General features: G+C 45.4%; 2 protein-coding genes across 8 annotated transcripts; one reads left to right on the top strand and one right to left on the bottom strand.

The window, feature by feature from the left end:
* The first annotated feature begins 30,053 nt into the window (after positions 1-30,053).
* Positions 30,054-112,046, top strand: ACAN (aggrecan). Of its 7 annotated transcripts, XM_033167358.1 has the most exons (20): positions 30,054-30,479; positions 59,427-59,505; positions 69,210-69,286; positions 69,996-70,382; positions 71,676-71,850; positions 73,275-73,402; positions 74,453-74,746; positions 75,624-76,106; positions 76,922-77,096; positions 80,427-80,554; positions 82,954-83,247; positions 84,490-84,669; positions 85,915-88,410; positions 89,010-89,123; positions 96,899-97,012; positions 103,241-103,399; positions 104,180-104,262; positions 105,456-105,600; positions 107,577-107,759; positions 110,612-112,046. In XM_033167358.1, exons 3-20 carry the CDS (start codon positions 69,217-69,219, stop codon positions 110,698-110,700), a joined length of 5,697 nt encoding a protein of 1,898 aa, XP_033023249.1. In that variant the 5' UTR covers positions 30,054-30,479; positions 59,427-59,505; positions 69,210-69,216; the 3' UTR covers positions 110,701-112,046. The 7 variants fall into 7 exon arrangements, with proteins under 7 accessions (XP_033023249.1, XP_033023250.1, XP_033023253.1 ...); XM_033167359.1 differs by lacking the exon at positions 59,427-59,505 and having other exon boundaries at positions 69,999-70,382; XM_033167362.1 differs by lacking the exon at positions 59,427-59,505 and having other exon boundaries at positions 85,915-88,386.
* Positions 112,047-118,495: 6,449 nt separating this feature from the next.
* HAPLN3 (hyaluronan and proteoglycan link protein 3) lies at positions 118,496-143,538 on the bottom strand. Its single transcript, XM_033167524.1, has 5 exons — positions 143,398-143,538; positions 130,499-130,647; positions 126,868-127,236; positions 122,684-122,986; positions 118,496-119,734 (listed from the first exon to the last, which is right to left on the bottom strand). Exons 2-5 carry the CDS (start codon positions 130,617-130,619, stop codon positions 119,454-119,456), a joined length of 1,074 nt encoding a protein of 357 aa, XP_033023415.1. The 5' UTR covers positions 130,620-130,647; positions 143,398-143,538; the 3' UTR covers positions 118,496-119,453.
* Positions 143,539-144,179: the final 641 nt, after the last annotated feature.

Here is a 144,179-nt window from a genome sequence, read left to right as displayed (position 1 = left end):
GTTTTTTATCTTGTTTTCTTTCATCAAATGTAAGTAATACGCGGCCACACCATTTTCCAAAACGCTGTTTCTTTCCCTGCTGCTGTTTGCTGGTTGCTCTGCTCCACCTTCTGGTGTCGCATTTTAATTCTTCCTCCCTCCCTCCGTGTCTTTTGTTATCTGTGCATGTCAGCCTTTCACATTTAATTGCAATTAAATTAAACACCATGGGAGGGGGCTGGAATTTGAATGCAGTAAAAAAAACACTATACAGGGGCGTGTGAGCAGAGTTTCACCGATATAGCATCATAAAATGGTCAAAAAACAAGGGATAAAAAGACAAGGTAAGAACACATTATGAACGTAAACAGTAGGATGTCACGTTATCAAAACCATTCGTTAGTGTTAAAAACCATCAGGCCCTGGATGGAGAAGAACTGGCCCCAGGCTCACTTGCTGACAAATATTTCACAACAGTGGGCGCAGCCTGCCTGAAGCATTCAACAGACATTTAAAGCATCCCCCAAAGAATTCTGGGAAGTGGAATTTTGCTAAGGATGCTGGGAATTGCAGGTCTGTGAGGGGAAACTACAATTCCCAGGATTCTTTGGGGGAAGTGACATGCTTTAAATGTTCACTGAATGTCCTTTAAAGGTATGGTACAGCTTTGCCCTACTTTGCCCAACAGTTAATGTAGACCTGCTCTCACATTTTCCCCCAACGGAGTTAGGAACAGTGAGCTTGATTCTAAAGCTCATTCACTCAGCTCTTCCTGTTACCATGATGATGCATCTGAGTCATTCCCTTGTAAGCCTCACAAGTCATAAAGCAGGACACCTGTATTTTCCACAGCCGTTTGGATGACACCTCAACCGTTCACTATTAAAAGCAACACAGCGTTCCCAAGGAGAGGACTGGTACTAATAGAAACAGGGGGGAGAGAGGGGGGAAGGGGGGGAAACGCCCAACAAGCAAAGCTGTGGTTGGGTAGGAAGAGTAACTGGACATTGTTTCTTCCCCCACTTTCTGTTAACCCATTTTTGGCCTTCACCAATGAAAGAGAAAATCAACCAAAGTTAACCGAAAGGCCAGTGTGCATCTGAAATATATCTTCATCTCTGGATGGAAGAGGAATGAGATCCAGGTTGCATTTAAAGGTGAATCTGTCTAATTCTGTCTTTCTAAAATAATATGAGAACTGAAACACAGCCACAGACCCTCCAAGTGTCCCTGTTTTCTTGGGACAATCCCAGATTTACAGAAGCTGTCCCGGTTTCTGATTTGATCCTGGAATGTCCCGCTTTTCCTTAGGATGCCCCTATTTTCATCAGAGAAATGTTGGAGGGTATGGAGTTATGTGACCTCCCCAAGCCAAGGAGATAAGTAACTATACAACCTTTAGAAAACATCTGAAGGCAGCCCTGTATAGGGAAGCTTTAAAAAAAAGTTTAATGTTTAATTATGTTTATATATATATATATATATATTGTAAGCCACCCAGAGTGACTGGGGCAACCCAGTCAGATGGGCAGGGTAATAATAATAATAATAATAATAATAATAATAATAATAATAATAATATCATTGAATAGGACATCCCTCTTTTCATCAGAGAAATGTTGGAGGGTATGCAGCCATCCTTCGAAATTCACACATTATCTTAAAAAATTCAATCTGATGTGGAAATGTGGAGAACTGAATTTAAGATGGGGAAAATGACAAATGTAGAGAAAGCAAATGGTACAGATTTGCCCATCCCTGTCTACGACCCAGTTGATACTACGGCACGACTCCCAAGAAGACCCTCGAAACATTCCAGCAGCTTTCACAGTCCCTCCAGAGTGCTGAATTTTACTCCCGCCCTGCTAAATTCCTCCACTTCTTTTAAGTCCTGTCAGCAGTTGACATCTTCATCTCCAGCGAGGAGAGCCACGCCTCGGCTGCATTCCAAACCCCTGCCCAGCTAGAAGATGGAAATACGTCCGAGGGCAGAGGAGTGATGTGTGGAGGACAAACCTGGCTGCTGGGGCCAGGCCAAGTTACAAGGCTCTGAGACGGTGTATGGCTGCTTTTTGACTGCACGCAGGCCCTTGCCTCGTGAGCTCCAGGGGGAATGGAAAAGTACTAGGGTTCGCTGCAACAAATGAGATGGAACTGGGTGAGGCGGAAAATCCCACAAGCAAGTTCCCTTCGTTCAAATGTGCTTGCGCAACCATGCTCCTTGTCACACAAACATGGGTTCAGTGAATACCTGAGCAGGGCGCAAAGCCACACCACCAAGGAGCCGTGCTCCTGAATTTCAGCACGTCCCTCTGGCCTTGTCCCATGATTAGGGTTGTTGAGCTGCCTTTTTTGTGTGGCAAAGTTGATCAGCTTTTTTGTGTGCAAAATCTCAAAAAAGGAGAAGATTTTACCTATTTTTAAGGAAAAGAACAACCTGGGCAACCAACTCTTCCGTACGCCATTAGCCCCCTTTTTAAAATTTCGCCCAGACGTCATTTTCGAAGGGCAAATCCTGGCTATGTCCAGCAGATTCCAGACATATGGCAACCCTGCCCATGATGCCTGGGCATTCAGTGGAACACATGAATGGGGCATGTACATGCGTAGAGAGCTGTATCTGCAGAGGAGATCCTTTCATATGCTCCTAATGTGAGTCCTAATGACTCATACATTGCCAAAAGAAAAAGGAATACCTCCTCCTCCTCCTTCATTGTCATCTTTTGATTAAAAAGGACCCTTGACCATTAGGTCCAGTCATGTCCGACTCTGGGGTTGCGGCGCTCATCTCGCTTTATTGGCTGAGGGAGCCAGTGTACAGCTTCCGGGTCATGTGGCCAGCATGACAAAGCCGCTTCTGGCGAACCAGAGCAGCGCACGGAAACACCGTTTACCTTCCCGCCAGAGTGGTACCTATTTATCTACTTGCACTTTGATGTGCTTTCGAACTGCTAGGTGGACAGGAGCTGGGACTGAACAACGGGAGCTCACCCCATCGTGGGGATTCAAACCGCCGACCTTTTGATCAGCAACCCCTAGACTCTGTGGTTTAACCCACAGTGCCACTCGCATCCCTTTTTCTTTTGATTACCCACTATTAACCAGTAGGTTTTAGGGTGTATTGCAACAATTTAAAATTTAGCTACTATGCAGCAATAGGCCCAGGCTATCTGAAGGATCATATTCTCCCATACAAGCCTGCCCAGGCTCTGAGATTGATTCTCAGTCCTGCCACCTTCACAGGCATGCTTGATGGGAACACAGGAGAGGGCCTTCTTGGTAGTTGCTCCCAGACTTTGGAAGACCTTGAGAAGTTAGGCTGGCTCCCCCCTTGTCCACCAGTGAGCAAGTGATGGCAGTTTTATTCTGACTGGCCTTTGGGAAGGAGAGGGCTTTTAATAGTGCTGTGCTGATGTTATTATCTGTATTTCCGTACATTTGTTTTTATATCGTTTTAATTCTATAAGAGTGCAATGCCTTTCGAACCATGATTTTTTATATGTTTATAGTGTTTTGTTTTATTTTATTTCATCTGTGTTGTTTTAAACTGTGTAAGCCCCCTTATGTCCTGGTCTGGGGAAAGGTGGGTTATTCCGTTGGTAGAGCATGAGACTCTTAATCTCGGGGTTGTGAGTTTGAGCCCCACCTTATGCAAAAGATTCCTGCATTGCAGGGGGTTGGACTACATGACCCTCATGGTCCCTTCCAACTGTACAATTCTAAGATTCTAAGATTCTAAGAATAATAGTTCAGAATTGAAAACAAACTATAGTCGAATAGGCATCTTCTTCTGTTCACATTAACCATTCTCTACCCAAAGGGTGCTCATTAACGGCTCCTCTTCATCCTGGAGAGAAGTGACTAGTAGGGTGCCACAGGGTTCTGTCTTGGGCCCAGTCTTATTCAAAATCTTTATCAATGACTTGGATGATGGGCTTGAGGGCATCCTGATCAAGTTTGCAGATGACACCAAATTGGGAGGGGTGGCTAATACCCCAGAGGACAGGATCACACTTCAAAATGACTTTAACAGATTAGAGAACTGGGCCAAAGCAAACAAGATGAATTTTAACAGGGAGAAATGTAAAGTACTACATTTGGGCAAAAAAAATGAAAGGCACAAATACAGGATGGGTGACACCTGGCTTGAGAGCAGTACACGTGAAAGGGATCTAGGAGTCTTGGTGGACCATAAACTTGACATGAGTCAACAATGTGATGCAGCAGCTAAAAAAGCCAATGCAATTCTGGGCTGCATCAATAGGAGTATAGCATCTAGATCAAGGGAAGTAATAGTACCACTGTATTCCGCTCTGGTCAGACCTCACCCGGAATACTGTGTCCAGTTCTGGGCACCACAGTTCAAGAAGGATACTGACAAGCTGGAACGTGTCCAGAGGAGGGCAAACAAAATGGTCAAAGGCCTGGAAACAATGCCTTATGAGGAACGGCTTAGGGAGCTGGGTATGTTTAGCCTGGAGAAGAGAAGGTTAAGGGGTTATATGATAGCCATGTTCAAATATATCAAAGGATGTCATAATGCCTAATAAAGGTTTGGCAAAGTGGAAGTAGAATTAGATTGTGCATTGGGAAGTGTTGGGTAGCAAACAGCCCTTGCAGTCATCAGAGTGCAGGGGGTATGTCCTAAAGCTGTACAACAAGAGTTCGCTGTTAAGCAAGCAGGCCAGGACTTCCCGTTCTTCTCTGAAATGGGTGTCCCAGGAATTGCTGTTTCCCTGCCAGGTTCTTGTGGACATCAGCTTCCTGGCTCAGGCACCTGAGACAAGACATCCAGAACTGCTACCCACCCCACTCTGAATGTGAAGAGCGGCTGAACCACTGAGATCAGCACATTTTGCACTTCCTTGAGAAATTGTTTCTATGTAAATACAAGCACACTCTTCATTAGGAGGATTGATGGCGAGAGTTTGAACCTTGACGTCTGATCACTGAGGCCCAGCTATCTCAAATGAAAACCCAGAGGCACACTCTTCACTATGAAACTAAAAAAACATAAATGTTGAATTTTCCTTCTGCCTGCTCAACATACAGGCAGAAGTGTCGCTGGCAGGTTCCCTAAGGCAGGGCTGGCCCGATGCATTTTGCTGCTTGAGGCAAATCAGAAAATGGTGTTCCCTGTGCTCTTTCCAGTGGCAGTGCTGCCTGAGGCAACTGGAGGTGGCCTGTGTGCTAAAGATGGCAAGGAAGAGATAAGGAGACCAGAGAGGAACAGAAAGCAGCAGAGTGACCTTCCTGCTCAGGGGGGTGACTGGGATGGCAGTGGCGGCGGCTCCTATCCTCAGCCAGAGGAGGAGTGGCAAAGGCATGTGAGCAGGGCCAGATTTAGATGAAGAGAGGCCCTAGGCTACTCCACTTGTGAGGCCCCTCCCCATCCCCCACCCTCACAACTCGAAGAAAATGGAAGAGTGTTATAAACAAAATTGAGCGAAGGCAAGGATGATGACGGGTATTTAAAATTCTGCAATTCACAATTTTGACATAAGATATTATTGTTAAATACCATGGTGATTTTAAAAAAATTCTGCAATTCATAATTTCTCCTCTAAAGGACATGAGATATTATTGTTAAATACCATGGTGATTTTAAAAAATGCATAAAATTAACACTGAAAAACTTTTACAGTAACTGAACTTTTTAAACCTTTCGTGGAATAAGCATTATTTTTTAGGGAAATGAAGTTGTAATATTATTCTTTAAAAAAACAGTGGAGCTACACTGCTCCGTGTAGCTCCTGCCCTGTCATTTGATAGTGTGCCCACTTGCCCTCCTTCTTGACATGGAATGCTCTGTTGGAGTCTCCAGGTCCAATATAAAGACCATAAGAAGGGAGAGCAGGGACCTTGAAGTTCCCAACAGCTGTTAATCAAGCAAGCAAGCAAGCAAGCACACAGGTCACCTTTGTCACAGTCAGGACACCTATGTCCTAGCCAAACCTGCGCCCAATCTTGTTTTTGTACAATCTTGTTTGTTCTCAGTAACCAAAATTATATTATCAACATATACAAGTAGAAAAGTTGTTTTCCTTCATTTGCAAGGAATGGTACAAAACAAAGTGGCACTAATAAAGAAAAGTTCCAGGGTGGCAACAGAAAGCAAACTAAAAATGTTTTTGCAGTTCATCAAAACTATCCAGCAATATCAAGTTATAGGAAAACTGGTGCTATTAACAGTAATCCTTCTAGTTGGTTAATTGGTTTGGCAACTTCCATGCTCATGACGTGTGATGCTAATTATTTCCCCAAAAAGTTAAATGATAACTAATCAGAGGCAGCTATCTGTGAAAGGAAGAGGAACAGGTTTGCTCAAGTGTGTTGCATGTAGAAATACTGTTTGTAATGAAGTGAGAGCAATAGTTTACTTGCTCAAATTAACAAATAAGAAAGTTTTGAGAATTTAAATTCTAGATTAAAACTGATTACTTAATTGGGAAGGGGATTGTAACAAAAACACTGGGGCCTAATTTGAATAGTAGAGTGCCTGGTATCTGGTGGGCAATCTCATTTATTTCCATACTGTAGCTGCAGACCAAATCACCTGTCAGGAGAGTTATAAGATTCAAGTGAAGGTCAGATGCCTTGTCAATCCCAGCAGGTATATAAAAGGATTACCGCCTTTGCACTGGCCAGACATTAGCACTGAATTTAGACATTAGCACCCCTAGATTTAGAGACCCGAGTTGCCCTGCCCTCATATGAAGTCTTGGGTTTGCAATTTTGGGAGAGGGGAGATTGCCCGCTGGGGAGTGGGTGGGCTGGCGAGGCCCCCTAGATTGAGAGGCCCTAGGCTTCAGCCTACTTAGCCTATACAGTGGTACCTCGACTTACGAACTATTCGACATATGAATTTTTCGACTTACGAATTAAAAAAGTGCCCACACGCCTACGAATTTTTCGACATCCGAAGGACATCCGTTGGTGGTTTTAGATGCGGTTTACTTGACTTACGAATTTTTCTGAATTTTTCGTTTCCAATGCATTCCTATGGAGAAATCGCTTTTTTCGACTTACGAATTTTTCAACCTACGAATGTGCATTCGGAACGGATTAAATTCGTAAGTCGAGATACCACTGTACATAAATCTGGCACTACACGTGAGGATGCTCCTCCCTTTCCAGATCTGTTGTGCCTTAAGGCTGTCCCCCAGCCTACCGTCTGAGGTAGGGCCTTCTCAGTAGTGGCACCCGCCCTGTGGAACACCCTCCCACCAGGGAAGGAAATAAACAACTATCTGACTTTTAGAAGACATCTGAAGGCAGCCCTGTTTAGGGAAGTTTTTAATGTTTGATGTTTCATTGTGTTTTTAATATTCTGTTGGGAGCCGTCCAGAGTGGCTGGGGAAACCCAGCCAGATGGGTGGGTATAAATAATAAAACCGTTGTTATTATTATTAAAGAGAGAGAAAGCTGACATCCAACTTACTGCGAAGCCAGAAGCAAGCACGTAAGAGAAATCCAACAAGTTGGCATCGCTCTTACATTTACAACACCACTTTTGCTCTTTGGGAATCTTTTCCTTGTTTCTGCCAAGACTCCTACCTCAAAACTCCAGACATGAAAGCAAACTATGTGGCTTGGAGGGAGAAGTGGGGATGCAGACACTACAGCGACCCATGTGTCTGATGTTCACGCACACAGTCTCACCCTAAAAAAATACCAGGAGACCAGAGATGGGCAAGAGAAGAACCTCTTTGTTAGCAGAGCAGAAGTATTAGCAACATCAAGACCAGTGATTCCCACAGGGTGTGCAAGTTTGCCATCATGTACTGCAGTGGGGGCTGGTCTATGGGGTGCAGACTAGAGGGTGACACTATCAGCTTCCTCCTTCGTAGTCTCAGCATTGCCCCTTGTAGAAATCAGCAGGGAGGAGAATGGGGTCAAAATGAGAAATAGTTGACTTCACCTGTCGTTGGCTGCAGCGCCCCCTACTGTCGGGCTCCCTGCCTTCCATCATATCAGTCCCAATGGACATCAGCCACCACTGCTGAAGCCCACAAGCAGAGAAGACTATATATGGTACCTTATTCATGCAAGGGACAATCCTCTGTTCTTTGCACACAATCATGATGATAGAAGCCTCTTGCAAAAAGCAACCCCCTAATACCAAGCAGATGTCTTGGGCCAATGCTGTGGTCCATTCTGGCTCAGTTCATCTCAGCACCTGGAAGACCTACCTCACTCCCTTGAAGGGTTCCTTTCTTGCAGCCTGAACACCGCGCATTGTCCTTCTCCTCCAACCACTTGCAGTCTGGAGTCTTTCTCCCAGTTGCTGACGCTAAAAAAAAAACACAGGCTTTTCCTTGTTCATTCTCTTGCAATTTCCAGTAAAGCGCTCTTCGCACAATCTCTCTGCGGCTGTTATAATTATGTGCGAAATCGTTCTCCCCCATAAGGAAAGGAAAACAAAATCAACATACTAGAAGCCTTTCTCTTGGCAGGGCTCGGGGGACTGAGCAAAGTGAAAGAAAGAATGAAAACCAAAGAAAGATGCATTGCAGCCTGAGCTGGATCTGGACTAGCTCAATAATGGCAGAGCTTTCTATGCCAAAGGTCCCAGGTTTAATCCCTGGCATTTGCAGATATGGCTGAGAAAGACCCCCCACCACCACCCCGGTGAAACCCTGGAGAGCCATTGCCAACCAATCAGCTAGATGGACCAATGGTGTGATTTAATACAGGACTGTGTTCCTCCTTACAATGAGAGAGCTACAATTATTATTGCCATATTGGCCTGAATATGTCACACTTTTTTCCCAAATTCCGACCGTGAAAAGTTAAAGTGTGTCTTAAATTTGCGACCTTACAAAAACTGGCTTTTACAATATCTGTAGGATTTTCTTCTACATTTGCCATTTATGGGTGTGAGTGCCTGCGGAATTTTAAGGGAGCGTCTTATATTCAAGTATTTTCTTTTTTTTCCTCCCCCCCCCCTTGAATTTTAAAGGTGCGGCTTATTTGCAGGTGTGGCTTATATTTGGGCCAACACAGTATCATCATCATCATCATCATCCAACTCTTCCTTCCCCAAAGAACCCAGGGCAGCAAATGGATTACAATTAAAAAAGAAACAATGCTAAAACAGATTAAAATATCCTAAGGACAATTGCAATTACAAACATCTAGAACAGGGGTCAGCAAGGTTTACCTTGCCTGGTCCGGTTCACTCCAGTGGAGATACCTCTGTGGGCCGGATCATGTGTGTGTGTGTGTGATCACGCCCGCCCGCGATTTCTGGCATCTGCGTCTTCCTTTTTTTTTTTTAACAGTTTCTTTATTGTTTTGCATCTTAAAAACAAATAAACAACAACAAAACTAGACACATAAATGAACAAAAAATAAATACACTTTTGTCATATTATATGGTTTGCTGACTAGCTTAAACTCTGCCGAGTTTTTTGACTTCCCTCCACCTCTACATTAGTTTTCCAAGATACCTCATTCATTCGCTTTTCTTAAATTTTATCTGATTAAATCCTTCAAAATATTTCTTCTAAATTTTCCTTTTTCCCTTCTGCTGTTTTGCAAGAGTTTTCGTCACACCTGTAAGTGAATTACACATTTCTATTGTCTTTTAAATATTCTAGGAATTTACACCAATCCACATCTATCTGCTGATCTCTCTGATTTCTTATTCTACTTGTTAATTTAGCCATTTCTAAATATTCCAATGGTTTCCTTCTCCACTCTTCTACCTTTGGTAAATTTGGTGTTTTCCAATTCTGGGCTAGCAGGATTCTTGCTGCGGTGGTTGCGTATAGGAAAAATCTTTGATCTCTCTTTTTGATTTCATTTCCCACCATCCCCAGCAAGAAAGCTTCCGGTTTTTTTGGAAATGTGTATTGGAATATTTTTTTTAGCTCATTATATATGATCTCCCAAAATGTTTTAACTTTTCCACATGCCCACCACATATGGTAGAATTCTCCATCTTTTTTATCACACTTCCAACACCTCTTATTATTTTTCCTGTACATTTTTGCTAATTTCACTGGAGTTAGATACCAGCGATACATCATTTTCATGATGTTTTCTTTTAATAACGTACAAGCAGTAAATTTTAAATGGTGGTTCCATAATTTCTCCCACATTTCCATCTGGATGTTATGTCCTACATCTATAGCCCATTTAATCATAACTTCTTTTATTTCCTCGTCTTTTGTGTACCACTCCACCAAATATTTATACATTTTGGATAACAGTTTCTTGCCTCCCTCCAGTATTTCCACCTGAAATTTAGATTTCTTTTTGTCGAAATTTCCCTTTCTTTTCTCTTCATTAAATAAATTATATACTTGAAAGTATTGAATCCAACCTGTAAATTTATCTGTCACTTGCTGAAAAGGTCTAATTTTCCATCCTTTCTCTGTATCTACTAGCAATTCTTCATATGTTATCCAGTTGTCTTCGGTGTTGATTTTTTTTAACGTCAAAATTTCCGTTGGGGATAACCATCTGGGAGTTTTCCTTTCTAATAAGCTTTTATACCTCTCCCACACCTCATATAGTGGCTTTCTAAACACATGAGTTAAAAATTCTTTATGAACTTTTACTTTATTTTGCCACAAATATGAGTGCCACCCGTATCTGTTGTTAAATCCCTCCAGATCCAAAATTTCTTTATTTTTTAGTAACATCCACTCCCTAATCCAAATCAAGCATGACGCCTCATAATATATTTTCAAGTCAGGCAGTCCAAAACCGCCTCTCTCCTTTTTGTCCACCAATAATTTATGTTTTATCCTGGGCGGTTTTCCCTGCCAGACAAATTTTGATAATGTTTTTTGCCATTCCCTGATTTGGCTTGTCCCTTTAACCACGGGTAGCATTTGGAAGAGAAATAATACTCTTGGTAGAATATTCATTTTTATACTTGCTATCCTTCCCCAAAAGGACAACTTTAATCTGTTCCATGTTTCTAAATCTTTTTTAATTTCTCTCCATATCGGGACATAATTGTCTCCAAACAGATTTATGTTTTTTGGAGTGAGCCAAATTCCCAAATACTTAATCTTCTTAGTTGCCATAATGCCATATACTTCTTGCAACTCTTCAATCTCCTCCTTACTCAAGTTCTTTGTTAGCATTTTGGTTTTCCCTTTATTTATCTTAAGACCAGCCAATCTCCCAAATTCTTCTATCACCTTCAACAATTTCTCCATACTCCTTTGTGGTTCCTCCAATGTAATCACAAGGTCGTCGGCAAACGCCTTTAGTTTAAATTCTCTCTTCCCGATTTTTATTCCTTTGATATCTTTTTCTCCTCTTATTTTATTTGCCAGGATCTCTAAAACCAAAATAAATATAAGTGGGGATATGGGGCAACCTTGTCTTGTCCCCTTTGTTATCTTGACATCCTCTGTTAATGCACTATTAATAGTTAATTTTGCTGATTGGTCCGAATAGATGGCTTTAATTCCATTTATGAACTTTTCCCCAAATTCCATCTTTCCTAATATCTTTAACATAAATTGCCAAGAGACGTTGTCGAACGCCTTTTCTGCATCAATAAAAATCAGGGTCGCCTTTTTATCTATTTTTAGGTCCAAATATTCAATCAAGTCCACTATTATTCTTATATTATTTTTCATTTGGCGGCCGGGTAAAAAGCCAGTTTGGTCGTTGTGTATCAGCTTATTTAATGTTTTCTTTAATCTTTGGGCTAAGATATCCGTAAATAATTTATAATCAAGATTTAACAACGAAATTGGCCGGTAGTTTTTAACATTTGTCAAATCGGTTTCTTGTTTTGGGATCACCGTAATAAATGCCTCCTTCCATGAATCTGGGATTTGTCCATTCATTAGAGTCTTATTCATTACTTCCAGCATAGCAGGTATCAAGTGTGGTGCTAGATCTTTATAATATTTTGCCGTTAGGCCATCGGGGCCCGGAGCTTTTCCAATTTTTAGTTTTTTAATTGCTTCCTTCAATTCTTCCTCCGTTATTTCTGCATCTAATTGCTCTTGGTCTTCTTTTGATATTTTCTTTGGTTTATTATCTTCTAAATATAAATCCATTTCCTCTTCTTCCTCGATTCCCCTTTTGTAAAGTTCACCGTAAAATTCTTGAAATGCTTGTTTGATTTCTTTTGGGTTTTCGGTCAATTTATCTTTCCATTTGATTTTATTTATAATATTCTGATTTAATCTCCTTTTTAACTGCCACGCTAATAATTTCCCAGTCTTATTAGCGTACTCAAAGTTCTTTTGTTTCAACCATTTTAATTTCCACTCTAATTCTTGATTTATTAACGCATCAAATTGAATTTGTAACATTTTTATATCTTGCTTTAATTCTTGATCTTTCGGTTTCTTTACCAGTTATTTTTCCTTGTCCTCCAGCTCTTTTATAATTTCCTTCTTTTTCTTTTCTCTCTCCTTCTTTCTAATGATATTTTGCGATGTCAAAAAGCCCCTCATTACCGCCTTACTGGCGTCCCACACCACATTTGAATCCGTTCCTTTATTAGCATTTAATTCAAAATATTCTGCTATTGCTCTTTTTGCTCTATCCACCACCTTTTGGTCATAAAACAGACTCTCATCCATTTTCCATCTTCTCCTGACACCTTCTCCTTTCATCTCCATATATATAGCATTATGGTCAGACATGGTTCTTGGTTGGATTTCAACCTTGTTTACTCTTAGCATTACAGCATTTGATACCCAGATGTAATCAATTCTACTTGAACTCTGGTTAGGCTCCGAATAGTATGTATATTGTTTTATATTTGGGTGTTTCTCCCTCCAGGCATCTCTTAAACTTAAGTTTTCTACTAATTTTCACATTGGCATCTGCGTCTTCCAGTGCCGCGGAAGTGAGTCGCTGCGCCGCGCTGCGCCGGTTTAGCACAGATCGCGGGGACTCACCAAGCGGGAGGCTCGGTTTGGGGGTGGCTCGTGGGCTGGTTAAACAACCCCCTTGGGCCACTTGGGCCTTAGGTTGCCGACCCCTGATCTAGAAGCAGCTACAAGTAAAAACATACTTCCATCCAGTGATCTCAAGATTGCCAAGAGCAACACTCCTCAGCCACGCAAGGCCTGAGCAAACAGGGATGTTTTCAAATTCCTTATAGACAGGAACACCTCGCTAGGAAGGGCATTCCACAACCAGGGAACCACCACTGAAAAGGCCCTGCCATGGTTTGGCACCAACCAAGCAGCGGCCAGCATATTTTACACAATATTTTTATTTCTATATTCTATGTTCCACATTCCACAGATGATGGATTTTTCCATTCCCAACAAATAGGTTCATTTTGGACATCAAGTCATAAAGAGTTAACTAGATATAAAGAGAATTGCCGAGTCATAAAGAGAAGGATCTCTTAGGTGTCTGGTTGGGTCATGTCAAGGACGCTTGTTAGAAGCTATGCTACCTTCACAATTTCAGGTTTCCCAGAAGCTTTTGTATGGCCATTGTGGGAAGCAGGAGGCAGGACATGATGGAATTTTGATCTGATCCTGCAGAGCACTTTTTGTGTTCTTACTTATTTTGCTTGGCTGCTGTGATTCAGTAATGGACTGTCCATTATCTAAGACCACAAGAAGATAAGAAGAGCCTGCTGGATCAGGCCAATGGCCCATCTAGTCCGGCATCCTATTCTCACTGTGGCCAACCAGATGCCTGTAGGAAGCACACAAGCAAAAACTGAGCACAGCTGCACTCTCTCCTCTTGCAGTTTTCATTAACTGGCATTCAAAAGCACATAGCCATCATGGCTAAGAGTCATTGACAGCCTTTTCCTCCGTGAATTTGTCCAATCCTCTTTTAAAGCCACCCAAGTGGGTGGCCATCACCAGATCTTGTAGCGATTTCATAGTCAATTCCATAATTTAACTATGGGCTGCCTGAGGAAGCACTTTCTCTTGAAAGTCCAATATTCTGCTCCCGATAGTCAACCTGCAGCAGTGCACCTGCTGTTGTGATAGCCCGTGGCCTGGAAGACATCACTTGACCCTGGAAGGGTCCACTTGATCAGTAGGGGAACTGATGGGTAGATCCTCCTGCTTTGGGGACAGGGAAGGTGAGACTAGATGATCTATTTCAGGTTTCTCCCAGCTCTCCGAGCCTATGAATCAGCATCCTCAGAATTCTTATGGCGTAGTTCATTTGGTGAAGAGCTGCAGTTTGCAGGACCTATCCCTGTTCACAAATATTGACATTGCAGTTGGTGAGTCCAGTGCTAGGAATAACATTTCTAGGGCTGGCTTTAATCTGACAAGCCTTTCAGTTAGTTGAGTAGCAAGAAGAAGAAGAAGAAAAATCAGTTCCGCTCTCTACTCAACTCATTACATCAGCCGTTCAGACACGAGGGTGTAGAACTTCTGGTACCAAAATTCTCCCTCAGGCAGCTCTTAAAAGGGCTTGGAAAAATCATGTTGAGTTTGAACTATGTGGCGTAGTGCAGACTTTCCCAAACTGGTCCCCTCGTAAGAAAAGCCCTGCTGTATTTGCCCAAAGATCCACCCAGTCCAGCACTCTGTTATCTCAGTGGCCATCCGGATGCCCATGGGAAGCCTACAAGCAGGACCTGAGTGCAATCACTCTCTTCCATTTGTGATTCTCTGCAGTTGTTATTCAGAGGCTATCCTAAAGTGAACTAAACTGCATGGGCTAGCTTCTTCCCTCCCTCAGTCCCCAGGCAGCCAGGCCAGGCTGGGCCACCACCACCGCCAGAATTATGGCAAGCGGCCTTTACAGAGCATCATTCCCACTTTGCTTGCACAAAGCTTCTACAGAGGTTAGACTCCAGTCTCTATTGAGTATGTGTTCTGATTTGATTGCAGGCTGGTTGTACAACTTTGCATTTCCTCATCACTTTCCTAACTGCAAGCAAGCAAGTAAGCAAACAAACAAATTCACACCATACATTTAAAGCACATTTAACACTTGTGGCTTCCCCCAAATAATCCTGAGAATAGTTTATGCCTTTCAGAGCTACAGTTCCCAAGACCCTTAAGAAACCACTGTTCCCATTATTCTTCAGGGGAACCCATGTGATTTAAATGTATGGTCTGGATGTGCCTTAGGGCAATTGATGACTTCAGTCCACTTTAACTGAGCAAACCTAAATCTCCTGTATTCCCTTTAATCCCCTCTGCAAAAGAATGACAGCCTGGAGTCACCCTCAGTGTGGTGTGCCTGTAGGCGACACCATATTAATGTGAATATGTGAAGCTTTGCAGTGTAGCAAGGAAAGAACAAGAGACACCTGGGGAGTAGAAGGCTTTATTATTAGGACATTATTCATCTGTTTTCTGACCATTTGTGTGTATGTCCCGATCTTATAGTCTTGGTGGAAAAGTAAATGTTCTATGTGCCAAGTGACACATTCTAAGCTTTGGTTGGAATTCCATTAAAAGATTCCACTAAAAATATTGGGAGGGGCAGATCCTGAAGCCAGTGGTCCCTCCTACAGTGAAATGAATAAGGCAAAAGATGAGTGGGGCAGGGGGAGAGGGAGGGAGGGAGGAAGAGAGGGAGAGAGATTGGCTAAGAATATACCCAACATGGGAGGGTAAGTGAGGCATCTGGCTTCTTCTCCCTTTAGCTGTGTCATGGTTTGGAAATGTGTTGGACCACTACACTTTCAGGGATCATTTCTTTAGTGTCAACTTGGAAAAGCGTGCTCAAAAACTGTACTCAAAATGGCCCACCTAGCCCAGCATCCTGTTCTCACAGTGACCAGCTGGATGTTTGCAGAAAACCTTCAAGCAGGACCTTCAAGCACACAAACCCTCTCACCTCCTGTGAGGGGACCAAACTGTGAGGGACCAATCCTCCTATGAAGAACCGCGAATAAAGCAGGGGTGTGATTTTGCATGGTTTTCCATTCCACCTTGTAGTCATCACATGCGGGACTGTTTCTGTTCTGCCACAGTTGTCTTCTGCCAAAAACGACATTATTTGTCTTACTGGCCTCTGTGGTGCAATTACATCAATTACACAATGACTTTCTCATTACAGTGGTACCTCTACTTATGGACGCGGTCCATTCCAGGGTGCCGTTCACACCCCGAAAAGTCTGTAAGTAGAGCGCCGCTTCTGTCTGTGCACATGACGCAATAGAGTGCTCCTGCACATACACTTCCGGGTTTGCCGCGTTTGCAACCTGAAAACATGAACCTAACGCAACTAGAAGTATAACTGTACATTATTCCACCTCACCCTCTGAGAATTTGTCATTTGGTCTGTCCCTGCTCTGCCCTCTTCATACCTCTTCTGGTTCTGGGAGACCAGCTGCTCCTCCTTTCCACTTCTGCCTCTGATTCTGGACTGCTCTCTGTCACAGATTTTTCCTGCTCACTTGAACCATGTTGCCGGTCCAGCTTCAAAACACCTCCTCTTCCCAGTCTTCTCTCTCTTCTCGTTGTCATCCCCCAGTCCCCTGGCTCTGAACCTTCTCCCCTTGTGGGTTCCCCAGCTGGTGCCTCTGCATCCAGCCAGTCCATGACAGCAATGCAGTTCTCCAGCCAAGAAATGTGTACAAAGAGGGACATTTGATCATGGGGGGTGGGGCAGGGGAGGCTGCCTAAATCCAGTTGCTGGTCATCTTCATTGTGGGCCCCTCCAGATCTGTGGACCTAAATGCCAATCACCCATGGCTGTTGGCCATGCTGGCTGGGGTTGATGGGAAATGTAGTCCACAACATCTGGAAGACACCATGTTGGGAGTGGCTGCCGAGACCACATAACACTGGTCCTGAAAGACCTACATTGGCTCCCAGTACGTTTCCAAGCACAATTCAAAGTGTTGGTGCTGCCCTTTAAAGCCCTAAACAGCCTCAGCCCAGTATACCTGAAGGAGCATCTCCGCCCCCATCATTCAGCCCAGACACTGAGGTCCAGCTCTGAGGGCCTTCTGGCGGTTCCCTCCCTGCGAGAAGTGAGGTTACAGGGAACCAGGCAGAGAGCCTTCTCGGTAGTGTCACCCGCCCTGTGGAACGCCCCCCCCATCAGATGTCAAGGAAATAAACAACTATCTGACTTTTAGAAGACATCTGAAGGCAGCCCTGTTTAGGGAAGTTTTTAATGTTTGATGTTGTTGCTTTTTTATTATTGTTATTGGTGTTCTGTTGGGAGCCACCCAGAGTGGCTGGGGAAACCCAGCCAGATGGGTGGGGTATAAATAAATTATTATTATTATTATTATTATTATTATTATTATTATTATTATTACTCCTACTCTGGCCCATAACTGATCATGTGCTGCCTCCAGCTTGGATTATGGGGAAAGGGAAATGAATTGCCACACTCATGGATGTTCCTGATCACCCAAACCTTTTCATCACAGCCAGGTTTAACATTGTATGTCTCATCCAAAAGTACTTGTCAGTTGACAAATTAGTCTACCCAAATCTGACCTCATATAGACCAGGAACTATGTGTACTGGAGAAGCAATTCAGAAGTCCACTCCCCTCTCCCTGCCAACCCCCCTGTAAATATCAGCTACCCACTCAGAGACCAATGAAGAAGAATTTCCTTTCCTTCCTTTCATTTTTCTGTTCTGTTGTGCTGAACTTGTTCCTCTCTATGTTTGGATACACTGGAGGGAACTTGTGGTTATATGGGGAGGTAGGAAAGGGAATGTCCCACTTCCTGTTTCATTCCTGTTTCCAAGTGTCACCATGTTGGAAAGGGACAAATAACAACATGAGGTATGCAGCCACTTTAAGCAACATTCTTTAGCTGAAAAATAAGTAAAAAAATGACTCCCACCACATGAGCCACTGATCTAACGATCTGCTGGCCTGCTATTCATTCTGTGTTCATCATACTGGTTTTGAATCCTTACCAAAAATGAAAAACTCTCCAGGTGGAATGTCTTCTCAGACATTGGGGTTCCAATCTTTCCCCCTGAAATGGTGGGATGGTTTTTTGGGGGTGTGGAGTGAGGAATGAGGGGGGCAATTGGGGGGCACACTGTATGCTTTGCATTTCCTTTTTAAAGGAGAAGGGCAGGAAAGTGAATTGAACTACTCTCCCTCCAGGCTATGTACACACTAGACGCGGCTTCCCTCAATGAATCCTGGGAACCGTAGTTTTCTAAGAGTGCTGGGGAACATAGTTCTTTGCGGAAAGTCATGTGCTTTAAATGTTCTTTACATGCAAGGTTAATACACAGTTAGAGACAGTGAGAGCTACCTGCTACTGTCTGGTTGGCCACTATGAGAACAGGATGAGGGACTATATTTGCCATTTGTCTGATATAATAGGGCTCTTTCTATGTTTTTTTTTAAATGTTGACTCCCAAGGGATGCACAGCTGGTCTCTTCAGTCATGTCATTTGAGGGGGGAAAACAAAAACTTTCAAAGTCTATTTGTTTCAGGTAGCAGTTCTTGGAAGAAGAAAAAGTTTTGTCCTGGCTGGATCTTCTTTCTTTTTTAAAAAAATTTTTATTGACTTTCTTTTCTCTTTAGACAAACATCTCATATCAATAACATACATATAACACATCTTTACCCCTTCCTTCCCAGGCTTCCCCCAACTTCCATTTCTGGTTTGTTTCCCTTTTATCAACAAACTGCTGTTTCATCCAATCTACCATATCATTTCTTCTTTGTTTTAAATGTTATATACCAGAAAAAGTGTGTATGTTTTAAGTCCTGCCATCAAGTCCATGTTCTTATTATAAAAGGTTCCCACTCTTTTTCAAAGTCTCTGTTGTCCTTTTCTCGTAGTCTGTCCGTCTATTTTGCCATTTCTGCATAGTTCATCAATTTCGCTTGCCACTGTATTTTTGTTGGAATTTCTTCAGTCTTCCAGCTTTGTGCTACCAAAATTCTCGCCGCCGTAGTAGCATACATAAATAATGTCCTCTTCTCTTTCGGCAGGCCTTGACCTAAAATACCTAACAGGAAGGCTTCTGGTTGTTTAACAAATGTTATTTTCAACATTTTTTTTCAATTCATTGTATATCATTTCCCAATATATTTTTACGTTCTTACAGTCCCACCATATGTGATAAAAGGTACCTTCAGCTTCACATCTCCAACACTTCTTCTGTTCATTTTTATACATTTTTGCTAGTTTGACCGGTGATATATACCATCTATACACCATCTTCATGTAATTCTCCCTCAGCAATATACAATCCATAAATTTCAAATTTATTTTCCATAATTTTATCCAATCTTCAAACTGTATATTATGTCCTATATCTTGTGCCCATTTTATCATCACTGACTTTACTGCTTCATCCTTAGTTTCCCACTCTAAAAGGATATTATATGTCTTTTTTAACAACTTAGAATTTCCTTCTATTACTTCCTTTTGGAATTTGGAAACCGAGTATGAAAAACCGTTTTTATTGTCTTCTTTAAAACACCCTTTAGCTGTCTATGGTGCAACCAGCTTTGAAGATGTTCTTTAATTTCTTCATATTCTTTCAATTTAAGTTTCCCTTCCTTGTCTGGCTGGATCTTCTTAGAATTGTAGCATTGGAAGGGACCCAGAGGATCATCTAGAGTCCAACCCCCTGCAATGCATTAACATGCAGCTGTCCCTTAAAGGGATCAAACCTTCAACCTCAGCGTTAATAGCACCATGCTCTAACTCATTATATTCATGGGTTCCTTCCAAGTCTGTAATCCTGCATCTGCGCTTAGAATATGTAAAAGGAAACCCATGAGAAAAGTTTCTTTGCAAGATAATGGCCTTGGCTGGGCAGATAAATACTTCCATTTACAAGTCTAAAGAAGTTGCTCTGTTGCCGTAGAGACAAATGGGTGGGTCTTTCCCCACCTCACCTGAATGGATTGTCATCCTAGAGAAGAGAATTACAGGTGGGGAAGGGGCTGTGTGTGTCAGTTTTAGCTGATGCTGGAAACTGGAGGCACCAAGGCATGTTTTGATGTGTGCTAAGGAACCTCTTGAGAGTCCCATGGACTGCAAGAAGATCAAACCTATCCATTCTTAAAGAAATCAGCCCTGAGTGCTCACTAGAAGGACAGATCCTGAAGTTGAGGCTCCAGTACTTTGGCCACCTCATGAGAAGGGAAGACTCCCTGGAAAAGACCCTGATGTTGGGAAAGATGGAGGGCACAAGGAGAAGGGGACGACAGAGGATGAGATGGTTGGACAGTGTTCTCGAAGCTACTAACATGAGTTTGGCCAAACTGCGGGAGGCAGTGAAGGATAGGCGTGCCTGGCGTGCTCTGGTCCATGGGGTCATGAAGAGTCGGACACGACTGAACGACTGAACAACAACAACAACAAGGAACCTAATGGAGAAGCAGTATCTGTTGTATATTAATGCTGTGAGCCCTTCCATCCTATGCTCGGGCTGTATATATGCTTAAATAAAACTATGTATCCCCAAAGACACAGCAGCCTCCATTGATCTTCATTCCAAGAAAACCAAACCCTGGGTAAGCACAGGTTTTCCTGGAGTCTGTTGCCATTTGGAGATTGTGGAATATACAGTTATTTATTTTTAAAAACATGATTGATTTATTTTTCAGATCCACTACAATGCTACATTACAAGTCATATGCAATGTTAGTAATACTTGGAGCAGACCTACTGAAATGAATCGATGCAACTCCCCTAGGTTGATTTATTTCAATGGGTTTACTATGAGTGTTAGAACTTAGTTGGAGACAACCCTATGAGATTTTATGCCGGCATTCTTGCTTGTCGCCTTGAGAGGGCTTCTCTCCTGCCTCATCCTGGGAAGGCGGTCTATAAATATTCAAATTAAATAAATATAATATATATATATAAGAACGGAGTAGACATGTGATGGAACAATGGCTCTGTTGAGCTATCTTCAGCCCTCACTTCTGTAGCTAAGGAGAGAAGCGTTTCATGGGCACAAATATCCAATACAGCAAACGCTCTTCACCTGAGGTAATCCTACCATTCATCTCCAAGGTCAACAGAGAGAGGTTTACACAGTGCTGAACTAGGAAGAAAATTCTGGCAGAAAAGTCAACAAGGGAGATGTCATGTGTCCGCCTGCACAAAAGACACCATTTTCTCCTACTTACCTGGTTCATCTAGTGACGGGGCAAACATAAAATTAGCCATTTTTTCATTTGTTCATTAGTGCCAGTCTTTGCTCCCCCCCTCTCTCTTTCTGAGTTTTCAGACTTGTGTGCAGCAGAGAAGCCAAAATAAAGACAAGGGAGTAGCTTGATGAAGAGGTGAACCACAGCGAATGGGCAAAGAAAGGGTGTGTGTTCCAGATTTGAAGAGGCCCCTCAGAAAACTGCTCTGATTAGCTGCTCTTACATTCAGGGAGCCTGGCTGTGGACTTACCTAGCAACAGCGGTGGACAGCGACAAACGGCTATTTTAAATTTCCCACAATTCCCCTAAAGGTAGCATGACTCTGAAGCATTGTGGGAAACAAGGGCTCACACAGGAGGTTCTAGGCAGATGTTGATGCTAGTAGGCACTTGCCAGGACCTTGGCATCTGCCCAAGGATTCCAGGTGCTCAAACCAGGCCTGTGTTCGGCCCAAGGGAGTGTCACATCCACAAAATAGTGGGATGTAGCATTGACAAGGTGGCTGTGAGATCTAGTAGGGCCTAGTGGTCAGTCTGTCTCTGGCCTTCAGATATAGGTAGCTGTGATGGAGCCTTCTATTTGAAGGGTTTTCTGACCCAAGTCCAGATTGAAGAACTATAAGAAGGGAAAGCTGGGAGGTGGATCTTGAAGTTGCCCATCAATTGTTAGCCATATCTGGACAGCAAACAGAGCAGATGTACAGCTCCCCTGGTCTTTCCTATTATGGTGGTATGAAAAAGTACTGAGAACCAGATTGATGTTGTGCTTAGAATGTACTTATTTATATCTCTCAACCACGGAAACCACCAAGAGCTCTTCTATAATGCCTTTTTTTAAAGGCTCTACGCCGGTGTCTGGCATATGCCTGTATGGAAAGGTGTGTCTTCAGCTGGTGCCTAAATTGTATAAGTATTGGCACCAGCAATTTTTCAGAAGCAATAAAAAGACACAGAAACATTTTTCCAAATAGAATAATGGGAATACCTAGAGAAGAAGCAAATGTTGGCCTGCAATTGTTCTGGGCTTGGAATTATAGTAAAGAATAATGTTTAACATTTGCATAGCACTTCAAAGAAATCAGCCCTGAGTGCTCACTAGAAGGACAGATCCTGAAGTTGAGGCTCCAGTACTTTGGCCACCTCATGAGAAGAGAAGACTCCCTGGAAAAGACCCTGATGTTGGGAAAGATGGAGGGCACAAGGAGAAGGGGACAACAGAGGATGAGATGGTTGGACAGTGTTCACGAAGCTACTAACATGAGTTTGGCCAAACTGCGGGAAGCAGTGAAGGATAGGCGTGCCTGGCGTGCTCTGGTCCATGGGGTCACGAAGAGTCGGACATGACTGAACGACTGAACAACAAAAGCATTTCTGAGCGTTTGATGCACGTCATGTGCATTTTCTAGTTGTAACCCTTTATGAAAGCCTTGCAAGATAAGTGGGATCACAGGAAACAGGGGAAGCTGTCTTATATCATTGATCCATCTAGCTCAGGACTGCCTGCCCTGACTGGCAGAGGCTCTCCAGGGTTTCAGATAGCAGTCTCTCTCCAAACCATACTTGGAGATTCCAGGGATTGAACCTGGGATCTTCTGCATGCCCTACCACTGAGCTGAGGCCTTTATTATTCCCTATATTGAAAATGGGAAGGACTGGGGCTGAAGCGAGCAGCATCATACCACTTGAAACAGTCATGGCTTCCCCTAAAGAATCCTGGGAGTTGTAGTTGGTTTAGGATGCAGAGAGTTGCTAGGAGACCTCTATTCCCCTCACAGAACTACAATTTCTAGAGCAGTTCAACAACCAATCCCTCTTCCCCTGGTATTCTGGGAACTGTGAGGGGCCCTCCTAACAACTCTTAGCACCCTTAATGGACTACAGTTCCCAGGATTCTTTGGAGGAAGCCATGACTGTTTCAAGTGATGGGTCATTGCATTAACTGGGACCTGAGAGAGTGTGTGGTTTGTCTCGGGCCACCTTGCGAGTTCACAACAGAGGCAATGCTTGAACCAGGGACCCGAACCAGAGCTCAGCTGCTATGCTGCAGCAGTCACCAAGCTGTGTCTTGCTTTTCCCCACCGGACAGAACCTGATGAGTAACTGGAAAGATACAGAGAGAATATGAGGGACAGGGGGCTGGGAACAGCGTCTAAATAAACCCCGCTCTGTGTAAGCAAGGCCCATCCTTCCTGGAAGCCTCCGCTTTTATTTTTGCCAGGTGATGAATAAGCCACAATATTGGGGCGGTGGTAGAGAGGGACGTAGGAGGTGGGGAGGGGAGAGGACTGCGGCTGTTTACAACTAACCTTGTAAGAGGTGCCCAGTCTATGCAAGGAGAAGGAGCCTCATTCAGAGCCAGCCGCTGCAGGTTAAATAGGTGCATTGTCCTGGGGGCAGCAGGCTTGGGCCAAAGCAAGGTTACCAACCTGAGTCTCCAAACTGCCAGGCAGCTAAAAGGGGAGGGATTCGGCCGCTCCCAAATATGTGCATGAAGCTATCGCTTGTGAAATGAAGAACAGGGAGAAATTTGGGTTTCGGGTTGGGCTCTTGCGATGCAAGGACCGATGAAGAGCTGTGCTGGATCAGGCCAACGGCCCATCGCAGGGGGAGACAATGTGTTGCCCTCTGGATGCTGCAGGACCCCAACTTCCATCGGCCCCAGTCAACACAGCCTATGCTCAGGGGTAGTGGAAGCTTCTAGAAGGAACCACATTGGCTACCTGTGGTCCATCTCAGCTCCCAGTGGAGAAGCAGAGGCCAGCCAGATGCCTTTATGCTGCCCATCAGTAAGCATGAAGGCAATGGTTCTCATTGCTACCCAGCACGGGCATTCTATAGTCATACTAGGAGGTTCCATTGCTAGCCATTTCTCCATGAATTTGTCTAACCATCCCCCTTTAAACCCATCTAAAATAGTGGTGGCCCAAACTATACCTGTTGTCAGTGAATTCCATACATTATGCTGTTACAAAAGTTTGCCGAGTGGTAACAAGATTTCAGGGGTTCCAGGCCCTCATCCAGGGTCTATGTTCCTTTGGACAATTGAGACACAGCAGACGCTGTTGTAGCTTTAAGAAATGTGGTTTATTTGCCTATTTACACCTTCATTCTGTATGGAGGGTGTCAGGGATTTACTCCTTCCCTTGGATGTTGCTCATGAGTAACGACAAGCCTTTAGGTAAGCTAAAACTATTTATTGTCCATAAATGAATTACAGAGTCTCTGCAGCCATGATTGCTCAGTCAGTTTCAGTTTCTCGGAGTGGCGGGCTTTCGCGCGCCCGCCAACACAACCAACGGCTCGGCACCCTAAAATGACGTCTGCGTCTCCTCCTACCCCCCCCCCGGCTCATCTTTCTGTCTGTGACTGACTGTGCTGGGTCTCTGCTCTGCCGTCCCCAAGCTTGGCATCTCCCTCTCTTCTGGAGACATTTCCTGACGGGGGCTGGAGGAGGAAGATGAATCTGTGGAGATTATGGGTGGCTGTTCTCTATAGCCCAGTGACCCCCCCTTCCTTGGAGGAATCGCTATCTTCCCTCCCAGCTCTAACTTGCTCCTCTCTCTCTCCCTGCTCCTCCAGAGTAGTCCCTCTTTCCCTGACAGAGGGAGTCCAGATCTTATAGCATAGTCATTTCAAGAGGGGCTTGTCCCCCACAGCAATGCAGCTAGCCTTCAGCCAGCCTGCCCAAGATAGATCCCAGTCATTCTCCTCCTCCTCCTCCTCCTATCCAAGGCAAAATATTCTTCTCAAATGGCCCATTAAACCCATTAATACATTTGCTGCTCTTCACAAGGCCGGCCAGGCTGGTTTGCATAAGCCAGCCCAGGGATTCCCTGTCTGGCACAACTCTGCAGCTTGTTGTTTCATCCATATCCCAATTAATCAAAATCCTACCATTTATTAATTTCTAGGGCTTAGCCTCCACAAGTTCTTTTCAATTCGTGGAACTGTTCAGATGGGCAAGGTCTGCAGAATACAGTGGTACCTCGGGTTAAGAACGTAATTCGTTCTGGAGGTCCGTTCTTAACCTGAAACTGAACCTGAAGCACCACTTTAGCTAATGGGGCCTCCTGCTGCCGCCGCGCTGCCACCGCGCTGCCGCCGCACGATTTCTATTCTCATCCTGAAGCAAAGTTCTTAACCCGAGGTACTATTTCTGGGTTAGCGGAGTCTGTTACCTGAAGCATCTGTAACCTGAAGCATCTGTAACCCGAGGTACCACTGTATTTGGAGGTCTGGGAATTGTGGCTCTGGGAGGGTTCTAACAATTCCCAGCATGCTTAAAAAACTACCGTTAGAGTGGTACAAAAGTGCTTTAAATGTGTGGTGTGGACATGAGCCAAGTCTCCGTCAGAATCCTGGCAGTTACAGTTCCCAGACTGTCTTCAAGGGCAGCCCTACACAAAGACCGTTTTAGTAATCTAAAGTAGCAGTAATCAGGGCGGGCATGAAGCTCGAACATGGCCAGGTGTGGTTTTTCTAGAAAGGGCAACAGCTGAAGCACCAGCTGGCACTGAATAAGACCCCTGCTGCTGCCACCTGGACATCTGGTACCAATGCTGATTTCAGGAGTAACTCCTTCCTTCCCCTCCCCATACTTGTGAATGTGATCTTTGAGGGGAATGCAATTCAACAGAGAACAGATTGTATATGGGCACTCAGATCAACAGAACCCCAGCCAACAGCATTTCACTATCTGGATAGGGGTGGGTGAATCTGTCAATTTCGGCTTCTGTCCATTTCTCATTCCTAAATTCCTCTCTCTCAATATCTGCATCAGTTTGGAGCAGCTGTTTTCTAAAGCCCTCGTGAAAATTTGTCAGCATTTTAGTGCAGATTTCTCCTAACATATCCATCTTTCTATGCAGTTGGACCCATGTTTGCAAGCAGTTTCTCCCAATACAATGTATTTTATACGTTGTTTTCATTAATATGTGCATTTTTATTTTTATTTTTTGCATTTAGTTGGCTGAAGAACCACATCACAACATTTACAGATGTGAGAATTTCAAAGGATGGCTTTCCTACAGTTCGCATATTGTTTCAGAAAGTGCAAATTAGATAGGTTTGCATTAAAATATGAACTGTACCAAATTTCTCCTCCATCATTTTGGCTGGATTAAGTTGCAGTTTGTTTGCCCGCATCCACTCCTCCAGCAATAATGCCAAACACTGACCCCATATCTTCTTCAGCACCTCCCTATGATGTACTCTATGTGGGGCTTCCCTTAATCCAGAAGCTGCAATTAGTGCAGAATGCTGCAGCACGATTGCTGGCCGGAGAGAGACCTGTCAACATATAACACCTCTGCTCAGAGACCTGCACTGGTTGCCATTTTGCTACTGGTGGAAATTAAAGGTGTTAGCATATAAAGTCTGTAGCAGCTTGGGACTAGTTTACTTGCAAGATCTCCTTACCTCATAATATGGCCACCCGGTAGAGAATGAGACTATTAATCTAAGGGCTGTGGCTTCAAACATCATGCTGGCATTGCAGGGGGTTGGACAAGATGACCCTCGTGGTCTTTTCCAACTTACGATTCTATGATCTGTGGAACTGCCACATAACACTTGGTGAGCGTTTGCGAGGAATCAATCTTTTAGTGTGGCCATAGGTAAAGGTAAAGGGACCCCTGACCATTAGGTCCAGTCGTGTCTGACTCTGGGGTTGCGACGCTCATCTCACGTTACTGGCCAAGGGAGCCGGCATACAGCTTCCGGGTCATGTGGCCAGCATGTCAAAGCCACTTCTGGCAAACCAGAGCAGTGCACAGAAAGGCTGTTTACCTTCCCGCCGGAGCGGTACCTATTTATCTACTTGCACTTTGACGTGTTTTTGAACTGCTAGGTGGGCAGGAGCTGGGACTGAGCAACGGGAGCTCACCCCATCGCGGGGATTCGAACCGCCAACCTTCTGATCAGCAAGCCCTAGGCCACCCGCGTTTTAGAGTGGCCATAGCCCCACTCTAAAACCCCCTGCCTCTTGACTTAAGGCAGGCTCCTTCACGGTACTGTTTTTAGCGGGTGCTTTTGTTTAGAAAAGCCTACCCAGACATGTAGAATATTGACGAGTTTTTATTTGGTTTCTTAGCTCACTGATGATTTTAAATATGTTTTGAATGTGTTTAATAGTTGCTTTTCACTGATCATTTTATTGTTTCCTTCTTTTGGTAAAGCACTTGGAGGTTTCATGACAATCAAGCGGTATATCAACCTTGCGAATTAAATAAACGGAATTCGAAAATCAAAGCAAGAGGGAAGAGCTGAGTGTCCACAAACTGCTAATGTCTCTTCAGAGCCAATTATACTTTGCATCCAGAAAGTTCAGCCCTTGACATCTTCAGTGAAAGGGGTCAGGTAGCATGTGAAAGACCCTCTGTCTGAGACCCATGAGAGCTGCTGTGAATCATTATACTGGTCTTGACAGAGAAATACTCTAACCTGCTTTTAGGTAGCTTTCCCCCATGTCCCTGTATTGAAACTCTGCAGTTTTTCGGTGGCTCTGTTTTACAATATTTTTATTTTCTGTGTTACAATTTAAAATACTCATTTTACATCCTTAATATATCAGTGACTTCCCTTCCTTTCCATGGTTCATTTTACATATCACAAATCCCTGCGTATTTAACAAAAACTATACTATTCAGTATTCCATTATTACACCCCTCAAAATTTGTTTACACTGTTGAATTTATCTTAATGCTGCCAGTGTTTTCAGCTGTACACAATTATTTCCCATATATTCAATCAACGTTTTCCAATCTTCTTTAAACATATGCTTTTCTTGTTCTCTTATTCTGTATGTTAAGTCTGCAAGCTGTGCATATTCTGTCAAATTAAGTCGCCACTCTTCTTTGGTTGGGACCTCACTCGTTTTCAATGTTTGGGCTACAAAACATGGGCCACAGTAGTAGCATACAAAAATAACCTTTTTTGACACCTGGGAATTTCAGTCTGAATTATCCCTAACAGAATGAACTCTGGTTGTTGTTTTTTTTGGGGGGGGAGTACTTTTAAACATTTTTTTCAATTCATTATGGATCATTTCCCAATACCCTTTTACCCATTTACAAGTCCACCACACATGAAAAAAAGGTTCCCTCCACCTCTAAGTGCACATTTAACTGCTTAAAACACACCAGCATATTTATTTCAACTGAAACAAACAGTGATCATTCCAGTTGCTTCTCACTGAAGCACTTGTTGCCAGTTTTCCGTCCATCACAAGTATGGCACTTCCAACCATATTCATTCATCTGATTCATTTGTTTTAGAAAATAGTAACTGCAAAGGTATAGAACAGGGATGGACACTATATCTGCCCCTCAGAACTCTCCCCAGGCCACAGCCCTCACTGGCCCTGATTCACACACACACACCAAATGTTTTTGCCTGGCTGGAATGTGTCCTTGAACTCTGATAAAGAACACTGATAGATAAATATATGGTTACAAAAGTCATGCGCCGCCCCCACCCTCTGCAAGATTCCTGGGGGTTCCAGGCACTCATCCAGGATCTGTGTTCCTTTGGAGAATTGAGACTGTTGTAGCTTTTAGAAATATGGTTTGTTCGCCTATTTACACCTTCAGTCTGCATGGAGGGGGTCCAGATCTTATGGCATGGTCATTTCAAGAGGGCTTTGTCCCACCCCACCGCAGTGCAGCCCTGGAGTCTAAGCAATTTCTCCCAGCCAGCCTTCAGCCAACCTGCCCAAGATGGACCCCAGTCTCTCTTCTTCTTTCTTCTTTCCAGAACACCCTGCTAAATAGCTCTCTTTTCCTGTCACCTCACACCCAGTTACCCTGGCACCCCACTCTCTGTTCACATCTCAGGGCAAAGTGGGGGGGGGGGAGAGAGAAGACAGTTCCCTTGCATTGCCAATTGTATTTCTCCCTCCCCACATCCCAAATAATCCTACCACTTATTAATTTCTAGGGTTTCAGGGGAAGTCCCCCCTCACAAATCTATCACACTATGCATGGCACCAATTGTCTTCTTCTTGTTCCTTTCTCACTGCATCTTCCTAGCAATGTACCATTTGCCACCAAGTTCTGTTCAGGACTGGCACAGGACAGGGCAAACTGAGTAGTAACATCAGCGGAAGTACGTATGGGCCGCTTGGCCAGTGCCTCCCCACTGGAGAGGCAGTGTGGTGTAGTGGTGAGAGTGTCAGACTAAGACCTGGGAGACCGGGGTTCGAATCCCCACTCTGCCATGAAGGTCACTGAATGACCTTGAACCAGGTGACAGCCTCTCAGCCTAATATACCTCACAGGTTGTTGTGGGGATTAAATGGGTGAGGGGAGAACCACTTAAGCCACCTTGAACTCCTTGCGGGGAGGGGGGGGGAGGTGAAGTATAAATGCAATAAACGAATACTAATTAATATTCTGTGTCTGTGCAGCCGGATGCCTCCCAACTGCACCCTAACTGGAATCCTCCAAACTTTCCTCCCTTTTGCCTGCCTTGCATGTTTTGGGTGACCCCCCTATAGAAGATGCTCCAAATATTTATCCTGACAGCTCCCTTAGCCAGCCTGCAGTATTATTGACTGCATTGCAGGCACCCTCTCCCTCTTTTTTCACCCGATCGTCTTGCTGAGAGATTTTAATTAGATATATCTTGATCCTCTCTCTCCCCCCCCATCCCCATTTTTGCACAAGTCCTGGATCTCTCTTCAACCTCATTCCTTATATTCTTCCTTACTTTCAACCACTTGTGGTACATAGTTTGGCTGCTCTCTCTCTCTCTCTCTCTCTCTCTCTCTCAACGGTTGTTTTGTTTTTAAAAAATAAAATAAAAACCCTAATTCCCTGTTCTCCCTATTCAGGACTGTTGGCCATCCTTTCTTTTTCTTCTGCCCCCCTCCTTCTCTCCCCCCCCCAAGAGGTTTGGCTTCTCTTTTCCCTCTTACAGCCCTCCATTTGCTGCTGCCTCCCACCACCCTCCTCTTCCCCACCCAAGCTCCTGTCTTATTTTTCCTGGATTCCTGCCTACCTTGACTCAAACTTTTCATAGGAGGATTCAGTGCCTTTAGCAATCTGCCAGCTATAGCAAGAGGTATCTAAGGAGGGACAGGAGGAGTCTGGAAGTCTCTTTTCACAGCCAGTAGCAGCTCAACGTGGGCTGTTGCTTAAAATCTCTCACCCCCCACCCCTTCTCTCTTTTGATTTTTTTTCCCCTTCCAAAAAACCAACCTTGCTGCTGCTGCTGCTGCTTTCGCTGCCACTGCATGAAAGGAACCTGACGTACCAATAATTTTGATTTCTTCTTGGGAGGTTAATAAACCAGGGGGAGGGAAAAAAGATCTATCCACAAAACAAAAGCAGGAAATCTCATCTGGAGGCTGTGAAGGGGATCTACAAGGGATCGCCGGACGTTGTAACCTCTTTCTTAACACACAAGAATCCTTATTGCTCTGTTAGGTGTATGGGACTTAACTTCTTGAAGCACTGAATTTGTTGAAGGTAAGCACGAGCAATTTATTTTCCCTTTTTTTGCTGTTAAGTATTTCATTTTTAACCAAAGTGGGATGGGTTGGATGCTTTCCCCTAGAATCCCGAGGCAGTGTAGCTTTGAATGGCATATATGCTTGGAGCATTGAACAGGCTTGTAGACTTCCTGGAGGGCTTTTGCTGACCGCTGTCTGAAACACAATACTTGGCCAGATGAGCTGTCAGTCTGATTCAATGGATTATGCATGTCCAGGACCGCAAGAATATGGGGGTGTTTCGACGCCCAACTTGTTGTAAAAAGTTGCACCCCAGAAAAGTTTGCTCATGTCAGAGAAGCGTGTGCATGTGCGATGCCCATTGTTGCCAAGCAACCAAGAAAAAGATCAGACTCTGCCAGCAACTCAGTCTGTTGAAATTTCAAGGAAATAGATCTGTAGTCTGAAGAAGGGCATTGCCTAGTTTGCTTGGTAAAACAGTAATAATAACAGACTCTGCTTATAATGAAAATATAGCTGGTGCACAAGATGTAGAGTAGGGTTAGGGGTCAACCGCCCACCCCTCTCCCCAATAAATTATGCCAGCTGAATACAGACGGCACTTTAGTGGAAAATTTATTCTGCAAGCCTCTTGTTTTCCATCAGAAAAAGTTGCTGTCATTGTCCCTCCCTACCCCACCCCAGACAAATATCATGTTATTCTTATTTATACCATGCCATGATTATACTTACAGCACCTTGTAGAGTTACATGGAATAGCAGCATAGATGGGTCCCTGTCTGCAAGGAGCTTACAATCCACATAAATCAGAATGAGGGGGAAATGAGGAGAGAATGAATGCTGACAAGTGTAACCAGTGCTTCTGAAATCCATTCATAAAGCAGGATTCAACAATTTGTTTTCGATTGTGAAACAACAGCATTTGTACATCTCCCCTCTTTTCACATCTTCAGCTTGCCTCAGGAAATCAGCCTCGCGAAATTTGCTTCCGTGGCTTTGGCTAAATTCAGTGAGAACAAATTGTATCCAGTCTATTTTTGCTCTGTGTTAGTTCATTCAGATGTGTTCATTCATTAATCTGTTCTCCCTTGTCTCATCATTCTGTAATTTTTATTTTTTTAAAAAAAACACAACAATACAGAAACAAATGTGCATTTTGTATATGTTTTATTTCCAAAAAGCACTTTATATACAGTTTGAATTTTTGGGATTTTTTTGAGCCGAGAATTGTATAACAAAATTCAGAGAAATGTGAAAAGCACATGACAACTATATTCTAATATGCCTATTAGTTTAGGAAGTCCACATCAGAACAGTTCGCTTAAAAATGTAGACCAAGTTAAAGCTTCAAGCATTTATATATGGAATAGCAGTACACAACGACTATGGGGTGAATTTACCATAGCCCGGCCTAAATTTAGAATTGGGCTGCAACCCTAACCATATCTACACAAGAGGAGTAAATCCTATTGAAATCAATGGGGTTTACTCCCCGTTTAAGTGGTTTTAGGACTACAGCCTCATTTTATCACATAGGCACTTCTCACTCTTTCTTCTTTGGAGTTGTGAGTGGCGCGCATGGACTCTTCCTAATTTTCCCTCACAACAACTCTGTGAGGTAGGCCAGCCTGAGAGATAGGGATTGGTCCATTGTCATCAAGTGAGTTTCGTGGCTCAGAGCCCATGTCCTCAGCCCACCTCCCAAGCCCACACTTGCTGCCTTGGTCAATCGTGACTCATAAAGCAAAGCACTGATACCAAACAGCAAAATTATAGATTCGCTAATAATGTATTTGCAAACCGTTCTGCAAAACTGGAAATTACAGAGCTCACTGCCGTTGAGCAAGATTCAAAAATCGCTGTGCTGCAAAACCAAGAATTATCGGATGTGTTTGTACTTTCATGTCACCTCCCGGTATAAGCTGTCTGTGACTTCCATTACATGTAAGGGTGATTGTGTAGTTAAAGAGGCTGTAATTACCATAGGACTGGGTGGCTGGTGAGCTGAGCACTAGTACAAATGATGGATGAATGGCTGCAGGAAAGGAGGGGGGGGAGTATGTTTGTCCTACATTCTAAAATAAAACTTTTTTAAAAAAATCAATAGGCTTGGGCAGCTAACAGGGATTTGTTGCTGTTGAAATATGGTTTGTTGCAAGGTCTACAGTGACTTGGCATTCTTCTAAAGTCCAGGGATCCTGCTTAGAATCTCTAAATACCCGCCTTCCTTTTGAATGAATGCACAGAAAGTGCAATTTTTCCAAGCTGCGGTTTCACGTTGAAAAGAAAGTGTCGTTTCTACATGGAGATTGCTTTTCTTCTTCTTCTTTCAACCCCTTCATTACTCATGGAAACTTGCATTTTCAACCTGATGCCAAAACCTCACATTCCCCCCCCCCGCCGCCCTATCCAGTTAGAAAGTTTCTTTTCTCTATGGCTCTATTAGTCTTATTTATTTTTGCGGGGGGGGGGGGACTTCTTAGACTTCTTCCAACAGCGGGTGGGTAAACACTCAGAAGGCACATAATCTGTTTTTTTTTTAATGGTTAAAGCAAATTGCTCCCTTCTACAAGTCAGTCCAAATTGACTGTGTAAATTGTAAAGACGAGCAGGAAAAGTTATGAGGTGCTTTTTAAAAAGCAATCGTTAAAACCACCAGCATTGTCCACTAGTGCTTTGGAACTATTATTGGGAGAGTAACAGTAGGGCCGTCTCATCCATAGGGGCTAGTGGCGCTGCGTGCCAGGGCGCCGGCCCCCCCAGGGGCGCCCCCGTGAGCCCGTCGGCATACTGGCCGCCCCCCTCCCCAACCCACCACTGCCCCCACGGGCGGGCTGGCGGCCAAGTGCTCACACGCTGCCAGCGCAGCCGCTACTGCCCATACCGCTCCCGGGCGGGCTGCGAGCTGGCCGCCCTCGCCTCCCGTCCTGGGAGCACTGGAAGGGCACGCAGAGCCCCGCGCCGCTCCAGCGCCACGCCCCTCATCCGCTGCTCGCCCACCCCCCCTCCCCACTGTCAGGGGCGGCAAGCATGGGAGGGAGGCGGCGGAGAGGCGGCACACCGGGGGCGCAGGAGGGATCGCCGCGCCACGGTGGCCGATCTCCCTAAGACGGCCCTGAGTAACAGCAATTTAGCCAAATGGTGTTACTTACTAGGAAAATGTATATCACTGAGATGGGGAGGGACCCTTATGTTATTTGGACCCCTGTGCACATAGATTGAATTCCCCCTCCCCACTGTCAGGTTTGTCTTAATAGATATGAGGCAACTCTGTGGCAGTAGAGGCAGGTCCCACCGCTATCGCGACGTTGTCCCGAAAAGCCTGGGAGAAAATGCAGTGAAGAACCTTGAGGAACCTGTTAAAATTAACCAACACAGTTACCTTTCTAGGAGTATACAATAGCCATTTGTATCTGTGGGAGAAAAGTCATAGTCTGTGCTAATAAATTTCACCGGGATGCATTTAAGAAGAGAGGCAGTGTGGAGCAGTGGTTAGAGTGCCAGACTAGACAGTGCCATGTCAGATCCCTTCTCAGACATGAAGCTCACTGGGTGACCTTGGGCCAGTCACTATCTCTCAGCCTAACTTACGTCACAGAATCGTTGTGAAGATAAAACAGGGGTGCGATGACAATATTTACCCTGCCTTGGGGTCCTTACAGGAAAGGCAGGGTATAAATAAAATGGGTTGAAGACTTAAAAGTTGATCCGCTACTTCAGTGACCATAAAGCCTTGGGGGGATAATGCACCTGCCTCAAAAGAGCAATGAAAAAGATATTCACCAGTGTCACTGAGGTAGGATATTGTTCCTTACTACAGAGGACCAGCATAAGTTGTGAGTCTTTTGACAGGCTCTTTTGAAATTGGTCAATACGACCAAAGAAGAAGAAGTCATGGGTCATGTACATGGGGCTAAACTTTATTTCACAAAGAGATTGGATGAGTACAAAATAAGGACCTAGTTTTTGGCCTTGTTGGGTCACACAACCCAGCCAATACGCAGCATCAGATTCTTAAAGAAAAATGAATTGTTTTTGTTACATACAAGAACATGTAGACACTGGGGGGGGGGGGATCACACAGGTTAGTAAAAGAAGGCTTAGTCACACCTCCATTTCCCCTGCCATTTCCCCCCCAGGAATACTCATGGTATAGCACTGAATCAGAACAAATGGCAATCAGTTTTTCGACGGATTGCTGTTAGTTCTGATTTAGCGCTAAGGAGTGCGTTTTCTGGGGGAAAGCAGCACAGCAAAGGCAAAACCACTCAGACCTTTGCTTAGAAAACATGGGAAAAGCAGAAAAGCACCCAGACCTGTGCTTTCTAGGCATGAGACAAGTGGAATCATGGGCAAGCCCAAAGAAATGGTAATACAGTCGTGGAATAAAATAGTAACAATAAACCAGTGTACCAAATTTCACTTTTGCTTCATTGAAGCATCATATTCTGGTGAAAACAGTACACTGCAGACTTTGCAATGGCCCTGCCAGATCTCTTCCTATGCCTTACCCTGGTTTTTCTCATTTTCCAAATTTCCAATCTCCTAATTTATATTGGCTCCTCCCACATTTTGCCCTCGCTCTGCCCCCTGATGCAACAATCCTTCAGGCTCTGAACCTAGACCTTTGGCTTGGCATTTCCCTTCCTGGATCCACCCACTAGATCCACCCCTTGGTCTCTCCTCAAGACCCCACCCCCTTCACTGCCCCTGCTTTGCACCCTCCTTGACTTGTGCCCTGGTGAAATGTATCCTTGAACTCTAATAATGCTTCTTGTCTAGGCAGAGGGTAGGGGCAGGGAGTGCTTTTTCTGGTGGTACAAACAATATGCAGTACAATCATCTGGGGGGGGTAGGGAAGGAGATGGGGGGCCCTCAGACCCCATCAGAGCATGACACCTCCTTCCCCAAGCCTGGGAAGTGTTTGCTCAGCTTAGAGGAGGAGGCACGATACTCTGACAGGATCCTGGAGCCCTGCTGCCTCCTTCCCAAGCCTGGCAGGGAAGGCCTCTTCACCTGGGCGGCAGGTTCCCGGCAGGTGGGCAGGCAGGCAGGGGAGTGTCAAGCAGCTAACCCGCCTTCACCATCCAGCCTTGGCATCAGGCCACGCCCCTCCCACATGCGCTGGCCTCTCCCCCTGCTTGCTGGTGAGCACTGGCCCATTTTTCTAGAAAAAGCCCCCACTGGGGACAGGTGTGTGTGTAGAAACTAAGTAAAGGTAAAGGGACCCCTGACCAATAGGTCCAGTCATGGACGACTGTGGGGTTGCGGCGCTCATCTCGCTTTATTGGCCGAGGGAGCTTTTGGGTCATTTGACCAGCATGACTAAGCCGCTTCCGGTGAACCAAAGCAGCGCATGGAAATGCCATTTACCTTCCCGCCAGAGCGGTACCTATTTATCTACTTGCACTTTGACGTGCTTTCGAACTGCTCGGTTGGCAGGAGCAGGGACTGAGCAATGGGAGCTCACTCCGTCGCGGGGATTCGAACCGCCAACCTTCTGATCGGCAAGCCCTAGGCTCTGTGGTTTAACCCACAGCGCCACCCACGTCCCTTCTAGACTACTGTATATACTAGAAACTAGACTACTGTATAAAGGTAAAAATTTGCTTTCATTGCTCTGCTCACTTTTGCCTCTGGCCCAGTGTCCACCTCTGGCATGTGGTCCCCAGAAGGTTGCGCAGATGGTAATGTGGCCCTCAGGCTGAAAAAGGATCTCTGTCCCTGTCTTACAGAGACTGCTGGGAGGTGTAGAAACGCAGGAGTATCTATAAAGAGAATACACTACATTAGATCAAAACAGCAGTAAACCTAAGCCCACTCTTACATTATTATCTTTCTAAAATGCATATTTATATAAATGAACTAGATCCTTCAAATCCTACTTAATCTGGACTTTAAATCTGGAAGGTCACCAAACAGCTCGTGCACTCAATAGCTGTCTTGCCTGGAGTAGGTTTGACAGAGAAGTGTTGCCTCTGCTTCCCCTATCTCCTTGCTCCTGTTGCCACGGGATGCTTCAGCAGTTGTAGTTCAATCAGAATCCTGATGAGGAACCTCTGCATCTCCATACTCAAGCTGCTACCCGAGGTGGGACCTTTCACAGATGTTCAACATTCCTAATTACAATGCTCCCATTTTCAGGGTTCATATGCTCAAAGGAAGCATGCTGTCTGCTCCTAAGAATCACACAGTGCTCATGTCTACAGGATGGCTGAAATTTATCACCTGCAATATTGCTAGCAATGTTGACCAGGTGTGGGGGACCTGAACTACATCTCCCATTGGCCCTAGCAAGCATGGTCAATGGCCAGTGGAGATAGGAGTTGTAGTTCACCAATGTCTGAAGTGCCAATGGTTCCCCAAAATGGAAGCAGGTCGACAACTCTGATGCTGTGTCCTTTAGCCCTATTTTGCATCACTGTATTATTTCACCTTGTTCTGGTTCTGCTGGTGAGCCCAGGAAGTTTGGTGTATGGATGGGCACATCTGTCAATTTGGCTAACCTCTCAGTTTTTCATTTTTCCAGTCTTCCATTCTCTGCATCAGTGTGTGATTGATTGATTGATTGATTGATTGATGAAAGGCCTCGTGAAATTGATTGGCATTTTGGTGCAAATTTCTCCTAATGCATACCTTTTTCCCCTTTGCAATTTTGCAAGGCAGTTTCCCTTGGTTGATATATTTTTGCACGGTTGTTGTTGTTGTTGTTGTTGTTGTTTTACTAATATATGCATTTACATGCATGCTTTACTTGGCTGGAGAACTGCACTGCAAAAATCTGGAGAAGTGCCAGCTTCACAGGATGTCTGTGCTTCGATTTGTGTGTTGTTTTAGAAAGTGCAGATTAGGTAGTTACAGGTAGGTAGCCGTGTTGGTCTGCCATAGTCAAAACAAAATAAAATAAAAAATTCCTTCCAGTAGCACCTTAGAGACCAACTAAGTTTGTTCTTGGTATGAGCTTTCGTGTGTATGCACCCTTCTTTAGATACACTGAAACGGAAGTCACCAGACCCTTAAATATAGTGAGGGAGTGGGGAGGGTGGTGGGAATTGGTGATCAGCTAATAGGTGTGGATCAGGTAGGTTTGCCTTCAAATGAAAACTTAATCAAATTTCACCCTGACCCTAGTTTGGTATGAATCTGACAAGAAAAAATGCAATCTAGGAAATGTCTCCTCTGAAACTCTGCATGAAGTAGGTCAATAGGCCATTAAGATCTTTAATACTGGTAATTCTATTTTCCAGTTCCGCCCTTCACAGTGAGCTGCTTGCAGGGTTTTCTTCAAATAGCGAAGGAACACCCAACCCAGATCCAGTCCCAAATCAATTGGGGGCATGGGGCAAATGTTCAATTGGGGTTTTGAGAAGGGGAAGGAGATGTTCTACCTCCTTCCTTGCAGGGAACGTGCTTGTGAATGAGCACCTGCATCCTGCAGGATTGAATTCTTTGCTCACCAGCTAGCGAATGGAGGATTCAGTCCTGCTGGGGTCTGCTTTTCCAGCCCGTTCCCTGTGGTGGAACATGCTGGGGCTGCCTGCCTCTCATTCCTGCTTGACATTCTGCCTCTTGACAGCCCCAAATCACTCTGGGCACTGGTGGAGGAACAGGGGTGCGGGGGGAGCGCACCACCCCCGGCGGCACGATCCTGATGGGGTGCCCCCAGGACACACAACAAACCCCTGCAGGCAGCATGCCACGCCCCGGGGACACTCGCCAGCCATGTCCCTGCCTGCTCTCCGCCCCCCACTAGAGCTTGAAGCTCCGCCACTGACTGGGTAGTCCAATGTGGGGTGATTTGAGGCTGTTTCCACCCAACTCGGGAAAAGCCCAGAGCCCCCTATTTGAGCCAGATTCAGTTCAAGATTCGGGATTTGGCCAAATCCGGTATACAGCCCTAATCATCAATGACTGTGCGCACAAAGGTTTGGAGTACATATCCCACAGCATCAATGCCTAGCTTGGTCCAAGGATGGTGACTGAAGAGGTCATTATGATTGATCATCATGTGAAGGTTGGGTCCATCCGTACGCAGCACGTTCCTGTTATAGCATTCCAAATCAGAACCCATATTTGGCCAATAAAACTTTGCACATAGGAGTTGTTTGGTCCACAGAACCCCTTGATGCATCTTATCATTAGCCACTTTTAATGAATTGCATATCTTAGATTCAAGTATAGCAACTGCAGCAGGCATAACAACCTGCTCGCCTCTTGACAGAACATCCTCATGGACAGAAATTTTGCCAGAGGCAAAATTGGTTATTTAAAAAGATATATGCACCAACAAAAATAATAATAATCCTCCAAGCAGTTTACATGCTTGGAACAGTGCAATTAGGTGGGCACTGTCTGTGTGATCAGTTGCCAGATTGAATAATATGCTTAAACACAGCAAGAAATACACCCTACTGATATCTTTTTTCCAAAAGATAGTGCCTTGAACCACAAAATACACATGTTGACAACCTTAACAAGGAGTTTCACCCCATTTCAGAGAGTTGTAAGACGTAATAATAAAAGCAGTTGTGTTGGGCTTCCTAAAACTGTGTTTGATAGTACAAGCATAGTGTTGTCATCTCCCAGTGAGATGCCGAACACAAGATAGTAAGACATTGTTTTTAGTTGGTTGAAGCAGGTGTATGAGTACTTTGTGATCAGTCAACAACACAAAATGGTGTCCCTCAGAAGCAAGTATGTTTTCTGAACCGTACATGCCACAGCGTATTATGTTCATTCTGTGAATACTGCTTCTCTGGAGTAGAGAAGGGAGCAGCTGGCATTTACCACAGGTTTCCAAGATTCAGCTGCTTAGGTCTGCAGCAAAATGACTCTTAGTCCAACAGCACTGTCCCTCAGTGTTTGGAACATGAAGGTTATAATAGACAAGACAATGGTCCTAGGTTAATGCAATTTTCAGGTGCTGAAAAGGTGGCACTGCCACTGTAGAACAGTTCAAGAAAAGCCCATTTTAGGACAGAAAGTGGTTCTGAGATACCTACTTAATTGGAGGGGGGGGAGGAGAGAGAGAGTCAGAAATTTCCAGGAAGGAACACAGAAATTTCAGATTCTTAGGTTTTTGAGTCTTTAAGGCAGCTTCCACTTTGTTGTGTCTGGCTTGATGCTATCTCCTGAAACAACATGTCCTGATATCACAACTTCTTCAAGACAAAAGTAACATTTGTTTTTGTTTAATTTTAGTCCTCTTTCCTGCAACTTCTCAAAAACTGCCTGGAATCTGTCAAAGAGTTTTTCAGTATTTGCTGCATACACAACGCTATCATCCATATGCCAGACTATACTGTCAAGACTGCCCAAAAGATAGAATCCACAGCCTTTTGATAAGCTTCTGAGGCACTGAAAAGTCCAAGGGAAGTTTACAAAATCTGTAACAACCTGAGTGCGTAACAAAAGTTGTCAAATGCTTGGACTCTGGTGCAAATTCCACTTGCCAGAATTCTTTGGTGGCATCCAGCTTGGCAAATTTTCTTGCACAGTGTACAAAATAGTGTTTCTTGCCAGTACAGGTTGGTGCTCCTACACTACTGCTCTTAAATCAGGCATAGGCAAACTCGGCCCTCCAAATGTTTTGGGACTACAACTCCCATCACCCCTAGCTAACAGGACCAGTGGTCAGGGATGATGGGAGTTGTAGTCCCAAAACATATGGAGGGCCGAGTTTGCCTATGCCTGTCTTAAATCAACACAAACTCTAATTTCACTGGTGCATTTTTTGACATGCTCAACATCAGATCACTACCTTCATGCGCTTCTATAACGTCTTTCTCCAACATCTTGTCCAATTCATCATTCACAATTTCTAGCAGGGGATATGAAATGGGTCTTAGATTCTCAGCAACAGACATAACAGTCTCATCTACTGTAATTTCATAAGAATACCCTCTGCTCTGCCCCATACCTTTAAACTAAGGGTGGGGGATCTCTGGTCCACAGGCCAAATTAGACCCAATCATATCTGTCAACTTTCCCTTTTTTTGCGGGAAATCCCCTTATTCCAGCGCTGTTTCCCATTGCATAAAAAGGAAAGTTGACAGCTATGGCCATTTCCCAATGCAAAAAAAGGAAGGTTGACAGCTCTGGACCCAATAAGGGCCTCAATTTGACATGTGAGGCCATTTCCCCCAAACCCTCTCCCACACCTGATGTCATATATGATGTCAGGTGTGAGGCAGGGAGAGGCTCAGCTGGATTGGCTGTTTGATTGAGTTATTTATGGGAATACTATACCTGAAGTCATAGCCTATCTAAGCGGGGACTTCAAGCTTCAGCTGACCAGCCTTTTGTGATGTTATGGAGTCCAAACAATCATCACCTAACATCGTTTTGCCACACCCACCTATCAACTTTGGCTCATGAAGGGTAAGGGAGATCAGAATCTGGCCCACTGGCTGAATCAGATCCCTCACCCCTGCTTTAAACAGACCTATAGATGTTCCAGCAGGTTATTAGACTGAGATCTACAGCATTCTCTTAATAAATACATTTTTGTATGCGGTTATGACTTTAAATGCAAACCACATTTAATTTCTCCCCCATCCTGAGTGGCAGCCAAGATTATCAGAGCTTGTCTGATTTGTATCCTGGGGTGCAGCATCCCTCGTGATTGCTACATTGCTGAGTGACACAATTAATGGACATATCTGCAGTCATCACACATAGCAGCCATTAAAGGGTAAAGGGACCCCTGATCATTAGGTCCAGTCGCGGACGACTGGGGTTGCGGCGCTCATCTCGCTTTACTGGCCGAGGGAGCCGGCGTACAGCTTCCAGGTCATGTGGCCAGCATGATTAAGCCACTTCTGGTGAACCGTTTATCTTCCCGCCGGAGCGGTACCTAGTTATCTACTTGCACTTTTTTTGGCGTGCTCTCGAACTGCTAGGTTGGCAGGAGCTGGGACTGAGCAACGGGAGCTGACCCTGTCGTGGGGATTCGAACTGCTAACCTTCTGATTGGCAAGCCCTAGGATCTGTGGTTTAGACCACAGTGCCATTAGGCAACTTTATTCTTGAACCCTTTCATACAACCTGGCCATAGTAATTGCCTTCTCTGGTGGCTGTTCATCCTGCTGTAGATATTTATAATGTAATGTTTTGTGGATGCATTTTCCCAGCACCTGATTCCTAAATCATATAAGCATCCAATTCTCTCTGCTACCATGATTTAGCTAGTTATCATAGGCATATATAGATTCACCCAGAGCTTTATTAGGTGTCCAAATTTAAATATTTCAACCACAACATTTGTCTAGTGAAATACTTACTGAGGCAGTAGATTGTGCAAATTGTAGGCGGGAGAAGTTTGGTGGTGCTTTTATAAAATGTCAAAGAGCCCATTGATAACTTATACTCACTATATAGTCATATAGGATATAGTCATTAGATTCTGGAGCAGTATGACCTCAGTGAGCCATGAGGACACAGTGTTCCTGAATTCCAGCTTTGTCACCAAGTTGTAGTGTCTCTTTGAGGTTTCTCTAACAATGACATGCATCCTAAGACCACATGCAGGGAACTTTTGGCCTTCCAGATGTTGCTGAACTACACCTCCCATCAGCCCCAACAAGCGTGGCCAATGGCCATGGATGATGGGATTTGTAGTTGAGCAACATCTGGAAGGCCAAAAGTCCCCCCTTGGCCATGCTTCTTGGTGCTGATGGGAGATGTAGTTCAACAACATCTGGAGGACTATAGGTTTCTCACTGCTTCCTTAGACAGTGCATTGTTTTGACATTTTTATTCCAGTAATGCTTCTTCTAATCTCTAGCCCTTTTGTAGCTGCTACCACCACCTGTTCCCTCCTTCCTTTTACTTCTTGTGTCCCTTATAGCATCAGTGGGGAACCTCCAACCCTTGGCCGTAGTTAGACCCACAAGGCCTTTGACTACAAGGCTATTTGGGGCAAACTACACCCTCCTGTCAGTCACCTGATCTCAGATGACATCAGCTGTGAAGAACCATTACCTCCAATTTAAGCACTAAGTGTTAACTTTGGAGATAAGGGGCGGTGCCCAATGTTCTCTGCTTGCTAGAGCAAAGGCTCTTGAGCTAGCAGATGAATGAGTTTTGATGCTGCACAACAGAGGAATCCAATGCAGCAGTTGTACTAGTAGACACTTGTGGTGTAACAGAATCTATTGCACAACAGAGCTACGAGCAAACTGCTTATGCGTTCTCTTGTGCAACTAATGTTCTGCTGGCACCAAAGCATTTTGCCAAAAGAACAAGTCAAAGTCACTTAGCACTACATTAGATACAACCCAGTGGGTCTTTGATCTTAGAACTTAGCACCAGAGTGCTAAGATCAATAACCTTCTGTTATTTGTGTCACTCACACCAAGATTGGCTTCCTCATTATACATTGCTGAAGGTTCTCCCCACCTGCTGTATGCTTTTTGGTTTACTCCTCAATAGCCTCTCCCATTTATTTCAAAGCCAATAGGGTGTTAAGGAAACATATATTTGAATAAGGTTGGCCATTCAGAACATACCTCACTAGCTTCAGTGTGTGAAATAACATGATGCCCATAACATGGTGCTCTAGTGTGCATGCACACACATTCACACATGCATGGATACTAGAGTCAACACACATACATTACCCAATCAAGCATTTAAACTCTAGAGCAGAGGTGCAGAACTGGGTCTGCCCAGCCAGTCAAAAACTTATCTTCCCCCACTCACTGTGGGCCAAGTTGAATAGGTTGCCATTTTCTGTCCATGTGGTTTGAAATCAAACCAGGTGGACAGAGGCACAACATTGCAATTCGCAAGTCCCACAGATCAGGTGATCATAGGTTATTAGGAAGCCCTGGGCACAGCACTTTAGAAGCCACAATGATCACCTGATTGGTGGGTAGGGATGGAGGAAAAGATTAGATTCAGTACACATTTAAAGCCAACTCTGTCAAATTCACACCATGCAAACCAAAACACAGTGATCCTTCAAAATTCGCACTGACCCGAATTTTGTAATGCAGTTCTTCACCCAACCAATGTTTACCAAAAAAAAATGCTTATATTAGGGGGAAGTGTGCATAAAAATGAAGATAAGTGTGGAAATGAAATACAAAAATGCATTAGGGGAAATTGTGTCGCAGAAAATGTGTGCGTTAGTCAAAACAGCATATAGGAATGTGGTTTTTTGGAGAAATTCACACTAAAATGCTGGTGAATCTTCATGAGGAATTATTATTTTTTAATTGCTAATTGATGTGAAAGTGTGGAAAACTGATTTTAACATCGGAAAAATTAGAAACTGACAGATCCTTCTAGCCTTATTGAAGGGGCTTGAAACACACTGTGTATGGGCCTTACATAGGTATTGGCAGGTGCTGTTCATCAGTGGTGTCTACAAACCCTCTTTCAGCCCTTTTCCTGTCCCACACCTGGCATCAGGTATAGGGCATGTGGGCCTGGCTTAGCCAATATGGTCTAAGTAGGCATGTGGATCAGAGGTTCCCCACAGCTGCTCTGAAGAAAAGTAACTTATAGGAAGCTGCCTCCTACTGAGTCAGGCCATTAGTCTACCTAGCTGAGTATTGTCTAGTGACGGACAGTGGCTCTCCAAGTTTCAGGGAGGGTTCTTTCCTAACCCTAACCAGAGATGCTAGGGATTGAACCTGGGACTGTTTGCATGCAAAGCAGATACTCTGCCGCTGAAATGCAAGAAACTCATATTCGCAAGGCTAACCAGTTTTGTGATAACAGCCAAAACAAGAGCAGTGATTTGATCAAAGTATGTTATATAAAGCAGTAGGTATAAGGTGGGAATAAAAACAGCATGGAAGTGAGGGTGGGAAGTCAACATTTCCCAGGAAAAAAACATATATTGAAATATAAGTAAAACCTGTGAATGAATATATATATATATATATATATATATATATATATATATATATATATCCAAAACAGGAACAATGGCTTACTAGAAAATTGACTGGAAAAAGAAGCATGTACAGTATAGCTCTAGTCAGGCATTCAGAGAATGCATGCAACAAAGTGTAAACAAGGTATTGTGAGAGTGTGTGCCAGCCCCACTCCAACATCCCTGTTCCCACTGATAAGGGGCCGCCCCAATACATTTTGGAACTTGAGGGGGAATCCTATAATGGTGCCCACTTCCCACCAGGAAAGAAGGGGTCAGGGAAGATCTCTACATCAGGAATTGGGTGTTGGGGGAGATCAACATTGGTATCTGCTGCCCCATAGACCCTGCTGTCTGAGGCAGTGATGTCACCTTGCCTCATGTGTGGGCCGGTCCTGCCACAACCTTCTTGCATTTAGTGGGGCAGTCTGAAAGCGAGGTTCTTCTTGGCACGTTCAGGTGGCCAAACGAAGAATACCCTGCTGCAATCAGGACCCAGATTGTGGAGAGAGTTCTAAGCTAGTTCACCCAAACACATGAAGAAAGTTCCTTCAGACCTAACACCTTGAGGTGCATAATTCAGAGGCAGAGCCATCAATGTACATGAGACTTTCCAGTGGTATAAACCAAAGCACCAGTCCCTGCCCCCATGCTCAATCTGACACTCTCCAGTTGTTTTGAATGGCTCAGCTACCCACCGCCCCTGACAATTGTCCATCCTGCTTTGGAGATGTAATCCAAAGCATTGAGAAGATACCAAGTTAGGGGGGAGGGCTGGTCAAAACAGTGGGAGAGGGGGAAAACCCCCCACAAAGTGATGTGGTTACTACCACTCTAGGTTTCTCTGCTTCTCAGTGGGGGCTGGGGCAGAAGGATGAGAGCCCCAGAGCCAAGAACAGGCAGAGCCAACTTACTCTAGAATCATAGAAGTGTAGCATTGGAAGGGACCACGGGGATCTCTGATAGTTCTACAAGGGGCAATGCTGAAACGAAGGAGGAGGACTGGTTGTAAGTAGGAAAGCAGGCATGTGCAGGCTGGCTGAGGAGGGGACAAGGCAGGTGAGCCAGTGCCCCCTTTGCTCTCATGCAACTGCCTCTACTGTCTGTTCCTATATCCCATTCCTCTCTTCCCCCATTTTTTTTCATGCCCCTGTGATCTCCCAGCCTCATATTATTTCAAATCCTGGGGAAACCCAAATGCCGCTGGGTAAACCCAAGCAAACCATTTGCATTTATCCCGGCCTCTATTATTTGCCTGTTTCATGGGAGCCATACAATGTAGGTTTCCTTGGTGCAATGGTGTGTGTGTGTGTGTGTGTGTGTGTGTGTGTGTGTGTGTGTTTTATTATTGGCACAGTCCTGCCTAGATTTCTTGAGAAGAGGCACATTTGTATGCAGCCACCGTCAGCTTCTCAAGTGCCTCCATACCATTTCCAAAATCAACAGGAGCTTTCATAGGCTATGAATGAGACATCTTTTCTGTCCTGGTGCTCTAACCTGCCCGTTCCCTTCCCCTTGTTGCATTGCAGAAAGGTGCCTGGCCACCGCAAGGTGCCACCGTCCCCAAAATCGGTCGCCTCCCTCTCCCCCCTCCTCCTCCCTCCAGTCCCTCCACCAATCAGCTCCCGTGCCCCAGACAAACCAGTCACTGTGTGTGTGTACCCTTCGCGGCCAGCTTCTCAGCAAGCAGCAACAAAAGCTGTGTTCATTGCAAGGCCTGGACCACATACAGTGCCAGCTTTCGGCCTCTGCAGAGCAGCTCTGAACATTCAAGGTCCTTTAAAAAGACCAAGAGTTGGGGCCGGAGCAGGGGGTGAGGGGAGAGGGGGGGAGGGAGAGAGAAGGTGGAATGAGAAAGAGAGTTGTTATATATTAAATTAACTTGAGCACCATGTAACAACGGAAACTGCACAGTTTGCTTTTTAAGAACTCACTGCCTCCTTGTGCGAGAGCAGAACAGATCGCCCTGTGTGTGTACCAGCCTGAAGTTCTTCGATCTTCCATCCATCTGTGTGTACAAGGGGGAGTGGGTGTGAGTGACCGCCTCTGCCTTCCCCTCTCAATGGGCTTACAGTGTAAGATGTATAGAAGCTTTTTTGTTGGGTTCAGGAATAGATGGGCCTTTTTATTTTATAATGGGAACTATCCACCTCTCTCTGAATATATATATATGTACACACACACACACATTGGTGCAATACATATGTTTGTGCGTGCAAAGTATTTTCTCAACATAAAACGATCACATCCCCTTCAGGTTCAAAGGGGGTACAGGGAATTCAGAGTAGGATTGAGATGGCTTCTAACACAATCCCCTCCAAACGTCTACTTTACTTTAGATCTCTGCGCAATGTAGGGTTGTTGTCAACAGACCAGAGATTGAAGGGCGGCGGGGCTCAACCCAGCCACTGTTTATTTAGCTTTGGACCGAAGCCAAAGGAACAATTTGTGTGGTGGGCTCCACCACCCCCCCAGGACCCAATTCAACCTGAACTCCACCCCTATCTCTACCCACATACTGGGACTTTTGATTTCAGGAATCAGCAACTCTGATTTGATCCACGCCAAGACTCAGCAAGGGATATATTCAAGCTTCAATCTTATTTTGCAATACCAAAATATGCCAGTAGCCCTCATGTCTGTCAGGAGAAGAAGGGAAATTGTGTTTTCCAGTGTTCCTGGCACCTTGCTTGCAGCTGTAGGTCCTGAGGAAGGAGGGGGTTCTTCCATCCGCAGGAGTCATCCCTGCTTGTTATTAGATGTCTTCTAAACACTGCATTAGTCAGACAAGCCTTTCAGACCTTTCAATCTTTATCCAATAGCTGTCTAAGCAGTCGGAGAAAGGAGAACCGAGTCCTGGACTTAAATTCCAGAATATTATATTTTTCGGTCCTGTGGCTGTGTTAGATGCTAACATGTTTGTAGCACAAAAACGTTAAGTTTTCTCTTAATCTGGAATTGTTCATGCTCATCCTCAACATGCTGTTTTCAGCCTAGATTGAGTCTAGGTGTGCATTCATACACCCCAATTGCCAGGTCAGCTTACACCTGTTTTCAAATGGACATACTTTGGCATAATGCAGAATCAATCTGCAGTGAGCTTTACTATTCACAAGAAGCACTTTTTAGGGGACAAAAAAATATGCAATAGATCTAGATTGTGCGAGGACAAGCACTCCATGGATTCTAGAAGAAAATGCTATGTGTACACAGCCTATGTATTCCTTCCCAGCTGTTTGGAACTCACTCTATAGAAAAATCCTTAAGAGGAGAGGGAATGTTACATGAGAATGGGAACCTGGCTGGATCCGTAGGAGAGGCCAATGATCAGGAAAGAGTTTGTCATATGCTTATACATCATAGATCTGCATTTCACGAACATGTTCTTCCATCCACAGGAGTCATCCCTGCTTGTTATTAGATGTCTTCTAAACACTGCATTAGTCAGACAAGCCTTTCAGACCTGAGATTCTTTGCCAACCAGCTTGTACTGAATTACTTGAGGTTTTTAGTGTTTTTGCTGTATACCTCCTTGTGATATTTTTATATGAAAGTATGGTTTATAAATGTTTAAATAACAAATCAATAAATGGAAAGGAATTCAAAGATATCCGCAAGGAGGCAGTGGCCTAGCGTGGGTTGCCACGCCTGAGGCTGTGGGGAGGGCAACAGATGGAGTATGTATTGCAGCCACAGAGGTAAAAAGAGTCATTTTGTTGTCTAGAGAGGTCACTTCCTGGTTCACAGGAAGCACAGTGGAAGTGCAGTACCAGGTATTGAGGCAGCACCAGGTGTTGAAATTTTGTGCCCCTAACAATGTTGCGCCAAGGGCAACCGCCCCTGTGCCCCCCACCCCATGCTATGCCACTGCAAGGAGGGGAATGAAGGATTGGAGTAACCCCTTGGAGAATTTTTATTAGCATTACTCAAATGTATTTGGCTTTCTTGCAAAAAAAATTAATGATGAAATAGTAAAGCTCTCACATAGCAAGCCTGGACCCCAAGTGCACAATACATGATCTGTGTCTCAGGGAGGTTGTGAGTTTGATAGGCCTGTCTTGTGAGACTTGACACATCTCAACATGCATGGCAGAACCAAAGTTGCCTGAAGGACTTTGGAGGGGGGAGCCTGGTAGATGAGCGATTTGAAGAGGTGTGGGATTTTGGTGACAAAGGGGGCATAGAGAGTGTCCAAGGGCAGGGCGTTTCTATCCACCCAAGCTGGTGCCAGTGCAAGGAAGGCAAACAGAGAACCATTTGTGAGTCAGAAAGGCCTGCCTGCCTGCCACAGACAAGATGTTTGTGCGGCAGGAAACTAATGAGAAACCGAACATTGGCTTTTAACTTGAGGTGTGGCCATTTAAACCTGTTCCGTTCATCCGGCGTGTGGTCTTGTTTAAAATGCAAATGTGACTCATTCTGCTCTTTACTCAGGAACATGCTGACTGGAAAATAACTATTTTTGAAAAAAACTGAAATAAGTGTTGCCAAGCTAATCAGCCTTTGTGCAAGGTGCTAGCATGTGATATGGTTCACACAGCCACCGCCATCTTGTTTTTCTGAAGTAGTGAAGCCTGTGAAGATTATTTCAGTCTGGTTTCATTCATATTGTCCTATAAAAATAGAAGGTTATCATCATGTGGACCCTAGGGAAGGATTTCTGGGGCCTCATCAGAATCCTGTTTGTTTGTTTGTTTTTTGTGAAGTTTTAAAACGGTGGATTTCAACAACAGCGGACGTTTGAGGAACATAGGGCTAGAGGGGCACAGAGGAGCTGCAAGGATATTGGGGGCTTGAAAGAGCTGTGAGGGGGTTGGTGAGCAATGTGGGCAGGGGTGGCAGCCTCTGGTGTGTGTGTTTGTGTGCACAAACCTTGAGACACATAGTGAAAAGTGGTGTGAGAATTCCTTAAATAAATGAATAATAAACATATCACTGAGTTATACTGTGGAGGATGCCAATGTGGCAGTAAGTTTCAGCCACCAGGCCACCTGGCTTCTGGACTGGTGAAGGTACCATCTTGTCCTTCCCCTCAGGCACCAAAATACATTGGAACAACACTGATGAGAAGCACTGGTCCCAAAGGTCCATGCTATGGCTTCTTCTCACACCAGCATCAGCTCTTGGGATGCTTTTGTTGAGAGGCCCCAGGCCAAATAGGATGAGTCTATGCTATGGCTTCCTCTCACACCAGCATCAGTCCTTGGGGCATCCCTGATGAGAAGCCCCAGGCCAAATGAGATGAGTCCATGATCTCCAGGGCTCTAGACAGAGGTCTCTACCAGCCCGGAGATGCCAGGGGTTGAACCTTGGACCTTCTGCCTGCAAAGCAGAAGCTCTACCACTGATTGTATGGTTGTTTGTTGTGACCCACCATAAGCTCATCTATGCTGAAGGTATGAATGAATCAATGAAATAAAAATACCACTCTGGAGGCCAGCCTTCACCAAACTGGTGCCCTCCAGATGTTATAGATTACAAATCCTTTCTGCCTTAGCCAGTACAGCCCATAGCCCCTCTTGCAGAACTACAGTTCCCAGAGTTCCATGGGGTGGGGAGAAAAGGGCTAGTTAACCAGTCCTCTTTAGAAGATTTCTATGGGCAGGAAGGATTGCATTTGAGATACATTTTAAGATAATCATCACAAAGGCCATACAGGATGATAGTGTTGCACCAGAAGCAAGTAAAGATTTATTAGCCCAGAGGTAGTGGGATAAGGTTTGTTAGCTCATCCTAAATTGTTACCTTGGGATGATTATACTGGCACAACTACTGATATGATACGGACGTGGGAAATTAACAGGACACTAAAAATGTCAAGATTATCTTTTGTTTTGGAAGGTTCTCTCCTTGTTTGCTTTTCTTTCACTTTTGCTAAAACTTGGGCACTTCAGCTACAGAAGCTGAGGGTTAGAGCCCTGTTCAGGAATGCTAAAAGTGAGGAGGAGGCTGGGGCACACTCCCAATGCCCCCACCTGTGCCATCTCCACGTCAAACAGTCCCACATTGAGAAGGAAGGTTTGAAGGGATTTTTTTTCCAAATAATTTTTATTATATTTTCCAATTAAACAAATCATAAACACACAAACACATAAAAATCCTCGCTCTGCCGAGCTTCAACTTCCCTCCCTCACGTCAGCAGGTTTTCTAGTCCAATGTAATCACGCAGTTTCTTGCTTTAATCCAGTTACAGGTGGGTAGCCGTGTTGGTCTGCCATAGTCAAAACAAAATCGAAAATTCTTTCTAGTAGCACCTTAGAGACCAACTGAGTTTGTTCCTGGTATGAGCTTTCGTGTGCTTCTTCAGAAGTGTGCATGCACACGAAAGCTCATACCAGGAACAAACTCAGTTGGTCTCTAAGGTGCTACTAGAAAGAATTTTCGATTTTGTTTTGCTTTAATCCTTCCACAATGTCATAGGGTCATTCCAATCCCGCTAGTGTCTTCAAACTTCCACAGTCAAATCTTATATAATCAATAAATTTACTCCATCCTTTTGGAATTTTGATTCGTCCTGGTTTCGGATCCTGCCAGGTACTGTAATAGGTACTGTATCTAAAGCCATTTGCACATACATAACAAACACAGTTGCTGTATGTAGGTTTTATTTTATTTGTTTTTTATCTTATATTTTGGAAATGTAAATCCAGGTGGGTTTTTTTCCCTTTAATTTTTTTTGGGGCCCCCAAGAGAGTGGAGCCCTAAGCTGTAGCTTGTTTAGCTTATACGTAAATCCGGCACTGTCTTCAGCCTTATTTCGAGCAGCCCTTGGCCTAAATATAAAAGCAGTTGAGAAACTTCTGAGGGAGGTCCAAAGGCTGGTGACCAAGGAAAGAACCTTTTCGCTTGTGGCTCTCTGACTGCAGAACGCTCTCCCCAGTGATGATTGCCTGGTGCCAACATTAACATCTCTCAAGGGGCAGGTTAAAACCTTTATTTTCTCCCACACACCTGAAGGATGATAACTAGTTGGCTGATGGACTATTTGATGCAATATCATTGCTGTTGAAGTTTTCTCCCGGGACTGTTTTGGAGTTATTGCTTAGAGACTTCTTGTAGTCAGTGACTAATATGTCAAATCATTAATTAATTATTATTATCAATATGTCATTAATTATTGTTAATAATAATGTAGAGTGAGTCACTCACCACAGGCAGTAGATGCTGGGGGCTGGGGGAGGCAGCAGTGGTAGACCCCCCTGGCTGTTCCTCATGAGCCGCAACACCAATAACCATTCCCCTGTTTTGGAGGACAAATCTGTGTGGAGGAGGTGGAGAAAACTGATTCATTTCACATTTGAAGGCAAACCTCCCTAATTCACAATCTCTGAAAGAATATGTGAACCAAAACACAGTGGGGTTGTTGTTTTTTTAAATTGCATTTCTGCAAATTTTGTAATTCCATTCTCCAGTGTACAGAAAAGCATATTCAAAAATGCAACACATTAGGGAAGATTGCTTTGTAGGAATGTGTAAATCAAGCAATATTGTTTATAAAACCGTATAGATGAGGAGATACTAACACTAAAATTCCATGAAGACTTCTTCTTCTTCTTCTTCTTCAAAACAATGCAAACTGAAGTGGAATTGCAGAGAACTGAGTTAATAGTTGAAAAATGAGAAACTGAGAGCCAATGTGGTATAGTGGTTAGAGTGTCAGATGAGGACCTGGGAGACCAGGGTTCAAATCCCCCATTTGAGAGATGGGGGTACTGATATTTTGTTCTATTGCCTCTTACAAACTTACAATTATATGTGGGTAGGCCCTGTATTTATTTATTTATTTATTTATTTATTTATTTATTTATTATTGAGCTTTTTTTCTTTTCTCACGGAAAAACTTCTAGGATGGCGTCAGTGAGGTTCAGCCACGTGTGCATGTGTTGTTTAAATTATATTTTAAAAAATGTTTTTCACCGTGTCCCATTTGTCTACAGCATCTAGTCCAGTTGGATTGCTTCAGCTGGATCACAATAAAACAAGATTCACTTTGTAATGTTTTGGAGTTTCCTGGGAAAGATTGATTGTTAAACCACGCTGTAAATGTTATTATTTGGCGGAAGCCATAATAACTATCGCAACACTATTAAATGTAGGGTGTGAATGTGGCTGTCAAAGATGGAGCCTTGAGTTTATGACTACAGGTATGTTACTTTAGTAGTCAGAAGCACGTGGCTGGGGAAATTTTGGCCCTCCAGATGTTGCTGAACTCCAAGTCCATCGGCTGCAGCCAGCATAACCAGCGATCATTGTTGATGGGAGTTATAGTCCATCAACATCTGGAGGCTACTTATAGCAGATGCATGGAAGAATGATATGGTAGTTTAAACCTCTTTCTGGGTAATCTGACGGCTAAATGTGTGAGAGGTCATTGAAATGCTTGCACTACTGGTTTTTTTATTATTATTCAGTTCTGCTTAAAAGTTGGCATTGAACTGAAATGTTATCAATAAGCTATTGCAGACTTTTTATTGTTCCTTTTTCACATTGTTTGGGTTGTCATTTTGCTATTATTAACTTCTTATTTGTTGTTGCTAGCCCTTCTGGGCTTCCTCTGGGAAGTAAAAACAGGACACGAAAGCTAAAATGAAATGAAATAAGATCAGGCTGTAAGTGAGTTTACTGAATGTACCAGCTACACTGAGGGAATCTTTAAAGCAGTTGCTCCTGATGTGCTTTCCCTTTAACTTTCTCCCTTCTCTTCTTTTGCAATTCAATCACTGTCAGGCCAGCAATGAAAGGCTTTCCCTAAAGTCTTTGTGGTACCTGATCGATGGGTCTCTTCATACCTGACCCAGAACAAGCACTTGTAAACTATCTCACTTCGGCCTTTTGTCTTCGCTGCGCTCGAGCAATTTGGCTCTGTTGAAATAAACCACTATAGATAATAGGGAGGGAAATTAGGGGAGATTTATTTTGCAGATTTGTTTTGCACTTGGAGTTCTGCCCCAAAAGAGAGAGAAACAGACTTAACCAAGGGTAGCTATTTATTGATGGGATCAGCTGACTGAAAAGGACACCATTTTGATTGAGCGCAGTTGCTTGAATGCATTACCGTATTTTTCGGTCCATAAGGCGCTCCGGACCACAAGACGCACCTGTTTTCTAAAGGGGAAAAACCAGGAAAAAATATTTTCCTGGCTTTCCTCCTCTAAAAGGCAGGGGGGCGCTGGAGGAGGAGCCCCTTCTCCCTTCACAGCGGCTCATCCCTGCTTGCTTTGAAGGGACATGGGGACAAGGGGAGAATGCTCCGTTTCTCCCCTCGTCCCCATGTCCCTTTAAAGCAAGAGGGGATGAGCCTGCTTTTGGCATCGGTGTGCGGGGTGGTGGAGAAAGCAGCAGCATCCCCGCTGTTTTTTCCACCACTCCGCACCTTGTGCCGATCCCAAAAGCCTGCTTTTGGGATCGGCGGGCAGCGCGTGGGGTGGTGGAGGAAATCCTCCACCAACCTCCCTGCCGCCCACCGATCCCAAAAGCAGGCATCGCAGCTGCCTCCTCCCGCCGAACGCGGTGGGGGATGGGGGGGAGGCAGCGGGAAGCGAAGGGGATGTTGCTGGATTGTGCCAGCACCTGGCACGACCCAGGAACATCCCCTTCGCTTCCCGCTGCCTCCCCCATCCCCTGCCGTGTTCGGCGGGAGGTGGGAGGAGGCAGCGGAGATGTTGCTGGATTGTGCCCAGCACCTCCGTTTGCCGAAAGAGGTACTGGCACGATCCAGCAACATCGCTGCTGCCTCCTCCTGCCGAACGCGGCGGGGGATGGGGGAGGCTGCGGGAGCGAAGCCTTCGCTCCATAAGGCGCACAGGGAGTTTCCCTTCCTTTTTAGGAGGGAAAAGGTGTGTCTTATGGAGCATAAAATACGGTAGTTAGAGCAGCCTTGCATGGTTTTTGACTTTTCAAGCTTTGAAACAAGTCTACCAGGTTTAGAGGCCTGATATACTGCAAAATGGGGTGGGGAAGGAGGACAGAAAGATTGTCACTTTACAGCCCACAATACATAAATGGAAGTTGCATTTAATACTCTCTGATGGAAATAGGGACGTCTCATTCCATAATGATAATTTTACTATTTATACCCCACATATCTTACTGGGTTGCCCCAGCCACTCTGGGTGGCTTCCAACATATGTGAAAACCTAATAAAACATTAAACATTAAAAATCTTTCCAATACAGGATTGCCTTCAGACAGCTCTGGGGTCGGATAACTCCATACCCTACAACAATTCTCCAGTGAAAATAGGGACATCCTAAGGAAAAGTGAGGCATTCCAGGATCAAATCAGAAACTGGGATGGCTTCTCTAAATCAGGGATGTCCCTGGAAAATAGGGACACTTGGAGGGTCTGGTATTTGGCTTGATGCTCCAAGAGCAGGACTGAATTAGAGGTAGGGATGTGTGAATCTGTCAGTTTTGGTTTCCCATGATTCCAGTCTTAAATTCAGTTCTCCACATTTCCATAACAGTCTGCAAATTCCCTTTCTCAAAAAAAAAAAATCCCTCATGAAACTTTAAAAGCGTTTTAGTGCAATTTTCTCCAGTATTTTTATATTGCAGTAAAGCACCAGGATATGTATTTTATGATGTAGCAGTATATACATATTTTTATAAATAAACAAAAATGTGTGCATCTTTGCAAGCAATTTTCCCTAATGTGGTGCATTTCTGTATGTTATTTTCAGTAACATTTCCATTTTTATGGACACTTAACCTCAGTATATGCACTCCTGTACACATTCCTTGGCTGGGAAATTGCATTGCAAAATTCAGGGAAGTGCAAATTTCAAAGTACGGTTGCGTTTTTGGTTCATGTATTATTTCAGGAAGTTTGATTTAGGTAGATTTGCTTTTAAATGTGAATGGAATGGAATTTCTCCTCATCCCCAATTAGAGGTATATATTAATGATCTCAGGGATTCCCAGAGTTGTACCTTGGAAAAGTCCAGTCCTAGATGTTTTCATCTCAAATGGGGTAATGAAGAAGAAGAAGAAGAAGAAGAAGAAGAAGAAGAAGAAGAAGAAGAAGAGTTTGGATTTGATATCCTGCTTTATCACTACCTGAAGGAGTCTCAAAGCAGCTAACATTCTCCTTTCCCTTCCTTCCCCACAACAAACACTCTGTGAGGTGAGTGGGGCTGAGAGACTTCAAAGAAGTGTGACTAGCTCAAGGTCACCCAGCAGCTGCATGCGGAGGAGCGGAGATACGAACCCGGTTCACCAAATTACGAGTCTACCACTCTTAACCACTACACCACACTGGCTACCCGAATGTCTGATGTGGCAACCTGGAAAAGTACCCTCTGGGCACCTTACTTCCAGGGAACGAAAGCTGGGGATTTAAAAAGGGAATTTTGAAGATGAAAAAGAGAGGAAACGTGTTGCGATGTAAGAATAAAAGTTCACCCTCCCTCTATAAGCTATGCTTTGTGAATGGTGGAGATGGGGGGGCACACACAGTCCAAAGCTATGAAGTGGGAAGAGCCATAGCTCAGTGGTGAGATTTATTATATTTAAATGATAGTAATTTGAATAAATTTGAATAAATTGTCAGGGTTGGAGTCAGGCATAGGACAGTGACAAGAACAATAAATCATCCGAGGCCAGTAAAGTTAGCTCTTTATTCAAGGAAACAAACCCCAGCTCAGTCCTAGTGGTCTCAGCAACTCTTTCTAGGAGGTCTTCCCCAAGGAAGCAGTTGTGAGGACTGAAAGTCCCCACTTTCCCAGTGCCCTAGGACTCCTCCTCTCCAGGGTCTTCCCCACAAAGTCTGAGGCTGTGTCTATGCACAACCCCTTTCTTCTCTGCTTGTTTCATTTCTCTGTGAGTTTTAGGGGACCGGGGGAGAGGAGCTGGTTGGGGCAGGAGGGGGAGACTCCCTGGATCCTTCAGCATCCCATCTCCCCTCCGCCTCTTGGCCACCCTCAACCTCCAGCCTCTGCTTCAGCCTTGGAGTCTGAACTGCTCTCTGCCACAGCCTCTTCCTGCTCACTAAACCCTGCCACCTCTCCTGCTGCTGACACCTCCTCCTCCTGAACCAGCCACTTACCAGGTCTCAATTTCAACTGCAGTGCTGTCCCAGCTCTCTGAGTGTTAAAACCTGCCATGATTAGAAAGCTCTTTAAAAACCCATTTGGCTCTCTGCCTGAACTGCAGCCTTTGCATTTGGCATCTGCAGAAGGGTTTGTTTTCTTAGCTGACTCTCTCTTGGCGCTATTTGGACGTCGCCCATGTATCTTGGGGTGATTGTGCTGCCGAGACTCAGAGGCAGGAGGACTTGGATACGGGCTCTCTTTGCCAGCGCTCAGCCCATCTCTGCAAGTTCTCCTTCCTTTCTCTCCCCCTGCTTTTTTTGTTTGCAGGATGGTTGCCAAGGATGGAACACTTCCCATTTAAACGGCGGCTTAGCTCAGGAGTCATCAAAGTGTGTCCGCCAGTATCTACTACAGCGTTCGCAAAAGGTCTCAGTAAATACCCCCTCCAAAATCGACAATGCTTGTGAGACTGCCTGTAGTTCTACCTCAGTTCCTGCACTGAGTTGGAACAAACTAGTTTCATAGGATCATCTATTTGTGAAGAGCTCTCAATACTTTGCCATGACAAAGGTTTCAGATTCAATCCCTGCTGTTGCCAGCAGTGGCACAGTGGCAAATTCGGAAGTGCAGGGTCCTTCATGATAGGCACAGCCACACCCTTGCTAAGATTATACAACCTTGTAAGATTTTACAATAAACTTACAATTATACAACAAAAATAATTAGGGATATTTAGCAACGGTCAATGCAGGTGTTGCCTTTCAGCTAGATCTAATATTTTCCGTGTCATACATGGTTTGGGAAATGATTTGGAGTGCTCTAATAACTTCTTTTGGAGTCAAAACAAAACAAAATAAAAAATTCCTTCCAGTAGCACCTTAGAGACCAACTAAGTCTGTTCTTGGTATGAGCTTTCGTGTGCATGCACACTTCTTCTTTTGGAGTGACTTTAGTTGTGTTCTCCATGAAGTCCCATTGCATACCATACTCTTGAAAGTGAAGCAGCTTATGTTTTCAGTGTCCCAGAGTGTTTGTTTTGGAGCATACAGTGGCTAAAAAGCTCCCAGTTCCTGCTGATTGGGTAACTCTAGGGTACTGGAGTATCCTAGGTACTTCAGTAGGGGCTCTGCTGCAGAAATAGTAAGGGGTGTTTGACACCACCACCACTGCACCAATGGACCTTAGTTATTTCAAAGCTCTTGGGTAGAAGAGCTGGAGAAATCTTTATACAGTGGTACCTCGGGTCACAGATGCTTCAGGTTACAGACTCCGCTAACCCAGAAATAGTACCTCGGGTTAAGAACTTTGCTTAAGGATGAGAACAGAAATCGCGCAGTGGCAGCAGGAGGTCCCATTAGCTAAAGTGGTACCTCAGGTTAAGAACAGTTTCAGGTTAAGAACGGAACTCCAGAACAAATTAAGTTCTTAACCCGAGGTACCACTGTACAATCTTGGACAAGTAGCATACCTATAACCTGGCTCATTCTAAGATAGCATTGTACACCGGCCTTATGCCAGAGTTTGGAGAGCTGATCTCCCCAGTACTGGATTAAAGTTCATGCATAGTGAGCTACAGAGTAGAGGCCCTGTGACATATTCAAGGTCCTCGTGGAGTATTTTTGTTTGAATGGCCTTCATCGTATCCCCAGTGGCAGAGAGCAGACAGGGGCGTGGCGCCCAGCGTGGGCAGGGGGGCAGTTGCGATGGCACCCCACCGGGATCACACTGCCGGGGCAGTGCGCTCCCCCCACATTCCTCTTCCTCTGCCAGAGCATATCCCTGGCCCTGTATTCTTTTAAACTTCTCCATATCCCAAAGAAGCTTTCAAAAAATGCTTCTTGAACTTCACGCTCAGGGCCAATCTGCTACATCAGATCAATAGAGGGATAGACTACTGAGGAAGCCTGGTGGCTCAGTTAACCAAATGGTCATCAATTGCAGCAGCAGCAACGGCATTTTGAGGGATGAAAATGCTCCGAATGCACACCCACCAATGATGGGATAGGGATACTTTGCCTTCTTGTTACTCCCCTGTTCTCATACCAAGGATGAGTGTGGAATACCCATCCCTTCCTGCTACAAATATGCAACCTGTGTCACGCATTGCTGAAAGCTGTTGCCTGCCTGCTAAGCAGTCTGTTCATTTACTCTGTGATAGTTTGTCCTGTGATGGAACTATGAGAGTGCTTGTTCTTTTAGCTACAGATATATTAGAGAAAACAATATTTGTTTCCCTCACCCCACCCCACCCGCCTGCAATATTGCTATCAGAAGCCTCAGCATCTGAAACTGCAAGCTGAGATGGATTATATTTCTGTGTAAATTACTGAAAATTATTTCTAAATTTGCACCTAGGCATACACATTAGCACCTGTAAATTTCATGCCACTCTGGGCCCTCTTAGGAGCCGACACACACAACTGAACACCCTGGTGGTACAATCCAAATAACAATCTTCCTCCGTTTTGGTGATGCTGCGTAAGCAATGATTTGTGAAAAGCCATGATCACATTTCGAGTATCTGGCTTTGTTTTTGTCTAGGTATTAAACAGCAGCTGCTTGGTAGAAGATGGGGAGGGAATAAAGATCAGGCCATAGGGGCTACTTTTCCAGAATCTACCCACCAAACCACCCCATCACAATGCTGCTCTTTACCACAGGAGGCAAAAATTACCTTCTTCCAGTGCCGTGATATTGTATCTTGGTGGGTGGGAGCGCATCATTATGAAATTCACACAGATGAAGCAGATGAAGCAAAATGCTTATTTCCTCCCCTGCGTCAAGCCTAGAGGGATCTGTTGGCTGCCAGCTATGTCACCCACAGCACCGGTTAACTCTGCTTGGTCTCGCGTCTTATCACCGAGCACCATAATGGCCTTCAATAACACAGAACGTTGTGTTTTGTCTTTCGGCATCTGCGTACATTCCTTTTCCCGGCATCCTAGGAAAGCTAAGGCAGATGCTTCCATAGAACCATGCATCCAGATTGCCCTGCTTGCTTGCTGCCTTGAAAGGACCCTACCTTCTCTCTCCCTCTTTTCTTGAAGGACCCTGCTAACCTCTAGTCTGAAGCAGCTAGCCCTGGGGACTTAATGGAGATTCAAACCTGCTGACTTCTAGTTCCAGGTAACCAACCAGCTGCCCTTTGATTTTGTAAGTTTCTGGGAATGGCATAATAAACCTGGAGTCAGAAGCGGGAGGAGGAAGGAAGCAAGCAAATAAGGAAGATAGGGTTAGGGTTAACCCTCACTGTGCTGATTCACCTTGCTGGGTCACCTTAGAAACCCACCAGTTAGGCAGTTTTAGACTCTGGGTTTATGGGTCTTATGGATGGTTCACCTCCAGAAATTTGTATTGGTTTGCTTACTTCAAAATGTGGTAAACCAGCCCTGCTGATCTCATTCTCCTGAGCAGGGCCTTGGACCTCTTGCCCCCAAATCCTACCTTAACAGCAAGCACCGCTGGTATTTACTTGATGGGGAGATAATTTCTTGAGCTGGTTTTAAGGCAACAGGCCATACAGTATTGCTTTCTTTCTTTTTTGTTTATTCAATTTTTTAACTGAATGGCACACTCATGAAAATGTTTAAAGGAGGGGAAAGATCCTTGAGTTTTTAGCAGCTGCACTCCAGCCTAATATTATATAAGGAAACGTGGTCTCTTGTGTGAGAGAACTTTTGATGGACACGGGGGTATTTAAAATTTGTGCGTGTGTGTGCTGTCGGGGATGGGGGGGGGAGAGAGAGATGTGTTGGCTGCCATGAATATTATAGTAGAAAGAGAAACCCCCCTGGGCTAAAAACCTGTCTCCTTGACATTGTTTATAGCAGAACAAGAGCTCCTCAGAGTACTAATTGCTTTAATAGTGTAAGCAAACTCCTTCAGTTACTTGAGGAAATCTTCCTGTTGAGATAAAGGTCTTGTTGAAGCTAGAATATCACAGTAACTGAGCCTGCAGTACTTTTACTCATTTACCTGGGAGCAACACTTTATTTTCTTCAAAAAAATGTTTAGGGGTACTCTCATTTTCCTACTCATATTGAAATATATTGCCCCTCAATGAGGCCAAACTTAGATTCACAAAATGTTTAGGGGTATGCGTACCCCTGCGTACCCCCAGAAAAAAAGCACTGCCTGGAAGCAAGTCCTATTGAACTCAGCAGGGCTTACTTCTGAGTAGGCAGGTGTCAGCTTGCATTGGAAGAGTCTTGCACTCTGACTTGGGAAGCCTCTCTTTTGAATCTTGGGTCTCTGCCGTGAACTTACTATGTAGCCTTAGGTAAGGCACAAATACAGTCAGCCTCCATTCCTCATTTGCACTATAATATAACCCATATCTGTACTCACTTCACAGGGTCATAGTGAGGACTGCAGCAATGTGTCTGAAGTGCTCTGATCCCTCTGAAGCAGGGGTGTAGGGGCCTGTCACCTTCCAGATGTTGTTGGACTCAACACCCAGCAGCCAGCAGAGCCACCAGTCAAGGCTGATGGGAGTTGTAGTCCATCCACATCTGGAGGGCAGCAGTTCCCCATCCCTGCTCTCAAGTAGTGTATAAAAGCTAAGCTATTAATGATGTTATTAAAAAGGTAAAGGGACCCCTGACCATTAGGTCCAGTCGTGCCCGACTCTGGGGTTGCGGTACTCATCTCGCATTACTGGCCGAGGGAGCCGGTGTACAGCTTCCGGGTCATGTGGCCAGCATGACAAAGCTGCTTCTGGCGAAGCAGCGCAGTGCACGGAAACGCCGTTTTCCTTCCCGCCAGAGCAGTCCCTATTTATATACTTGCACTTTGATGTGCTTTCGAACTGCTTGGTGGGCAGGAGCTGGGACCGAGCAACGGGAACTCACCCCGTTGCAGGGATTCAAACTGCCAACCTTCTGATCAGCACGTCCTAGGCACAGTGGTTTAAGCCACAGCGCCACCTGGCACAGTTATTACTGTTTTATTATTATTAGCGCCACAGTTATTACTGTATTCTCCTTGGAATAACTGAGCACAGGGAGCACTGAGGAGAAAGGAGGAACATACCAAAGCCAGGCTTCCCTTTCTAATCTCATTTTAATATCGGACAGCACTCAAGAATTTTCAACAGCTGCTCTGCAAGGATAAATTGAGCAGGTGGAAACTTTTCCTATCACTGCGTGTATGGTAGCGATAAAGCTTCACCTACTGAATTTCTGCCTGTTGTGTGTCTGTACCCATTAAAACAGGGATGGGGAACTTCCAGTGTTGTTGGACCACAACTCCCATCATTCTTTCCAGGCGTGGAGGAAGCCTCCTCACTACCCAGGGCGGTGAACGGAGGCACCCCCTGGGGGCAGGGCATCGTGACATTGTGTCGTGATGTCACAACGCAACCTCAGGATGGAGTACGCATGTGCGAAATCCAGTGCATGCTCACTCCGTCACCAGGCTGCCGCCGCTCCCGCATTGACCTTGTGAGCCACTGAGCGATCGGTGGCTTGTGGGGCTGCTGAGCGTGAGCGGCGGGCATAAGGTTGTGCTGCTCGCGCTCAGCAGCCCCACAAGCCGCCGATTGCTCAGCAGCTCGCAAGGTCGCCGCGGGAGTGGTGACGGCAGACCACGAATTGCTGATCGCGTGCAGCAGCCCCATAGCGGCGCTGGGGGGTGGGCCCTGGACAGGCCGTGGGGCGCGGGGCTTGCTCGCAGGCCGCCAAGCAGGTTTGCAAGCAAGCTGCAGGGTGAGGCTGCCTCACTCTGCGGCTTGCTCAGGGCCCACTGGCGGGGCGGGGCCGGCCCAGGTGTCACCCCTCCCTCCCCTGGAACACAGGGCACACCGCCCCCTATGCCCCGCCCTCGCTACGCCACTGATTCCCCCCATGCCAAGCAACAGCTGGAGGACCACAGTTTCCTCATCACTGTTAAAGGCACTGGAGCCATTCCTGGGTGTGAGTGTGTGAATTGTTGGCAACCCTAAGTGCAACCCAACACAAGCTTTCCTAATTGCTATCCTTGCCAGATGCAAAGAAGAAAAGAAGCTGTATAATTGGCATGAGGTGGACTTGTTTTGTTCTCTTTTTAAAAAACGCATTTGCAGGGACCCTGTTTTGAATGTTTGCCTTCTGTTAGGATCTAACTTTTTGCTTCCATGCCACAGGACCAATCATGGTCAAGGTTCTCCACATCTGCCTTTTAAGAAAACAAACAAACATGGGGCCTTCCAGTCACAAAACCCTGAGCTTACATTATGCCACATCTGCACTGTATATTTAAAGCAGTATCATACCACTTTAAACAGGTATGGCTTCCCCCAAAGAATCATGGGAAATATAGTTTGTTAAAGCTGCTGAGAGGACACCCCCTGCTACCCTCACAGAGCTATATTTATCAGAGTGGCTTAACAATTAATCCCTCTTCCCAGGCAGCTCTGAGAATTGGTAGGTCTCTGAAGGGGCCAGGAGATCTCCTAACAACTCTCAGCACTCATAAAATTGAATGAGTCATGCAGGGGAATTCTCTCCTTTATATGCTAGTTTTCTGAGGGCAAGGGTTTTTGCACAGAAATATGTGACCCACACACAGGGAAGCCCTGCACCAAACATTTAAAGCACACCCATCACACATTGGAAGCACACGGCTTTCAGTTCTCAGTTCCCAGGATTCATTGAGGGAAGTCACGTGCTTTAAACGTGTGGCGTGGGTCTGCCCACACACATACCTGCAACCTGAAATGGTACAGTCCAGGAAAAGCTTGACCACTGCGTCCTGCTGTATAAACATGGCTCTCAGCGAGAGAAAAAGCAGACCCTCTTGTATGGTGAGCGCCAAGAGGATATACTGTATTTTCTTTTTCCATGTGCCCAAAAGGGAAAGCTGTTCCAAGCAAAATGTCTGGGTCTGAGGAGTTTCCACCACAGCGGTTGATCAGGTTCTGGTGGAGACTAGCACTGTGTGCAAATGGCCTCTCGAAACTCTCTCCACTCCATTCGTAGTCTGAGAAATTAGAAAGAGTGAACCATTTCATTGAATCTCTCTAGAGCAGTGGTTCCCAACCTTTTTTGGCCATGCACCACCTGAGCGTCTCTAAAATCCTGATCCCCCCCCCCCGGTGACATATAATTCTTATTATTCAAAAAGTGAAGCCTAAAAGGCCATTAACAGTTGTTAATAACTCATTCTCGAATTGCCCCACTTAAAAATCAAGTTGTCCCCCTGTGGGGCGTGTGCCCAACGTTAGGAACCACGACTCAAGAGAGAGAGAGAGAGAGAGAGAGAGAGAGAGGAGAAATTCTCCACAGTTTCTCAAGTGTGAGGCTCACCATTAAAAGAACGCAAGAACGCAAAGGTGCTTTTCTTTTTTGCTGCCACTGCAAATGACGCCAGTAGCAAATGTATCTCCTTCCTGGCTGCGATTTGGTCTCTTCCAAAAGAGAAGTGTCTCACAAGGGAAGGTGGAGCCACTGGACCAATTTCCTGGCAGCTGGGTCACTGTTGCCTACCAAAGGGAGAGCAGGGGGTCGGCGTGGGGAGGTTAGTGTGGCCCAAACGCACTACCCTCTCTCATAACACTAGCACTCATGCACAGTGACACTGTGTTGCCCCTAAGATGGGGGGGGGCATCATGTGTATGTGACGCAGTGTCACACACGTCTCCGAACGCTCCCCAGGCCGGTGCAGCCTTCTGCGACATTGCGCTGGGGCCCCTCAATATTGGGAGGGCTGAGCCCCCTTCAAACAAATACTGAGAGTTCGGAAGACAACTCCACTCCCTAGAGTTGGCGCCCCTGCTCATTGACTATCAATGAAGCTGAATATTGGAAAATTCACAACCAATAAAAGAAAGCAGGGCATAGTTAAGCTATAGAACCTGCTGCCACAAGAGGCAGTGATAACCACCAAATCGGATGGGTTAAAAAGAAGTCATGGAGGATAAGACTATCAATGGCTACCAACTATAGTGGCTATGCTGTGCCTCAAGGGCTGGAAACTTTAATGCTTCCGTCCAGTGGGTTGCAAGCTGACCTTTGCTGAATCACACTATCATCTTTTCTTTCGTATGTATATATTTTATTAAATTTTCTGTTTTCCAATTTAAGATACTCATTTTTACATCCTTAAGATATCAATGACTTCCTTTCTTCTCTTTCCGTGGTTCATTTTGCGTATCATAAATCCCTGCATATTATACAGAAACTATACCATTCAGCATTCCATTATTGCATCCATCAAAGCTTATTTACACTGCTGAATTTATCTTAGTGCTGCCAGCGTCTTCAGCTATACACAGTTATTTCCCATATATTCAATAAACGTTTTCCAATCTTCTCTAAACGTAGCCTATGCTCTTCATGTTCTCTTATTCTATATGTTTTGTCCGCAAGCTGCACATATTCTGTCAATTTAAGCTGCCATTCTTCTTTAGTCGGGACCTCGCTTGTTTTCCATTTGGAGGCTAACAAAACATGGGCTGCAGTAGTAGCATACATAGATAACCATCATCTTCTTCCTACTGTGCTCTCTAGCTTTTAGGACCAGCTTCCAGCTTTTGGCCCCATTTGTATAGTTGCCTCAGAGGCACCCGCTTCCTTCACCCTCTGGCACACTTACCTAGTGGTGGTGGTGTTGCTAATCTGCTTGCAGTGGTGGCTGCTCCATTAAAGCAAATGGGGCACTGCCCCACAGACCCCCCAGCTACCCGCAGCCAGTCCTGACTTGCCTGCCTTCTTACTTACAAGTAGCCAGGGGAGAGCACAGCCTATCAGCTTCCTCCTCTTTGTTCTTAGTGCCGCCATTGGAGAACACAGGCAGAGGAGAATGGGTTGACTGTGCCTGTCATTGGCTCTCGCACCACCTGCTGTTGGTCTCCCTGCCTTCCACCCTACCGGGCCCAAAGGGAACCACCCACTGCTGATTGGCTCCAGGCAGCTGCCATTTAAGTTCCAGTACTGTCTCGAAGCAGCACTACATCACGGGTGCTAGAGGAATTAGCATGGTAGCCAAGGCCAGCCCAAGACATTTTGGCACCTGAGGCAAGACATGTCTCCAATGCTTCCCCACACAGATCTGGGCCCATGCCCCGGTGGAGAGGTAGGAGCATACCACCCAAGCTGGTTTGCCTCATGTCACCTCATTGGTCTGCCAGCTATGTCATGGCGAAACAAGAACTCAGGCCATAACGATGATTTAAATGATTCAAGAGTTCTAAGTAAACTTTAGGACTCTATTAGCTGAAGAAGAATCTCCAAAACAGGGCCTTGTCCTGGAGCATTAATTTCACCTGGCACATAAACTTTAAGAAATAAATCGATTCATAAGAGACTTGAAAAACTTGAATCATTTGAATCATCGTTGTGGCCTGAGTTCTTGTTTCTCTACAATTTTCTGCATCGCCTTTATCAAGAACTCCAACTTTTTTAGCTATGTTATGGCAGCAAGCTAGCTTAGGGGCTGCAGGGCAGACCACATGACACACCTTTCTAGCCACTTTCCACTCCTCAGAATATGCCGCCTGAAGCAGCTGCCTCACTCTGCCTTATGATAGGGCCGGCCCTGATGGAAGCTACCAGGCTTAGTGCCAGGAAAAATTAAAGGAGGTCCTGGAAATGTGCTTGGCTGCCCAAGAGCCCTTCTGGAGTGATGGGGTCCTGGTAGATGCCAAAGGGTGTCACATGGTGATGCCAGGACTGTTGTGTTTAAGAAAGAAAGGGGGGGACAGAAGGAGAGAAGGCAAATGACTGGGTGGAAATGAGGACAAGGGATCCTTTGCGTCTAAACAGCTGGGTAATAGGCCTAAACAGCTTGTTAACATTAATTGCAGCTTACTGAAAGCAATCGCAGTTTACTGCACCTTTGGGGGCAAACAGTAGCTCTGGTGGGAGTGATTTTTCTAGCAGGAAACCAGCACAAGGAACAATATGGATCAGACGTGTTGGCGCTGTATTAAGGCACTGCTGGCTGCTTTTGGTTCAAAACAAAAGTGAATTTTGTTAGACACACACACACACACACACACACACAATGTACTTTGGCTCACAAAGTCCTCCTGTCCTGTCCTCTTTTGGCAATTGATGATCCAGAGAGAAATGGAGAAAGATAGGCCTATTCATAAAATCGATTTATATGCTGGCTCCTGGGTGCTTGAAGATGACAGCTCTAAGTTACGTTTTCTTTCATGAGTGAAACACTAGCTCCCATTACAGCAGGCGCGAGGTGCAGCCAGTGAAGACCTGTTCTCTTTGTGAGGCTTTCAGATTTTCCAAAATCTGGCTGTTCTTTCGAATGTAAGGTGCACATTTACTTGGACGGAAATCCCTTTGCATTCGTTTGTATAAAACTCTGACACCTTCAATGCATCTGTGCGTTCAGCTAATTCCCTGGTTTTGCCCTTCAGTGCACACATACCTCTGCCTACAGGTAATGGGTATGACATTAATAATTCTGCCAGCTACTCCTTAGAATATAACTTGAGAAACAGGCTGGTCCAAACATATCCTCATTTCAGACCCTCCAAGTGTCCCTATTTTCCAGGGACGTCCCTGGTTTAGAGAAGCTGTCCCAGTTTCGGATTTGATCACGGGGTGTCCCACTTTTCCTTAGGATGTCCCTATTTCATTGGAGGGTATGGAGTTATCTGACCCCCGAGCTGCCTGAAGGCAATCCTGTATAGGGAGGTTTTTTAAATGTTTAACGTTTTATAATGTTTTTATATATGTTGGAAGCTGCCTAGAGTGGCTGGGGCAACCCAGTAAGATGAATAGTAAAATTATCATTATGGAATGGGATGTCCCTATTTTCAGTGGAGAAATGTTGAAGAGCATGTTATTTTGTTTCAGTTAATTTGATGACCAATGAACTGTGGCAATTAAAACAAAAAATAATAAGGACGGTAGAGGAGAAGAGCACCATCCCAAGTAGCTAAATGTATAAAGGAGTTTCAGTCTTGGGATGGTTTGGAAGCCGGTCAGAATGGAATAAATTTCTTATTTTTGCTACAGCTGAGAAAACACACACACAAAAAGTAACAGAAGTATATTTATTTCTGTATTTGGGTTCCAGCATTTGCCTTATTTAAGAAGGGGGGGAGATGTAAAATGAGTTCCTCCCCCTGCCTAAAAACTCTCCCCTCCCATTTCCTGAAGCAAGCTGGATTTTGAACAGAAAAACTCTCAGTTCTAGGAAGGCATCTTGTGAAAACAATCAGGGATTTGTTCACAGAAGTGTGCACCAAATCACGGAACCCAAATGAACCAGAGCTCCTCCACGTTTCCTCCGTTATGTTAGAGCCCTGTTTGGGCAGGACTCCCCAAGCATCAGATCTCTGTCCTGGCCCATGGTGTGGTTGAGGGGTCACAAAACAAAGCTGATTGGCGGTTGGTTCAACATTGATAAACGAATGCCCATTTTTATGCCATGTGTATTTACTTACAGTAAGAGGCGGGGCACCTCAGACTCAGGAGCCAAATGTGGCCCTCCACACCTTTCAGTGTGGCCCTTGCGACTATTTCCAGGACACCCTCTTCCCCAGCCACACCCCCTCTTATCAGACCACACCCTTCTCCAGCCCTGCTTTCCACACTCCTTAAGTGGTTTTCCCATCTAGAATATGTTTTTGAACTCTGATAATGCATCTTGCCTACCTGAATGGAGGAAAGAGAGAGGGCGGTGTGTCATTTTGTGTAGAAAATGGTCTGTATTCCTGACTACCAGCACCCAATGTTGCAAGGGGTAATGATGGCTGCTTGCTTAGAAGGCTTCCAGAAAGAAGGATAATATGAATGCCAGTTGCTTGGGAATAGAAGAGGGGGAAGTCTATTGCACTTACAGTCTGCTTGCAGTCTTCCTAGAGGCACTGCACAAAACACAATGCAGGAATTGATGGGCTTTTGGACTGATCCTGCAGGATTTTTCTTATATCCTTATGGTGCTCAGATGCAGAAAAATAGATGACTAAGAGGTCACAATAGAGGGGTGTTTTGGTTTGTTTTTTGATTAGTATAGAGAGAATGGACTCACAATTTTTCTCCTTGTCTCATAATACTAGGCGCATCACCCAATGAAAGTGATAGGCACTAAGAGCATAGGAACAGAATAAGAGCCTGCTGGATCAGGCCCAAGGCCAATCCTGTTTCCGCAGTAGCCAACCAGGTGCCTAGAAAAAGAAGGCCACTGTGCTGAATCTTCTCTGAATATCATTCACCATTTTCATGTGTCGGCCACCACTTTCTCTCCAGTTTGTTGTGTCTTTCTGTATGCTGCACCTTCACCAGAATTGGTTCCAGAATGGGTTTTGTGTGTGTGTGTGTGTGTGTGTGTGTTTTACATCATCATGATAGATTGTATCCAGCTAAGTTCTAGTTGGAGTACAGCCACTGAAATTAATGGACCTTAGTTATTCACATGCATTCATTTCAATGGAATTACTCTGAGTAGGCCAGCATGGAATAGCAGTTAGAGTATCGGTGTAGGACCTTGCAGATCAGGGTTCATCCTCACTCAGCCATAAAGTACAATGGGTGGCCTTGGACCAGCCACTGTCCCTCAACCTAACTTACTACACAGGGATATGTAGGAATAAAAAGGAGAGGGGGTGAACCAAGTCTGCCACCTTGAGCTCCTTGGGGGAAAGGTAGAAACAACAACAACACTGGATGCAACCTAATTAACATTATTAATTAATAATATATCACTCAATGAAGGTTCTTCTCCCCCATTGTCGTTTCCAGAACATCGCCCCTAGTTGAACTGACGCTTGCCCCACACCTCTCGCAAACACAGGAGCCACTCTCACTTCTTGTCACCTTCGTTCTACAAAAGTTGGTGCTGTCCATTTCTCTAACACAGCTCCTTTGTCTTTGTGCTTCTTTCAGGAAAACAATGACCACTTTTCTACTAGCCTTTGTGTGTTTGCGAATCATCACTGCAGCTGTCGCTGTGGAAGTCTTAGGTATGTGAGACCTCGGGAGCCATCCTTAAAATATATGAAGTTTTGTGTGTGGAGAGTGCTAGGCCTCGAGCCCCTTCCTGTGAACAGCATCCTGTCCTCACAGCGGCCAGCCAGTTGCATGTGGCAAACCCACAAGCAGGACCCAAGCACAAGGGCACTCACCCTTCCCCTGGTATTCAGAAGCATTACTGCTTCCAAACATACAGGCAGAACCTAGCCACCAGTGGTGTGTGGTCTGTGGACATGGGGCACTAGGCTAGTCCCTTACATGTTCCCAGTAAATTAGAGTATTAAAGCCTGGCACCTCATTCCCAAAGCCTGAGAAGCTTCTACCTGGCTTAGGGAGGGAGGCACAATGCTCCGACTGAGTCCAGGCCCTCTCACCATCTTCCCAATGCCTCCCCAGATTTGGGAAGGCGGCAGCAGGACTCTAGTATCCTGTCCGAGGCCTGGCACCCCCTTCCCAAAGCCCAGAAGTTTCTGCCCAGCTTTGGGAGGGAGGTGCGATATTCATGCGTGCGACATCAGGACACTGTGATGTCACACGCATGATGTCGGGGGGGGGCATCGCATTTGTAAGCTGGTGCCTCTAGCCCTAACTATCCTCCTATTAAGATTTCACTGCATGCCACCGATAGCCACCATGACTAGCAATGGATGAATGCTGCTGATTTCTCCCTCCCTCACCTCCTTGTCTTCTTGGAACCAGCAGATCATGGTGCCACACTGAGTGTGAGCATACCTTTACGCTCCCCCCTGCGCGTTCCCCTGGGAAACACCCTGACCATCCCCTGTTACTACATTGACACATTGGAACACGTCACCACATCTCCGTTCACCCCGCCTCTGACTCCGCGGATCAAATGGAGCAAGCTGTCGGGCGGCAAAGAAGTTGTCTTGCTGGTGGCCATGGATGGACACGTGAGAATCAACACTGCATACCAGGAGGTGGTCTCTTTGCCCAATTACCCTGCCATACCCACTGATGCCACGCTGGAAATCAAGACACTTCGCTCCAACGATACCGGGATCTATCGCTGCGAGGTGATACATGGCATTGAGGATAGCCAGGACACAGTAGAGGTGAAGGTAAAAGGTAAGGCTGCATCTTTTCCTGTTGCTGCTGCTACAGCTGACCTTTTTGAGTTGGGTTCTCCAGATGGCCATGCACTTCACACAAGGAGTGGTTGGCAGGGCAAGCTAGCAGGGCTTACCAGACCTTCCACCACTGGCATCGCTGCAGCTTACCAGGAGGTGAGTTTGGTGCAGCCCACTGCCACCGACTGCTGTTAGATGCAGGACAAGTTGGCAACAATGGAAGTTTGCTTCACTGGGTCTAATTGCAGGAGTGGGGGGATTTTGACAGGCCCATGACATTGTTGGGGACTGGGCAGAAGAGGAAAGGTGGAGACCGCCCCTCCATCCTGACCCTTCCAGGTAGGAGGAGGAGGAAGACAGTCTAGATTTACAATAGGGGGTTGAGGGAGGTCGCAACTCAGAGGCTGATGAAGGGGAAAGTTGGGAAATCACGGGAAAGCCAGAGCAAAACCTGACTGAAAGCTTGTCATTAGAAAAGATTCCAGGCCCTCCATATCCCAGAACCCGGAGAGCCTTAAAAGTAGGAGAGCAAAGAGCTCAAAGACAGGGGGCACTTCTCAGCACCTGTAGAGGAGATGATGAGAAGGATGAATGAGGAAGTGGGAGAGACGACTGGTGGGGATTCACTTGGGACAATGCCATTATCCAAGAGGCTGGGTTCTAGAGACTCTCTCTGTAAAGATTGAAATAAAAAAGGGCTGTAAGAAACTTTTCCTTGTCTCTGTAATTCCTGGGCAACCAGCCAGGAGCCGCTGACAGCATCCTGACAGACAGGGGGCAAAATGTTTAACTGCATTCTGTGTTTGCCATGGTAGCAATCCTGCTCACCCATCAATTGGTGTTAAATGGGGGCGGGGGTCAGACTGATCAAATGGACTTACACATTTAATGTCATGTCAGTTTTGTCCTTTAGGGTTAGACTACAGGTCACCACCATGGTGCCTTTCCCCTGCCCATCCTGAAATTTGACTTGAAAGAAACATTGTGTTGTAGCCATTGAGAATAGGTTGCAGTGTGTGCTTGGTTGCAGCATGTCTGTTTGTGTGCTGTGCCCAAAACATTTTCTCCAGTTTAAAGGAGGGCCCGTGGGCCCCAAAAGGTTGCCAGTTTATGTGTTTCAGAACTTCAGGGACCCAGAAGCAAGCACTCAGGCAACGCTAGATTCTCTGCAGTATCGCTCCAGTTCCTGAAAATCCCTAAGTCGCTGCCCTCTGCCTCGCTTTTATTTAAACTCAACTGGTTTGGGTTATTTACTGATGTGTGTGTGTATGTTGGTGAATGTGTTTTCCAGGCATCGTGTTCCATTACAGAGCCATCTCCACCCGGTACACTTTGGACTTTGAGAAGGCCAAGCAGGCCTGCATCCAGAACAGTGCTGTCATTGCAACTCCAGAACAGCTCCAGGCTGCCTACGACGATGGGTTTGACCAGTGTGATGCTGGATGGTTGGCTGATCAGACAGTCAGGTAAGTGCTGGCAGGGAGTTATATGAACAAACCACAGGGGCGAAATTGGCCATTGGGGAAAACCCAGGTTGTCATGAACAAGGAATCAGAAAAGGGTCAGAGGTCAATGTGACTAGGGGCTGTTCCACACCGATTTTTGCTTCTCGCAGCTGTATTCTGCAACATGGCATTGGGTATATTGTTGATTTTCCTGCTTTTTTTGTTCTGCAGTACCTGTTGTGTTATGGAGCTGTAGCTTTTTGACCCATATACCCTGTTATATCAGATTTCGTTCACACCAGCAGACATCACAACGAACGTCACTGAACGTCACTTTTCTTCCATCTTTTCTGCACATGCGTGCTTCTTTTCCCTCATGATTCCCACCCCCCTGAAAATAGCAGGGAAGAACTGCATGTGGGAATGCCACCCCAATTTTCATCACTTTGCTCCTGCAATTTTCCAGGTTAATGGAACCTATTTTTTCCCCCTCGATCAAATCAAGGGATACACATTGGCCTTCCCCCTCAAATTTCATATAGATGCTAAAGAGGCTGGGAGTGGTGGTGACTGACCAGGCACAAGACTTTGGGGTTGTAGTGGATAACTCAATGAAGATATTGACCAAGTGTGTGGCAGCTGTGAAGATCGAGAAGTCCATGTTAGGGACTGAAAATTAAACAGCCAATATCACAATGCCGCTAAGTGTAACCACACTTGGAACACCGTGTACATTTCTGGCCATCTCACCTCCACAAGGAAGTTGTAGAGCTGTAGAAGGTTCAGAAAAGAGTAATCAAAATGATCGAGAGGCTGGAGCAACTCCCCTATGCGAAACGGTTGCAACATTTGGGGGGGGGGTGTTGTTTAGAGAAAAGCCAATTGAGTGGGTACGCGATGGAGGTGTCTAAGATCATGCATGGCATAGGGAAAGTGAATAGAGAGGTGTTTTTCTCCCCCTCTCTCATACTTTTAGATCCTGGGGATTCAGCATAGATAATATAATTTGCTTCTTCATGCAGTGCAGTCAAACTATGGAAACTGCTCCCACAGGGTGCAATGGTGGCTACCAACTCAGATAGCTTTAGAGGAGGATTAGACAAATCTTTGAAATCAACACTATGTATGGCTTGGCTACTAACCCTGATGTCTATGTTCTACCTCCACTGCTGGAGGTAGTATATCAAGTGGGGACAGCTGCTGTTGCATTCAGGTTCTGCTTCCAGGCTTCCCATGAACATCTGGTTGACTACTGTGAGGATGCTGGACTAGATGGGCTTTTGATCCAGCTGCCAGGCCCTTCATACCTGCATAGGTGGATATCATAATTCTGCTTAGGTCCCCTTTGTTCTTCAAGATACTACCTCCATCCCAACACCATACAGTAAACAGTATTTCTCCACCCCACCCCCAGGCAACACAGTCTCTTCTTTTCACTGAATCAGGTACCCAATGCACCATCCCCGGGAAGGTTGTTATGGTGACAAGGATGAGTTTCCTGGAGTGAGAACATACGGTGTTCGTGAGACGGATGAGACATACGATGTCTATTGTTATGCAGAAGAAATGGAAGGTAATTGTTTCTTATTTATTTAACACATATACACTCCATTTGCCACCTCAAGGTACTCATGACAGTTGGTGGTCTGCGTCCCTCTTGTGATGCAGCAGAGCCCTGGGTGACTTTACATTCATGAGTTAGCTTCTCCAAGTGCTCAACATTATCATTTTGAATAAAATATACATGCAATCCTATCTGCCCCAGTGGTGGTGGTAAACCTCCGGCCCTTGGAACAAACTTCACCTGTCATGTCTCCCCATTTAGACCACAAAGCCATTTTCTCCAAGCCATGACTACCTGCCCGATATCTGATGTGTGATATGTGATGCCCGGTGTCAGGCAGGTAAATGTGGTTGCAGGGGGGGGGATTAAACTCCCCAGGGGAACTGGCTGACTTTGCAGATTGTAGGATTGAACCCCGCTCCTCTGGCATCAGCTGAGTTGAGTCACACTTGGTTCAGTCACATCAGCCAGTTCAAATGACATTTTAGTGGCAACTCTAACTATATGAATCTCCTTGGCTTTCATCCAGTATCTGCAGACTGTATCTTTCCTACTCATGACATGCCTGCCATTTTGAATCTCCTCACCTCTGTTCTCTTTGACCCCTTGACCCTGTGAACTATCTAAGAAAAGGCCAAGATCACTGTGTAAAAAGGAAAAGATGCGAGCCTTCGGTTAATCCTTGGTTTAAATACTTTAGATTACTGCAGTTTGTGGGAGAGCTTCTCCTGCAAATTCCAAAGATTTCAGAAGCCACAGTAACTCAGATCAGGGCCTTTAGGGTGGCTGTCCCTTTTTGCGGAATAGCAATCCTGTCGAGACACGACAGGTGCCCACTATCTCCACTTTCCAGAAACAGTTGAAGACATTTTTGTCCCAACAGGCTTTCCCAGCTAGATAAATGGGTCTTGACCATGAGTGTCCAACTGTTAGGGTTTTGGGGTCTTGTTGTTTTTTGTGCTTTTAACTATCTTGTGTGTAAATTGCCTTGAGACAGTGGTTCAGAGGGCAATTAATAAATCAATTGTAATAAATAATAATGGTTGTGTGTGGTTGCAGGTAAAGTCTTCTACGCCACCTCCCCGGAGAAGTTCAGCTTCCCAGAAGCTGCAGAGAAATGCCACCGCCTCGGCGCTCGTTTGGCAACCACGGGAGAACTGTACTTGGCCTGGAAGGATGGGATGGATGTCTGCAGCGCTGGCTGGCTGGCGGACCGCAGCGTCCGGTACCCCATCAACAAGGCGCGCCCCACCTGTGGTGGCGGCCTGGTCGGGGTGCGCACCGTGTACCTCCACGTCAACCAGACAGGGTATCCTCACCCCCATTCCCGCTATGATGCCATCTGCTACGCTGGTAAGTGCTGGGTCCAAGTTATTTCTTTGTACTTTCCTAGATGCAAGAGAACAGAAGAATGAGAGCCATGGGCCAGTCTCCAGTAGCAGCCAGTGGGTTATCTAACTTCCTGTCACCATCAGCACTGCACCTTTACTGGGTGGAAGAGGTGATAGGGCTGGGAGAGACATCCATTGTCAGGGACTGGGCTGAGGGGAATGGAACTGAGGAGGAATAGTGGAGGCCGCCCACCCTCACCTTGAACCTTTTAGAGAAAAGGAAGGCAGTATTGATTTGCAGCAGTGGTTTGAGGAAGGTCACAGCTCAGAGACAGGTGAACAGAAGAGTTGGGAGGTGTTGGGGGAACAGAAGGGGGAGACATAGACAGAGCAGCCAGCTGACACATTATCACTGGAAAGCATTCCCGACCCCCCTTCTCCCAAAACCCAGCATGCCTTGAAAGTGGAAGAGCACAGAACTCAAAGACAATTAGCCCCTGGCGGCCACCATAAGGGGAAGTGCTGTTGCTAGGAAGGAAGAGGGGAGGAGCTCAGCTGGAGCAGCACCATTAATTTAAGAGGCAGCATACATGAGCCTCTCACTGTGAATACTGAATAAAGACTCGGTAAGAGCTTCCTTGTCTACTTCCTTGGCTGTCTGCTGTGAGCAGGGGAGGATCAGAATTCACTGAAGCCAGACACCCGTGGAGAGCCACTGCTAGTCAGTGTGGACAATACTGAGCTAGATCTGTCCACTGTGTAAATTTCCTATAACACCGCCCCCCCCCCCCGGTGTAGAATTGTTTCAGGACTTTGGGGGACCTAAGGTTGTAGCCTGGCAATGCTTTGTATTCATCCATTGCATTCATACCCCATGAATCCTCACTCTTTCACCCTAGGTCGCAACTTGGACACGATCATCCATGAGAACTTCACCGACGAGATAATTGATGAACTGGGCAGTGGCTTCACCATCCAGACAGTCACTGAGACAGATGTTGAACTGGAATTCACACGCAATGCCACTGAGGAGGAGGCCCGAGGCAGCATTGCAACCTTGGAGCCGATAGACTTTACCGCCTCGGAGGTAGACGAAGGTTTCACAGCAACACCAGATCTCTTTGTTACTAGCTTCGTTGAAGAGGCAGAGAACAGGACAGATGTGGGGATCTGGGAGGATCTAGAAAATGCCACCTTCTCGCTCCTAGATGCTCTTCCCACCACCGATACCCTGGAGGTGAGCTCGGTGGAAGACAGCTTGTGGACTACCTTCACGCCAGGACTAGAATCCACCTTGCCGTTTACCGGGGAAGATCAAATTGTGCCGGGAACAGCTGCTCCTGATATTGGCCTCATTCCTGGGCAACCCATTTCTCCCGCAGGTATGTGGCAATGCCTAGTGCTATATGCAAATGCAGAGTAACAAAATCCACCTGATTCAGTAGCCCAGTGCGGTCCACATCGAATCACAAAAGAATGTAAGAAGAGCCTGCTGGATCAGGCAATGTCTCATCTAGTCCAGCATCCTGTTCTCACTGTGGCCAACCTGAAACCTGCAAGAGGGACCCGATCACACCTAGAAATGGACACATCTGGCAATTCCAGTTTCCCATTTTTCCAATCTGGTGTTCACTTCTCCAGATTTCTCCATCAGCTAGGAAACCTTCAAAAAAAATGACCTCATGAAAAATTGTCAGCATTTTAGTTGCATTTTTCTGAATATTCATGTTTTTGCATGCAATTGCCCCCAATCTAAAGCAAATTTTGTATATTGATTTCACCGAGACACACATTATTATGCATACTTTCCCCTAATGTATGAATTTGGGACACATTATTGGGCTGGAGAGCTTCATCGCAAAATTCAGAGATGTGAATTTCAAAGAATAGGTGCATTCTTGTTTCCATATTGTTTTAAGAAGTGCAGATTGGGTCAGTTTGCATCAAAATGAAAAACCTAACTGAATTTCTCCTACATCCCTAATCACAAATATTTCAAGGAAAACAGGACTGAGCCAAAACCAGTGACATACACTCATCCTCCAGAGGGAACTGCTTTTAGAATCAGTTTCAGTTCTCTGGAAACACATATTGAAATTGCAGAAATATTAGCACATCCCTAGGGGAACTGCAATGCAAGTGTTGATGGGTTCATACCCAGTTGCCCTTTCAGTTGTTTTTTCTTTTCCTTCAACAGGTGTCATCTTCCATTACCGGCCATCCACCAACAGGTATTCCCTGACTTTCGTCAAAGCTCAGCAAGCTTGCCTGGATAATAATGCTGTGATTGCCACTCCCGAACAACTGCAGGCAGCCTATGAGAATGGTTATGATCAGTGTGATGCTGGCTGGCTGAGGGACCAGACGGTCAGGTAAGGACAGATGATGACTCAGCAAGTCCAGTGGGAAGGTTAATGAGCAGGGTATTTTTAGCCTGCAGGGTACATGCTGAAGTGGTGGGATGGATGCCATCTTCAAGCATTTGAAGAGCTGTTCCGTTGATGAGGAAGCCAATTTGTTTTCTATTGCTGCAGAGAATAAGGATCTGAATTAGTGAGTTCAAATTACAAGAAAGAGGGTTTCAGCTAAAGCAGAGGTAGGGAACCTTGGGTCTTCCAGATGCTGCTAAACTATAACTCTTGCCTTCCCTGACCTCTGGCCATATTAGCTGGACTTGATGAGAGCTGGAGTTCAACAACATCTGGAGATGAACAAGGTCTATGTCTCTGACTTGATGGGAATGGAGTCCAATAGCATCTGGAAGGCAATGGGGTCCCTATCCCTGACTTAAAAGCATCATGCAGTACACGTCTTGTTGTTTAACTCACTACAGCTGCTGCAGGATACATCAAACTCTTGATAATATATTACAGGATACAGTTTCTCTCTCCCCCCCCCCAGTATGTGGAACCAATTACCTAGAGGGATGGTAGGCTCTCCCACACCTGAGGTCTTTTACCAGAAGCTAAACAGCTATCTGCTGAGGATGCCCTATCTCTGAACACACCTTGCCCAATGGTGCCCCAAAACTGGAGCCAGCACAGGGAGCTGCCATGTTTGTTTGTTTTAAAAAAATATTTTTATTCATTTTTTGACAACAGAAAAGAAAAAAAACCAGACAAAAGAAAAAAGAGATGGAAAGAAAAAAAGACATTAAAATTATTTACATCATTCATATACATTTTAACAAATATGCTTAAGTTCTATTACTTAACAATAAAAAAGAAAAAATATAAAAATAACACAAATATCCAATTCATTTTAACAATTCATCACAGAAAAAAGAACTTAATTATATATAAGCATTTGAAGGGAGCTGTCGTGTTTTAATGCTCCTCCATACAGAAACTTCCATCCACATGGAAAATTAGATGTCAGGGGGCATGACATGCCAGGCTGACATGCTAATTTTCTCGGTAGAGGGATTTATTTTAAGGGGGTATTCCAGTCTTGTGAGTCCTCATCTGATGGCTGAAGTTTTGCAACCAATGTATAGGTTTACTGCCTCCCTGAGAACTCGGTGCAATCATACTAGGGAATGATTCCTGAATGATGGATTCACTAGACTCCTAGGGAGAGACTTTTTAGAGAAATGTCCCGTGGAGCTTTGGAAGCAATTATGCAATTCTGTGTCTGTCTCAGAGAACTAGTGGCATGTGCTGAACTCCACCACCACCACCCTCCGCCAACAAGATGTCTTTGCTGCATTTGTCAGCTCACAGGGGTGTTCAAAATTCTTTGAATTGCAACAAGAGAAGCTGCCCACAGTGTGACAGAGCAGACCAGAAAGAGGAAGTGCTGTGTAGTCTGAAAATGTTCCTCATTGCCATGTTTCCCCCAGCATTGAAGACACATTTCCAACATTTTCAAATCATGCAAAAGTGAGGCTTGCTGTAAGTGCTGATCAGTTGACTGACACCTAGAGCAAGCCCATCAGCATTGAAGTTGGGTCCCCTGCCATCATGATGACAACAGGTGATGGACTGTGTGGTGGCTCCGCCCACCTGTCAACATGGCACAAGGCAGGGGGCAGCTCAGAATCCCGCCTGATAGCAAGCTCCTTTGCTCTGCCCTAAGTACTATAACTGCTGCTTATAGAGAGCCGGTGTGAAATAAGTGGCTAAGATTTTGCAAATCCCAGGGCAAATTGCATGCAGCTGCCAGTCCCAGTGTCAGTATTTGACCAGATGATTCTTCTAAGACTGGAATGGATCTTGTAAGATGATGTTTGCTGTGCCACAGGCATGCATCTCCTAAAAAATAATAATTCTATTTTCCTTAGAACTATCGTTTCTTCTCATATGTAATAATAATAATAATAATAATAATAATAATAATAATAATAATAATAATAATAATAATAATTTATTACTTATACCCCATCCATCTCCCCAGCCACTTTGGGCGGCTCCCAACAGAATATTTAAAACAAGGTAAAACATCAAACATTAAAAACTTCCCTAAACAGGGCTGCCTTCAGGTGTTTTCTAAAAGTCAGGTAGTTGTTTATTTCCTTCACATTTGATGGGAGGGCGTTCCACAGGGCGGACGCAGATTTAAGCATTTAATGCAACTAAAATACATACAATTAATAAATGAATGTTCATTTAACTGAGTGGCATTGCTGGTGATCTCATTTCTGCTATTGCTACTACCTCTGCCATCAACGTATTGATCTACATTGGGGAAAGGCTGTGGTTCAGTGGGAGAGCATCTGCTTTGCGTGGAGAAGGGCCCAGGTTCAATCCCCGGCATCTCCAGGTTGGGCAAGGAATATCTCCTGCCTGAAACCCTGGAGAGCCACTGCCAGGCACTATGGAAAACAATGAGCAACATGGTCTGCCTTGTTATGAATCAACTTCCTATGGCCACTACTGAGAAGGTGATGTTTCTCATGTGGCCAAGCTAATTGATCTTACAGTCATGCCTGTGCAATTGCCGCATCCATTCTGCATTGTGAGGAGACATTTCTTTAGCGTGGCGGCACCTGTACTTCGGAGCTCCTTGCCTATTGACAACTAAGCAGATGCCTTTGGTGAAAGTTTTTAGGCACGTCCAGCCCTCAAGGCCTTTTTTTGCAGCCCTCAGCAACATTTGACACCCTCCAGCCCTTGCACTGCCTTCCCAAAGTTGGGTAATCAAGGAGTTGGTTTTTGGGAAGGAGGTGTGAGGGCGCTGGCAGAGTCCAAAGTCCTCCTATCTCCTTCCCAAAGTCTGATTTGCACTTTCCCAGCCCTGGGAAGGAGGAAGGAGGGCTCTAGGACCCTGCCAGAGCCTCAGGCCACACTTTGGGAAGGCAGTGTGGAGGCTGGGGGGATGCCAAATTTTTGGCTCGGTCTGCCCCACACATGCCAAGGCTGTCTCCAAAGTATTCTTGCACCCCGCTTTGTATGAAAAGTTGGGCTGCCCTGTTTTAGACACCTGCTGAAAACTTTTTTGTTTTGTTTTGCCAAGCATAGCTAGAAATATAATTAGTTACCCTATATTTGTTTCAAAAGTTTTATTGCGTTTATATTTGCCTTTAGCGGTGGAGGTTTCATGCACATTTGTTTTTAATTGGTTTGTGGATCTTAGCTGTGTTTTATTTACAGCTTTATTTTGCACACCATGCAGAGAGCTCTTTGATCAAGGGGTTCCTACTTCTTCTAAATAGATAGGTGAGATCTTGGGTAAAAAAATTAACAAATGTCCTTAATGGCCAGGTACCCTATTGTGGTTCCACGGAGCAAATGTGAAGGAGACAAAGATGACATCCCAGGGGTACGTACATATGGCATGCGCCCAGCATCTGAGATGTTTGATGTCTACTGCTATATTGAGAGACTGAATGGTAAGTTTTCTTCCATAATTCCTGCGTTGGAGGTAAGGGAGTAAAGTGCATTTGAATGTATTCATGCGCCAGACGCAGTGCCAGATTTACATATAAGCTAAACAAGCTATAATTTAGGGCCCCACTCTCTTGGGGGGGCCCCAAAAAAAATTAAAGGAAAAAAACCTCTGTGTGTATATTTCCAAAATATAAGATAAAAAACAAATAAAATTAAACCTACATACAGCAACAGTGTTTTGTGTTGTGTAGGCTCCTACGATGTAAGTCATGGGCCCTGCCTGCTAGCCTGCTCCTTAAAATATCACTGCTTTGCTCATTTCTATATATAGGGTGCCTGCATTCTGCATGTACTGGTTACATGGCAACATGTAGCATGCAGCTGCAGACTGCAGTGCTGCACAGTTGAATGTAGGTCAAGCTGTTGTACCTGTTATCTAATATTAAAGAGTGCTTGTAGACTGGTGATCAGGCAGCATAGACTAAGGGTATGAGTCTTATGCCTACTGATTGATTTCATGTAATACTTAATTTATTTATTTTGATCCCATTATAAAACTACTGTAGAAAAATATTCGTCTTTATTATTTAGTACGCCTATGTTATTATTTACTAGTACGTACAGTTCCCTATTACCCCCACTTGCTACTACAATACTATATATAAATATTATAATTATTCAACACAAAAAAGTGACAATTTGTTGTTGACAAAGGACAGCTGGACATATAAAGGGCCCCATTACCTTCAGTAGCTTAGGGCCTCATCAAACCTAAATCCGGCCTTGCCAGACATGTTAATATTCTGGTCGCCTCACCTCAAGAAAGGATATTGTAGAGTTGGAAAAGGTTTAGAAACGGGCAACCAAACTGATCAAGGAGACGACGCGCCCACTATGAAGAAAGGCTACAGCGCCTGGGACTTTTTAGTTTAGCGAAAAGGCAAGTAAGAGGTGGCACTGTAGAAGTTCATAAAATCACACCTGGCATGGAGAAAGTGGTTAGAGAGAAACGTTTTCATCCCTCTCCCATGGCACTCATAAACATCCAATGAAAATGAATGCTGAAAGATTCGGGGCAAGCAAAAGAAAGCATCTTTTTCATGCAGCATGACTATGGAACTCACTGCTACAGGAGGCCACCAACCTAGATGGCTTTGGAAGGAATTAGACCAATTCATGGAGGAGGGGACTATTGATGGCTGCTAGCCATGATGGCTATTTCTGCTTCTATAGTAAAGGGCTGAATACAAGTTTCCAGAAACTGCAGGAGAGGAGAGTGGTCTTGTGCTCGTGTCCTGCTTCTGGGTTTTCCACAGGCATCTGGATGGCTGCTGTGAGAACAGGCGGCTGGCCCATTGGCCTGATCCAGCAGGGCTCTTATTTTTTTCTTATATTCATGGGAAACAAATCTGAGTCAAAACGAGGGGCGTTGTTTCTGTCTGCCCTGTATAAGTCACATGCCATGGCAGTCCATCTTCCATCAAGTGGTTTAACCATTTTTAATGATCAGCTTGGTTTGCCAAGCTGTTAGACTATGCCGAAATGGCAAAACTGACCGGAAAGCTCGGGGATCAAGAAGACAAAAACTTCAAGAAAGAATGAGAAAAAAATTATAATTTACTTAGGAGACCACTGTAAGCAGATGAAAACATTAGCAGGATTTGAATCTAACTTGCAGTGTAACAAATACTATGGGCAATATGGATAGATACAAAATATAGTCTATGAAATGATATGCAGTTGAAAATGTTGACAATAGGACCCATGGAGGGGATGGGGGAAGTCTTGAGATTCAGAGAAATCTCCCTATATGGATATGTATTTGGTTTTGTTATAAATTTATATTTGTAAGGTCAAATAAAAACGATTAAAAAAAACAGCAATTTTTAACAATCAAACTCTCTTCCTGGGGAACCTTTCTGAGGGGAATAGGGGTCTCCTAAGAATTCTCAGTACCTTTGCCTATATTTCCCATTTTTGGATTTTTGGAGGAAGCCATGACTGTTTAAATTGGGGTGACGATGCTTTAAATGTGTAGTGCAGGTGGGACCCGCATTAGTAATCTCACTGTCCCCCATGGTGAAATTTCATCACTTACGTAATTTGCATATTTAATTACATAAATTATGTTCTCATTACATTAATCCACCCCACGTATTTCAGTGCAGAGGAAACGCAATGCAAATATAGAAGAATGTAATCAATCCAGTACCATTTGCGGACTGAAAGCAAAGGTGAACAGCAATCATATTTGCTGGATTAATTTATGTTCCACACATGGCACAAATAAGGGAATGTCAGCCTTTCCACCCACCCACCCACCCACCCACCACCATTTCCATTTCCATAGGACCTCTCCAATATATCTAGCCAAAACTCACACTTACTATTTTATCCCTAGGTGAGGTCTTCTTCGCAACACAACCAGACCAGTTCACCTTACAGGAAGCTCAAGAATACTGTCAGAGCCAGAATGCCACACTGGCTTCAACTGGTCAACTCTATGCAGCCTGGAAGCTGGGTCTGGATAACTGCCGGGCTGGCTGGCTGGCTGATGGCAGCCTTCGATATCCCATTGTTCACCCACGTCCTGCGTGTGGTGGGGAGAAGCCTGGTGTGAGGACCACCTACCTGTACCCCAATCAGACGGGATTCCCTGATCCTCAGTCAAAGCACCATGCTTTTTGTTTCAGAGGTACTGTCTGGGAGAGTGCTGTTGCGATCAGGTCATGCTCACAGGCTTCCCACGGGCATCTGGCTGGGCTCTGTGAAATCAGGATACTCGGCCAGATGGGCTTTGAGCTAGCAGGCTCTTCTTATGATGTCCTCGTGTCTCTGTGACTCATCACAGAAAGTTTTTCAAGCACTACAGGGCCAGAATAATACCACATAATGTATTCCACTGGGAAGGGACGCAAGTGGCGCTGTGGGTTAAACCACAGAGCCTAGGGCTTGCCAATCAGAAGGTCAGTGGTTCGAATCCCCGCAACAGGATGAGCTCCCGCTAGAGAGCCAGTGTGGTGTAGTGCTTAAGAGTGGTAGACTCGTAATCTGGGGAACCGGGTTCGTGTCTCCGCTCCTCCACATGCAGCTGCTGGGTGACCTTGGGCTAGTCACACTTCTTTGAAGTCTCTCAGCCCCACTCACCTCACAGAGTGTTTGTTGTGGGGGAGGAAGGGAAAGGAGAAGGTTAGCCGCTTTGAGACTCCTTCGGGTAGTGAAAAGCGGGATATCAAATCCAAACTCTTCTTCCATAAGAGAAGAATGATGTGAATTGTTTTAAAATGGTGAGACTGTAAGCCACTTTGAGTCCAAGCCTGGGGAAAAGGCAGGATATTAATATTGATAGTGATATTGGTATTGGTATTGATCTTGTTAATAGTTTTATTATTTGTACCCTGCCCATATGACTGGGTCGCTCCAGCCACTCTGGGTGGCTTCCAGCATATCCAGAAGCATAATAAAACACCAGACATTAAGAACTTCCCTATACAGGGTTGCCTTCAGATGTCTTCTAAAGGTTGTATAGTTACATATCTCCTTGACATCTGATGGGAAGGCGTTCCACAGGGAGGGTGCCACTGCCAAGAAGACCCTCTGTCGGGTTCCCTGTAACCTCGCTTCTTGCAGTGAGGGAACCGCCAGAAGGCCCTCAGAGCTGGACCTCAGTGTCTGGGCTAAGGATGGAATAAAAATAATAAAAATAAATAACAACATCAAGAACAACAACAAACAATGTAAGACTTTTAGCTGAGGAAATGAAATATGGGGGTCATGATAGACTAATGAGAATTACCGGTACATTGAGTAGAGAATTATTCATTCAGAATTGAGGGTATTCCAAAAATTCTCCCCACACTAAACAGGGAGGACATAAGACACCTGAGACAGACAGTACACTCTTGGATTATTCACTGTGATGTTTTTTGTCTTTCAGCTCAACCATCTCAGTATGAGGGCATAGAGGAAGAGCTCATTGCAGCCCAACTAGTTCCTGGGGTCGAGGAAGTCCCTTCTGGGGAGGAAACAACTGTGGAAATGGAGTTTGCCACTGATTCTGAAAATCAGACCGAGTGGGGAACAGAAGTATTTCCAACAAACATATCATTGTTGTCTGGTATGTTGGGCTCCATGGTTATAACTTTGCAGCCCTATTCAGAGGTGGCTCCAACCGTGTGCTTCCTATGTGTGATGGGCATAATGATGCATGTAGACCAAGGGTGGGGAATTTATGGTCTCCACTCCAGATGTTGTTGGCCTATTAGCCATACTGACTCAGACTGGCAGGGGTTGGAGTCAACAACATCTGGAAAACAAGTCCTATGAAGAATGGTTGAAGGAAGCAGGGGAGAAGACAAAATTGAGGAGACATGATAGGGCTGTTCAAATACCCAGAGGAACGTGACACAGAACAGGGCAAAGATTTCTTCCCTGATGCCCCAGAGAACAAGACTAGATCCAAAGAACTTAATTCACGGGATGGCAGATTTAGAGAAGGTGCCTGCCTGACATATAATAGGGGGGGATCTCCAAAGCGTAGCCACACTTAAAGGCCCAATTCTGACATCGTACAGAACAGACCTGCTGACAGGATGCCTTTTCCTGCAGAATACAGCAATAGGTGTGGCATGTAGGGGATGAGACGGTCTTTTAGGTATTCTGGGTATCCTGATCGCAGGCTGCATGAGGCTTTGTACGGCAGTACCAGCACCTAGAAGTTTGCCCAGTGGCTAAATGGCAGCTAATGCAGTTCTTTCCACAGCAATATGGTGATATTCTGCCCTAATGAACAGCCGAGTCTCTCCCTTTTGCACTAGCTGCAGCTTCCAGGTCAGTCTCAAGGGCAACCCCATATAGAGTACAGCCAACTCCCCCATTTACACATGTTCAATATGTGCATGACCATGCATACATGAATTGCTCCGAACCCATAAGTGAGCTGAAAATGTCACAAAAATGTTACAAAAAGGGATGGAATGGGGCAGTTGCAGGCTTTTTCCAGTGGTGTTTCAAATACATGTGATTTCACAGATGCGTGCAGTGCCTCGGAACATGACCCCCACATAAATGGGGGGGGGGCTGCCTGTAATCTAATCTGCCGATGGCCAGCCCATAGTCAACAGTGGAAAAGGAGGTATCTGCAGTGAAAAGGATCCAGTAGCAGGCAGTCGGTGAGACCTTCTGCTTGAGTTCCTGGGCTGCCATAGCTTGTTAGAGATGATAATGGACAATTGATATTGAACAGAGTTCAAGCTGATGTTTCTCTTTATATCATGTGAGAAAATGTCATAGTGTCCTTGAAGAAGATTTGTTTAATGTTCACTCTCTCTCTCTCTCTCTCCCACACACTTCTTTTTTTAAGTGATTCCATCAGCCGTTGCTCCTATTGATGCCATACCTGGTGAAACAAGTGCAGAAGCTCCAATCACACAAACATCTGCTTCTGGGTGGACATCTGGAGCTCCAGATACAAGTGGAATGTATGAACCTAGTGGAGAACCCTCTGGATTTGGAGAAAGCGGGTTTCCTTCCGGAGCCACAGATTTCAGCGGACTCCCTTCTGGTGAGAGTGGCCTACCATCAGGAGACATAAGTGGCCTGTCTTCCGGTGTTATTGAAGTCAGCATTTTACCTTCTGGAGATGAAGAACTGACATCAGGGATTGGCTCAGGAATCCAAGAGCAAGTACCTGGACTTCAAGAAGGCAAGGGGGTTCCAGAAATCAGTGGGTTGCCTTCTGGATTCAGTGGAGATGGTTCTGGTGTGGACCTTTTCAGTGGCTTACCATCTGGAGAGTATGATTACAGTGGTCTCCCATCTGGATTTCCTACCGTGTCCCTTGTCAATGCCACATTGGTGGAAGTTGTCACCACAGCAACGGACAAGGAAGTTGAAGGGAAAGGAACAATTGGGGTCAGTGGAGATGGAGACTTGTCAGGGTTGCCCTCTCCTGGATGGGACATGAGTGGCATAACCAGTGGGTTACCCTCAGGATTTGATGTCAGTGGAATACCTGACATCAGTGGGTTTTCCTCAGGACTTGATATCAGTGGGGAGCTGCCTAGGATACCTGATTTCAGTGGATTACCATCCGGACTTGACGCTAGCGGACAACCATCTGGCCTACCAGATATTAGTGGGTTGTCCTCAGGAATTGACTTCAGTGGGGAACATTTTGGGATACCTGATATAAGTGGCTTTGTGGACTTAAGTGGTCAAGCTTCTGGTACTGATGGAAGTGGCGAGCCTTCAGGGGTTACCTTCATAGATGCCAATTTGTTTGAAGTGACAACTCCTTCAGCTAAAGAAGAAGAAGGCAAAGGATTTATAGAAATGAGTGGGTTGTCTTCAGGAGATGAAGGTCTATCAGGCACAGTGTCTGGAATGTTAGATGTGAGTGGTCAGCCTTCTGGCCAAATAGACTTCAGTGGGTGGACTTCAGGATCTCATGAAATTAGTGGACTTCCAAGTGGACTAACAGACATTAGTGGGGAAAGTTCTGGTGTTGGTCTCACCAGTGGCTTGTCATCTGGAATTTACGATTACAGTGGGCTCACGTCTGGGTTTCCCACGGTCTCCCTTGTGGATACAACTTTGGTGGAAGTTGTAACACAGCCATCAGTTGCCCAGGAATTTGGAGAAGGGACATCTGGGGTATTAGAAATCAGTGGGTTTCCTTCAGGAGATAGGGAGGCATCTGGAGAACCATACGATGTCACAACTGTTAGCGGTTATCCATCAGGAACAACTGACATCAGTGGAACATCATCGGGTGTTTCTTATTTTAGTGGAGAAATTGCTGGTGTCACTGACCTAAGTGGAGAGTCTTCAACTGTAGCTGGTACTAGTGGTGATGCCTCTGGAATCCCAGAAATCACCTTAGTAACTTCTGATCTTATAGAAGCTGTGACAAGCCCTGCAGTTTCACAGGAAATGGCTGGTGGAACAGAGGCCACGCATCCCCATTTTTCTGAATCAAGTGGGGAAACCTCCACGACTGGTGAAGAGACTTCTGCATATCATGAAAGTACCATAAGCCCACCTGAATATCATGATATTAGTGGTGAAACATCCACATTTCATGAAGCCGGTGTAGAAACATCTACTTTTCATGAAACCAGTGGTGAGATATCCACATTTCATGAAGCTGGTGTAGAATCCTCAACTGTTCATGAAACCAGTGGTGAGATATCCACGTTTCATGAATCTGGTGTAGAATCCTCAACTGCTCATGAAACCAGTGGTGAGATATCCACATTTCATGAAGCTGGTGTAGAATCCTCAACTGTTCATGAAATCAGTGGTGAGATATCCACGTTTCATGAAGCTGGTGTAGAATCCTCAACTGTTCATGAAACCAGTGGTGAGATATCCAATTTTCATGAAGCTGGTGTAGAAACTTCCACCATTCATGAAACAAGTGGTGAAGCATCAGCATTACCAGACAGCCACCCTGAAATGCCAACTCTTTATGAAACATCAGCATTGCCTGAAAGCCATACAGAAACATCTGGAGTACCTTATTTCAGCGGATTGCCCTCTGAGGCACATGAAGAAAGAAGCCAGATTCATGGGGATAGTTCTGGGCCACCCCCTGACCCTGCCTCTGACATTCCAGAGAAAGCTCTGCTGCCAGATAGTCTACCAGGAACCAGTGAACCAGATGCTGAATTAACTGCATACTCCAAACATCTAGAAGAAGGCCAGGTTGAAACAGAGGCCTATACACACAAAATACCAGGTTCAGAAACAGAAGATATAGCTTTTCCAGAGATTCCACCAACACCTCTGACTACCACTGATGTCCTGCCTGAAGTTTCACCAGAGGTTACAGGTGAGACAGAATCTACTACACAAGGTACAGTTAAAAATATACAGTGGAACCCCCAATAGCCAGCCTTGGTTTCTGAATCTCCAGAATGCTCACACTCCCTGAGGTGGAATCTACACACATATTTTTAAAAAATTATGAAAATGCTTTTTTTAAGTGTTTTTTAAAATACATTGATTTTCCATAAGGCTCACCATCGCCATCTAGTGGCACATTGTATATTGCACTTAAAACACACTTCAAATGTTTTATTTGCAGCTGTATAGCTGAGTCCTGAGTCTCTCCTAGACCATCCTTTATCATACTGCCTTTCATCAATAGAACCTCATTCCTGTTCATCTAAACCAGTGTTCAGGAACCCATTTCAAACTGAGGACCACATAGTCTTTCTGGGAATTTTTTGGGGGGGAGGTGAGAGTATGACTGAAGGCAAATGTAAAGAAATCAATGTTACTTTTGTCAACAGGAAAGAGGATGTAGACAAAACTAGAACTAGTTGGCTTCGCCTGTCATTGGTTCTACTGCCACCTACTGTTGGCCTCCCTGTCTTCCACCCTACCAGTTCCAAAGGGCACCAGCCACCACAGGAAGGGATCATTAATGCTTATCTCCTTTCATGGTTGCAGTTATGCCCAAGACATGTGAAGAGAAACCATGTGGTGCTGGAACCTGCCAAGAACAAGATGGGAGCATCACTTGTGTGTGCCCACCTGGGTATATGGGTGATCGCTGTGACATAGGTAAGTCCTAGCTTCTTCTTAATATGGAGGTTGAGGTGGAAATATGCACCCCACCATGAAAATGTTATTGCAAAACTGTGTTGCTTGTTGGGCACGTTGAGCAAATAGCCCAGGTTCTGAGCACGGAGGCAGAACCAAGAAACAGAAGAACAGATAGGCTACCCACAATGCACTATTGTTACATTTCTTTGTTCAAGCACACATGGAACTACAGATCTGCTCTACTGATCCGCAATTCAATAAACAACGAATGCAGCTCAATGCAAACGGATAATAATCCAAGATTAATGTATCGGAAATGGCTGTCAAGCATCAGCCCCGCAACAACTGATATACATAACCGCACTGGGAAGAGAGTTTCTCACCCAGTGAAGCATTACAACCCCAGGAAGGAGGCTTCATTCATAGTTCTAGCTGCAGGGCAAGTGGGGCTGGTCTCACTCAGCCCAAGATGGAACACACACGCCTTTGCGAACAGCACCACTGCTTAAAGTGGTGTCACTGTGTTTTAAATGTATGGTCTGAATGTGGTCTCTGGCTCTGGCTCTTGTCCTGCATACTAACAGTAGTAGGGTTACCATATTTCAAAAAGTGAGAATCCAGGCAAAAAAAGTTGCTGAGCTTTTTTGAGCAAAGTGGTTGAGCTTTTTTGGGGGGGGGGGGTTGTCATACGTCCGGATTTTCCCAAACATGTCAGCGGTTTCTGCCCGGACACTGTTTCTGACTGCCATGTTCCTGCTATTTTCAGGAAATTCCAGACATATGGTAACCCTAAACAGTAGTAGCCCTTTACACCCAATACACGAGGGGTTGAAAAAGAAAGAAAGAAGAATATTTCCTTCTGAGGAAGGAAGGTCTTATTCTGAAATGTTTCCCAGCAGTCCAGGGCTATTCACTGAAAACCATGTCCTTCTGGAATGTAACTCACAAGGGAGTGTCCATCAGACCAGTCATCCTCACCCACTGTCTCTAAATCCAAACCATTGGTAGTCTTGAACATTGTCTACAAAGGAGAGAGGAAGAGGGAGGGGGTATATTTCTATCTATCTATCATCTATCTATCTATCATCTACCTGCCTACCTACCTACCTATATCTATCTATCATCTCCATCCATCTTGGGTCTCCAGCTGTTTTTGGACTACAACTCCCATCACCCCTAGCTAGCAGGATCAGTGGTCAAGGATGATGAAATTGTACTCCAAAAACAGTTGGAGACCCAAGTTTGGGAAACCCTGCCATAGAAGAACCCATGGCTGCTTAAAGTGGCATCATAGTCAGTGATGGACCTACAATTTTGGGGCCCTGAAGCTTGAACTGTTATGGGGGGGGGGCTTCACAACCAGCAACAAGGTCTGAATAACCACTTCTATCTTTTTCAATGGGGCTGTTCCACAACAGATCACCACTTTAAAAAACAACAACTACTACATCTCAGATTTTGATTAAAATCGCTGTACATGTCAAAATTATCTCACATGTCAAAGTCACTGGTGTGAATAAAAAAAATTCCTATTCCTTTAGTTTTCGAATTCCTGCAACACACCACCTGTAGAACATCTGTGCTACTGACGCTCAAACTTTGGGATTGTTCAAATATATACAGCAAAAAATTAATCAATTTGAATTGCGTGACTCAAATTGGATGCACTAGCCCCTCCCCCCCCAAAAAATTTAAGCAGCATGGACTAAAGTCGTTTCTGGGGCCCCTCTGGGTTTAGGGGCCCTGAAGCTTAATCTTCTTTTGTTTTATAGTAGATCCACCCTGATCATAGTGCTTTGAATGTATGGTCTGCATGTGGTCTCCTAAGGAGGTACTTCTTCACACAGTGAATATTTAAACTATGCAATTTGCTACCATGAGATGGATCAATGGCCTCAACTTAGCTGGCTTTGAAAGGGGATGAGATAAATTCATGGAGGATAAGGCCATCAATGCTTACCACCAAGATGCAATACCTCTCTCCATGTGGAACAACCCAGATGCTGCAGTCATCATCTGAGGCCCTTCTTCATCTGCCCCCGCCACAGGAGATCCAAAGTGTGGCAACACAAAAACAGGCCTTTTCAGCGGTGGCTTCCCGCTTGTAGAAACACTGTCCTCAGGGAGGCTCTCCTGGCATCTTTTATATATTTCTAAACACCTGGCAAAATTTTGCCTTTTTACAGAGGCTTTTGGCCTTTAATCTGAAGGGTTTTCAAGTATTTGCAGCCTCTTTCAGTGCGGCAGGATCTGTAAGATCTTTGTATAGCTGCAGGGTTCTTTTGTTTCTTTTATTGATTGTGTTTGTTGGAATTGGTTTCAGTATTTCTGTTGTGTCTGTAAGTTGCTTTGAGTCGTTTCCATTATCATGGCTATTTGCTACATAGGGACGTGGGTGGCCCTGTAGTCTAAACCACTGAGTCTCTTGGGCTTGCCGATCAGAAGGTTGGCGGTTTGAATCCCCGTGACGGAGTGAGCTCCCGTTGTTCGGTCCCACCTTCTGCCAACCTAGCAGTTCAAAAGCACACCAGTGCAAGTAGATAAATAGGTGCCGCTGTGGTGAGAAGGTAAAAACTGTTTCCTTTTTTTTTTATGAAGAATTTATTAACATTTTCCTAATACAACACATACCCAGACCCACACCTACAAATACAAAACAAATACAAATACACATAATGCCAGGATTCTTCTTCTTGTTTGTATACCTTACAAAAAAAATTTCTATTTCTGAATCTTGACGTTTGACTTCCCCCGCCTTTTCACCTTCGGTTTTAAATCCATATTTTACTTTCTTAACAACTTTTCTCTATAAAAATTTTTTAACTTCAATTAAAGATAGCACAATTCTCTTGATCGTCCTATTATAACATAAATCTTAACAGAATATTCTTATAAAAACTAAACTTAATTCTTCTGTCCTTTATCATGCTGCTTTTAACTTAAAATCCAATATCTCCTTGCTTATTCAAAATAAACTTATAATCAACAAACTTCACTCTCCGATTTCAGATACCATAACAGACCATTTGGGTTTTACATTTAATAGTTCATCCCACCCCCCCTCTGTCCATTGTCTTTCTCTGTCTTTCGCCAGAACCAATCCTCCAGTTGTCTTCTTGTCCCAAATGTCCACAGATCCAGGCAGCATTCACAACAGACCTTGCATCGAGCTTCAGGGTACACATCACATCCTTCCTGGGCTCCTCCGCTTCTCCGTACCATACTTCTGCTTCTTGTAGATATCTTAATTCCATGTCCCTTGCCCCCAAGCTCCCACTGTTTCCATGCACTCTGGCTTCCATCACGGTGTCCCGTTGAGCCAGAAGCGGTTTAGTCATATTGGCCACATGATCCGGCTCCCTCAGCCTGAAAGCGAGGTGAGCACCAGAACCCCATAGTCGCCTTTGACTGGACTTAACTGTCCAGGGGTCCTTTACCTTTACCTTTTACCTTTTGCTACACCTCCAAGGTCTGGGGTGATATGCCTCTGAACACTAGTTGCTGAGAATCACAAGTGAGGAAGAGTATTATTGTACTTAGGTCCTGCTTGTGGGCTCCCTGTAGGCACCCATTTGGCCGCCGTGAGAAGAGGATGTCCAACTAGATGGGCCTTTGGTCTTATCCAGGAAAACCTCTTCTTATGTTCTTACAGCGCCATCTACTGTTGCTCCTCCTTTCCTTTGCCATCACCTGCTCTCTTGCCAGGTAAAAAGCCAGGAAGCAGGTAGGCCGAGACAGCAGCAGCAGCTGCTGCTGCTCCTTCATCTCACCACTGTTGCCATCCCCTTGCTTACATCTTCTGGGCCAGAGGAAGAGATAAAGCAAGCATGAGACAGTGGTGAAGAGGAGAAGAAGCAGGTTCAGGGAATTCGCAGCAGTCACACCCTTCTGGGGTGTGGAGCACAGCAAATACTAAACCGTGCTGACTCCCAGTGCTAACCTGTTCTCTGCTGGTAAGCACTGTACATCACTATACCTTGATGAGTTTTTCTGTGTAAGAGAAGAAGTGGCAAAATAACATTTCTCAGGAAAGTGCTATAGAGCCTCATTCTCTGACAGTTACATATTCTCTCGGTATCTTCATTTTTTCCAATCTTAAGTTCTCCACATTTCCAAATCAGTTTGCAATTTTAAGGGGTGGGAGGTTCTCATGAAAATTCATCACCACTTTGCCGCAAATTTACCCTAATATACAAATTTTTGTATGCAAATTTTGTCTGATGTACACATTTCCTAATATTTATATTCCCCCTAATGCTGTACATTTTTAATGTTACTTTTCACTCATATGCGGATTTTTGTGCACGCTTTACGTGACCACATGCATTTTTGTACACATTACTTGGCTGGAGAACTGCATGGCAAAATTCGGAGAAGTGCAATCTTCAAAGATCACTGTGTCTCAATTCTCATATTGTTTTGGACAGTACGAGTTAGGTAGATTTGCCTTTAAATGTGAACTGAATCATTCCTCCCCCCCCCAATTCCTATGTTTTTCTAAGATCACAGAAACTTCCTGCTAACAAACCAAACTAAATGAAGACTGGGTATAATCTCACCTCTGTGTAACCTTTGCACAAGCAAATCAATAAATAGTTCATCAGATGGAGCCCTAATTCTCTGACAGCCAGTCTATGCATACTTCAGAATCCCATGGGGAAGTTTTCTTCAGATGGGAGGAGAAATGGGATGACTGCCTGTTCACTGTCAAAGAAAGGGGGAGAAAACCTCCATAAGTTACTTGTGCAAAAGCCTTTTTTTTTTTTTTTTTGGTTAGCAGATACAAGTGAGAAAGGAGATGTGGATGTGGGGTGCAGAGAAATTTTTGATTCAAGTTTAGATGGGTTTTCTATAATGTACAGGCCTTTTTAATGCTGTTAATTTCCTGTGCTGTTTCTTTAGTTCTGTGTCAAATGACTCATCCACGCTTCCTTTCGTGCCGCGATTTCCAGGAAGAGATCTGTGCTTTACACCTTTCATGTCTGAGCATTTGTTTGTTTGCTTTGGTCTCAGAGCTTTCCCCAGGAAAACCTGCGTTTCACCACTGAATCGGAGAAAGCGACAATCTGCAGAAAACCTGATTGCCGTTTCCTCTGATTCAGCAGTAGACGCGGGGAAAGCACTGAAACAAAAAAAACAAAAAACAAAGCATGGATACGGATCTTTAAAGCCCCAACCTGTGCCTAGAAATTCGGCACAAAAGGAAGTCTGGATGAGGCCAGAGTTGGAAATAAGGATGTGGCTGGTTATCTTCTCTTATCGCTTGGCTTGTGAAACGACTGTGTGGTGATTACCAGTGTCTAAGACTCTGGATAAAGATGAAACAACTTGAAGCAGACAAAGGCACCCTCTAGGAGGCAGTGAGAGATTTCACTTTTTTGGGTTCCACGATCACTGCAGATGGTGACAGCAGTCACGAAATTAGAAGACGCCTGCTTCTTGGGAGAAAAGCAATGACAAACCTAGACAGCATCTTAAAAAGCAAAGACATCACCTTGCCGACAAAGGTCCGTATACTTAAAGCTATGGTTTTCTCAGTAGTAATGTACGGAAGTGAGAGCTGGACCATAAAGAAGGCTGATCGCCGAAGAATTGATGCTTTTGAATTATGGTGCTGGAGGAGACTCTTGAGAGTCCCATGGACTGCAAGAAGATCAAACCTATCCATTCTCAAAGAAATCAGCCCTGAGTGCTCACTAGAAGGACAGATCCTGAAGTTGAGGCTCCAGTACTTTGGCCACCTCATGAGAAGAGAAGACTCCCTGGAAAAGACCCTGATGTTGGGAAAGATGGAGGGCACAAGGAGAAGGGGACGACAGAGGATGAGATGGTTGGACAGTGTTCTCGAAGCTACTAACATGAGTTTGGCCAAACTGCGAGAGGCAGTGAAGGATAGGCGTGCCTGGCGTGCTGTGGTCCATGGGGTCACGAAGAGTCGGACACGACTGAACGACTGAACAACAACAACAACAAGGCTGTCAGTATTTTGTGGGAGAAACTCAAGAGCATACTGGGAAATTTAGGCTTGCGTATTAAAGTGAAGCATACTGCTGACCTGAGGCAACAGATCCACGTTAAAAAAGAAAAAAGAAACAAACTTTTTGCAGTTGTGGGATGAATGGCTGACTAGTGGGAAGACGTATAAACACACCACGAGCAAATCAGGATGAATGGCCAGTACAGAAAAGTGGCTCAGGAACAAGGTGCTGCTGAGAACATGCTCAGAGACTAAGAACTTGCTTTCAGTACCAGAACTGGAGTTGTTGCATGGATCCATTCACACATACGTCTACTTCTGTTTGCTCCAAAACTTTCTCGATTTCAGCAGCCAAATTTTGGAGAGGAGGGAAAGGCCTTTTTTGTCACTCTTATTAAACCACTGGAAGTTGCCAACCCTTGCTGAGCTACTGCAACTTACCCAGTAGATCCTGATTTGCCTCCCGCCCTCACCTGGTTTAGACATGCTTCCTTTCTGCTGGAGAACTCTTTCATCTGCTCATAGAATCATAAAACTGTAGAGCTGGAAGAGACTATGAGGGTCACCTAAGTCTAACCCCCTGCAAAGCAAGAATCTTTTGCCCAATGCTGGGCTCAAACCCATGACCTGGAGATTGTCTCAGGCTCTACCGAATGATAGCTAGGTGACCAGAGGGGTGAGAAAGCCACAAGCAGAGATGTCCAAATGAAGCAGACAACAAAAAGTCATGGCAATAATTGATTTTGCAGGGTGTGCTAAAAAGACTTGGAAAAACTGGGGTTTCTTTTCATTGATAAATAACCTGAAAAACCCATAGAGTTCACCAGCTTGGGGGGGGGGGCAAAGCTAAGATTGTGGGGTTTTTCTGCTCTAGGTGAATTAAGATCTTGCCTCATGCCATTGCACGTTGAGGAACATAACAATATCATCATCATCATCATCATCATTTACCTGTCCTTCACCTTAAGGTCCCCAGGGTTACAACAATTAAAACAACATATTAAAAACAGTTTAAAACAACTTGCAAACACGGAAACATGGTGGGTCCTAACAAAACAAATCTTAAGTGTCAACAGGCAGGGTAAAGAGGGACACTTTCAACATTTGCTGTACAATGAAGGTGCCAGAGAAACCTCTCTTCTTGTCCTTTAGGACCGTTACATAACCACATCGTCCTCCTCTGAATTTCCAGCATTTGTTATATAAAATAAAAAGTCTCTGGAATTATAGGGTTGCTGTTTTTTACTTGTGGGTCTAAAGGAGAAAAACACCAGTGGCTCACTAATACAATTAAATAACTTTGCAAACATATGAAGCTCTGTTTCCTGACTTCTGTCCAAGGGTTCGCTTTCCCATTTAGGTCCTCTCATCACAAAAATGCCTGGTTCATGACATGCAACTTTCTTTTATCTTCTCCCCTTTTACGAGCATGTCTATGTCCTGGGTAGCCCATCACAATCTTATGCATCTTGAGTGCCTCCCCATCAAAGTACTAAGCTGCCTTTCTTTCTCCCAAATGCAAGAAGTCGTTTGCCTCTATGGTTGATTTGTTGTCCCTGCTGGTAAGCAAAGGAGAAGCCCTCCTATCACATCCTAGCCTGCCCTTCCCGTTCCCCGTTCATCTTCTGCTTCTTTGGCGGTGACAGTTCTAAGGCGAAAGCTGGCGCCCGCTTCCGAGTTTCCCCCACTGCCTCTCCAAAACCATTCGTTCATTCTTCCTGCCCTGCCCTGCAAGACAAGCAAGGAAAGCCTTTCTCCTGCTGATGGACCTCCTTTCAGAGCCTGAGTCCTAATGGCAGCCCTTGATTTCTTGCAGACCTTGATGAGTGCCACTCCAGCCCCTGTCTGAATGGAGCTACCTGCATCGATGGCATCCACACTTTCAAATGCTTATGCCTTCCCAGCTACGGAGGGGACCTCTGTGACGTTGGTACGCCCTGCCTACCTGGCTTCAGCTGATCGTACTAACAGCATCCCTTCTCTCTCTCCTGGGTTGGGAGGTGTGGGAAGACATTCTCTCTATCTCATACACACACCCCCACACCCCCCCATCCCATCCTCATCTAACTCTTTAATAACTGTAATAAATAAATAAATAACCCCAGTAGAAACTGCAACAGAGCATTGCAGTATGGAGTGCTGCTGATGTTCAGGACTCTAGCCTCTCCACCTCCACTCAGTGTTTTCTCGTTGCCCTGCCAAATATCTAATCTGCATGCCATGACCACTAAGGATGCTCAGACCTCTCTGAGCTAGCCTGGGATTCCCTCCCACTAGAGTTTTTTCACCGGTTTTTGTTTGCTCATATGTCTGCAAACTTTGGCGTCTCCCCTAAGCCTGCTGATAGATCTCTCTTGGGAGCTCATGCTGGTGTCATTTTTTCGCTACGTACATAATCAACAGCACCTGAAGCTTGCATGTTAGTAACAGAAGGAATAGTGCATTTTTGCCACAAGGAAAGCTGGTTTCTTTGCTTACCAGCCTATATTTATCTTGTGTATGGCAAGGAATTTCCATAGGTAGTTTCTGTCTTTCTCTTTTTATAACTCTTAAGACTCCTGTGTATTCTCTTGGTCACACTTAGAAACCAAAGGAAGCCTTCGTTGGGCTGTTCCCAACATTCTTTCTCTTGGTCACATTCTTAAATGTCCAAGCTTACGTCACACTTCCAGCATCATTCCAAAAACACAGGGTGGGATTATGGAGGTCTGACTCAAACCTACTGGACCCTACTGAAATGTGTAGAAGAAAGAAAAGGAGGCTGAAATTTGAGGTGCAATTGGGGAAAAGGTGAAATCTGTTGCCTTACCTCTGCAATTTTAACGCCCTTAGTTGTGTGGCTGAATGTATCCCTTCACTTTCTTCCTATGAATGAGTGGATTCACTTCTGGTGGGCGGAAGTGAGGGGGGGGAGTGCCCTTCTGTTGGTTGACAAAACTGTATGTGGCACAATGGCCCGCTGTGTATCCCCCTAACTAGCCTTCAGCATTACTTTTTTTTTGGGGGGGGCACTTCCAGACCATCACTTTTGAGATGGAATTCAATCACATACCAGCAAATTCTGGTTGCACAATTCTGGCTGGGTGGGTGGTCTTGTGCAACAAACTCACTTCCCAAAATGACTGGATTCTTTGGGATGGGGAAATGCCCTGGGATGATATTTGCTTTGACGCAGCCACATCCAACCTCCCTACAAACAAATCAGAATGAATGTTCATTAAACAGGCAACCCCGTCTAGCCTCCTTGCAAACAAGACAGGATGAATGCCCAGTAAATGGGTCACCTGGAAGCTCCCTCAAACACAGCCAACCAGTTCTCTCTACTCTTTTCATAATGGTATAAATTCTGGTTATTCCTACCATCACCACCCCCCCAGTTTGTTTATAAGTTCCAAACTTCATATTTTCCTCATTAGGAATACTCCAGCAGCAAGCAAAACATGATACACCCAGCGCGTTTGAGGGGGGGGTTCATTGTGCATGTCCAGGGGGCAGCCACAATGATACCCCCTCCCCGATGGTGCCGGGGGCGGTACGCTCCCCCGCCTCCCCCTTCTTCCACCAGTGCCTGGAAGCTGCTTTAAACAAAACTAACAAGTTTTCTCTACTCTTTTCATAATGGTATAAATTCTGATCATTCCTTACCCCCTCCTAGTTTATTTATAAGTTCCATACTTTAGCTTTTCCTCATAGGGAATACTCCAGCAGCAAGCAAAACATGATACCACTCCATGTGCCAACACGGATGAGTTCCTTGGTGGGGACAAAAAAGAATATTTATTTTCGAGCTGGGCTACGGAACGTCCCTTAGGAGCCTCAAGTAAAAACATCCATCCATCCACCCCATCTTCTTACTAATAGGCAGGCAGGATGAATTCACATCTGATTCTCCCTACATCTTTCTCCCCCCCCCCCCCACGTTACTTGCAGAACAAGCTGAGAACAACCAGGCAGAGGTTTTGCCTGTTTACCTGGGCAAACAGGACCAGAAAAGAAATGGACTGTGTATAACAAGGAGGGAGATGCTTTCTTAACCCAAGGGCCAAATTTCCTTCTGGGAAATCTTGGGGGGGGGGCGTGTGGAAGTTGTGGGTGGAACCAGGGACAAAAGTTACCTTTGTACATTCAGGTTACCTTTGTACATTCAGGTTAGCACATTCAGTATCTTCCTTCCAGGCAAACAAGAAATATTAGGAGAGTTCGAGAACATGCCAGGCAAAAGTCCTGTTAATGAAAGTTCCTTTGCATGGGAATAAACATGAATTGGGGGGGGCAGCCTTTCACCTGCTCAGCTGAAGACACGGATGTTGGAGACACAGCCAGAGGGGGCCATGCCAAGACAAGGGCATGGCTAGCTGGCACAGTCTTTCTTCCCTTGCTGAATATCCATGATAAATTAAAACAATTCTTTAAAAGATAGTTAAAAAGACTCTCCTTATAAACCTCAAAACTCCCTTAAAAGAATCAAGTCTTCAAAAAAGATATATGATCGAAGAAAGTTCTTAAAAGAATCCTTCCAGAAGAATTTAAAAATTAAAAAGTAGCACCTTAGAGACCAACTGAGTAGTTTTAGGTATGAGCTTTCGTGTGCATGCACACTTCTTCAGATACACTGAAACAGAAGTCATCAAACCCTTATATATAATGAGAAGGAGGGGAGAGGGAATGGGTGATTGGCTAATGGGTATGGTAAGTCTGACTAACAGACTTAACATACCTTTTTAAAGAATTACGTTAAACTATCTTTTTAAAGAATCGTTTTAATTTATTTTGATTACGGCAAACCAACACAGCTTGTTGTTGTTGTTTAGTCGTTTGGTCGTGTCTGACTCTTCGTGACCCCATGGACCAGAGCATGCCAGGCACTCCTGTCTTCCACTACCTCCCACAGTTTGGTCAGACTCATGTTGGTAGCTTCCAGAACACTGTCCAACCATCTTGTCCTCTGTCGTTCTGCATATAATTCATAATTTTGTAATTCCCCCCTTTCTTAATCATCATTTTTCTAATCTACAAAAAAAAAGCCCCTAACACTTTTGCTTTCCTCATAGTGAACATTCTCCAACTTTTGATCATTGGAGGGATCCAACGCAACACAAAATATAACTGGAACACAAAATATAGTTACTGGGACACAAAATATAGTTACGTTTATAACAAAGCTAGATATGTATTATCTGTTTAAAGTGGAACTCAGTGCTTTAAACGTATGGTGTGAATCTGGCCCCAATTATTATTATTTTAGGGCCTAACACAGTCTTGCAGCGATTTCTTTACCTGCTCACAATTTACCTCAGAAAACTTCCCTGCTCCCTCAAGCTCAGCTTCTTGGAATACAAGCGACTGACCATGTTGCCCTGTTTCCATTTTGGCAGCCTTAAAAGGCTCTTCCATTCTCTCCTTGTCTCTTTGGCACACTGTGGTGTCCTTTAATGGGCTTTTGAAATTTTGCTCAGCACTGTAGGAAGCCTCCTCGACAGGGAAGTCAATAACTCTTCTTGTCTGAGAGCACAACTGTGCATCACAGCAAAGTGCGACATAGGCGTCTACACGGCGGGCAGAAGACATTTTCTTCTCTGAGGTGGAGCAGCGAATGGGCTCCCCTTCCAAGTCAAGATACATAATACCCAAAGCTGGTCAAGTTATTTTGGCACCTAAGCAGAAGTGGGAGGTGGAATCCCACAAGGGCCTCTCTTCTCTGCCTGGCAGTGAAAATGCAACAATAATAAATTAAATAGCTAACCTTTTGCTGTCCTTCCACGACGCCCAAAATCAGCTGCCTGAGGGTAACTGGCTCGTTCTGCCTATGCAGCCAGAAATGGCAGTAGCTTGCAGGAGTGAAACCCTGCTCAGAGATTTGCGTGGGGCTGCCATTTTGTCACTAAGCAAAGTTCAAGGTTTTGGCTATTTGCATATAAAGCACTTAACAGTTTGGGACTTAGTTTGTTTGTTTATTTTATTATTTATTGGATTTATTGGATTTATATACCGCCCTGTAGTCGGGGGTCTCACAGAATAAAATCAAGGGGATTACCGGTACCTTATTCATGTGTTTTTCAACCTTTTTTGGGCAAAGGCACACTTGTTTCATGAAAAAAATCACGAGGCACACCACCATTAGAAAATGTTAAAAAATTTAACTCTGTGCCTATATTGACTATATATAAAGTAATTTTCCCACGGCACACCAGGCAACATCTCGCGGCACACTAGTGTGCCACGGAACAGTGGTTGAAAAACACTGCCTTATTCCATATATACCCACTTGGCTCCTTTGATCTGCTGAACTGGCACTATTAGAGGTGCCACGTGCTACTTGTTCCACACTTGTGAAGTCTTTTAGTATAGCAGCACCTAAACTCCGGAACTTCCTGCATGTTGACATCAGGCATGCACATTTGCCGTAACCTTTTCATAACTTGTTCAAAACTGAACATACTTCAGGCAAGCCTACCTAGAAACATAGAAGCTGCTATGTGTGGTAATCATCTTCTATTTTAATTATATTTTTAGCTTAGTTTAACTGTTTAATTATATTTTGATTTATTATTATTATTATTATTATTATTATTATTATTATTTGAATGCCTGATTTTTAACATTGTCGCTCTTTGGCCATTTTGGCTTTGTTCTGTTTCTGCAAACCACTTAGAGGTTCCATTTACAATGAAGTGACACATACATTTTGTTAAATAAATAAATATGTGTGCACATATTTTTAAAGCATATGTAGCTATTTTATATACGCATGTACGCATTTAAAAGCATTTCTAAGCCACTTAATATCTGAAAATCCCTAAGTGGTACACAAAAATAACATAAAAACTATAAATTAGCATTGAAGAAAAAAAACAGGTAAAAGCAGGTACAGGTAAAAGCAGAAATCTAGTAAAAGCAGGTTCCAATCTTATGAGTCAAAAAGATGCATCTTTTCAAGATACCTGAAGCAACTGATGGATGATACTTCATGTATGGCAGAGAAAAGAGCATTCCACAGTGGCAAAAAATGTTTGCTTTCAGGTCACTGCCCTGCGATATTCTGTAGGGTTTGATGCCATGAGTAATATTATACATCTCTACAAGGGCAGGCAGTATTTCATTATTATTATTATTATTATTATTATTATTATTATTATTATTATTATAGCTTTTATTTATACATTTCATTAGTTTTACAATCTATTTAACATTTGAAAGTTTGACTTCCTTCCGCCTCTTTCTGCGATTCCTTAAATTCATTTTTAATATCTTCTACATATCCAAATTCATTTAATTATCTACTTTAAATATATATACTCTTATGAAACTGCAGGTTATTACAATAACCCTGCTAATGTTTTTATCTGTTTGCAATTTATCTGTAAATATTCAATAAACCGTTTCCATTCTTTTATTAAAAAAAAAAGTTTGTTATCATGATTTCTTCTTCTTCTTCTGGTAAGTTCTGCTTTTTTCCACTTTGGGGCGAGTAACATTCTTGCCGCTGTGGTAGCATACATAAATAAATTTCTCTACAATTTAGGTAGTTCTGTCTCTATAATTCCCGAAAGAAAAGCTTCTGGTTTTTTTTTACAAAAGTTATTTTTAACATCCTTTTCAAATCATTGTATATCATTTCCCAGTAAGCTGTAACCTTACTACAAGACCACCAAATACAATAAAAAGAACCGTCTTTCTCTTTACATTTCCAACACTTGTTTGATTTAGATGTATACATTTTTGCCACTTTACTCGGTGTTAGAGTAAAGGTGAAGGACAATATATCGTTTTCATATAATTTTCTCTTAAACTATAATATGCTGTAAATTTTATATCCATATAGGGCAGGCATTGCAGTGGTACCTCTGGTTACGAACGGGATCCGTTCCGGAGCCCCGTTCGTAACCTGAGACGTACGTATCATGAAGTGCCGCATCTGTGCATGTGCGCAACGCGATCCGGCGCTTCTGCGCATGCACGTGACATTACCGCGCGCGACACAGCGAACCTGGACGTAACCCGTTCCGTTATTTCCGGGTCACCGCGGTGCGTATCCCGAACTTACACATCCCGCAGCGTACATAACATGAGGTATGACTGTATTTCAGGTAACCTGGTCCTGAGTTGTTTAAGAACCTTTGCTTCTAGTTCACATGCATTCCCTCTTATTTATCTCCAGATCTGGCAGAATGTGAAGCAGGCTGGACCAAATTCCAAGGCAACTGTTACAAGCACTTTGAAGAAAAGCACACGTGGGTGGATGCTGAGAACCTCTGCCGAGAGCATCAGTCTCACCTGAGCAGTATCATCACTCCTGAAGAGCAGGAGTTTGTGAACAGTAAGTGTGGTGGTTTGAGGAGTATGCAGGGCCAGAGATCCAGGTTGCACTTTCCAAACAGGTGGCATTGGCTGATCAAGGAATTTCAAATTCCTACAGAGTTTAGAAGTAGAATCAAAATGTTGCAAATTGCAGTCATTCCAGATTGGTTGTGGAGGAGTTGGGGGGGGTGTAGTCAATTAATGCATTAGTGGTGAAATTATACTGGGCCACCCGTCCATCATTCCGTTTTATTTGTCGTTTTATGTTGCTTCCCCAGTGTTGTTATATTATTGCGGGTGGCACTGTGGTATAAACCACTGAGCCTCTTGGGCCTGCCAATCAGAAGGTCAGCAATTCAAATCTGTGTGATGAGGTGAGCTCCCGTTGCTCTGTCCCAGCTCCTGCCAACCTAGCAGTTCAAAAGCATTCCAATGCAGGTAGATAAATAGGTACCACTACGGCAGGAAGATAAATGGTGCTTCCGTGAGCTCTGGTTTCCGTCACGGTGTGCCGTTGTGCCAGAAGCGGTTTAGTCCTGCTGGCCATGTGACCTGGAAAGCTGTCTGTGGACAAACGCCGGCTCCCTCGGCCTGAAAGCGAGATGAGCGCCAGAACCCCATAGTCACCTTTGACTTGGACATAAGCGTCCAGCGGTCCTTTACCTGTCTGGAAGAGCACACGGGCACAACAAAAGCAGGGCAAAAGGAAAGGGTGGAACATTTGTGGTGTAAAAACTTGCAGGATTTCAGCAGGAAGTTACAGGCTAATTTTCTAATCTTTATGCTCTCTCCTTTCTAGACAACGCTCAAGACTACCAATGGATTGGCCTTAGTGACAGAGCGGTTGAGGATGACTTCCGCTGGTCTGATGGGCACTCCCTTGTGAGTTACATTCCAGAAGGACATGGTTTTCAGTGAATGATCCTGGACTGCTAGGAAACATTTCAGAATAAGAGCTTCCTTCCTCACAAGGAAATATAATTCCGGGCTTTATTTATTTATGCCCCTCGTGCCCAAGAGTGAAAGGGGCTTCTGTGTTTAGTGGGAAAGGACAAGAGACAGAGGCAACATTATCACAACACATTTAAAGCACTGTGATACCACTTTAAACAGTCATGGCTTCCACAACTGGGAACTGTAGTTTAAGGGATGCTGAGAGTTGTTAGGAGACCCCTATTCTCCTCGCCAAGCTCCAGTTCCCAGAGTTCTCTGTGAAGGACTGATGGTTAAGCCACTCTGGGAATTGGAACTCTGTGAGGGGAATAGGGGGTCTCCTAACTACTCTCAGTACCCTTAACAAACTACAGCTCCCAGAATTCTTTGGGGGAAGTCCTGACTGTTTGAAGTGGTATCATAGTGCTTTAGATACATGGTGTGCTTGTGACCAGAGTTAGGGCTGGCTGCAGGTTTGATTGGCTGCCAAGTGTCCCATAAGGAGTTGGGCATATACAGGTACCTGCATGGCATTTGAATATTTTCTCTGGCAATAAGTGGTGGCGGCTGGTGCTCATTGTGACTGGTAGGGTGGAAGACAGGGAGGCCACCAGTAGGTGGAGCTAGAGCCAACAAGAGGCAGCGCTAGAGACAACAGAAGGTGGAGCAACTAATCCTCATTTTGTCCTCTTCCCTTCTATAAGGAGCAACATCAAAACTAAGGGTAAGGAACCTGGCAGGCAGTGCCACTCCCTAGACTGCTAGGAAACTGACAGGCAGTGCCACCCTCTGGAATGGTAATAAGAAGGCAGGCAAATGGGGCTGGCTAAAGCCAGACAGAGGTTGATGTAACAATGCCCCATTTGCCTGGCTGGGCCAGATTCCACTGCCTGCAGAGCAAATAACAACTTTGCAGGAGTGGGTGTGGTTTTAGAGCAGAAAAGTCTGGGGACAATAAGCCCCTCACTTTTCAGGATTATGGTCCCACCCTCACTTGGGGGACCCTGCAAAAACAAAAAAAACACGGGTGATCTGATGGCCATTTTCTCCACCATTGGGTCTAATTAGACCCTAAGGAAAAGCCTCCCCGACTGTCTTCTCTCTCTAAGTTCTAATACCAGCTTCATTCTCATCTCTCGCAGCAATACGAGAACTGGCGGCCCAACCAACCCGATAATTTCTTTGCCAAAGGAGAAGATTGCGTTGTAATGATCTGGCATGAGAAGGGAGAGTGGAACGACGTCCCTTGCAACTACCACCTCCCATTCACGTGCAAGAAAGGAACAGGTAAGGCTGGATTCCTGGCAGTGAGGGCCCTACGGGGCAAGGAAGGACAAGATAGTAGCCCTTCCCAAGGGCACTTGTGCAGGTGTGGGGAAACCTTTGGCCATCCAGATGTTGCTGAACTACAATTTCCAACAGTTCCCTGGCAAACATGGCCAATGACCAAGGGTGACGGGAGTTGTAATTCCACAACATCTAGGGAGCCAAAGGTTCACTGCACCTGCAGTCATGTGTGTGACTTGGGAAATCCACAAGTCTGCTGTGTGAAATAAATTCAGTAATTAAGTCGGGTACAGGAAACATGTGTTTCCAACCCCAGATGTAATTAATTTCAGCTTTCATCAGCCTCTTTGAAGCAATTTGAAGGGTACTGTCCAAGGGGGGGTGGGGCCTCAGTCTAGCAACATCAGCCACATGTTCCCCTTTCCTGAATTAAATTTTCCTCATAGGGTCAGTGACTCACACAGAGATGCAACAGGAGAAGTCAGAGGGCAGGAAACGTGCGATTGGATCATTCAGCCCCTCAAATAGCAGAGATCTGCCAGGGCTTTCTTTTCTCAGATAAAGCTGCTCTAGGTGGAAGTGACCTACTCAAGAGTTAAAAGTGTGTTTTGTGTTGGAGAGCTGCGTTGCAAAATTCATAGGAGTGTGAATTTCAAAGGTCAGCTGAGTTCCACTTTGCACGTTGTTTCAGGAAGTAAAAATTAAGTAGTTCACCTTTAAATGTGGCCTGAATCAGACCCCCCCCTGGTTAACCAGTTGTTTATAGCTCTAATCCTGGCTGCCACATTTAACAAAAAAGATGACCCTCTGCAGCCACTGAGCCTGGCTCATGGACCAGGCAACAGAAGGCTCTTAGCAACCTTGGCGTCTGAAGGTCTCATAGACCAAACAGCAGACAAAGGCTTTAGTATGGAATCCCTCTTCCTTCATGGAACCAAAAGTCAGAGCAAGGATAAATTTTCAGAGAATCCCCTCCTGAGCCCAATAAGTGCAGAGAACACCAATGGCATTTTAAGGACGGGACCAGCATCTCATACTTGCAAATCCCCAAAGATCTCTGTTTCTAACCTAGTTCCCCAACTCCATTTTTTTTAAAAAAAATTGAAGCACATTTTTTTCTGAACCAAACTTTGTTTGCTTCACTCTTAACCCTCAAAAAGATTTGCTTTCAGATTGTGTAAGTGGAAGAACTCTCTGCATTCAGAGCATCCTCCTGTGCTGCTAAGTGAGCAGGGATGGTGGAGGAGCGCAATTCCATGTGCCTCTGAAGGAGAATTTACCAAATTTGCAGTTTTCAAAAGAACATGTGAGCCAAAGTGCAGCAATCCTTTGAAATTTGCACTTACCTGAATTTTGCAATTTACTCCTCCAGCCAAGTAATGTGCATACACCAAAATGCACACGTATATTTGTGAAAAGGACATACGAAAATGTGTTATATTATGGGGAAATTGTTTTGCAGAAATGTGTAAGCAATATATATATATATATATATATATATATATATATATATATATGAATGAAGAAAATTGCATAAAATTACATTAGGGCTGTGAAAAACGCACAAAATTAAATGTGGAGAAACTGAAGTTAAAATTGGAAAAATGAGAAAAATGAGTGACTGTTCTGTGTATAACTGCTGACCGTAAGGAGACAGATACTTCTCTGAGCTCAGGTGACTGATTCTGCTGCATATCTGTATCAAGAGTGACTGAATGTTACACTCACACCAATGAAGAGGCAGAGCAGAATTAGACAGTCAAATTGGATGCTGATGGTGTAAAGTGAAAACCAGAGCAGTAAATCATACAGAGACACAGCAGGCATCCTATCAACCGGTTAGCAATGTGGTATCACACATTTTTTAATATTAAAAGTTCTTGTGATGATAAGAGAAGAAGGTTAGGAGGATCATACCAGCCACTGAGCTGTTTTGTGCTGAAAGCAACTTTGAAGGCTTTCCTTTCCTCCACCAGTTTCCTGTGGAGACCCACCCGTGGTTGAGAACGCCAGGCACTTCGGAAAGAAGAAAGACCGCTATGAGATCAACTCCATGGTGCGGTACCAGTGCAATCAGGGCTACATTCAGCGCCATCTGCCCACCATCCGGTGTCAACCCAACGGGCACTGGGAAGACCCATGGATAGCCTGTATTGATCGTATGTAGTGGTCTATCTTATTTGTATTGCGGACCAATATCCTGATTCAGTATAAGACAGCTTCCTATGTTTCTGTGTAACCTCCATGCAAGTTTTGTGCGAATGTATCACCACGAATGCTCAATAAATAGCCAGTCTAGAAACTCCCAGGGACAGGGAGTGCGGAAGAGTTTATCCAACTCCCATTTGAGTTAGACAGATGGCGCGTGTATGCAGTCCATCGACCTTTGCCAGCCAGTAGTTGACCCACACTTTTCAGGAGAAATTTCCCATCGCTTTTCTTATTGGACTTTTTGTGGTTAGAAAAGCGATGAGATAATTGCACTAGAAAGATGTGGGGTGGTGACCCAATTTTGTGCAAATGCACAGCTATACTGGAAAGGCCTTCATGAATGTAGTGCCTACACTGGACCAGAATGCTCTCTGGTACACCAAAGTATTATTCTCTACTAGCTTCTTCTTCCTCATTAGGAATAATCAGACAGTTCACACCCACAGCAAGGGAGAGGCTGGCTGAAGCTTCCTCATGTGTGACAATGATGCTCTTAGTTAAAGCTCAGTCTGACAAGGACTCCAGGTCTATCCCTCTCCCAGGCAGAGCTGGCTCACAAGGGCCAGCTGGATATTCAGCTTGGGGGACGTTCCATTCCATAGCGATGCCAACAGCTGGCAAGTCCTTCTTGGCCAACATGCTGTGCTCAGCAGACTCTGTAAGTCTTTGAGTTCTCTGGCTTGTGAACGGACAGAGGACAGGATAAGATTTGCAGGGGTAGAGAAGAGGCTGCTAGATGGCAGCTCCCATGCCACCCTCTCAATTGGCTAATAAAAGGTTTGGGAATCAACTTAACTATGGGTTTTCCTTTAAGGATCCTGACTAGGGATGGGGGAGAAGTTCGGCTCCGTTTGCATTTTAATGGGGACCTCCCTAATTCACACTTCCTGACACGATACACAAATCAAAACCATGCTATCCTTTGAAGTCCACACCTCTCCTAACGTTACGATGCTGTTCGCCAACCAAATAATGAGTAGGAAAAAGTGCACGTTAGGCAAAAGTGTGCATAAAAATGTGTCTTTTCGTGAAGATATGCAAAATTGCATTATATTGCAAGAAAATGGTTGCAGAAAAATGTGTGTATTAAGACAGAATTGCATGAAAAATATTAGGAGAAATGTGCGCTAAATGCTGGCCATTTTCATGATGACTTTTTATTTATTTATTTTTAAAAAACCCACAAACTGTTGGGGAAATCTGGAAACCAAACTTCAGATGGGGGAGATGAAAGAAACTGAAATTGACAGATTCACCCATCCCTATTCCTAAATGTAAAGTATTTGGGGAAAAGAAATACTAAATAGATCCAGGGTTGGGGGCATGTTTGGAAAATATAGGCTTGTAGCCAATTAAGTCTTACTCCAAGTAGACCCATTGAAATGAATGTGCCTAAGTTAGTTATGTTGATTAACTTTAATGGGTCTGCTCTGAGTTGGACTGGCATTGAATACAACCAATAACCTCCCCTTCTCCAGATTTAACCTACGCACCTCCTCTGACCCTTGGGCTATCTGGGGGCACTCTTGCATTGGTTGAAGATACCCGCATCCCACCATCAGAGGTAGCCAGATGTTGTTGACTACAATGCCCACCATCCCTGACCATTGGCCATGCTGACTTGGACTGATGGGAGTTGGAGTTCACCAACATCTGGAGGGTATCACATTGGCTACCCATGATGCGGGTGGCACTGCGGTCTAAACCGCTGAGCCTCTTAGGCTTGCTGGTCAGAAGGTCAGCAGTTCAAATCCCCATGACAGAGTGAGCTCCCGTTGCTCTCTCCCAGCTCCTGCCAACCTAGCAGTTTGAAAGCACACCAGTGCAAGTAGATAAATAGGTACCGCTGTGGCAGGAAGGTAAACGCCGTTTCCATGCGCTCTGGCCATCACGGTGTTCCATTGTGCCAGAAATGGTTTAGTCCTGCTGGCCACATGACCCGAAAAGCTGTCTGTGGACAAACACCGGCTCCTTTGGGCTGAAAGCGAGATGAGCGCCGCAACCCCATAGTCAACTTTGACTAGACTTAACCGTCCAGGGGTCATTTACCTTTACCTTTTACAGAAGTGGGTCAGCTGGCTCTTAGCTCTGTGTACACTTTGTGCCAGCAAATCAGAAGGCTTAAAAAAAAAACAGGCCATCTGGAGGAACCCCTTGTCAATGATGTAGCTTCCTTTAAAAAAAAATGCCACTCAGGCACCAACGTGTCTTGGGCTCTTTTTTTCTGGATTCCTCCTCTGCAAAGAAAAAGCGCTCTTCTCTTCTCCAGCTATGGCTCCTTGAACAGGGAGCAATGTAAAAGAGTCTGCCTCATGGGCTGGTGACGACTCGGCCTATCAACCGTTATTGGAAAGGGAAGAGTTTATTCCCTCACCCCACCCCACGCCACAACAGACAGTAGCACAGTTGTCTGTGGCACCCCCCAAATCTCTTTCCCCTTGGTGTTAGGTGGAAGAGAACAGAGCCTGCTACAAAGTACCATAGAGGGGGGGGGGCGAACCCACCCAGCTGGTTCATTGGGTCCCAGAGCACCGGAGGTGAGAGAAGGCCTGATTGTGCAACGGTGAGAATGCTGGCGCTGTGGCACGTTCGGCACGGCCAGCCGGAGAAACAACATGCTACAGCCTCAGCAGTGTTTTTCCAGAGAGCAAGAGGGAGAGAGGTGTTTGGTCAAGCCAGCTGAGGACAAGCAGGGCCTCTGTATCCTCCATCCCTAGGTAACAAGGTGCCTTTTCTTCTTCTTCTTCTTCTTCTTCTTCTTCTTCTTCTTCTTCTTCTTCTTCTTCTTCTTCTCCCACAGCCTCCACCTACAAGCACAGACTACATAAGAGGAGCGCAAGGACTCGATCAAGGACCAATGGAGGAATGGCACAGAGACCCACCCATTAAAGAGGAGCCGGAGAGAGGAGATAAGAGAAAGAGAGAGATTTTATGGAACAGTTATATTAACAGATTCGATTTCTTCTTGTTGCTTTTTTGTTGTTGTTATATAAGGGGAAAAATATATTAAAGAAAAATCCACCTTGTGCATATGTAAAAAGAGAGAGAGAGAGAAAAAACTTTTGCAAAACAGCAAAGCAAAAGCTTTTTTTTTTTTTTTTTACTAACCGTCTAGATCCAATTATCTTTGTGCCTTTTCGGGGAAGGGGGATGGAGAGGGTCGCAAGAGGGTGAGGGTTAAGTTAAATAATAAAGAAGATTTGCTATTTTTTGTGGGGGAGGTCCTGGTTTTATTCACAGGCCATGTAATTATTTAATCTGCAGGGTGGACAAGACTCTCTCTTTTTCTTTTGTAAGCCGTTGTGTTTCTCCTTCCCTGTCACACTCAGCTTCTTCCCACTGTTGCAGCTTACCTTGTAGGGTTCAGAGGGAGCCATGGGAATGTGTAAATCGAGAGAGAGAGAGAGAGAGAGAGAGAGAGAGAGATGAAATGGGCTGAATCTTTTCAATGAGAAAGGAATGGAAAAGAGGATTTCCGCCTCTCCCAGGGAGGTGGGGGAAACAGCCATTGCTCGTTTGGATATGTCAATTCTTTTAAATAAATGCAAGATGTAAAATAACGTGTGGAGGCTGAAATTAACCAGAACATCAGACTAGCCAGAGTGGCATTCATATAAAGAATGAAGGGCAGAGTTAAAAGCTGGACCTCTGAGGCTGCTTTGGTTCTTGTCAGTTTCTAGCTACTCTTGGTCAATTTCTCCCCCCCCCCATTTTTATTTTTATTTTTAAACTTTAAAGTTGCGTGAAGGAAATGAGAGAGCAAATGACTGGAGCAACAAGATTCAAGCCTTGATACTGACAATTGGCAAGCCAGCTTCATATATATACACCTATGAATATGAATCAACCTTAGTGGGTCATTCCAGAGATGCCCCCTCAAGTCCCAACATGCTGAATGAACAGAGGCAACGTCTGTTTTCCATCCGCTGTGTGAATGAATGTAACCACTTTGTAAGCTGTTCGTCTGTATCATCCTGTCAAGGTGTTGATCATTGGGCCACACTCTTGGATCCCCAGAATTTTGTTGAAACAAAAGTGTAGTTGAAACAATACTTGACAAGAAGTTACAGAGGTGCAACTTGTGGTCAGTTACCATGTTGGTCAGTGGTCATCTGTATGAACTTCCTAGCTGTTGCGAAGTTCTTAAGCAGGGCATAGGAAGCTGTCGTACCCAGTTGGGCCATAGGTCCATCAAGCACAGCATCAGGGTTTCCCAAACTTGGGTTGCTAGCTGTTTTGGGTACTACGATTCCCATCATCCCTGACCACTGGTCCTGCTAACTAGGGATGATGGGAGTTGTAGTTCAACAGCAGCTGGAGACCCAGGTTTGGGAAACTCTGGTACAAGCATAGAATCACAGAGTTGAAAGGGACCCTGAGGATCATCTTGATCCAACCCCCTGCAATGCAGGAATATGCAGCTGTCCCATAAAGGGATTGAACTTGCAACCTTGACATTATCAGCACATTGCTCTAACCAACTGAGCTATCCAGGCTGGTCTACACTGACTGGCAGGAACAGCTTTCAAAGATTTCAGCCCAGGGCTTTCCCCAGCCCTACATGGAGATGCGGGGGATTGAAACTGGGGCCTTCTGCACTCAAAGCAGATGTTCTCCCACTGAGCTAAAGATAGACTTCCTCTGCCTATTGAGGCTCCCCCTCTTTTTTAGCTATTATGATTGTCATCTGCCCAATAAAACTGTCTAATCTAATAAAAAAAATGTGGGGGAAATAACACCTAAAGCTTTTAGTTAAATATATTCAGGATGATGAGCAGGTGCATGAATTAGATGCATTTCTTCATGTAAATGTGTGGGGCAGGATCCAATGTAGAGTTAAATTAAAGCCACTTAGTGGCCAACTTGTTCCTCTGGAGAATTGTTTTGTCCCAGCAGGATGTTGTGTTATGCAGGAGAACGCATAAGCAAGTGGCTGGTAGCTTTGCTGCACAATAGATTGTGCAATCTGTTGCACGATTGAGTTTCTGCTAGTCCATCTGTTTCCTGTAGTGGAAGCGTAGAACCATAGACTTGTCGAGTTGGAAGGGACCACGGGGGCCATCTAGTCCAACCCCCTGCAGCACAAGAATCTTTTGCCCAATGTGGGACTCGAACCCACAACCCTGAGAATAAGAGTCTTATGCTCTGCTATCTTAGTTAACCCGGTTGTGTTGAATTAAAAGTCACCCTTGTACTGGGACAGGGAACATGGGATACAGACCACGGCTACTTCATATTTAACCCCTGTCTCTAAGGAGCTCAGGATAGCGGACAAGGGTCCATGCCATTTTATCCTCACAACAGCCTTGTTCCAAACCTGCCGCCAGTCATTTCATTGGCTTATTTTCCCTGTCAGAGTAATGCTTGAATTATGCAGGGGGGGGGCAGGAAGGTTGTGGCGTCCTTCATGAAGCCTACAAAGTCCATCCTTGAATTTCTCTACTTTTAGCCAAATTGTGATACAAACAACCCACCCCGCTTGCCATAGCTTTCTAAAAAGAAAAAAAAACAGGAGCTGGCACAAAACGGTAAGGGGGCTGAGCCCCCTCTGGCCTGCGTATAATTTGAGCCACAGGATCACTCAGCTGACAACATCATGGGTTTGTTTCTTCAGCCATCTTCTCCCTGCTTTCCTGAGTGCATCTTAAAGATGCAAGTAGAGGACATAGAAATATATCTATAACGCAACTTCATAAGCCTGTGTGTCCCCCCACCATGGCTGTTTCCTACCCACCCACTCACCCCCCAGGACATATGGAAAAGCAGCTCCCATCCTGAGATGGTGCTCTCTCAAGGGGGAACCGTGCCGGGCACCTGAGTTCCCTGCACCTATTTATATATATATATTTTTTAAAAACATAATGGTAATAATTATTGAAAACAAAGAGAAAACCGGTCATTTTTACAATAATTTAATGGACTCGCCAATGTCTCAAGGATGCTGGTAGGAGCCTGGCTTTTGATGTGTGTTCTGTTTTCAAAGTGGGGGTGTGGGAATGGCCTGGGGGTGGGGGGGTGGGGTGGAATGAAGCAAAGAAGAGCTTGCCTGATCTTTTTTCTTCCTGTAAAAAGCAAAAAAGAAAAAGAAAAAAAAGAGGTAGGAAGAAACCCAACCCAGAATGCAGTGGTACCTCGGGTTACAGACGCTTCAGGTTACAGACTCCGCTAATACAGAAATAGTACCTCGGGTTAAGAAATTTACCTCAGGATGAGAACAGAAATCGCGTGGTGGAGGCGTGGCAGCAGAGGGAGGCCCCATTAGCTAAAGTGGTACCTCAGGTTAAGAACAGTTTCAGGTTAAGAACGGACCTCCAGAACGAATTAAGTACTTAACCCAAGGTACCACTGTGTTTTCTTCTTCCTTCTTCCCTCCTTTTTTTGGGGGGTGGGGCGTGGTGGGGGGGTGGGGGTGTTTAACTCTTATGCATAAAATGCAAGACTCAAAATTAAAACAGCTGCCGGCGCTGTTGTGAACCTTGTAAAATAAAAGTTTGTTGTATTTTATCCTTGCGGAGGTGCTGGTTGCATGCTGTGTGTTTGTGTGTGTGTGTTCTGTGTGTGTGTGCATTTGGGAACACTTGTGCACACATCGCCGCAGATAAGAAGCCAAGAACAAAGGGGTTATGTCAAAAACACAGTGGTGGAGTATAGGGACTGTAAAGAAACTTATGTATTGATCAGGGCATGGCAAAGGCATCCACTATAGACTGCAATCACTCCCAGCCTCAAGCAATGCAGGGCTGCTCTGCAGGAAAACAGGAAGCTGCCATTTTGTCAGGTCAGAATATTTCTCCATCCAGCTTAGTACTGCCTACTCTGACTGGCAGCAGCTCTCCAGGATCCCAGGAGGATGTGCTTCATGTGGCTTCCTTCCAGCCCCTTACATAAGGAATCAGGCACATGTAGCTAGACTAAAGCTCACACCATTCCAGACCACTGGGCATGCTGGCTAGGAGTCTGATAGCAGTTGTGTTTATTTGTATTGTTTTTTTCAACCTATTTCGGTTGTTTTATTGCATATCACCTCAAAATTTATGTGAAAGGTGATTCATAAATGCATAAGCAAATAAATGTGAAATGAATAAATGACTGGAGGTGCCAGGGATTAATCTTAGATCTTCCTTCAAGCAAAATAAGTGATCTGCTGCTAAGATATGACCCTGTACTGAGTTGGGCAAACATACAGGCATATTGTCTGTTCAAGCACCGCAGTTGTCATAGGTGTTGTCACAAGCAGTTCAGTTGGGCCTTTGCTGTTTGCCCAACTTTTGTAATGGCTCAAAGCAGTCTCCTGCTATCTTTTTGGGGGACAAATTTGATTCAGTGTACATTTAATGCCAATCCTACCAAATTTGCAGCTTCCAAATCAGTGCAGAAAGCCATCCCTCAAAATCTGCATGAATTTTGCAATGCAGGTCTCCGGTCAAGCAATGTGTACAAAAATGTCTACGCTAGCCAGGGGCGTCGCTAGGGGGGTGCGGTGGGGGCGGTACGCCCCCGGGCGACAGGGGCCACAAGCGGCGGGTGGGGGCGACAAGCGGCGGGTGGGGGCGACAAGCGGCGCCCCTCCCGCCACTCCCCAGGCAACGCCGGTCACCCCGGGAGCAGCAGCGCTGCACGGACGGGGTGCTCCCTCGGCCGTGCACTGTTGCTCCCGGGGCGACCGGAGCGAGCGGCGGCGCATGGGGGTGACAAGCGGCAGCCCCTCCCGCCATTCCCAAGCGCTGCCGCTCCCTCCGTCACCCCAGGAGCAACAGCGCATGGCCGAGGGAGCACCCCGTCCGTGCAGCGCTGCTGCTCCCGGGGTGACCGGCAGCGTGGGGAGTGGCAGGAGGGGCCGGCGCTTGTCAGCCCCACGCGCTGCTGCTCGCTCCGTCCCCCCGGGAGCAGCAGCGCACGGTGTGTGCGGTGCTGCTGCTCCTGGGGCAACGGAGCGAACGGCGGCACGTGGGGGGGACAAGAGGCAGCCCCTCCCACCATTCCCACGCGCTGCCGCTCCCTCCGTCACCCTGGGAGCGGCAGCGCACGGCCCGACGACGGAGTGCGCCTGCACGCGCAAGCGCACTCTGTCATCGGATCGCCGCTTCCACAGCCTCCTTTTGAGCCGGAGAGCTTAAAAGCGAGCTCTTCGGCTTAAAAGAGGGCTGCAGAAGCGGCGCCGGCACCCCCGGAAACGCCCTGGGGGCGGAGCGTCATGACGTCACAATGTGATGTCACGACGCCCCGCCCCCGGGGCGTTTCCTTGCCGCCCCGGGTACCGCGGAGCCTTACTCCGCCACTGACGCTAGCTAGGGTAATACACACTTAAAAAAGCATATATTAGTGACAGTAACATGCATTGTATTGTGGGAAATTGACAGTAACATGCATTGTATTGTGGGAAATTGCTTTGCAAAAATATGTATATCAAAGCAAAATTACATAGAAAAATGTGGGTATTAGGACAAATTCACAGTAAAATGCTGGTGAATTTTCATGAGGACTTTTTTTCTTTTTAATTCAAACTAATGTGAGAATTGAAAACGGAGAAACAGAGAGAAACCAAAATCGACAGATTCCTGCATTCCTAGCTCTGTCATAAAGAAAAACTGCTAGGTTGGCAGAAGCTGGGACAGAGTAACGGGGGTTCACCCTGACGCACGGATTCAAACCATCAACCTTCTGATCAGCAAGCCCAAGAGGTTCAGTGGTTTAGACCACAGCGCCACCTGCGCCCCCAGCACAAGTAAATAAATAGGTACTACTGCAGCGGGAAGGTAAATGGCATTTCCGTGAGCTCTGGTTTCCACCACGTTGTCCCATTGCGCCAGAAGCAGTTTAGTCATGCTGGCCACATGACCCGGAAAGCTGTCTGTGGACAGCGGCAGAGGAAGCCTCCTCGCTGCCCAGGGTGGCAGCGTGGAGGCACCCCCCTGGGGGACGGGGTCACGACGCACGTCAGATGCACTGCGCATGCCCGGAATTTCCAGGCATGCGTAGTACATCCGGACCCAAAAAAGCCGCTGAAGGGGGGGAAGGAGAGCGAAGCAGGCTCTTTCAAGCCCCTGCTTCGCTCTCCTTCCCCCCCCCTCAGCTTTCTCCGTCGCTCAGCTGGCCTTCAGAAGGTCAGCTGTGCGGCGGGGAAAGCGGCTGAAGGGGGGAAGGAGAGTGAAGCAGGCGAAGCGCCTGCTTTCCTTTCCTTTCCCCACCCCCTTTCAGCGGCTTTTTTCGCCGCTGGGCACCCTGGGCGGAGCCCCGACATGGAGGTGAGGGGTGGGGCAGCTGGCCCTGGGGAGTGACACTTGCTGGCCCGCCCCTTGCCTCCATGCTGCATCTTCAAAGGCCAGCTGAGCGGCGGAAAAAGCCGCTGAAAGTTTTTTTCCGCCGCTCGGCTCCCTGGGCGGAGCCGGCGTGGCATGGAGGCAAGTGGCGGGCCAGCAAGTGTCACCCCCCAGGGCGGTACCCGGGGAGGCCCACCCCCCGCCCCCTTGCTCCGCCCCTGTCTGTGGACAAACGCCAGCTCCCTTGGCCTGAAAGCAAAATGAGTGCCACAACCCCATAGTCACCTTTGACTGGACTTAACCGTCCAGGGGTCCTTCACCTTTTTTTACCTTACCATAAAGGAAACATGCATCTCAGCTATCTCAACTGCCTCTTTCGGGGCTCCATCAGAGTCTAATGGCCCATGTGCGCCACATGAATGAACAAAAAGAGCAGTGCGCCCTTTGGGTTGTCTGCCTTAAGCATTGTTGTGTCTTTGCACAGCACATTGCTTACATGTCCCCGTCAGACTTGCTTCATTATTACCGGAGAAGAAGGAGGCAAACAAACCACGGCAAACTTTTAAGAATTCATTACATGACTTGGGAGCTGGATTTTAATTAAATATTTAAGCGGGGAGTTCTTTGATATGTTGTGCAAAGGTAAGCATGGGCTTTTGATTAAATTGTTGGCACCTACATGAATGCAATTCATTCAGGGCGCCTTCCAACAGGCTTGTAGCCTCTCTCGCATGCATGTGCATCCACACCACCACACCGCTATTTCCTTCCCGTTCTTCCTCCCCCCGCCCCATTCCCTGATACATTTCACTTTTCAAAAACCCCTTTCTATCCCAGATGTTCGTTCTCTCCCTCTCGCCCTCTCCCTTTCACACACAGATGCATACATTCACCGGCATGTGTTATTTCTGCTCCGAAAGCTTTCCCTAACAGTAGAAATAGGACTTCCAGATCTGGCAGCTTCCACTCACCCCCTGGAAAAATTGTTTAGTGTTTGTTGAACAGATCCTCCAAATCAGGGAGCCCCCCCCCCTACACACACACACACAAAGTGCAACAAATTCCTTGGGTGGTTTTCTTAAGGGTTTTATTCGCAAACGTCCGAGAAACCCCCAAGTTTGAACAGCAAAACCAAAAGGTGAGGTACACACGAGAATAGAGCACGCAGGTGCCAGAGTATGGTAACTTAGAGAGCTTCCCATAATAGTGGCAAGGTAGTTTCATGTAAGGGTATAAAGGCAGTTTCCTATGTGCCTGTGACCTGGGAGGAGGGCATGGCTAGCCAACAAGAACTTGGAACATTCCTACAAATATATGCTGCAACATTTTGCTGCAGATCCGACTTGTATACTCTACAGCCCCCCCCCCCAAAAAAAAGGGACATTAAATGAAAGACTATATTCATGTGTCCTGCTTTTTTTTTGTTTGAACAAAAGTAGGCACCAGCATGACCAGCAGGATCAGGACCTTGCTACAGGGGGAAGAACCCCTTGCCAGAGGTCCTACTTGCTCTGTGTGTGTGTGTGTTTATCTCCAACCTGCAGAGATAGGCTCCTGTGACCCTCCTGATGGTGATCTGATTCCAGGCATGCTTACTCAGAAGTCAGTCCCTTTAATGGCCACACCCCCTCTCTCTAAGCCACACCCCTTCCCAGCCTTGTTTCACGCCCTCGAGTGTTTTTGCCTTGCTGGAATGTGTCACTGAACTCTGATGACGTCTCTTACTTCTCTGGAACGAAGACAGAGAGGGGCATATGTAGAAACAGGTGTACTGTACAAAGCTATATTTTCCTTCTGGCCCTTCACGGCACTGACAAGAGGTTGCCCAGGAGTGAACATAGCCCTCAGGCTGGAGAGTTTCCCCACCCCATCCTAATCTGTAAACACTGGATTTACTAGGAGGCAAACCCATCGTGGGGTGATAAGACCTTATAACTACTGGGAATCTCCCATCGGGACTGGGAATCCTTTGGCAAGATGCGGTAACCACTGTACAGACCCAGCTGAGCACGAAACAGCTTTGCAATATCATCCATAGATCTCAGCCTGAGTCCATTCCAGAAATCAGATGACCAGACAGAAAAAACAACACTAAATCTCAGGAGGGGTTTCTCTACCACTGGATTAGACGGGCGATGGAAGTGGAAGAATCTTAGGATCAGCACCAAGTCTACTCCAAGGCTATTCTGTGGGGGTGTGCAGCATTCTTACCCTTTTGTTACAAAAATGTAAAAGAAAACAAAGCCCAAGGGGGACACACAAAATAAAACATACAATTAAAACTGCCCCCCCCCCGAGACTGGCCCTTTAAATAATAAACTCTAGGTGGGCAACGGAAGGATATTGTCCATTGGTGCACAGCGTCCATACATTGGCCTTCCTTCAGCTCATCTTGTAACAGTAGACTCCAAACTTGCCAATTTTGGGGAAGCCAAAGCTTCTGATCCCGGGTTCCGGGGGACCACAGTTGGGCCGGGGCGAAGTGATGGGGTAGCGCACACTACCGTCAGCCAACCAGCCAGCGTCGCAACGGTCCAAATTAGAGAGCTTCCATGCTGAATACAGTTGGCCCACCTTGGCAATCTCAGCCCCATCATCCTGGCATGCTTGCTTGGCTTCCTCCAAGGTGAGCTTCTCGCGGCCGGACAGATAGTAAACAGTTCCTGTTGGGAGGGGGCAGAGAAAGAGTTACGGAGCAATGAGGGGAAATCCCCAAAAGGGACCCACTTAAAGATACATGTCCTGCTTTTTTTTCTTCCTGTTTAGTTTATTTGGGGTTATACGGAATGCTAAGTCCTGCTCAGAGATGACACATTGAAGTTAATGAGGATGACCAGCCTGGATTCGTTCATTCCAGTGGGTCTAATCTGACTATGTAAGAAGGCTGTTGGATCAGGCCAATGGTCCATCTAGTCCAGCATCCTGTGGCCAAGCAGATGGTCCATCTAGTCCAGCATCCTGTGGCCAAGCAGATGCCACAAGCATGACCCGAGCACAAAGCCCTCTCCCTGTGGGTTCCAGCAGCTGGCATTCAGAAGCATTGCTGCTTCCGACTGTGGAGGCAGAGCATATCCAACATGGCTAGTCGCCATCGATAGCCCTCTCCTCCATGAATTTATTTGGTCCTCTCTTAAAGTCATCAAGGACTAGCATTGGCTATCACCTTGGGTTTGCAGACCCTAAACAATGGTCATATGCTGAAGCAGGTGTCACCAGTCCTTTGCAAACCAGAGAAAATGTTGTGGTCGCTAGACATGTGTTACAACCATGTGTGCACCACACTACACAAAGCGTCTCCCATGCACCACAAGGACATACGCCAGCGTGGCTTAATGGTTAGCATGTTGGACTAGGACCTAGGAGAGCAGGGTTCGAACCTCTGCTCACTGGGTGACCTTGGGCCGGCCACCGTCTTTCAGCCTAACCTACCTCACAGGGCTGTTGTGAGGATGAAATGGGGAGGAGGGGAACCATGCACACCACCTTGAGATCCTTGGAAGAGAAAAGTGGTATATAAATGTAATAAAGTAAAACAAACAAATAAAAATACACTCCTACTCCTCCTCTTCTTCCCTTCCCTACTCCCTAGTTACCCTTTAGGCTTTAGCTTTTTGCTAGCCTAATTGGGGAGTTTAGGAGGATGTTGTTCTTTCCTGGAGATTGTATTTGTGGAGAGAAGATTCATTCCTGCTTCTTCCAAGCCTAATTATAGCTTCGGAGAATCTGATCCGCCCCGCGGTAGCAGCCAAGAAGCAGAGAAACAATTAAAAGTTCTTACCACGTAATTTATTAATATTCACAGGAAGAGGTGAAGGAATGCAGTCTTCCCTAATAATGGCGTTGCTCCGAGTAAAGTCCCACCCCTTCTATCTCTCATATTATACGTCACCCCTGCGTCGGCTAATCTGAGATTTCTGCCTCTGAGCTCTCTGTTCTACTACTCTCAATGCCCGCCTGGTCCTGGGAGGGGGGGGATCAGGAATGCTTTCCAAAGACATTGTCAGATGTCTCTCCCCTGGTGCTTCTTCTTCTTGCTGTTCCTTTTCCAAAAATTCCCAGTTTCCCCCCTCTGCAGCCTCTGAACTACGTCCTTCTGCAAACCACTATTCTAAATCTATACTGTCCTCCTGTTCTCAGGAAGGTTCAGGAGAAGGGGGGGGGGACGGTACCCACCGTTCCTTCTCAGTCCAGTCCCTGAAACAAGGGGGGGGGAGAGACCCTAAAGGTGCCAGGTAAGCCTCTTTGAGCACATGTCTGCCTGTGAGAGCCATGCTGGTAACCCATGCAGGACAGAGTTATCAAGACAAACACAGCACATGAGAAAACACAAATTGTGCTTTTCAGTACCAGAGTCCATGAACAGTTACAGGGAGTTAAATGGAGAATTTAGACTCCAGAACTCATCTTTCCTTTAATGATTGCTCTTTGTAGTACTAATAAAAAGCATACTCAAAGCAGCATACAGCATTTAGAGCATTTCCTTAAAACCCATCAAATGCAAAAGCGAATGGTAAACTACCCAGATCCATTAACTACCGTAAAATGAAGCTCAGGGTGAAACAATCAACAGGAGTGAGATGAATTCCAAGCCCAGCTGAAAGCCAGATGACTTTTTAAAAGCTCAGATGAGAGGGAGCCAACCAAGACTTATCTTGGATAGCGATTCTGCAGGCTGGGCGCCTCTAAGAGTAGCAGGATGCATAACAAGGTTTCTGGTGTTGAGCTGAATGAGAGGTTAGCTGTATCTAAAAGGTCCCGTTCCACACCAAGGACATCTCCAACTTGGCCGGAAAGGTCTGTTGCCTGTAACTCAGGAGAGCGGCTGCAGGTCAGAATAAGCTGAACCAAGCTAGATGGATCAAGTCCCAATCAGCAGCCTAGAGCAGGCATAGGCAAACTCATCCCTCCAGATGTTTTGGGAATACAACTCCCATGATCCCTAGCTAACAGGACCAGTGGTCAGGGATGATGGGAATTGTAGTCCCAAAACATCTGGAGGGCCGAGTTTTCCTATGCCTGGCCTAGAGGCTGTAGTTTGAACTAACGGCAGTCCTCAAAGGCTGTCCCGTGCCCGGTGCATTGCAGTAATTATTATTATTATTATTATTATTATTATTATTATTATTATTATTATTATTAATTGAATTTATATTTATTGAATTTATATACCGCCCTATACCCAGGTGTCTCAGAGCAGTTCACAGAATAAATTCAACATATAAAGCCACAAAATACTTAATAAAAATAAAAACAACAACCCAATAATGCCCCCCAAAAAAAACAACAACAACAACAACACATTTTAAAAGGGCATAGGAACGTTTTTGCCTGGCGGCTAAAGGTGTCAAGGGGCCAGGCGCACTTCCCTGGGGAGAGCATTCCACAGATGGAGAGCCACTGCAGAGAAGGCCCGTTTTCATGCTGCCACCCTCCGGACCTCTTGAGGAGGGGGCACACGAAGGAGGGCCTCAGAAGATGATCTCAAGGTCATAAGGAAAGAGGCAGTAGTCGATCTGAAATCGCCAGAGTGGGAACCTACGGCCAGGCCCATCATCTCCCCATCCCTCCTTTAAAGTAGCCTGCCTGGTGAACTATGGCAGAGAACAACTCACCTTTCAGAGCAGAAGAGAAACAGAAGACGTCAAAATGATGGAGGTTCTTGTGGCGCTCTCCGTAGTTCCGGAGGCCAGGGGCCATGTGCTTCCCTCCACAGGGCTCCCGTGGCACAGTGATGGGGTACTGGGCTGTGCCGTCCGTCAGCCAGCCTGCATTGCACCAGTCAAGGCCCTCCATCCAGGACTTAAAGAGCTGTTCAAAGGAGGCCATCATGGCATCCTGGTCCTCGCAGGTCTTCTTGGCCTCGTGGAAGTTGAGCTTGTAACGCCCACGTTGAGGCTGGTAAGGGAACACCACTCCTGGGGGAAAGAAAGTTGCTGAGTGAGTAGAGGAGGAAGGATCATTTACTGAGGTGTGAGCAACCTATGGCCCTCAGAAGTTGCTGGACTCCGGCTCCCATCAGCCCCAGCCAGCTGGGCCAACGGTCAGGGGTTGTCAGGGACAGGGCAGAGGAGGAATGGTGGAGACTGCCTCCCCATCCTCCCCATAGCTGTCAACTTTTCCATTTTCTTGCGAGGAATCCTATTCAGAATAAGGGAATTTCCCTTTAAAAGGGGGGAAAGTTCACAGCTATGATCCTGACCCTTCCAGGGAGGAGGAAGAGGAAGACAGCCTAGATTTACAACAGCTGACTGACATGTCATCAGAAAGCATTCCAGACCCTTCATATCCCAGAAGCCGGCGAGCCTTAAAAGTAGGAGAGCAAAGAGCTCAAAGAGCATGTTGCAGAACCCATAGAAGTGACGAATGAGGGAGAGGCGAGGGGTGGAGATTCACTTGGGACAACGCCATTATCCAAGAGGCTGGGTTCTAGAGCCTCTCTCTGTAAAGTTTGAAAGGACTGTAAGAAACTTTCCCTTGTCTTTATACTTCCCTGGACAACCAGCCGGCAGCTGCTGGCAGCATCCTGACAGGGATGTTGGGAGCTGCAGGCCTGCAGCATCTGAACTACACATTAATAGCAGTCATGGATTCCCTGGGAAGTGTTGTTTGTTAAGGGTGCTGAGAGTTGTTAGGAGGCCCCTATTGCCCTTCAAGAGCTCTGATCCCCAGAGCAGTTTTAACAACCAATCCCTCTTGCCAGGAAACTCTGAGAATTGTAGCTCTGGGTTTCTGTCCCCAAGAGAGGTGCGCACAAAGCCTTTGGCTTCTTGTGAATTGCTGCTCACTTTCTTCCAGTGACATAAGAACATTTAGACGAGTCCAAATAAAAACCAGGACACAAATTTTCATGGCCCTCTATGGTGGTTCATTTACCAGAAGTCATGTATTTAGGGTTAACTCTGGTAGTATGGTGCTGGAGGAGACTCTTGAGAGTCCCATGGACTGCAGGAAGATCAAACCTATCCATTCATAAGGAAATCGGCCCTGAGTGCTCACTGGAAGGACAGAGTCTGAAGCTGAGGCTCCAGTACTTTGGCCACCTCGTGAGAAGAGAAGACTCCCTAGAAAAGACCCTGATGTTGGGAAAGATGGAGGGCACAAGGAGAAGGGGACGACAGAGGATGAGATGGTTGGACAGTGTTCTCGAAGCGACTAGCATGAGTTTGGCCAAACTGCGAGAGGCAGTGGAAGACAGGAGTGCCTGGCGTGCTCTGGTCCATGGGGTCACGAAGAGTCAGACATGACTAAATGACTAAACAACAACAACTGGAAGTGCATGCTCAATTCTGACCAAACTAAACTTACTAGAGCAAAATATAGACCAGGAGGCGGTCTCGATGTGAAATATATTGGCGTTATTTTCAACTCTCCTACCCCACTAGTGAGCTTTATGGATAAAGAGGGATTTGCCCTCATGTAGGGTTGCCATATTTCAAAAAATGAAAAACCAGACACCAGGTTTTTTGGGTTTTTTTCTCGGGGGTGGGGCAGAGTGATGTTCTGGGGGTCTTTTTTGTTTGTTATTTTCGACAGATGAATCCTGGATATGTCCAGGAGTTCCCCTATAGCTTCTTGTTTGCCACAATGGGGTCTGGGATGCTAAACTAGGTAGGTCTTTGTTCTAATTTTTTGGTTAATTAATCATTATAATAACAAAGCTAAAGTAGGCTTCGTTGTGAACCCACACAGTACAATGGTTTTAAAAAGAGAAAACGCTCGTCTTTCAGTCCATTTAGTCAAACAACATACTGCCCGGCATTGCAGCAATATATAATCACAGGATTGGCTCCTCACACGGGGAGGGGGGATGCTTAATGTATTCCCACAGAGCCTTTCATCTTGGATGAAAGAAGATAGAGAGAATTTAAAAAAAAAAAAAACTGAGAAAAATCACAGGCTACTGGTGACCTCTGGTGGCCAGAAATACGTATATACTCGGCAGTTCTGGTAACCGCCTCCAGACTTCTTAGAAAATCCCAAGGATTCTACCTGCACAAAGGTGTTTATTAGGAAGCGGGAAAAGGACAGTTTCATGGGTGTCACCGGGGGGCACAAATACTATTGAAAATCATTGAAAGTACTCAACTATCTGAGGTTCCCCCCCCCCAACAGCAGAAGCCAGGCCCCCACAATGTCCTATTTACAGGGTATTTTTACCCGTTATTTCCCTAGAAAAGCCCGCTGTGACGACAAACAGAGGAGCAAATAGAATATATTAGATCTTTCCCAGCCCCTTAAGAAAAACTACAATAGAAAAGTACATGCAAGATAGATGCCCCTTCAGCATTGTTGCAGGGGCAGCACCTGTTGTTCCTTGGGGTTTTATTATATCTGCCATCGAATAGATTAGAGGGGAGAACATTAAGCCTTACCAGAGAGGAAGCTTCCCTGTGTTTATGGAAGATTAACCATCCCAAGCATGGCATTCTGTCTTTACAGCAGGGGTGTGATTTCCCAGTGACTGAGGGGTGGGAGGGACAAGTCCTCATGCAAGACCCTAAAGTTCCAGGAGATCAGAGACTTAACCATTAGTTTGGCTACCAAAGGGATGTGGGTGGTGCTGTGGTCTAAACGACGGGGCCTAGGGCTTGCCAATCGGAAGGTCGGCGGTTCGAATCCCCGCGACGGGGTGAGCTCCTGTTGTTTGGTCCCAGCTTCTGCCCACCTAGCAGTTCGAAAACACCTCAAAGTGCAAGTAGATAAATAGGTTACCGCTCCGGCAGGAAGGTAAACGGCGTTTCTGTGCACTGCTCTGGTTCGCCAGAAGCGGCTTAGTCATGCTGGCCACATGACCCGGATGCTGTCTGTGGACAAACGCCATCTCCCTTGGCCTATAGAGCGAGATGAGCACTGCAACCCCAGAGTCATCCGTGAGTGGACCTAACGGTCAGGGGTACCTTTACCTTTAACCTTGGCTCCCTTTAATTCCATGGTTAGCAGGTATGAGGGTGAAAGAGCAATTGAGCTAACTTTATGCACCACAGCCTTCAACCAAGGTGATTCGAAAGAATCAAACACTGTCTTGGAGACGAAAGAACTGGGAGTGAGCACAAAGCAACAACAGAGCCACAAATGCACGGAATATATCCACAATAAGCACCCCCAATGAATTCAAGACAACTTCCAGTTTCAGAGTAGCTCCAGAAACCCACCTGGGAACCCAAAATATTAGCCTAAGGAAAAAGTTTGAGTTCCTTCAAACTTACGGTTAGGAAACCAAATTGGTGCCCCAGAAAGAATCTGGGGAACAATTTTGGCTTTATAAAGCCAAGATAGCTACTGGAAGGGGGGGGCGGGAATCCACCCTCTGCGGCAGAGGGGATGCGAATTTTCGCTCCCACATTTTCTTATGCTTTGATCCGAGTGGATTTTTCCTGCATCCTCCTGACTATAGCTTCGTAAAACCATACGCCCAGATACTGATACAAACCATTTTGAGCCTGAGGGCCACATCCCCTGGTGGGCAACCTTACCAGGGGCCACATGCCATTGGTGGGTGGAGCCAGAGGCAAGTGTGGGTGAAGCAACGCATATACATTTTAGCTTTGTAGAGCAGCCTAGTTCCTACACAGGCACACACTACCTTTCTATCTTCCATACAGGCAAGCAAAAGGCAGGATTCAGCAAAAGGCTAGGGAGAGTACCGAGGGCTAAATAGAGAGACTTGGAGGGCTGGATTTGGCCCCAGCCCTCAGCTTCCTCCCCACCGCGATCCAGAATATTTCAGAATTTCGTTTGAAGCTGGATTATGATTTTTAAAACAGGCACTAGATCCTGAATGCACCATCCCACTCACCTTGGAGCGCTAGCTCCACAATCCCGCTCTCATCTTCCAGGCCATCGATGACCTCACAGCGGTATTTGCCAGCGTCGTGCAGGCGCAAGTCATTGATCACCAGGGACGCTTCCTGATCAGGCGCCTGCTGCAGGCTCGTGCGGCCCCGGAACCCCCCAAAGCTCCGCTGCTTCGACCCAGACGCCACCAGCACATCCTGATCTTTGGTGTTGTCCTCCCGCAGCTTGGACCACTTGACGCGGATCTTCCGCGGGACGTCCAGCTTGGGCACATAATGATAGCGGCAGGGCAGCACGGCGTTGGCACCACGGTAGGCATAGACGGCATCCGGGGAAGTCTCGACCATCAGCCTTACAGCACGGAACTGAACTGCAGGGGTTGGGGTTGAAAAACAGGGTATGAAATACAGTTGTACCTTGGTTCTCAAACGCCTTGGTACTCAAACGTCTTGGTTCTCAAACGCCGAAAACCCAGAAGTAAGTGTTCCGGTTTTCAAACATTTTTTGGAAACCAAACGTCAGATGTGGCTGTCGGCTATTGTCTCCAGGGCACCTGCACCGATCAGAAGCTGCACCTTGGTTTTCGAACATTTTGGAAGTCAAACGTACTTCCGGAATGGATTAAATTTGGCACTTTTGTTCTGGCTATTTATTTTGTGTTTTTGTTTTTGAGGTGTTTTTGATTAATTTGTTTTTGTGACTTTGTGGAGCCCAGTTCAGCTACCGATTGACTGATTGTGTGACTGCGGAAATGGATATAAGCCCCCCATCCAAACAATGACTATCAATAACAATGAGAGCCAGTGTGGTGTAGTGGTTAAGAGCGGTAGACTCGTAATCTGGTGAACCGGGTTCGCGTCTCCACTCCTCCACATGCAGCTGCTGGGTGACCTTGGGCTAGTCACACTTCTCTGAAGTCTCTCAGCCCCACTCACCTCACAGAGTGTTTGTTGTGGGGGAGGAAGGGAAAGGAGAATGTTAGCCGCTTTGAGACTCCTTCAGGTAGTGAAAAGCGGGATATCAAATCCAAACTCTTCTTCTTCTTTATCATCAGTGCAGGTAAGAAAAAAATAATAATTTCTATTTTTATTATCAACAATACTGCCTTATTTATTGTATAGTACAGTACATTGGTTATTGCTTTCATTTTATGGATCAATGGTCTCATTAGATAGTAAAATTCATGTTAAATTGCTATTTTAGGGGTTGTTTTTAAAAGTCTGGAACGGAGTCATCTGTTTTGCATTACTTTCTATGGGAAAACGCGCCTTGGTTTTGGAACGCTTTGGCTTTGGAACGGACTTCCGGAAAGGATTAAGTTTGAGAACCAAGGTGCACTATAATATAAGCATGATTCCTTAAGGAACACATTCCCTTAGGGGTAAGGGATGCATGCCAGTGGTGGGAAGAGAAGAAGACGCCAGTCAAGCGTGCCGGGTTCTGCCCCAATTTGTGGGTGCCAGGCACGTGTGGGTGTCCTCAAGCATCCAGCGCATGTGTGATGTCACGCAGCAGGATGTAGTAAGGTTAAAGCTTAGTGGGAAATGATATATAGTGAAATGAAAACGATGTTTAAAATAACATTTGTAAAAAAGAAGAAGAAGCTTTTCTTTTGGGAATTTTAGGAACAGAACTACCTAAACTGTATAGAAACTTATTCATGTATGCTACTACAGCGGCAGGAATGTTACCCGCCCCAAAATGGAAAGAAGCAGAAGTCCCAGCAAAGGAAGAATGGATATAAAAACTTATGGAATATGCAGAAATGGCGAGACTTGCAGGAAGAATAAGGAATCAAGATCGGAAACTTTTTATAAAAGAATGGAAACGGTTTATTGAATATTTACAGACGAATTGTAAACGGATAAGAACATTGGCTGGATTGTTGTAATAACCTGCAGTTTTATAAGAATAAATATATTTAAAGAAGATGAATAAACGAGCAAATTAAATTAATTTGGATATGCAGGAGATATTAAAAATAAATTTAAGGAACGGCAGAAAGAGGGAGAAGGTAGTCAAGTTTTGTAAATGTGAAAACGATTGTAAAATCAGTGAAATGTATAAATCCAAAAAATATAAATAAATTAAAATTTTAAAAGTCACATGGCAGAAGGAGGCCCAACAGGACTCTCCATGGCAGGGGTCAGCAAGGTTTACTGGCCATGGGCCGGATCACTTCCATGGAAATCGTCCGTGGGCCAGACTGGTGTAGCACGATGCCGAAAATCGCGTCTGCACATGTCCGCGGCGCCGGAAATTGCTTCTGTGCATGCCCAGATGCTGAAAATCACGCCTGCACATAAGCAATTTTCAGCGTGTGGACATGCGCAGACACGGTTTCTGGTATCTGTGCATGCGCACAGGAAATGGCACCACTCGGCAAGTCCCCGCACCACACTGTGCTGGTTTAGCACAACATGCGAAAGACTTGCCAAGGGGCGGCACAGTTTGCAGGTGGCTCGTGGGCCAGTAAAATGGTCTTCATGGGCCACATCCGGCCCATGGGCCACAGGTTGCCAGCCCCTGCTCCACGGTCTCCAGAAGGCCCACCAAGGCCCACTGCAGCTTCCGGAAGGCCCAGTGAGGTAGGATGTGCATGTTGGATGTGCACGCCGGTGGGCATGCTGACATCAGACGTGCTGGCAATGGAAAGGGTCAGAGTCAAAAGTGGGCAGGACCAGGCACATTTTGTCTCTCTTTCTGTCACTCTTTCAATCCTCCAATAATTTAACTAACTCTGTTTAAGTCCCACGGGAAGTGGTGGACTCTCCTTCCTTGAAGGTTTTTGTATGAGAGAGACAACTTCCCCCTGCCCACTTCCTCCACATAGACACCTCTGTCATGTCTCCCCTCGCCTTACCCACTTTTTTTTTAAATTCTAAACTAAAATGCCACATGAGCAACGGCATTCACAACCCAAACATCCAAGAAGAGAGGTGCTCATTAAGACTGGTAGTGCAGAAGGGAGGGAGGACAACAGTAGGTGGCGCTAGAGGCAATGCCAAGCAGAGTCAACTCATTCCGGTTTTGCCCTCCCTGCTGAGTGCTACAAAGGCAACACTGAAACTTAAGAAGGGGAAGCTGACAGCCAGGGACATGCCCTGGACTGATCATAAATAAGAGGGCAGGAAGATGGACATTGGCTGAGGGCAGAATGAGGGAGCTGGGAGAGGGCCCCATTTGCCCCAATGGAGCAGCCTTCCTCTGGGATTAGGTTCTCATGGCCTGCTTTCCACATCTGTAAAGGTAAGGACACTCCTGCTGGGTCAGTCAAACAGCCCACCTAGTCCAGCATCCTGTTTTCACTGTGGCCAACTAGATGCCTATGTCAAGGAGCCTTCCCAGCAACTGGGAATCAGAGACACATTGCTTCTAAAAGTATGACTAGAATCATAAAATCGTAGAGTTAGAAGCGACCAGAATCCAACCCCCCTGAATGCAGGAATCTTTTGCCCAATGTGGGGCTCGAACCCATAACCCTGAGATTAAGAGTCTCGTGCTTTACTGACTGAGCTATTCCAGGTCCTGGCATCTCCTGGATCTGCGGCAGCCTTCCAGCCCAGCCCAGTTCCTTCAAGTTCTTCTTCAGGTGCCGTTTGGTTTTGGTTTCCCCCCTTCCCACTTCTTACCTTCTTCGTCAGCCTCTCCTTTGTCACTCATGACCCGGTCATAGTAGAAACCATTGTAGAAAGGGAGGCCGCAGTAACAGCTGCTCGCCTGCAGCAGCATCACAACCAGCAGGAAGAGCATCACTTGCGGGAGATTCCAGAACAGGAGCCTGTCCATCAAAGGAGGGGAGCAGGGAATTAGCAAACTGGTTAATGCACAGAGACTGTTGTATGTGAGGGAGGCAACTTACACACACACACACACACAGAGAGAGAGAGAGAGAGAGAGAGAGAGAGAGAGAGAGATTTTAAAAAGACAACACTTGCATAAATTTTGCACATACAAATTTGTACATATAACTCACAATTCAGAAATAATTGGTGAAACTTTGAAGGGGGGGTTCAATTACTCTCACCAGAGCAGGATTGATGGCAACCACAATGCCTGCCCAATCTAATGTCCAGTTGCTAAATCAGTGAATATACAAAACAACTACAGTTACACAGACTTGCATAGAAGCATGGAATTGTACAATTGGAAGGCACCATGTGGGTCATCTAGTCCAACCCCCTGCAATGCAGGAATCCTTTGCCCAATGTGGATCTCAAACCCACAACCCTCTGAGTGTCTGGGTGCTGTCAGTGGCTCCTGGCTGGTTGCCCAGGGAAGTATAAAGACAAGGGAAAGTTTCTTACCGTCCTTTTTTATTTCAGTATTTACAGAGAGAGGCTATAGAACCCAGCCTCTTAGATAATGGCGTTGTCCTGAGTGAATCTCCACACACACACACCCATTTCTCCCACTTCCTCATTTGTCACTTCTACGGGTGCTGCTACATGCCCTCTGTCTTTGATCTCTTTGCCCTCCTACTTTTAAGGCTTGCCGGGTTCTGGGAGATGGAGGGTCTGGAATGCTTTCTAATGACGTGTCAGCTGGGCGTTGCTCTGGCTCTCCCATGATTCCCCAAATTTCCCCCTCATCTGCCTCTGAGTTGCGACCTCCCTCAAACCCCTGTTGTGAATCTATACTGTCTTCTTCTTCCTCCTCCCTGGAAGGGTCAGGAGGGGGAGGCAGTCTCCACCATTCCTCCTCTGCCCAGTCCCTGACACTGAGATTAATTGTTGCATGATCTATTGACTGAGTTATCATCAGGCGCAGGCCTCCCTTCACAAGGCTGGAGCATATGCACGCACACACGCACACACACACACACACACACACACACATTTGCAATCCAAAGCACACGTACACTTTCCAGGGAGTTAGTGCTACTGAACCCAGCAGAGCTTACTTTTGAGTAAACACGCTTAACCTTGCGCACGGTTAGACTGAATCACAGAAGTCTGTGCAAGCTCCCCTCTGGCCAACAGAGGGCACTTGGTGCCCACACAGTTCCCTGCTTGTGTTCTCAGCTCTGGAATTTGACTTCTTGGCCCCCTGCTTAGACAAAAATTTACAACCTATTTGAAACCATCACTGCTGCTGCTGCTGCTGCTTGGAAAAGGAGGGGGCCTTGCAGAGACCCGAAACTCCCCCCTCTTCTTATGAAAGGCATCCAGTCATTTCCCATCGTTGCCACACATACCAGAAAATCCACACACTCAAGCTTTCAAAGGGTCATATAGCTCAGTGGCTGAACATCTGCTTTGCGAGTGAGAGAGGTCCCAGGTTCAAACCCTGGCATCTCCAGGTAGGGCTGGGAAATGACCTGAAAACCTGGAGAGCTGCTGCCAGTCAGTGTCCAGGCATGGCCAAACCTGGCCTTCCAGCTGTTTTGGGACTACAATTCCCATCATCCCTGACCACTGGTCCTGTTAGCTAGGGATGGTGGGATTTGTAGTCCCAAAACAGAACTACATAGGCCTTTAGTCTGATTTGGTATGAAACAGCTCTCAAGCTCCCAACTCGCCTCATCCAAGGCTGCTGTCTCAGCCGCGCACATTTTGAAGAGATGCTAAACTCTGCAATCATTAGCACACACCAAGATAGCAAACTCGGGTCGTGAGTTATGATTGCTGTATATTTATAATTTATTGCATTTATACCCCACCTGATTCTTTAAGGAGCTTCATATGGTTCTCCTCTTCCCCATTTCTTCTTCACAACAACCCTGTGAGGTAGGTTAGACCAAGAGATGGTGACTGGCCCAAGGTCACCCAGTGAGGCTCATGGCCGAGTAGGGATCCGAACCCTGGTCTCTCAGGTCCTAGTCTGACACTCTAATCACTACACCACAAAGGGAACTAACGGGAAATAAGGAGGCAGTAGTGGGGTGCTCAGGGGACTCCCCGCCCCTCCATGACTGGCAGAAGTCAAAACATCAGAGAGAAAAAATACTACCATTCACCTATAGCAGCAAAACTGGACTCCTTCATCTGCCCCAGCTGCAACAAAACATGTCTCTCCCATATCCGTCGCAAAAGACACAGAAGGCACTGTAACTCTTCGACCGTTCGACTTTACTCCCAAAGTCAAACCGTTTATCTGCCATCGTTTCCCAAGACAGACAGATGCCAACAACAACGAAACAATGTTAAGAGTGAAAAATTCTATGGGAGTAATTTTTTTAAAAAAATAGTTCAATGATGTCTGAGCATGCTCAGTGACCACACATTTTCAAGGGTGAGAGAGGGATGGAAAACTGGGGAGGGGACTTCCGGCGGCGGACGCCATTGCGGGTGGTCGTGGGTTGCTTCGGCTGCGAAGCACCCAGTCCATCCCGGGGGTTAGGAGCCCTGCTACCGCAAAGCGGGGCTCCGGTTGGGGTGCGGGAAGAGCGTCCCGCACTCTGGGCTCCCCGGCTGTGCCCGTTGTGGCTCCGAACCCTTCCCCCGCTCCCCCTGTAAAGGGGGAGTGGGGGTGAAGGGACGACGGAGCCGGGCTTCAGGGGAAATGCCCCAACCGGGATGTAAATGCCGCGACAAAGCCTGTGATGAGCGTCTAAGTTCTACCTGTCATTAAGGAGCTGTTAAGAACCCAGAGGCTGTAAGTAATTGATTGACTCTTTGTTTTCCTGGAACGATCTGGGGGAAAGAAGAAAGGCAGCCCGCCTCCCTCCCTTCGGGGGGTGAAAGAAATTAACTCTTTAAGTGACTGCTGCTACAACAAGCATTGAAAGCATTTGGAATTTGAAAACTGAGTCTGTTGAGATCTCCCTTTGGGGGTTAACTGAGGAAAAAATATCTCCATTTGAAGTTTTGGTCTTTATACTCCGGCGTAGGAGAAATGGCGGAGACTTGGACTTTCGTGGGAAAAAATTGAAACAAAGGAAGGAAGAGACAGGAACTGAAACTTGATACCCATCCTCCCCCCCAAGATGCTGGATTTTGCGCTCGTGTTGGCACTGAATGATTGGGAGGATGAGGAAAAGCTTACTGTCCTTCAACTGGAACTGCTTGATCGAAAACTAAAAGCCTTGAGTGGAATTATAAATGGAAAGAACTTATTATCCACAGAAGAGGCTTTTCAAAAGTTTTACACAATGGAAACAGACTTTTGCAAAGAGCTGGGAGAGGTGTTGGAAGGATGGTCTGAGACGGCTGGGCAACTCCGAATGGAAGGGGGGCCGGTTTCTGGGGGTGGCAGCCCTGGAACGGGAAGATTTTTAATATCCAGACCCCGAGGTGGCAGCTCGGGGGCAAGGGACATAGAATTAAGATTTCTACAAGAAGAAGTAGCATGGCACAAAGAAACGGAGAAACCCAGAATGGAGGGGATGAATATCCTGAAGCTCGATGCAAGGTTTGTTGTGAATGCAGCCTGGATCTGTGGACATCCAGAAGAAGATAATTGGAGAACCGGTTCTGATGAAAGGCAGAAAAAAACAATGGACAGAGGGGGAGTGGGTTGAAATATTAAATGTATAATCTGAACGGTCTGCCACGGTATCCGAAATCGGAGAGTGAAGTCTGTTAATTATAAGTTTATTTTAAATAAGTAAGGAGATATTGAACTTTAAGTTAAAAGCAGCATGATAAACGATAGAAGAAATAAGTTTAGCTATAAGAATACTTGGTTAAGATTTAGGTTATAATGCAAAGATTAAGACAATTGTGTTTTTTCTTTTTAAGTAAAGTTAAATTTTTTATAGAGAAAAGTTGTTAAGGAAATAGTTTACTGTTTCAAAACCGAAGGTGTATAGGCGGGGGAAGTCAAACGTCAAGATTCAGAACTAGAAATTTTTTTTTTGTAAGGTATATAGATAAGAAGAAGAATCCTGACATTATGTGTATCTGTATTTGTTTTAGTATTTGTAGGTGTGGGGTTGGGTTTGTGTTATTTTGTGAAAATGTCAATAAATTCTGTTTAAAAAAAAAAAAACTGGGGAGGGGAAACGGAATGGAGTTGACTCCTTCAGAACACTCCACACCGCATTATTTTTATTTGTTGTTGTTCAGTCGTTCAGTCGTGTCCGACTCTTCGTGACCCCATGGACCAGAGCACGCCAGGCACGCCTATCCTTCACTGCCTCTCTCAGTTTGGCCAAACTCATGTTAGTAGCTTCGAGAACACTGTCCAACCATCTCATCCTCTGTCGTCCCCTTCTCCTTGTGCCCTCCATCTTTCCCAACATCAGGGTCTTTTCTAGGGAGTCTTCTCTTCTCATGAGGTGGCCAAAGTACTGGAGCCTCAACTTCAGGATCTGTCCTTCTAGTGAGCACTCAGGGCTGATTTCTTTGAGAATGGATAGGTTTGATCTTCTTGCAGTCCATGGGACTCTCAAGAGTCTCCTCCAGCACCATTATTTTTATACTGCCGTTAATTATTTGATTGCTTACGCTCCCTTCAACACAAGGTCCCTGGGCAGGTTACAGCAATTTAAAAATGCAATCAGTTTAAAGCAGATATTTTGTTTGCATGTTCCATTTTTCCTGCTCTAATTGAGGTTTGATCTTCTCTGTCTCTCTCTCTCTCTCTCCCCCCCCTCTTATTTCTGGCTGTCCTGTTGAATTACTCACTAGTCTAGCAAGCTCATACCCATCACATTTTGAAGACCAGGTAAAAGATTTAAGCAAATCATTCCCTCTGTTTCCAATATCCAGAGGTCCAGGCAGGTAATATGTGAATGAAACAGCACTGCAAACAAGGAGATGGTTGTTGGTAGGTTTGGAAAAATCCTGAGATTTGCAGAAGGGCAAAAGAACTATTTTGTGGGGGCAGACACTAAGGAGTGAAATGCCTGAATAAGAGCTGAACGTGCAAAGTAACCACAGAATGCTGATCGTCTGTTGGATGGGAGGGGGACTGGGAGGGAGGGAGGGGAAATGGAATTGTGTGTGCTAGAGGAGGGCATGGGTAGATGGCATCCTGTGCAGAAACACTCCACACTGCAACATTTTGTTGCCGCTCCTAGTAGTTGTTAACATCTGTCCATTTAACACAGAGTTAATGGAGCTAGGGCTTGCTAATCAGAAGGTCGGTGGTTTGAACCCCACGACGGGGTGAGCTCCCATTGCTCGGTCCCAGCTCCTGCCCACCTAGCAGTTCGAAAGCACGTCAAAGTGCAAGTAGATAAATAGATACCGCTCTGGCGGGAAGGTAAACGGCATTTCCATGCGCTGCTCTGGTTCGCCAGAAGTGGCTTAGTCATGCTGGCCGCATGACCCAGAAGCTGTACGCCGGCTCCCTCGGCCATTAACGCAAGATGAGCACCGCAACCCCAGAGTCGGACACGACTGGACCTAATGGTCAGGGTTCCCTTTACCTTTACCCAGGCATGTCGAAATAAGATTTTGAATTAAAACTGGTGGCTCTCTTTCACTGATATGCCAAAAGTGGTTTCTTTTCAGGGTGTGGAAAAATGAGAACCAGTTATTTATTTTTATCTAACAAAATTTGAGTACAGCAGAACTGTAAAGGAAACCTCTGAGCAGTTTTCGAAAAACATAAAATATGCATTAAAAATGATCAATGGAAGTCAAAGTAAAAAAACAAGTGTGTGTGTTTGTGTTTTGTGTGTGTGTGTGTGTGTGTGTGTGAGAGAGAGAGAGAGAGAGAGAGAGAGAGAGAGAGAGAGAGAGAGAGGGAATAAAAATAATAATTAAAAACTACCTGTAATCTGTAATTACAGATTAAAACATATGCCCGGGTAAGCTTGCCTAAATAAAAGCATTTTTAGCATGTGCTGAAAGGAATACAGGGAAGGTAGCTGCTTGGTGTCAATAGGCAGGGAGTTCCAGAGGGCAGGTAAGACATTGATTCCTTACGAATGTAGAATGAACGTTGTGTGGCATTTGCAATAGTGGCAGCCCTGCAGATGCTTTCAGAAAAACATGCCCCTCTGTGGGTGGCATTCAACTAAGTTTAACACAGAGAATACCTAATGAAATTAATGACCATGGCTAAGTTAGCACCTTTAATTTCAATTTGCGGTATTCAATGCTGGCCCTACTCAGAACACTCACTGAAGTTAATAGACATGACTAACTTTGATTCATTAATGAGTCTACTTTGAATAGGACTTAGTGGAATGCAACCCATTTGGTCTAGTCTAAGTAAAACATAGTTGAGTACCACCCTGTATTTCTGCACAACAGCAATATCGTAATGCATGACTATTCAAAAATAAGTGTCATCAAGTTTAATGACACTGCTGCTTAACAACATCTCCCTGTGCATGTCTACTCAGAAGTATCCCCATTGAGTGAAGTAGGAGCTTATTCCTTTGTAAATTGATGCAGGGTTGTGCCTAAATCTCTGTTCCGAGCATGCAAAGGTTCTGAAGCAGGGAATGGGATGGCCATCTATCAAGCAGCAGTTTTCCTGTACTGGCAGTGGCTGGTCTTGATTACCTCCAAGGTCTCAACTCTACAATTTCACGTTCAGAGCAGGGGATCATGCAGAGATAACAGGCAGCCTCCTCCGGGGATGGAAGAGGCACTCCTGAGCCTTTACACATTGGATGAAGAAATGAGGCAAGATTGCTCCCCGCTTCTGATGGAGACGGATTGAAAGCAACAGCGAAAGACCAAACAAGCAATTCACAGTGAGGTGCAGTTGGCATGCCTGGTGTGTGGATGGATCTGTGCTTCCAGCTTGCAGGAGCCTCAGTTTATCTATTTCTCACATCCACACCAGCAGTCATCCTGTAGCCCACTGGTTGCACAAGTGTACACTACAAAATCTGAAGCCACATCTTGCCTGCATTGGGTTTCCAAGTCAAACCTCCATATTTAGAAGATTAGCAGGGACTTGTCTTAAAAGAACAGGGTGGATGATTTTGAAACACAAATGTGAAATGACTACTAAATTCAATGAGCATTGTGGCAACTTACATTTATATCCCACTTTACCTCTGAGAAGCTTAAGAATCTCCTCATTTCCATTTATTATTACAAAAACCTTGTAAGGTTGGTTAAAGTGACTGATCCAAGGGTATGCAGTGAGCTTCCTAGCTGATCAAAGCTCTGAACCAGGCTCCCCAGTCCTAGAGTGGATCTACACAAATGGGGGGAACGCTATAAATAAGCCAGAAATTAAATTGTTATAACAAAAAAAAAACTCTTTGTAAAAAAATCACATAGGTTTTTTTTGCTCTCTGTCGCCATCTGGTGTTGAATGTTTATAATGCATTCAAAACGTTGTTGTTTTTACTAATGTAGCTGAGTCCTCAGTCCAACCCTAACTCTGCCCCGAGCCAAATTTGCTCTGCATTTTTTGAAGGGGCAGACACCAAAGAGACCAGTGAAGAGGTGTTTCTGTGAAAAGCACCCAGTGAGGCATGATACAAAATAAGAAGTCGTATCTTGCCCAGGAAGCTGCATGCCTATTGTTCCATGGTAACTTAAGTGAAACATAGAACTTGCATATACAATATCTATACCTTAGATACAAAGATGCTGATGATAAAGAGTGGATGGGCATGCGTTGCTTGAACAGTTTCTGGAACCATATGGGGCTAGCCACTGTCAGATTACACAGACCTTATCCTGACCCGGCAGAGCAATTTTGATGTTTATATATGCTGTCAATTGAATCATTTATCCCTTCACTCAATCCAACACGTCTTACAATGCCCCCTCTTTGTTCTCTACTGGCTTCTCTTTCATCTCTCTCTTGGGCTTCCTAATTCCCACCAGAGAAACTCGCTTATAAGGGGAAAGGAAAACTCCTGTTACAGGAAACTGCCCCAGGACCCTATCTCTCCACCGAGTTTACATGGGTCTCCTTACAGCCTCTTCCTGCATAAAATGCTGACTGTTCTTCCAGCCCCTTCCCCTACCTAAACAAGCTGTGGATTTCCTCTACAATCTGCCCCCCTCATCTAAACTGAGCCATTATGATACTTGCTCCATTAGACCAGATTACATAAATCTCAGTGTAACACTGACCTTCCCAAAATCCTCCTGTGCCCAGATCAACAATTATAATTTTTTGGTGCGTGCTGTCGGCATGCGTACGTATGCCTTTAAAACACAACAATCCAGAAACTTGGATGAATTTGCTGTGTGTGTTTTTTTTTTTTATCCTGTAAGGACAGCATCTACAGGGTTGAGTTGCACAGTGTGAATCTGTGCTGATTCTTCTTGGACAGTACTTCAAATAGGGAGACCGAGTTTTTGTTCCGCCATATCTTCCATTATCACCGACAAGGAAGAATTAAATAGGAGAGGCGGCATTTGCCCTGAATTAGATACACTGCATTTGGGAAGGGCAAATCCATAAATTTTGGGTTTGTTCAGTTTCCCGTTTTTTCTGATATTAAAATTGAACCTTCACATCAGTCCCCATGAACAGTCATTGTCACTTTACTGGAAATTTCTCCTAACATACATTTTTTTTTCATGCAAGTTTGCCTAAAGGACAGATTTTTGCAAGAAACCTTTCCAATTTTAATGCATTCTATCACTGAATCACAGACTTGTAGGGCTGAAAGGGACCACAAGCATCATCCAATCCAAACCCCTGCAATGCATGTATGTTATCTTCACCAATAGACAGATTTTTATGCATATTTGTCACTCTTGGATCGAGAACTGCACTGCAAAGAAGTGCAAATAATTGTCACATATTGTTTCAGGAAATTCAAATTAAATTAAGTTTGCCTCTGAATGCAAATGGAACCAAACTCCTACCCCCATCCCTCTGCTGGATACTGTCCAAACCAAGTCAAGTGTTTTAAGCCAGAAATGATACCGGCAGGAAAGTACAGCATATGCTCAAATCTCAGCTGCTGAAATCCATGTCAGGTGGATGTTAGTCACTGCATCTTTCCTATAGTTGAGACTTCCGTATTTCACAGCCCAATCCAAAGGAAGCTTGCTCAGAAATAATCCCCATACAATTTCAAAGGAGCAACTTTCCGAGTGTGCCCTGCAGCCTACAAGATTTCATCAAAACCACTTTCCTGGAAGGAAGCTCACCTAGGAATCTATGCTGGCAGATGCAGAAAGGACAAAGTATGTTGCATACTTCTAAACTGGGTTGAGGAAAGTAAGATGTTGAAGAGAGAATGACAGCATATGGAAAGCAATATATTAAATAACATTGACAATATAAGGTGTTGCTATGGAAGAAGTCCTCCACTGGTCTTCCGCTGTGGTAGCATGACCCTACTCAGTCGCAACCTGACCCAAAGTGAGTCGAAACAGCAGCTCTACTTACAGTAGCATACAAACTTTTGGAACAGTGTTTCCAGATGCATGTTTGGGCTAATGTCTGAAAAAGGCTGAAAGGAACTACATCCCAATGAGATTTCAATGTGCTTAGGAACAAAGTGTAATGGTTAGAGTGCTGGACTAGGACCTGGGAGACCCGTGTTCAAATTCCCACACATTACACTGGGTGACCTTGGGCCGGCCACTGCCTCTCAGCCTAACCTACCTCACAGGGTTGTTGTGGGGATTAAATGAGGAGGGGGAAACCATATGCACCCCCTTGAGCTCCTTGGAGGAAAGGTGGGGTATACGTGCAATAAATAAATAAAGTTAAAAATAAATATTGGGCCATTCATTCACCTAGCTCCATTCTGTCTACGCTGACTGGCAGCAGCTCTCCAGGCTTTCAGGGAGGGGACATTCCCTGCCCTACCTGCAGATGCTGGGGATTCCACCTCGGTCCTCCTGTAGGCAAAGCAAATCTCTGTTGCTGAGACTCACTCCCCTCCAATTCCACTTTTTAAAAATTAAGGGTGTCAATGCAGGAAAGAATTTGGGACCGAAAGCAAACACAACATCCTAGCCAACACAGGTCACATATATCTGCTTAAAAAGGCAAAGGTAAAGGACCCCTGACAGTTAAGTCCAGTCGTGAACGACTCTGGGATTGCGGCGCTCATCTCACTTTACTGGCCGAGGGAGTCGATGTTTGTCAGCAGACAAGTTTTTCCGGGTCATGTGGCCAGCATGACTAAGCCGCTTCTGGCGAATCAGAGCAGCGCACGGAAACGCCGTTTACCTTCCCACCGGAGCGGTACCTATTTATCTACTTGCACTTTGACGTGCTTTCGAACTGCTAGGTCGGCAGGAGCTGGGACCGAGCAACAGGAGCTCACCCCGTTGCGGGGATTCGAACCGCCAACCTTCCGATCGGCAAGCTTAGTGGTTTAGACCACATTTACAATTCATATACTCCTATCCCACCTTTCCTTATATACAGTTCAATGGGCGATAAGAATCCATTTATAATCAGAGTCTTTTTATGGGAAGCAATAGATTCCAGGAGTGGCTTTAGACATAGGTCAGAATTTCAGGTCTCATCTAGCAAGAAGGACTAGGGATGGAAACTTTACCATACCTACATGGGGGAAAGTCCCAATGAACCCAGTTGTGCTTAGCAGTTAAGCATACATGCACAGTCCTCCTCACATAGAATCCCAGGAGAGAGATCACCCTTTTCTAGGTCATCAGGTGATGTGTTTGCTTAAAAATCATGTCACAATGCATATACTAAACTAGCAGAGTTCATCAGAGCTGACTGACGGTATAATCCAAAGAATTTTGCAGCAAATCAGCTGTGAAGAACTCTGTTAGTTTAGCATATGCATTGTGATGAAATATTACATTTTGGCAAGTTACAAGTCTTCCTTGATTAACCAGGACATATTTGTTGAAACTGTAAAGGGGTCGCCTTGCCAGTACAGGTAGGTAGCTGTGTTGGTTTGCCATAGTTAAAACAAAATTAAAAAATTAAAAAATTCCTTCCAGTAGCACCTTAGAGACCAACTAAGTTTGTTCTTGGTATGAGCTTCCGTATCTGAAGAAGTGTGCATGCACACGAAAGCTCATACCAAGAACAAACTTAGTTGGTCTCTAAGGTGCTACTGGAAGGAATATTTTTATTTTTTATTTTGTCTTGCCAGTACATTTACTCGTGCCTGTTGCATTTCTGCTAAAGCCAGCCCTCCCTTCCTTTCAGAGATGCACTTTGTAGCCCATTCTGCTTTTACATTTCTTCATCCCTTCCATATTTGTTTCCTTGCCAGTTGTTTGGGCAATTTCACATGCAAAATTGGGCCAGTCCATACCTTGGCCTTAATACAGATAGTGAACCCCTTGTGTTCCCTTTGACTACTCCTCATCCACATGGGGTTCTCCTCCAACTCCTGCTGTCCCACATTTTCTGCTCCCTAAAACTGGAGGTACCCTATGCAATCAACGTAGCTCTCCAATTCCGATTTTAAAAGCATGGCTAGCCTTTGGATTTAGAAGCATATCTGGGACAGCAACAGTCAGCGGAGAATTGAAGGAGACTCAAGGGGTTCACAATCCCATAAATCAGGAGGTATGGACAGGGTTGTGTTTAACAGCACAAGCCTCTCCATGTCTACTCAGAAGTAAGCCCCACTGAGTTCAATGGGCTCTCCTCCCAGGTACCGTGTTTCTCCTGAAATAAGACACCGTCTTATATTTTTTTTCGCTCAACAAAACACAGTATGCCTTATTTTCAGGGGATGTCTTATTTTAACCGCGTCGCTTCGGTACGCTGCATAGCCACGCCTCTCCAGGCTGTTTTAATGGGAGGTACCACGTCACTATGGCTTATTTTCGGGGTATGGCTTATTTTTGGGGAACGGCTTATATTTCGCAAATGCATAGAAATCCTGCTATGGCTTATTTTATGGCTATGTCTTATTTTAGGAGAAACAGGGTATGGGTGGGATAATCATAAGAATGCAGTTTAAGCCAGTTCTTGATGCAAAGGTAAAAATGAGAGCAGCATGGACATTTCCACTTTCCTTCCTCATCCGAGCTCACATCACATCAACAGTATTCACACTTCGAGGTTTGAAACCAGTTTGTGCTTAAAATCAAGATACAGTTAGTCCTTAAGGCTGCAGTCCTGTGCACGCCTACCTGGGAGTAAACCGTATTAAACTCAATGGGATGGTACGAGATTGCAAGTCCGTCCGTCCAGAATGTGCACTGCATCGTCTGACCAACCATCACAGAAAATGCTTCTTTTAGCTCCGAGGAAGCGGCTGGAATAATTTCTCTTTTACACTTCGCTATGCCCAGAGCTCACTTCCCAGTCATCACGACAGCATTGATGGCATGCTCCAAGTTTGTATCCTACTCAGAGTAGACCCTTTGAAGTGAACGGACATGGCTCACTAAGGTCCATTCCTTTCGATGGGTCTACTCTGAGTGGGAATGAGGTGGAGCCACACACACACACCCCTCTGGATTTTACGCCTGTCCCGTCAATTCCTCCCTCCCACCCCCTCCCCAAAAAGAAAGAAATCCTCTCGTTGACAACATGCCTCCAGGACATGTTGGCAAAAGGGCGAACTTCCTACAGCCGTGCATTTAAAAGCTTTGCACACTTGCTTCTCTCCCCCCCCCCAGCCCTACGTCTTCTAAGCGCCCCATCCCCTAGGACGCAAAGTAGCATCCCAAGAGAGAGAAAGAAAATCTCTCTCTTTTCCCCTCCCCAACACCCCCAATCCTGAGTTCCTCATTCCAGGAATCCCAAAACTTACAGATGAGAGCCAAACCAATCTTCTGGTCGAGGGAGAGGCGAGGAAAGGCAGGCGCTGCTGGCTGGATCGCTCACTGCAGAGTGAGTGAGGAAGTTGAGCTGAAAGTTTAATGAAATGTGTAAAAGGGAGGGAGGGGGACGAAAGGGGAGCAGACGCGGGCCGAGCCTCTGGGCTTTAAGGACAGCCTCTTAAAGGAGCAAGCACGCCTCTTCCAGTCCCCCGTGCCTCAAAGCAGGCTGAAGAAATGATGGGGATAACCAAGGAGATGGTACCCAGACCGTCTAGAAAGACTTGCGCATCCTGCATATGTAATCGCCTGCTACTCATTTCGTTTTTCATATTGTTGTCGAGGTTTTCTGGAGTGAACACCAATACGAGCTTGGAAACAGGCGTGGGAAATGGTGGTCCTGTAGGTGCTGCTTGACTCCGGCTCCCATCAGCCCCAGTTAGAATGGCCAACAGTAAGGGATGAATGGTGGGAGTTGGGGGGGGGGGTGTCCCAGCAACATCTGGAGAGACACACCCTCTCCATCCTTGCTTACCAAGAAGGGCAGAGCTATCTATCTATCTATTATTATTATTATTATTATTATTATTATTATTATTATTATTATTATTAAATTATCTGCGAAAGGTCTCTGCCACTATGAGCCTACAATCAAAAAATTTCCTTGGGGATGAGAAGAAAATCACAGAGGAAAAGAGAGAGAGATGGAGGCAGGGATCAGCAGCAGGCAAGGGAGCTTTACAGATACATAAGGTGTTTAAAGGTCCATGTTACT

Source organism: Lacerta agilis, chromosome 13 (assembly GCF_009819535.1).
Source record: "Lacerta agilis isolate rLacAgi1 chromosome 13, rLacAgi1.pri, whole genome shotgun sequence".
Taxonomy (NCBI): Eukaryota; Metazoa; Chordata; class Lepidosauria; order Squamata; family Lacertidae; genus Lacerta; species Lacerta agilis.
The sequence above is the reverse complement of the archived record's forward strand: the minus strand, read 5'-3'. Positions and strand labels throughout refer to the sequence as shown.

What these genes read in the sequence shown, in the direction of transcription:
- ACAN (XM_033167357.1), top strand. Translation starts at nt 69,217, where the DNA reads ATGACCACTTTTCTACTAGCCTTTGTGTGTTTGCGAATCATCACTGCA. An exon ending in TGATGCCATCTGCTACGCTG is followed by an intron (nt 74,747 to 75,623) that starts GTAAGTGCTGGG and finishes CTTTCACCCTAG; the next exon opens with GTCGCAACTTGGACACGATC. An exon ending in CTATATTGAGAGACTGAATG is followed by an intron (nt 80,555 to 82,953) that starts GTAAGTTTTCTT and finishes TTTTATCCCTAG; the next exon opens with GTGAGGTCTTCTTCGCAACA.
- HAPLN3 (XM_033167524.1), bottom strand. Translation starts at nt 130,619, where the DNA reads ATGCTCTTCCTGCTGGTTGTGATGCTGCTGCAGGCGAGCAGCTGTTAC. An exon ending in TGTGGAGCTAGCGCTCCAAG is followed by an intron (nt 122,987 to 126,867) that starts GTGAGTGGGATG and finishes TCTTTCCCCCAG; the next exon opens with GAGTGGTGTTCCCTTACCAG. An exon ending in TTTCTCTTCTGCTCTGAAAG is followed by an intron (nt 119,735 to 122,683) that starts GTGAGTTGTTCT and finishes CCCTCCCAACAG; the next exon opens with GAACTGTTTACTATCTGTCC.